We start from the raw sequence: 129,298 nt of genomic DNA, 5'->3' as shown, positions 1-129,298 counted from the left end.
CCATGATAGTTTTGGGGGGCTACAGCCACTGGTTTATTCATATTATTTATTTATTTACATTATAATGATTTATATTATATATTAGTTGCAACATATAGACTCAATATATATTATATAATAATATATTCTATACATAATATATCTATCCTGGGTCGCCATGCATCTCCAAGTTGTATACAGAATTAAAATACCTTTGAACCTACAAGAATAAAAACATAAAATGCCACCAGATGCCATCATAAAATACACAATAGCTGCATTCGCACAACTGTTTAGCTAGAGTCCTGAACTAGCCCATTTTCTGGATTCACCCAACCACTAACTAGCCAAGTTAATGGCAAAGCTGCAAGGAAACAAGCTGAGTTGTTTAGCACGCTGGGTGGATGCTGACCTGGTTAAGCGTGTTGTGTTAAACAAGGGCCACTGTACGTTCAAGAGCATCATTGTAGACTTTCTGATACCAAGAGCATTTATTTATTGTGTATCAGCAAACAAAATACATGAATATATTGAGCAAGGATCATGTAATGTAAAAGTGGGATTTAGAAGAAGGAAGGAAGGAAGGAAGGAAGGAAGGAAGGAAGGAAGGAAGGAAGGAAGGAAGGAAGGAAGGAAGGAAGGAAGGAAGGACAGATTCACTCACTCTAGGGCAGTGTTTCTCAACCTTGGCCACTTTAAGATGGGTGGACTTCAACTCCCAGAATTCCCCAGCCAGCCAGCTAAGCCAGCTAAAACTAAGTTTAGAGCTACCGAATTGATTAGGAGAAGCTCGTACAGGATATACGAGCTGGTCATCCCCAAGGTTTTATGGCTAAGGTTACTTTAGCACATTTCTGAATTTTAGCAAGGTGGAAGATGCCTTTTTTGAGAGCAGAGTTGGGAAGTACGAGCGTTGCAACCCAAAAGACCCTTCTGTGGATTAAGCTTCGGTATTCTTAATGGGGGCTTGGGGGTTTCCTTGTTCAGGCGACTATTAGCCATCCCCACTTCTCTGCGCTCCGTCAGATAAGGGTGTCCGCAGGGAGGGTGGTCAAAGAAGTCAAGATGTCTGCTGCAACATGTGTCTGCCATGTAAGAAAAGGACGGGACTTTGATGGCACAGCTGTGGCTGCCATTCTGACTTTTTTGACCTCCACCCCCTGCCTGGGGAGGCCCTGATGTCATTCCGGGCACTTTTCTTGCCGATTCCATGCTGACTGCTGGCATGATGCAATACATACATACATACTTTCCTATATCTACAATAAACATCCAGATCGGAGAGGATGGAACATGGTGTTGTGTTAATTTAAGTACCCAGAGTTTTTTATTAAATTATCGGAGGGGCCCTCCGACAGAAGCATTGCAATCCATCACATGCAAACCATGGAAGTCAGAGTAGCTTTTTCCTGCAGGATGAGATGACTCCTTAGCTAATAAGCTGAGCGCTCCTGCTTCAACTACCTGCTACTCTGGAAAACTTCCTGACATGCCTAAGGAGATTCCCCTCCTACGAAAAAACTAGCACATCAGGGAGAGCAGCTCTAGCAAAATCCAAGCCTTGTTGAGCTACTTTTCTACTTGCAGGGATTTTTTTTTAAGGTGGGGTTCGGAAAAGTGGGTTGTTGAGCAAAGCCTATTTATCTAGCATGGTTTTCGAGGTGTGGACAATCCGGGATAATTTTTTTACAAAATCCCCACCATCCTATGCTGATATCTGGTATCTATTGGCTGATAGAGAGCGAGTTTCGGATAGTAGTAAAGGTGTTCGGCTAGAAACCGGGAGTCTGTGGGTTCGAGTCCTCCCTTAGGCACAGAGATCAGCTGGGTGATTTCGGGCCACTTCCCCTCTCTCAGCCCCCCCACCTCGCAGGGTTGTGGTTGTGCCGAAAATAGGAAGCAGGAGCGTTATAGGCGCCACCTGGGGTGGTTCAAAACAAACGCAGCCCCCAAATCTAACCAATGCCTTTTAAAGAATGTGTTAAACGGAATTGCACGGGGGACTCTCACCTCCCAACATGAGCTTACTTTTTTACTCAGAAGTAAACCTTTTCACTTTTCTACTCGCTTAAAAAAAAATAGACACATATGCTTGGTTAAAACAGGTTCCGGTTGTTGTGGAACTGAAGGGAGAAGATGCTCCTGCCGTCACGGTTTTCACGGTGGATTATGAAATGCTGGAATTTCCTGCAGCGCAGAAGACCAGCCCTGCTTCTCCTAAGGACTTCCAGCGGGAGCGGACGGAATACGCCACCCTCAGCTTCCTCCCGAAGACCCCAGCCGCGGCGGAGCCGGGCGACTCGAACCAGACCCCCTGCCCTGCTCGCATGCAGCCATCTTGACCGGCCCAGCACCTCCTTCCCGTGATTTCCGTGTTTCACCCTTGTGCAGCAAGTCCGGGGCAGCCCCACGGAGGAGACTGCTTGGGGTTGGACTATTGATTCATTTGTGGAAACCAGACACATCTCAGGTGCCTGTCTGCCTGCAAACCACATCCTCTGAACGGCAAACCTTGCTGCTGAACTGGAGGAGCGCAGGGGCCGTCGGGGGCCCTGGGGAGCTGCTCTGTGCTGGCGCAGAGGCGCTCTCTTGGTTGGGTTGGAAAGGGGTAGAGGGATCGGAAAGCTTGATTGCACCACCAAGTCAAGTCTCAAGTCCCAAGTCTTCTCAACCTTGGCAACGTGAAGATGGGTGGACTTCAACTCCCAGAATTCCCCAGCCAGCCTTGCTGGCTGGGGAATTCTGGGAGTTGAAGTCCACCCATCTTCAAGCTACCAAGATTGAGAAACACTGTGTTAGAGCTTCATTGGCTTGGTCAGCTGAGGTCGTTCACATGCCGGTGGGTTATAGGATTCTCAATCCATGGCTGAATTTAACCCTCCCAGATTAACAACCCATAATGACTGCAGACCTGTTTTAAACTAGGTCAGTTTTCTCCAAACTGGTGCCCTCCAGATGGCTGCCATCAACCCTGGCCACCATCTTCTCCGATGATACTTGACCCCAAGTCACCAGATGACCTACTTCACCCACCCAGTCATGGAGATGGTAAATAGAAGGGGAGAGAGTGTCAAACCCTGTGCCCCCCACAAGTAAGGGGCTGGGGGGGGGGTAGCTTCTCCCCACCCAATGAAACTAGCACAGTAGAGAATCACCTGTGTTCAGGATGTTGTGTGAATGCAGTTCCAGGGCTGCAGAATCCAGGAATGGCTTGCACTGAGTTGTCTCGCTGTCTTGTTCAGTGTCTCTCAACCTTGGCAGCTTGGAGATGTGTGGACTTCAACTCCCAGAATTCCCCAGCCAGCCATGCTGGCTGGGGAATTCTGGGAGTTGAAGTCCACCCATCTTCAAGCTACCAAGATTGAGAAACACTGTGTTAGAGCTTCATTGGCTTGGTCAGCTGAGGTCGTTCACATGCCGGTGGGTTATAGGATTCTCAATCCATGGCTGAATTTAACCCTCCCAGATTAACAACCCATAATGACTGCAGACCTGTTTTAAACTAGGTCAGTTTTCTCCAAACTGGTGCCCTCCAGATGGCTGCCATCAACCCTGGCCACCATCTTCTCCGATGATACTTGACCCCAAGTCACCAGATGACCTACTTCACCCACCCAGTCATGGAGATGGTAAATAGAAGGGGAGAGAGTGTCAAACCCTGTGCCCCCCACAAGTAAGGGGCTGGGGGGGGGTAACTTCTCCCCACCCAATGAAACTAGCACAGTAGAGAATCACCTGTGTTCAGGATGTTGTGTGAATGCAGTTCCAGGGCTGCAGAATCCAGGAATGGCTTGCACTGAGTTGTCTTGCTGTCTTGTTCAGTGTCTCTCAACCTTGGCAGCTTGGAGATGTGTGGACTTCAACTCCCAGAATTCCCCAGCCAGCTGGCTGGGGAATTCTGGGAGTTGAAGTCCACACATCTTCAAGCTGCCAAGGTTGAGAGACACTGGTTGAGCTCTGCTGTTCACTAAAGGCAGCAACCCTGAACAACTCTTTTAATCCCAAGGACATTCTGTCCCTCTTGAAATCCAGGCCTGAGATGATCTTCCTTCCTCCTGCTCCAAAACCCGATTTCTTGATTTCCGCAGGCTTTTTCTAGCAATCAAGAATGGGAAGGGTCCGTGAGGTCATCCAGTCCCCGCTTGCTCTTGCCTGTCAGAGTCCCCAAGAGATGGCTGGGTGGCTTTTGCTGGAGCACATCTTACGTCTCTCTGGATAAGATTCATCTGGCAAGTTCAGCAGGAACAAAAACAGAGAATTTCCCTTTAATTCAAAGACTTTACCACCCTGCTGAGCATCTGTTGGTTCAAAAAGTTCCCTTTTCTGACCACATTTGTTAAAACATCGGTGGTGCAATTTCTTGCCCTTCGGGAACACACGAAACTGCAGTCTTAATGTAATTTTAATAGGAAAAAATTATGGAAAACCCCAGAAATTTTCCTCCTGAGCAACCCCCAGTAAAAAACCACAGCTCTGCCTGCTTTGTTACAACACTTCAGCACATCAGCGTGTCAGCTCCTTCCCTGCGTCATGCTAAGAGAAACCCAACCCCGGAGTAACGAAGGAGAAAGGATATTTATTCTAGTAAATGCAACGAGTTGTATAAATGGGATGTATAAATAAATAAAATGAAAGTTAAGAACTTGGGGAATCAGGTAAGTGCACAGGTTTTAGGAGGTTGCAGAGACAGAAAAGGGGAGCAAACTTAAAATAATGCAACAGAGCGAAGAAGCAGTGAAAAGAAATAAAACGTTGCTGGCGTTTATTCCCAGCCTGAATCCACTTCTGCCTCTCAGAAGAAGACAGAGGACTTCGGAGCTCCAAAATGATGGATCGTAGCTTGTCCCTGAGTCCATAGAAATGGTGATGGTGGACTAGAAGGGGGAGGTCTCTGAAAGAACAGCTTTCTCCCTTTCTTTGCGAAGATGCGTCATCCAACAGCAGCATCATTTCTTTCCTCCCCTGCAGAAATTCCCAAGGACATACTCGATCCCCGTGATCTCCAGATGTGGGAGCGGGGGATCTGCTTTAGTCCAGGACCCAAATTCAGTTCTTTTCCATAGACTTTAGACCCCTCTGTCTTTCCAGAAGCAGAATAAAAATAGAAAGCCAGTAACACGAACGAAAGGAAACTCAGGACGCCGACTGCAATGTTCTTGTGTCGTTTTTCCAGGACTGGGAGGGCATCCTGCTTCTCTGGGTGGAAAATTCAGTTAGCCCCCATGTCTTTCAATCTTTTTCAGCATCTTCAGAGGGATTTTTTTGCAACCTGTCATGTATTGCAGTGTTTCTCAACCTTAGCCACTTGAAGGTGTGTGGACTTCAACTCCCAGAATTCCCCAGCCAGCAGGGCTGGCTGGGGAATTCTGGGAGTTGAAGTCCACACACCTTCAAGTGGCTAAGGTTGAGAAACACTGATGTATTGCTTGGGGATTCTGAGTGCTCTGCGGGCTGATGCTGCGACAGAAAGTGCTGGCTTGGAGGAAGGCTGGTGGCCAACCTCATGCCCAGAGTGCCAGGTGGGCAGATGAAACATCTGGTTTACCCCATCTTCCTGTTGAGGCCACTCTTGACTGTCAGCCCTGCCCAAAATATTGGCAGTCGGGAGCGGTTCTTCTGTTAAACTGGAGGAAATTGGCCTTCCTTTTTTCTTCAGAGGGTTGTTTGCTTGCCGAGGTGTCATTAAGCAACCATGGACTGGCTTATCATGTAGATGCGGGTGTGTTGGTGTGCATGCCTGTGGTCAGCCACTGGTTGAGTTTGTACAACATGCGTAACCAGGCAAAGACTGAGCAACCGCGTTTCTACACCAGGCTAAAATCTTAGTTTTTCCATGGCTTGGTGGATTGTACCAATCAGTCTGTTGTGGGAATGCAAAGCATAGGTTCATTCGTTAACCAGGTTAAAGGAGTTGTGTAAGCCCAGCAACTGTTTCTTCTTCTTTTGAGAGCTGCTGAAATTGTCACTTCACATCAAGCGGAGAAGCTGGGCTTGAATCAACAAGATACCTCTTAGGGCTTCCTCAGACGCCGTCCCAAAATCAACAGCTTGCCTGAAGTTCAGAGAATTCATAATTCTGGTTTCACTTAGTTGATTTATGAGTTTCACTTCCACAAGATGGGGTGGAAGTCCCTGGCTTACACAGCTGTAGAAGAGGAGGAGGTTAGAACCTCCATCTTCAGAAGGTCTGTAGCCCTAGAGGACATGCAAACACATCTCGTTCAACGGACCTTCGTTCCCCAGTTGCGTGCATGTGACAAGCATTTGATCATTTGGACGTTCACCGCTTTGAGCCCGAGATCTGTCTTTTTGGGTCTGTGGTCAGATTTGGAATTTGTGAGCAAATTATAGATTTAGCAAGGAGTGGCTAAGCTCAATCTGTTCCCTTTCACTTCCCCCAAGGTCATAAGGAGGGGAAGTGCAGCCAGCGCACTCAGGTCGCAGCGCGGCACATCACCCAGTGAACTTCATTTAAATGCTTTGTGTTTCTCCACAACTGTCTCAGCCAGTGACTCAAGCAAGAAGATGGATATCCTGTCAGTTCGACTGGTTTATCCGACATATTTTTGCTCTCAAAGCTTTTGGGGGCCAAGAAAGTCCTTTTGAGAGGCCTGCAGACTTTCTGAACCAGTATCCTACAGGTGTATTGGGTCGATATAAAGGCTAGCGGTGTTGACCCAGCACACCTGAACACAAGGACATTTCAGTGAGAAAAGTGTGTGTGTGTATACATATATATACTATATATATACAGTATAGTTTTTCATTACATTCAGATCTGTAATTATTCCCTGGGACCCTTCCTTAGCTGAGCTCCTATGCTCCCCTTAATCAGACGAGCTGGGAAAATAAAGTACTGCCAGTTAAGGACACAACATTTTAAAACATTGGACCATTTGAATAATTTGAGACACTCAGCTTCTTTTCAACCATCTTTTCAGCTTTTTTATATCTTTAGTATTTGTAATAAAATAAATTGAGAGTTTAATACATGCAGCCCACTCAGCTCCTTTTGGAAACAGGATATCCTGTGAATAGCTCACAAAAACAAACGGGTAATTCTATGCAGAGGCCTTGAGCTTATTCTACAATATATCTGTAGAAATGAATCAAAGCATATTTAAGGTCTACAGATGTCACCTACAGTCTGCTTTGGGCATCGTGTTTTTAATTTGTAATGGGCCATCTTCCTCTAAAACCTGCTTCTTCACCCCAGATGTTCGCCTGATTCTTCTTCGCCCCAGATGTTCACCTCATTCTTCTCCTTTGCCCAGATGTTCACCTGATTCTTCTTCACCTCAGAGGTTCTTCTGCTCCACCTGGTCCTGTTTGAAGATTCCTACACAAGGGACTACCAATTAATCTACTCATTATGGTCAGGAACCTTATAGCCCAGTCATAAACCCCTTTATTATGCTTTCCATCTTAACATAAATCATGTAAATGGGCCCAGAATTATGCCTGTCTACCCACCAGCTGGATAACTCCCTGTAGCGCGAGGGGACTGCAGGAAGTGGTAAAAAAAGTCAAAATGGCAGCTGCGACCGTGCAATCAATGCTCTGCCAGTTTTTACGTGCATCACGTGCAATTGCACTGTGGTGGCCGCCATCTTGACTTTTTTGACCCTATTCTTGAGGACATTCTGGGGGAATATCTGTAAGACATTGTATTAGTGATTGTGTAGGCATCATTTAGGATGACAAGGTTTAGGATTACAAGATTACCTAAAGGTCAGATGGAATCCTATCGTCAGGAGGGGGAAATGGCTGATGCTGGAATAATTGGTAGCAAACTATTTGTATCTCTAGCCCCAACAGTGATTATGCACCACCAAATCTGCATGGGTTAGCTGAGTCATTATGCGCTGTAAATAGTGATGGTTAAGAGAGGAACATGGTTTGGGCTCACGTACACTTTGCATGGTCAACCTATAAACTGTTGACCTGGGAGTTTGGAACTCACCTGGGGCTCCACCTGGATGTGCCTTGGCCCGGGAGCATCCTCGTGCAAGAGTATTTGGGTGCCACCTTGCACAGATGAGAATAAACTTTCCCTCTTCCTTATATGGGGAGGGTAGTCTTGCAATTCTTCTGAATTGGGGGGGGCATCTCAGGCAGCACAGGCTGTTTCGCCTCTTTTTAGCACGTGACGCAGATCAGGAGGTCCGTTTTGGGCAATTAAATCCTTTGGATGGTGAGCACGACGCTGTTTGAAGGGCTTCCTGTCTTTGGTCTAACACGCTTTGAACTGAACAGGCCAGATTTGGTGGGTGGTCAGAAGCAACCTCATGAAGGACTGTGGAGGGAAAAAATGTGTTTCTCCTCCATCAGTGTTGTCCAAACTTGGCCACTTTAAGACGAGTGGACTTCAATTCCCAGAATTCCCCAGCCAGCATGGCTGGCTGGGGAATTCTGGGAATTGAAGTCCACTCGTCTTAAAGTGGCCAAGTTTGGACAACACTGTTCATCTGTAGGGGGAAAACTCAGAGGTTGGTGACTACTCCATGTTAAACCACATCCCTCCTCTCACACGACCCAGAGCCAACCGTACATAGCATGGCCTGTGCTTCCTAGCACACACACACTTGCACACACAGACACACACGCAGAGGTGCAAAAGAAGGGGAGAGCAGGCACACACAGAATTGTACCCAGATGCAGCCTAGTCATACGTTACTCAGAAGAAGATACGGATGCATCTTATAGCCACATGAAAAACCAGGTGGCGCTTCAGCTGCACCCCCATGGCCACCATTTTGACTTCTTTGACTACCCTGCGGACAGCCCTGCATTGCTGCTAGCTATGATTCTATAACTCATCCTGTGCCACATCTGTAATCTTATCTGACTAGGGGAAGTTAATACCAGAACATGTTTTAGCAATTGCTTGTATCTCTGAAGAAGAAGGTGTGAATATCTAATGTGTCATACCTGGTTCTGCACGCAGAAACTGGAGAATATGAATTTGGCTATAAAATGTGGACATCCGAGAATCCCTTCGTTCATGTTTTAAAGACAAAATGACAACTTTCTTCTTCTTCCACGCACCGAAATGCACGCGGCGACGTTTGTGAAGTTTCAGAAGGCTGACAGGCGGTTGAATCAGGCTCACGGTCCTTCCCAGCGATGGGTCTCCTTGAACTCAATGGGGCTTATTCTCCATTGATGTTCATAAACAACACCTAGTGTTTTCAGAGGGTGGGGGCTTTAGCAGCCCCTTGGCTGAGTTAGAAGATGAAAATAATTTTGCAAAAGGAAAAAAGTGTGAATCTTCTGGAGAAAAAAATGGCTTAGTGTTTGTTTTTCTACTTTTTGACCTGCCTTTCTTGATCAAGAGTTCTGAAATCCTGAAAATGTACACTTTTCCATTCAATCTGACATATTCTAATATTATTGAAAATTATTCCCCAGTTGGATTTTTTTCCCTTATCAATCCACATGGATTTAGATGAAGTGTTAGCCAGATGGATAATTACCAAAAAATTTGACTTTGTTATTAAAAGTTTTATTTTATGTGACTTTTAGCCTTGAAACATACGTCAATGCAAAATTATAAGACACATTTTTAGTTTTTATTGTTGGTAGTTTCTTAATGGCATTTGCAGAAAGCCCTGAATTTTAGAGTTCTTTGGATGCTGCTTTTTAAAATTTGGTTCAAATGAGATCCTCGGTCCAGCTCTTGAAATGGTTTGTGTTCACACAGATGCCTAACCCAGTTTGTAAACAATCTACGGCTGCATTTGCACAATATACTGAACTTGGTTAGTTTGAAGCTTGGGATGGGGGGGAGAGTTGGGTTAGCGTGTTCTGTGAACTCAGCCCTTTGGGTTAATCTATAGTTCAGTATATTTTGCCAACTCATAAAATGGGTTTATTCAATAAACAGGTCAAATATATTGTGTGAACATAGCCGATTGTCTGGTTCACCCCTTCCCACCATGACATCCTCCAGATGAGTTGGACTTCAAGCTTTCCAAGGGTTGGGATTTCAGGGGTTTGGAATCCAAAGTTAGGTTGAGAAAATTTAGTGTCAAGACCTCATGACATTTGAAGGTGTGAAGTCTTTGCAACCTGAGATGCTGAAGGTCTCTAACAGATCCATTACCAAGCCACAGTCTTTCACTAGCCAAGCTGCATACTCAGTTGCCCGTAGAACTACATTTCTCCTGAGATTTCTTTGTCCTGATTATTCAGTTCCTTCGCAAGAATGACCCATGGCTGCAAAAGTCCTGTGGTTTTAATCAAAAATGCACATTCGTTTCCTTGGATAAGTTTAGCTTCGTGTCTTTGGACCCAAGTTTGCACCAGCTGGATCCTAGGCTTTGGATCAGATCTTCTTTCTTGTCAACATCAAGGGAGGGAGGAAGAAAGGAAGGAAGAAGAAAAAGAAGAGATAGGAAGGGAGGGAGGAAGGGAGGGAGGGAGAAAAAGAAGAGAAGGAAGGAAGGAAGGAAGGAAGGAAGGAAGGAAGGAAGGAAGGAAGGAAGGAAGGAAGGAGGAAAAGATGAGATGAGATGAGATGAGATGAGATGAGATGAGATGAGATGAGATGAGATGAGATGAGATGAGATGAGATGAGATGAGATGAGATGAGATGAGATGAGATGAGATGAGATGAGATGAGATGAGATGAGATGAGATGGCAGGCCGACCATCTGGAGATGAGGCTTCAGTCTTCCATCTGAGCAACTTGCCTTATCCAAGGGAGGGACAAGAGAACGTTAGAATAGACTCCATAGCGGTTTTGCAAGCCACATCCGTCGCCCCAAGATACGGTCCCTATGAGTTGCCATTGGCCGGTCCGGTTGCTCCAAGCCACCATGGGGCCACCAGAGTCCCCACTGCAAGCATCTTTTCCTCCTAAGAGAGAGAGGAGAATTCATAACATCTCATAAATCAGCCAGCATTCTTTGCAAGACTTCCAGATGCTGTTACTACTCCTTGACTCCCTGTCTGCCCCTAAGAGAGCTTTACTATCTAGGACGGCCTTCCCCACCTTGAACCATTCCAGATGTGTTGCTCATCTGGCTGAGGATCATGGGAGTTGCAGTCCAAAATGTCCCAATCACCATTTCCAAAGACAGAACCCTGGAGACTGGTCTATAATTGCACTGGGTGCTTCAGTCAAGTCTTATTTCTCCTGTATCTCCTTTAGATCATCTCATGACCATGAATCAGCCAGGAAGGGCAAAGGATGACCCTCTCCTCTTCTCAAGATCCACAAGCCCCAAAGGGTCCACCATGAGAGGTTGCCTCCCTGAGATCTGCCCCAATTCTGAAAATCAAGTTGAGATGGGTCCACCTAACCCTGTTTAGAGTGAATGATGAAAACAGCACACAACTGACTGTTTCACCCTTTGCCCTCCTCACTCCGGGGGCTCTCCAGGGGCCACCAGATAGATGCTGGTGGGTCTCACACATTTCTTGGGCAGAACTTTTTCCACTCCAGGCCTAACATGTGGTGTGAAACCAGCCCCTGTGGTTTGTAAACCATTTATGGCCTAGCACAGGGTTTCTCAACCTAGGCAGCTTTCAGATGTGTGGACTTCAACTCCCAGAATTCCCCAGCCAGCCATGCTGGCTGGGGAATTCTGGGAGTTGAAGTCCACACATCTGAAAGCTGCCTAGGTTGAGAAACACTGGCCTAGCATATTGGCAGAGTCAAGAAACTTGAATTAAACAAGCCATAGCTTTGTGGAGTATGTGAACTTAGTGTCTCTATTCACACAGCCTGCTAAATTAAATTAAATTAAATTAAATTAAATTAAATTAAATTAAATTAAATTAAATTAAATTAATTAGATTTGTTATGGCCTCCACTCCAGAAGACTCTGGACAGCTTACAAATCCCCCAAAACGGTTAAACAGTTGAAACCCACATAAACACATAATCAAGTCGGTTCAAGTCCAAGGCACTGCATTCACCCCACGCCCTGGACTTAGTGTTAAATTTGATTTGTTTTTCCTGGGACTTTCTAGATTGTCCAAATCCTACTCTTTTGCTTAGTTTATAGATCCATGTATTGCCTGGCCCAGAAAAGAAGGGTGATTTAATAACCAGATCTGTGAATGCAACCTTGTTTTATATAAGTTGGCGGGATTAATGTGACACAACCCCCTAGGTTACTACAAGGTTGGGTGCATTGTGTGAATTCAACAGTCCTAGGTCTATTCTGAAACAGAACTTGCAGGAGAAAAGCTTCATAAACTTGCCTGCCTTGTAAGCACATCCATCTGCCTCCCTTAATTGTTTTCTTCAAGGGGGAAATATTTATACCCTGGGAAATTAGTGCAGAAAAGTTACTCCAAGAAGTTCTCCCCTTCTCCCCACTCCAGCCTCAGGGGTTCGAGAAAGAAATGAAAGAACAGGAAAATTAGTTCAGAATTTGAGATGAGTTCTGCACCTGGTCTGTATTTTACCTTGTTCTTCTCCTGCACAAATCATATCGTTAGTCACGATTTTCTGCAGTCTGGCGTAGGCTTCTTTGCACACCCCATGGTCAGTCAGGGGGATTTCAATCTGTGGTACAAAAACCAGAATCTCTCAGCCGAGTCTACCTCACAGGGGGGTCGTTGTGGGGATAAAAGGAAGGGAATTCCCCACATAAGCCTCCTTCCGCTCCTGGAGATAAGGCAAGCTATACATTTCAGAAGAAGAAATTTGCTTCTAAGAACTTTGAAGAACTTTGCTCCTAGGGAAGCAAAATTTAAGAAGGACGATCTCAGGAAGGAGCGCCATCATCACCAAGAGATCAATTTTTACGGGAAGGACGGGTTCTGAATTCTGCATTTACTTCCAGGGTTTCCAACCTGGACTTCAGAAGTTGCAATTTTCAGAGCATCTCGCATTCAGAGATTCGTCTAGTCCAGACTCCCTCGGCACCCACATTTTTGAGAAAATAACCATGGATTTCTTTGAGACCCCCTTGCTACTTCTGGAGCCCAAGAAATGGATAGCCCTCCCTCCGAGGGTCCCAAACATGGTTTCAGCTCCTCGAATTCACAGCTATGTCAGCTGGGAATCTTGTGGGGTTGAAAAAGCATCGGAGCTAAGCTGAAAGCAAACCAGGGAGACTGAATTAATTCATTATATTTACAGTATATATGAATTGTCCCAGTCAATCAAGACACAGTGCAATGTATCTTACTCTCTAAATCACTGTTTCTCGAACTGGGCAACTTTAAGATGGGTGGACTTCAACTCCCAGAATTCCCCAGCCAGCAAGCTGGCTGGGGAATTCTGGGAATTGAAGTCCACCCATCTTAAAGCTGCCCAGTTCGAGAAACACTGCGCTCAATGATTTCCCAACTTGCATTTTTTCACATACGCTGGGACTTCAACTCCCTGGGCCCCGCATCAGAAGGGCACCAGGTTGGAGAAGGTGGTTCGGAGAGACCCCGTTTCCTTTGCTGATTCCTCAAAGGCCCCCAGGTACAGAGGGCTGGTCCCAGGGCTGTAGTCTTAACCTCCTTGGAGATACCAGATGAGGGAAAAGGGCTGTCAAGGAGGGCTATCCAGGAGGATAGATTGATAGACAGACCACGAGTTCGACATGAGCTCACCTCCATCAAGGCATCTGGGAGACGCTGGAGAAACTGCTTCCCCCATCCGCTGACAATGACCATGGCGTCTGGGGGGAGGCAAAGAGACGGGTGTGATATCGGCATTTGGGAATGGTCTCGGCTGACCTTTGCTTCCCTCCGATACCCAGATCGGATAGTTATGGAGCGACCTTCTCTTCCCCCTCGTCGAAACGTCGGGAACCCTCGGGGGTAGGTTTTCCCAACGGGGTGTCAGCCCCGCGAGGTGGGCCAGGTCGGGAAACAAGTCCTGCAAGGATTGCAGGAATGCCATTTTACTGTTACAGGGTATCGTAACAGAAACCAGGACGCCTTCCGCCGAACCTTCACGAATGTCACCGCTGGCGGGTTGAAAACAAGAGGACGGGGACGCGCAGGAGTGCTCGGCTCTACAGGAACTGGGCAAGTCAGCCCAGAAGTAACCTGCTAAAGGTGGCCTTCCTTAATCAGGCCCAGCTATTCCCAGGTGGGGCGGCGACTGCTGATATCTCAGGAGCAGCGCTGGCTTGGCGAGGTTGATGGCAGATTGCTGATCTGGGGAGGCTTCAACCCTCTCGCTAGACTTTTCCTCGAGATCTGGCATGCATGTCTTCTCTCGCGCGCTCTGCACCTGGGGCTCTCGGTGCCCATTCGTCCGCTGATGTGCGCGTGACGTGCCTTGGACTGCGTTTACAGTTGCAATAACCGGACAGGGCATTTGCAAGGGTTAGGCCAGCGTTTCTCGAACTGGGCAGCTTTAAGAGGTGTGGACCTCAACTCCCAGAACCCCCCAGCCGGCCGGGCTACCCCGTCCCCACCTTTCTGCTGAGACCCATCCGGAAGGCAAATGGGCAGCACGTAGTCGTTCAGGGTCGCTTCTTCTGACAGCTCCACCACTGCAATGTCGTACTCAAACGTGGCGGCCTTGTAGGACGGGTGGACGTGGATCCTCCGGGGCTGCAGCGCCTGCTCCGTGTCGTCTCGCCTCTGAGTTCGGTGCTTCCCTGTCGAGGGACGGGGAGGGAGGGAGGAGGTGGCGGAAGAAGAGAGCGCGCTGCTCGTTTATTCAGAAAACGGAGACGTCGCCCACGCCCTTCTCAGCCTTCGGAGTCATGTAAGGGCTTGATATAATTCGGAACTACCTTTGGATTCTACCTCACAGCCAGGGTCTGCATCTGACTGGCCTCGACTGATCGTGAAGAAGCTAAGCAGGATCAGGCCTGGCTGATATTGGATATTTTTTTAACAAAGGAGTTCACTGGTGGAACAGTGAAGGGATGGGCCTGTCTTTTTATATTTGTTTGTACAAGGACAAGGATGAAAAGGGAACTGGTGGGTCTGTCCTTGGTTTTTACAGTGTACCACAATCTCCCCTTTCTTTTAACTAACTGAAATTGACAAACGCTCTGCCACTTTCCTCTTCCTCGCTGGAAGCAAAGGATATGGTAAAACTGTGTCCCTCCCTCCTTCCCTTCCCTTCCTCTCCTCTCTTCTTTTTCTCCTTCCTTCCTTCCTTCCTTCCTTCCTTCCTTCCTTCCTTCCTTCCTTCCTTCCTTCCTTCCTTCCTTCCTTCCTTCCTTCCTTCCTTCCTTCCTTCCTTCCTTCCTTCCTTCCTTCCTTCCTCCCATCCCATCCCATCCCATCCCATCCCATCCCATCCCATCCCATCCCATCCCTTCCTCTTCTTTTTCTCTCCTCCCTCCTTCCCCCCCTCGGAAGAATCTATCAAACAGGAAACGTGGCAAGCGCTGCGGGGAGCAGCCATCGGGTCATCCCCGTGGCCAAAGGGGCGCCCAGCGACGAAACCCCCCGTTTCCAGCGGGGCAGCCTCTGCACAGGAGATGAGACCGCAGGTGGAAAAACCTGGGCCGCGCTTGAAGCAAAGAGCCCCGAAGCCCGTTGAGCTATCTGAGAGAGAAATGAATTTTCGCAGCGAGACGGGAGGGGCGGTGGTGGCAGCGAAGGAGCCGCGCCGCTCACCGATACGGTGGCGGGGAAACAAAGGCACGAAGAACTCAGCCGCGGGAAAGGAAAGTAACCCCGCATTCCAGAAAAGTGGAATTCTTGCTCTACTGGCAGAGGAACTTAGGAAGATAGACGCATTTCTGTAAACAGCAACTCCCAGGACGGAGCCAGCTGAATTTGCAAATTGCGGCTTTGTTCACAAAAGTGGTGCCCCTCCCTGCAGAGCTACAAACGTGGCTTGTTTTGCAGCGATCCCTTACCCAGGATAATAGTGAAGGAGGACGGGCTGATCACGTGCGTGTTTCTGAAAACCGGGTTCTCCGGGTCCAGGTCATCGTGAAGGCAATGAGCGGCAGTCACAACCCACCGGTTGCCTAGAAATACAAAGCGCAAGGTCAGGAGCCCCCTTCCCCTTCTCTGGAAGAGCGACCGTGCTCCCCGCGATGGGATTCGGGGTTGCAGACTGGGTTTGCAAAAGGCTCCCTGCTGTTTCTCCTACCCAGACCTCCAGGATCCAGCTTACAGTGACCACATCCAGATTCTGCCATTTTCCGCCTGCGATGGAAGAACAGGGGTGCCCATCTCTTCCCCGGGTTGGGGGGCCATTGCATAACCCCGCTCACCTGGGTGCCGAACGGAGCCCATTTGCAGCCCAGGATGCTGAATCGTAAAGGAACCGAGCGGGCGGGTTGCTGCGAGGCTTTTCCCCAACTCACCAGGGTTAGCGCTAGTCCGACTCACACATTACACGGACTCTCAGTCTTCCACCGACCTGAGGAAGCGTGTTGTGTGAACAGAGCCAGAGGGGCCATCGCTCCATTTCAGCACCCTTCCTGGTATTTTTTCCCTGTTCTGCCGGCGTCGCTTAATCTGAAAGGCTCTTACCTATGAGTGACCCCCCGCAAAAGAGACGTCCGTTCCTCTGGAGCATGGCAATCCATGGGGAGATCCCTCTCTGAGCATAGCGTCCCTGGATGATACGGGCCAGCGAGCTTCTGGAAAATTTGGGTTTCCCACAGACTGGGAAAGAATGGAAAAGCAAGATTTAGAGCAGTGTTTCTCAAACTTGGCCACTTTAAGACGGGTGGACTTCAACTCCCAGAATTCCCCAGCCAGCAAGGCTGGCTGGGGAATTCTGGGAGTTGGAGTCCACCCGTCTTAAAGTGGCCAAGTTTGAGAAGCACTGATTTGGAGTAAAAGAAACCTGAAAAGTTGCTGAAACACAGGCTTGTAAGAGGAGGGAGCAAGAGGAAGAACAGCGGACATTCATATTTATCTCTTGGATTGATTTGATCTGTATCTCATTCTTTCATTCAAGATCTCCGGGAGGCGAATATAGTGCTCCCTACCCCATTACAACAACCCTGCCAGGTAGGCTGAACTGAGAGAGAAGGCCTATGAGCTTCCATGAGTGAGGTTGGACTTGAATCTGGGTCTCCCCAAGGCCAATTGAACCCCTTCGCTGCTCCCCCACCCCACTCCACCTTCCTTTCTCAGGGCAAAGCATTAGCCCCTCCGTCAGGGTGGGTGACAGGAATAGGAGAGGTGAGGAAGAACAAGACAAACATGCACAAGTATCATTGCAGAGACTTCATTCTATTGCATGTATTAGGTTCTGAGACACAACAGGATCCATTATTGCAAGAAGCGGGTTTATTTTTTTTATTGGCTAGAAAGAGATCCTGCTTTTCCTTCAGGAGCTCAGAGTGCCCTACAAAGCGTTCCTCCTCCTATTTTCCACATAACAACAATCCTGCGAGGGAGGCTGGGCTGAGCCACAGTGACTGGCAGGGAGCTTGCATGGCGAAAGGGAGGCTAGAAGCTGGGTCTCCTTGTTTATTTAGCCAATTTATAGGGCCACTCATCTTGCCGTCAACTCTGGGTTGCAAAAAATATGACACCATACATAAAAACAGTAGAAAAATGATACAAACCCTAAAAGACGCTAAAATTAAGCTGCACCACTGTGCAGTTGAAACACCAACCCTTTTTTATGTGTGTTGCACAGATGACACAGGCCAAAAAGATGGGGTTTCAAACCCGCATCCCCAGTGGTTGCTCCTGGATCGTAATGAACAAGGGGCATACCGGTGGCAATCAGTAATTTTTATCCAGTTTCAGAATATCACAGATTATGGGATGGCAGGTCAAAAGACTTGCATCAACCAACAGCCCAATACAGATAGTCCTCAACTTACAACCACAATTGGGACCGGAACTTCCATGGCTAAGTGATGTGGTTGTTAAGTGAGTCGCGCCCAATTTTACAACCTTTTTTGCCATGGTCGTTATGCAAATCCAGCTTCCCCCATTGAGTTTGCTTGTCAGAAGCCGGCTGGGAAGGTTGTTGATGGTGATCATGTGATCCTGAGACACTGCAACCGCCCTAGATACATGTCGGTTGCCAAGCGCCTGAATTTTGATCACGTGACCGCACGGATGCTGCGCCAGCCGTAAGTGCAAGGACCAGTCATAAATCACTTTCTTAAGTGCTGTTGTAACTTTGAACAGTCGCTAAACAAATGGTCGTTAAGTGAGAATTACCTGTAGTACAGATGTAACAACCACCTCAGCTGCTACTGTTAGCTGAAAAATTGAATTTATTTAAAGAACTGCAAAAGGCAATCTCCCAATGTAATGAGATTTTTGTGTAAGGCAACAGTTTTATTCATTTCCTTCTAAAGGTTATGAATACAGAATATTAGGAATGCTACAAAACGGAGTATAAAACCCATAATAAATGGCGTAATATCTCTTAAATATGTAACAGTCAAGAATACCGATCCTAAGCACATTTTATAGTGTAACGCTTCTTTCAATTATGCCCGTGCATCACTTCTCATTGCTGTTTGCTCATGAAGGGAAAATACTGTACGTAAAAAATGATGAATGGAAAAGAACGCATCTTCGTGTTATTGGGAAAGTGTCTACGTCTCCATCCTGGGAGTGTCTCCAATTTTATAAGAAGGCGGTACAGTAACAAGACTTGCAAGAAGTCCAGGGTACAAAGTAAGGGAAATTATTACACATAGCAGGGTCATCTGTGTGTGTGTGTGTGTGAAAAGTCAAGGTGGCAGTTGTGACTGTGCAATCCAAGCCCTGACCCCTTTTTATGTGTGACCACCAGCTTGACTTTTTTGATCCCCTTCCATGAATGCCCCTGAATGCGTAGGCAGTGCGAAAGGACAATTTTTAGTTAAATAATCCACCACTCAGAATTAAAACGGTTATCCAAACTGTTCCAATCATAGGGGAGAAATATACAGTATTGGTCTATATTTTTTCTTAATCCGGTGCACGACTCAGAATTTACCAAGACTTGACTAGTCTACAAACACTGTGAATGAATGAATGAATGAATGAATGAATCAATCAATCAATGAATCAATCAATCAATCAACCTGGTCCAATACGGCAGGACCAAGACAATGCCTTCACACAACCTGCTTAACCCGGTTATGGGATGAATCCATTTTCAGCACAATACATTCAATCATAGAAAACACCACACATCTGGATTTGGACTACACACTAACACATACACAGTTTTCACACAACACGCTTAACCAGGTTGGTTAAGGCCTAGCATTAGCGCATACATAATATGCAAAACCTGGTTTGTATTCATCCTGATTTGGTTTAATTTATTTGCTCCCCTGCCTCTCTTCACGTGCTCAGGGCGGCAGACTCAGCATTCCCTCGCCCAGATTAGCAGGTTGTGTGAATATGGATCATTTAATCGCAACAGGCCCAACATATGATTCAACTTCTGAAGATGAGCAAAGGCAACCAGGGCCAACCTGCCAACTCAAGGTGTGTGAGCCGGGGCTTATGGCTTATGGCTTTCACCACTAGCGGCTTGGTCAACAAATTACGGCTTAGCATCATGTGCAAATCCTACCATTGTCCGCTGCCCTTTATTGATTTATTGTTAGCTTCTTTTAAGCATCCTAAAGTGAGATTGTATGTTTATTAAGTTTTCTCAGGGGCGAAGAATGTGCAATATTAATAATTGCTGGTTGAAAAGGATATAAAGTAATAGAATCTTCTTTCAATGGACGAGCAAAGTCACCCCTCTTTGTAATGAAAGTGGAATAGAGCCTCTCTATTACAAGCATGTTTTTCCATCTGCAACCATGTTTTCTACGTTTATTTCTTTGGGGGGGGGGTAGGGAAGGATGATAAATGATAATTAAAGCAACGAAAATGACCAGCATTCAAAGACTGATTTGGCAATGGCAGGCTGAGCACAACTTGAATTTTGTAAACAACAACAACCATAACCACACAAACTTTTGGAGTGTCTCACTGGATTTTTGGGTCCCACATTTCTCCAGGGAGCCTATCCTTAACCTGGAAAAATTGACCCAACCGTTCAGATTTGGGGGTACAATGGACAGATGATCAAATGTTTTTCTACCTGCAAAGGAACAGGCTGGTATTCTAGGAGAGGCCACTAGAGGGAGCTCGTCTGCATGTTTTCCATTCAACTCATCCAGGTAGTTTCAGAGGACAAGCGGTAGCAACTGCAGGCAGGTGAAGGTTTCCTGCGCTTCGCGTTTCATATTTTGGGCTCAACTAAAAGTGCACACAGTAAATAAAACACGCGTTTGGGGATGGGGAAACGGAGACGCCCTTTTTGTAGCCGCACAGACCATCTACTACCATTTCCACCATCAAGGCCAGCTCCAGCTAAAGGAACGTTCTTAAAAATGGGCAGGATATTACGAAGTAGGGATATACATTTTAGGTACCCTAATATATAAAGGCAGCCTGATGCTCTGTGGAAGCCAAAGTTGGACTCTGAAGAAGCAGGATAGGAAGAGTATTGATGCCTTTGAACTTTGTTGTTGGAGAAGACCCTTGAGAAGACCGCGGGCATCCAAGAACACAAACTGATGGATCATCAAAGAAATCAACCCAGAGTTCTCACTCAAGGCACCAATGACAGCCTCAAATTATCATATATTTTGGACACATGATGAGAAGACCCAGCTCTCTGGAGAAGTTGATAATGCTGGGAAAGGTGGAAGGAAAGAGAAGAAGACCAGCAGCAAGGGGGATGGACTTGGTTACAGTGGTGATGAGTGCACCATTGGAAGTTTTGAAGGACCCAGCTCCCTTGAGAAGCCCATAATGCTGGGAAAGGTGGAAGGAGAAGAAGAGGATGACCAGCAGCAAGGCTGATGGACTGAGTTACAGTAGCGATGGGGGCATCCTTTGGAGACCTGAAGGACCAGGCTGGAGACTGATCCTCCTGGAGAAAATCTATGTTATTGCTTAGAGTCAACACCAACTTGATGGCACATAATCAATCAATCAATCAATCAATCAGTCAATCAATCAATCAATCAATATATAAAATGGGCATGTAAGGGAAAAAGTAATTGCATACAAATGAGTTGGGTACCCGGGGAAAACTGCATTTCCCAGGGACCCCGGTTCCTGAGGTGCTGCCCTAACAGACATCAAGGAGTTGCAAAGAGAGGAGAAGAGTTGTAAATCATCATCACAGGTGTCATGTTTGCTCCCAAGCCAGGTAAGCGGAAAGGAAGCAATGGGGAAAATTTGCAAGCCTTATAATGGAATATCACCAGTGTGGGTTCAAAGGGCATTTGGAAGGGATTCAGTCTCTCACGCCCATAAGAAGAGGGGTTTGGAGATGAGTTATCCCTGCTTGCAGAGCCTGCTGAGAATAAATGAAATTTATACCTTACTCCAGCACGGTCTTGGATTAAGCATTCCTAAACCTTTTTCTATGAAATGACAGAATTCAGCGCATATTTAAACTGTCCCACTGCCGGCACCAAAAGGCTGGGAGAGAAGTTGGAAATGATGTCATGGAGGCTATACCGTAGAGGCCCACCAGATTTCATGGAGCTTGCCTGGCTGTAACTGGATGCCCTCATTTAGGGATGTTGTAGTTGGAGTGTCCAGACTATGCAAAACTCCTGCAACAGAAGTACCACGTGCAGGAAAGATCTTCAGATCCTTCTACCTATCGATAAGGCCCTCAGAGAACTTGCGACGTCACTGAACTTGGGTGTCATTCTTCTAACACATTTTCAGTCCTTGGGTTGGGGCTCAGCTGATCCCAGTTCACCTGCCCCCCAGATCGGAGTCCAGGAATGTCCACCCTGTTTTCTCTTGCAGCCAGTTCACGTAATTGGAGACCTTGGTATAGACCCCGTAGACTTCTTTGCTGCCACATTCTTCTGGTCCACCCCAGGAGACCAATCCTTGGGCCACCCACCTCCGGTTGTCCACGTCTCGGGTGACAAACGCTCCCCCACTATCTCCAAGGCAGGTGTCCTTCCCCCCCTCATAATAACCGGCACAGAACATATTCTCAGTCACGCTGTAGTTACCAGATCGGGACTCGTAACTCGTCTTACACTCAGCGTGGAGGACCACAGGCAGCTTCACGTACTGCAGAATATCAGACAAGGTCTGCATCCCTGAACTGATAACTTCATCCACCGTGATGTTGGGGTTGGAGATACCCCAACCAGCCACCAAGCCCAGCGTGTTCGGCTGAGGTCCTTCCAACTCATGTTGATCCTGGGGCAGGCAAACCGGCATAATGTAGGGTCCCATGGTGACCTCCTCTTTCAGCTTGACCAAAGCAATGTCATGGTTATAGTTCTGGATGTCGAAGGACTCGTGGAGGATAATCTTCTCCACTGTCCGGTTGACCGCGTCGATTTTGTTCCTGACGTCGTGAAGGCCCAAATAGACGTTGACGTGTTCTTTGGAGACAGCAATCACCGTGTTGTCCCGCCGCTGGGAGCGGAGGACGTGGGCCGCGGTCAGCACCCAGGATTCAGAGAGGAGAGCTCCGCTGCCGAACCATCGGTCGTTGGGCACCCGAGAGGTGTCCTCCACCACGATAAGCGCTTGCCAGGGGAAGAAGCCAGGTTCTGCGTTTCTCCCACCGATTATACGCTTGACCAGGGTAGGCAGAGCGCGGCTGGGTTGTCCACACACTGAGGAAGAAAACAACAGAGCACACAATTAGCTTTTGTCCTTCCAAAGAGAGCAGGGCCGTGAGTTGAGGTAGATTATGCCAAACTTTCCCATTTAGCCACTGGTGGGCTGATGTCCTACAACTTAGTTCTAGAAGGTGATTGGGTTTAATTTCATAGCTGGAGGCCACTGTACTGACAATGGCTGGATTTGCATGCGTGATTTAAAATTAGGAAAGCTTGCATTTGAATTTTTTTTAAATATTACACTCTGCTGTTAAATTACATGGCAAGTTTGTCTGCACGAAGCCAGGCACATTTTAATAGCGAAGGCAAGGAAATGTATGGTTACAAGAAATCTGGGAATTAATTATTTTTCAAACATGCAATTTTTTTTTCCCCAGGGCAAAGAGAAGCCCTCTGAGCCTCCCTAGTTTGTTCTTATCAACCCTCTCTTAAAACCCATGCCAAGTTTTGTTTTCAGGGACATCAGTTCTGACCTACCTGGGGAGGTCCACAGAGGTGGTCCAAAAAAGTCAAGATGGAGCAGGGCTTCGATCATGCAATCGCAGATACCATCTTGACTTCTTTGACCACCCCTGTGGATGTGACTGCTTCTACCTTTCCAGTCTTCCCTTTCAGACAAGGGAAATCACTTGCCAAAACCTGCAGATGTGGACCAAGGAAACTTGAGATCATGTCCCCAGTTGACCTCACAGCTCACCGTGGGCACCCCTGAGCCTGCCTCCTTTCTGCCTTCTGTGCTGGTACCCAACCCTTCCTTATTTCTGAGAGGTCTTTTGATGTCCCAGAAGATGGCCCTGGCAATCCAGCTTTGTCCTCTTGCCCAGAAGAATCTATGGAGGTGTCTGTGATGGCACCAGGAGCTGAGTTCAGCTTGAGAGAGACTTTATCTTTTATAGAGGGATGAACTGCTTTGGTGTAAGGCATCTTCCCTTCCAGGACATTGCAATGGCAGCTCCGTGGGAAAGGAGAAGGTGTAAGAGATAAAAAAAATAAAACAAGCCCTCCTTGATTCTGCTGGGTACAAGAGGGGGCAGAGGGAATTTCTGGCAGGCTTCCAGGAGTCTGTTATTGTACCTTATAACAGGGTTTCTCAACTTCAACAACTTCAAGATGTGTGGACTTCAACTCCCAGAATCCCCCAGCCAGCGTGCTGGCTGGGGGATTCTGGGAGTTGAAGTCCACGCATCTTTCAGTTGCTGAGGTTGAGAAACACTGCCCAGAACAATAAAGCAGCATTCCTGAAATCCTTGCAGGATCTGTTTTCTGGCATGGATCTTAAGAGTGGTGTCTACACATTTCCATGATATCCAAAGATTCTTGTCTTTTCCTGCCCTCAAATGAAAAGGGACCGGTGGCATGATCTACCAGCAATGATGGAGCCCCTGTACATGGTGTGACCCATCATTGCTTATTTGGAGATCTGGAATACCTTGGTGGGGTGGGAAGGCACATGGCCGCGCATGCGTACCGTGGGGAAGCAACCCGCCTGTTCTTCAGAGCTGGCCTAGGATCGCTGGCAATGCAACAGAGCAAGGAAAGTCGTACGGTTGTCGCACATCGGGGGAAATGCACCGATCCTTCGGTTGTGCTCCCAGAGAATACTGAGACCTCTGCAGTCGCTGGATTAGAGCGCCAAACTTTAGCCGGGATGTCAGTTCTCCCTGGCATGCAAACAGGGTAACACCCTCCATGCTGAATCGTGAGAGCAGGTGGCATGTAAACACAGGGGAAGAAATAACACAAACCCGCAGCAAAGCATTAGCTGTCACAGAGCTGTAGTTTTTGAATGAAGGCCGCAGCCAGTCCCGGGTAAACCCGGACGCATCGCTCCCCTCTGCCCACGGAAATTGCAAAGGTGAAGAACCCCGTTCAGTGCAAGCGCAGGGGTTGATTTTCTCCTGGGAAAGCAGCCATGGATAGAAATGTCAGACGTCTACAACAGTTCGCAGGAATTTCAGTGGTAACGCGTCAGGTTGCGGCTTCGCCTGAGTTACGTGTGTTTGCTTATTCGCCAGAAAAAGGAAGGCGATGTGAGGTGAAACGCGGGGCAGGAAAAGGAAAACGAGGCGAGCCCACCCAATACAAACCCGAGCAGAAAAACTTTGGAGTCTCCAAAGAGACTCGTCTCCCGTAGTGGCGATCTCCCCCGGCACTTATCCCTATAGTAACCCATATGGTGAGGATATCATTTGGCCGAGGTCCTGTTTCTCCCTTCCACTGCTCTGGAGTTAACTGAACGACAATCAAGGGAGCTGAAGGGCATGATGGGGTTATTTGCGTTGCTGAAATGGAGCCGGGTGAAAGATCTGGCAGGGGGCGAGAAAGCTGGAGGAGCGGAGGAGGAAAATATAACCAAGCAGTTGGAGAAAAAGGTTGGACTCCAGCCCGGTGCTCACCCGTGCTCTGCACTTCATGTGGCCATGGAGCATCGCTGGGTCTGGGACGTGGCTTCTGACTGCTGCAAGGATCTCGAGATGCAAAGACTTATAAACTACATTCACCTTTTCTGTACCATTTTCCCATCAAGTGTCCATAGGGCAGTGTTTCTCAACCTTGGCCACTTTAAGATGTGTGGACTTCAACTCCCAGAATTCCCCAGCCAGCTATGTTGGCTGGGGAATTCTGGGAGTTGAAGTCCACACATCTTAAAGTGGCCAAGGTTGAGAAACACTGATTTAAAGAATGTCCCTTGGCATCAAAAAATGACAACCTTGGGCTTTGGAGTCCAGAAAGTGCAGAAGGCTTGTGTGTGTGCATGCATATGTGCGTGTGTGTGCCGCAGCAACAGAGCCGCAGAGGAATTCTTTGCCGCCGGCTGAGGACGGACCTGACCTCTGCGACCGTTTCTCCAGGAACCGCCAGCTCGTCTGCACTCCCTCGGCCCCGAAAGCAGACCCAGGAAGTGGGAAGGGTGGGTTGAAGAGAAAGCCGGGGTTGAAAAAAGAAAACGATGCTTCTCCCGCAGCAGTGGTGTCGTGTTTGGCCGGCGCACAGAACCCTCCGTGCCGCGTGCAACTCTGCTTCGTAGCAACAAGCCCAGATGGGCAACCCACGATCGGTTAGTCACAAGGAATACCAGCAGTGGAGAAACGGGCGCATGGGCTAGGGGAAGGCTGTGGGAAAGGGTGAGCCTCGGATGCAGAAAGTCTTGGGTTCGAGGTTTGATTTAAAAAAATTAAAAGTCAGTGCGCTAGCGTGGATACCTTTCAGCAGCAAAGGAGCCAGCATCTTTTAGGCTTGTGTGTTGTGAGAATCCAACCCGTCTGATGCATTTATGGCTGAATGGTATAGGTATCGGACAAACCTGTAAAATGGGTTAATTCAATGACCGGGTTAAAGGTGTTGTGTGAATCGCAATGACTGGGTTTTGCCTCAGGTAAAACTGAAGTCACCCATGTGCTTAACCCGGTTACTAAATTAACCCATGGGGGAGTTGCACTGTACACTGAATCATAGGCTAACCCAGCAGGCTGGGTTTCTACAACAAGCGACGGTGCCATAAACGGAATCGAGTCTCTTGACAACCCCGTTTAACGTGTCATGTGAATGCAGCAGCTGAAGCATGTTGCGTGAGCCCAGCCCTGTCGTCTTCTGACAATCCCACACTTGGGCTGATTTACTGAGACACCCCAAGCACTGCCCTGTCCTCCCCAAGGAGAAAACCCAGTGAATAGCCAGCTGGCCCATCTGAAAACCGACTCCCCACTCAAGACATCTGTTTTTCCTGGGTGATTGTCGCCAACGGAGGAAGGAGCCTGGGCAAAAGACGTCACCGTTTGACAATGCACCATCGACCCGAAAGAAAAGAGGCCGTGCGTGGAGGGTGCCAGGGTTCACTGAGGTACCTGGTTGGCAGGAGGGCAGACGGGTCCCCAATTCGTTGCTTCTCCAAACGCCTTTGGCGTCGCAGGTGAACGTTCCTGCCAAAAAGCCAAACGTTGAAATCTGGTTATGGGGTGGGCCAACCACCAGATGGCACCAGGGCAATATTTACCAGCTGCTGTTCCCCAGTCCTTTCGGGCACCGGTTGCCATCCCCAGTTTGTAAGCCGAAGTGGGCACAAAGTGTCTCTATCACAAGGCGGTTGCAGTTTAGCAAGAAAGACAACAGCGGGGAGAACAGGCCACCCAACAAAACCAGGTCTGAACCTCAGCAAGTAAAGGGACTCGTGTGTGGCCTGCTTAACCTGGTTACTGAACAGTCCTGTGTTTAGGATGCTACCAGACGCCGAGCCGTAAGGTTCCCAAAGGAACTGGGGGGAGTTTTGTGTGACGGGCTGAATCATGCACCCAAAGAAAAGGGCAAGGTGAAAACACACCAAACGTAGCTTGATGTGCACACGTCTTTAGCTGTCCTGGCTAAGATGCTGGATGAACAGAGCCTTGATCAGCAGAAGAAGCCGGAACCACCGGACCGTTTTGGGTCTGGCTCAGCAACAGTTGCCGTATTCCTATTATTCCTGCTATTTGAAAACTGAGACTCCATGTTTTGAAGCATTATACCTTTGGATACCAGATATTAGGGCATGCAAAGGCCAGCACCTCTCCTAACAGCAGTGTTTCTCAACCTCGACCACTTTAAGATGGGTGGACTTCAACTCCCAGAATTGGCTGGGGAATTCTGGGAGTTGAAGCCAACCCATCTTAAAGTGGCCGAGGTTGAGAAACACTGCCTTACAGGGTTCCAAGATGCTTGTCTGCTAGGACCATCTTGGAACAGACATACCTTCCTGGTCTAGCCCTGCATTTGGCCACCTTGGATCTGTTTGCCTCCTGTTCTGTCACTGCTGCTTCTTCCATTCACTTCACAGTTGCATTCACACAACATACTTAACCTGGGTCCTGACCTAACCCATTCTCCAGGTTTGTATAATAGCTTGAACCACAAGCTAATGAAAAGGGCCGGGCTGGCTCAACACCTAACAGGGCGAACCCTAGCCAAACCTGGCATGTTGTCTGAATGCAAGGACTTGATGAAGGGGGTTGGGTGCAAGAAAGCCCCAAGAGTCCAGAGCCCCGTGAAAAACTCGCTCACCTGTGACGTTGGGGACCATTTGGTAGTATGGCTGTTGGCAGAAATACTGGATCTCCGACTGGTACGTGGTCAGGTTTTGGGGGTTGGAGAAGGCGACAAAGCCGTGCGACAGTTCTTGGGGGGGGTTGCAGTCTGCAACTGGAAAGTCAAAGAGATGGAAGAGGGTTACTTCCAAAAGCAGCTTAGTCATCATTCAGGGTTTTCCCACTCCTGTCCTTTTCTTTGGGACCAAGCTTCGATTGCCCCAGCACAACCGCCATCTTGGCACCGTTGACCGCATCCCGTGGACATCTTCTTGAGAAGATCAGTCCCGCCAGAGTCCAGAGTCACTGGGACTCGCATGGCATATGAAATGTAATACATAAAAATCAATCAATCAATCAATCAATCAATCAATCAATCAATCAATCTAGCGGAAGTGTGGCTGTTCCTTTTTTCCTACCTCTACACAGAAAGAAATTCAATTTTGAAAGGGTTCTTTGAAAGGCCTATTTCCTGTAGTTCCTTGACTAATGCAAAGCAACTGTAGTTTCCTAATGCTGGGTTGGAATTTGCCCTTCTCCACCAAATCAGCCATTCGTCTGCGTGCTGCGCTCTGAAACAAGGAAGGAGTTACTTTTTTCTTCTCGTTGTGCTAACGTTTTGGAAAAAGTATATGAGCCAACCCAGAAAGAGAAGATGGAGAGAAGACCAAAAGAAGAAAGGACAGATGAGTCAACGAGGGCTCTAAAAACATCGAGAACTTTAGCGTTTTCCAATATACCGCTAGTATATTCTGGATTTTTGAACATAATATATTCCTCTAAGCAACGATCAATATCAAAAGCCCTGATCGGCCCAGCCTGAATCACCCCATGAGGTACAATAGATCGAATCAAAACTGAGGATCTGTTTTGCTTTAAAATTGAAGTATGAGCTCTATATATTAAGGAAAAAAACCCCAAATTTTGGACAAGGTACAGATCCATGCACTAAGTTATGCACGGTCCAGATCTGGAGGAGAGAATTTCCACCTATCATCCTTTCAGTATTTGGAAAGGGAATTCATGTCCCACTTAAATTGTCTTTTCTGAAAGCTAGATATATCCGGTTCTTTCCACCCCATCTTTATTTAATTTCTGTTCTCCCTCTTTGCTCTTCTATGAACCTCTTTCAATTTCTCTGAATATTTTTAAAATTGTGGTCTGGGGAGCTTTTCCAAGAGAGGGTCATCTCTTCTTAAAACTCCTGTTAGGGGTGGAAAAGGAACTTGCCCAGATTTTTCTTCTGGGCAATTGAACTGTTCCATGATTCGGATTAAATGAAAGATTTTGGGTTTGCCTGTATTTGGAGAAAATATTACAGCAAGACACTGCATGTTTTGAGCTGTTGCGAATATAAATGAAGATAATTCCTGTGAGTTGTTTTTTAAAATCTGGAACATTAAGGGCAGACTGGAATGCTGCCTTACTAATGTGGAAAATAAAACAAGAATCCTTTTTTTTTAGCGTTTCACCCATTCTTCCCATTGTAGCTCATTGTTCTTTTTAAAAACTCTCTGGCACCTCCTGTTGAAACAGACCACGAGAGTGGAATCCGAACAGACAAATGAAATAAGGAAAATGCAGAACAATAGAGAACATCCATTTTGGACTTTGGGCATTTGAGGGTCAGTTCACACCGGCTTGTTTGCCCAGCAAGGACCAAGCATCCGGGGAGGGTGACCTGCATGTCTGAACGGGCCCATCACAATCAGTGCTAGACATGAAGCTGATTGAACGCAGAGTCTGTTCACACATTCGCTGCAGCTTGCACACAGATTCCCTTTCCCAGATGTGGTACGGAAGGGTGGATATGAAAAGATGGGGCCAGAAGTGTGGGCAGTTGAGGGGTGGGTACTTCGTGGCCATCTTCACACAATCTGCTGAGCCAAATACTGAAGAGATTGTCTGAGGAGCACTGGGCTAGTCTACGTGCGTATCAGGAGAAGTTGCATAAAACCTGAGAATCGGAAAAGGTACTTCCAGGCCCCTTCTGACAATTGCCTGAATGGACCCATGTTGCTGAGCTTGTCCAATGTGCTCATATATCTCTGGATATGCCATGTGGGGTTTGCAGGCCATGCTGTTAGCCACAAAGAAACCCAAACCAATTAAAACAAACCCGGCTTTATCTAGTGCGCTAATGCAACTGCCTGCTCTTTACTCGACCTCGGTTAGCATGTTGTGTGAACACAGCCCATGCCTTCTTAATGCGGTCATGTCTGAAAAGAGCTCTTTACACTGGAACTCACGAAGAGGACAACATAGGCTTACTGAAACAAGAGGATGAAGGAAAAGCCTAGTGATTTAGATCAACGTTTCTCAACCTTGGCTACTTTAAGACTTGTGGACTTCAACTCCCAGAATTCATGGCTGGTGGGGGAATTCTGGGAGTTGAAGTCCACACATCTTCAACTCTCAGAAGTACTCATAAACCATTTGATGCTTTAATGCAGTGTGTCTCAGCCTTGGCAACTTGAAGATGTGTGGATTCCAACTCCCAGAATTCCCCAGCCAGAATTCTGGGAGTTGAAGTCCACACATCTTCAAGTTGCCAAAGTTGAAAAACAATGCACTAAAGGTTGATGAGGTTGTGTGTGCATGGATGTACATATGGTTTAGTGAGTTGCACACATCTAATGGTTCTAGTTCGTTTAGAGGTGCACCGTAGGGCCCAAAGCTAGAAAATGGGTTAATTTAGTAACCAGGATAGTGTGCTGTGGGGAACAGCCATTATGGCGTAATGTGATTTACCGTGTGATCCTTGATTATCCCATAGCTAAATCTGATTGACGGTGAGCAGCGATGACATCATCCTAATGATTTGATCACTTGTGTGATGAAATTAGGAAGAAGACAGGAGAGGAATTAGAAGGACCAGAATTGCTGCAGAAACATGAATGATGGATACTATCACTCCAGCTATATCTGCGCAACCACAACTTAACCAAGAATTACTGGCTGCCTTCCTATAATATGCTATGTGTGCTTAGGATTAAAGCTAGAAAAGGATTTTTGAAGCTTAACGTGTCAGAATATCAATGAATTCAGGTTAAGGATGTTGTATGAATACAACAAAAGTCAAATGAGAGTTGGAGAACGAGAGAAAAATACAGAATCCAGGTTGGGAAGTTGAATGCCTCTTTAGAAGCACAACAGGCTGGAAAACTTCCCTTGGTACCAAATGTGTCTGGAATACAGGTAGTCCTCGGCTTATGACCACAATTGGGACTGGAACTTTCATCACCAAGCAATGTGGTCATTAAGTGAGTTGTGCCCAATTTTATGACCTTTCTGCCACGGTTGTTAAGTGAATCCGGCTTCCCCCATTGACTTTGCTTATGGATGCCCCCTGGGAAGGTTGCCAATGGTGATCACATGACCCTGGGAAGCTGCACCCATTGTAAATGCATGCCATTTGCCAAGGGTCCAAAGTTTGATCATGTGACTACAGGGATGCTGTGACAGTAAGTGCGAGGACCGGGTATAAGTCACTTTTTTCAGTGCCGTCATAACTTTGAACGGTTGTTAACTGAATGGTTGTAAGATGAGGACTGCCTGTATTCTGTTGCAACTAGGATCAGGCTATATAAATAAAATAAAGTAGGTAAAGTAAAGTAAAATAAAATAAAATAAAATAAAATAAAATAAAATAAGATAAAGTAAGGACAGCGTCCTCTCTCCTAGAGTTCCGAAAAGCTTTGAAAACCTGGCTTTGGTCCCAGGCCTGGGGTTAATGTTTATTATTTGTTCAATGGCCCCTGCTTTGTTTTGTTGATTTTGTTGTCTATTAGATTATTTTAGTCCGGGCTGTCTGTTTGATTTAATGTTTTTCCGCTGTTTTTATGTCTTCTCTAGTTTTGTACACCTCCCAAAATCCACTGGAGTTGGGTGGCCAATACATTTAAATTAATAATAATAATAAATAAAATAAATGGCCTGGAGGAATCATCTCTTCCAGGCAAGACTCTTCTCCCAAGCGATGTGCTGGAGCTCCAGTCCAAAGGTGAAAGACTTCATGTTGCAATTTAGGGGCGTCTTTCCTCTTTTCCCATAATCACACACTCTTTCTCACACACACGCACGCATGCACGCACACCCCTCTTCCCACTTGCCTTCGGGCATGAAGCAAACATTGATCAACCCTGCTGCTAGGGGGTCATCTAAATCTTTCCTGAGCAGTGGAAATGCCCTCCTTGAAATCCATGTGATCAACTGACCTGCTTTTGCTGGTGCTTGCTAGTCACTGTTTGTTGTTCTCCTCTGTTCATGTTGAAAAGCAGAACAAGATGGTTTGTTAACAGGAAAGAAAAGATAAGGCATTTCTTTGTCGGTTCAAAGGTCCCAACTCATTTCCTGCCCTGGAAGATCCACACTGGCTGGAGACATTAAGTCCCTGTTTTAGTTTAATGAAGTTGGTCAATTTCTTTTTTGGATACTATCACACACTTCCCCAGGCTGTTCTGGGGAAGAGAAGGGTCAAAATAATGTGAATCCTACTGAGATGTGGGCAGAGTAAATTTCAGAGTAACTGCGCCTGGTTGAGCAGCGTGGAAATGAAATAAAATGAAATTGTATAAATTACACACATACATACGTATATTCCCCACAGCAGAAACTGAAATCCTGTCCACCCATCCTGAATCCAATTTCTGGGTTGGCAGAATATCTTGAGCTCTAAACTCAACAAACAGACGGGGCCTGTACAATAGGCTAAGCTGTGGGAAACAAACCAAGATTAAACTAAGTACGCTAACAATGTTGGGCAAATGCAGCAGCAGGGTCTTTCTGTGAACTGGTTCAGTGTGTTGTGTGAACCAGCCATGCAGAAGCGCACTAACAGTTGAATTCTCCTGAAACTTCCAGATGCTAATTTATTCTCTGGTGTGTCCAGGGCTGGGCTCTAGATCTTAAGAAACATTCAGATAAGTTAGGGCAGATCTTGAAAAGGACAAGGACGATTGGGGGGCGGGGGGGGGGGGGCTGGAAATAAATCCTATGGAAAGATGGGAACCGTTGGGTATGTTTAGCTTTGAGGAAACATAACTTACGGGCAACAAGACTGCCCTTTTCAAATACCTGGAGGGTGGTGGCACAGAAGATGATTAAGAGCTGTCGGCTCTCATTTTGGGGTGCAGGACACAGAATAATGGATTTGGGGGAGAATATTGTAGATTAGCAATGCTCAAGGCTCAAGCGTGTCTTAGTTTTGAGGGTCTCCTATTTGCTGCCTAGCCAATGTATTCTGATTTACTCCAAACTGATGTGGAGAACGTGAATTAATTACATTTTTAACATTACCCCTTCCACGGAGAAATACAGCCCCACCTAGAATTAGAGATGAGAATTAGAGATCATATCCGATTGTAGATCAAAGGGCAAGGCTGCTTTTCAAAGGATGAGCCTGTCAAGTTATACCTGATGTCCTTCCCTATCATGTTTCCTTATCAGCTGACCTGCAATTTCTCACTTCTAGTTGGCGTCTCTTGGGTAGGGAGCCATGCCTAAGCTGTCTTTGATTGATTTCCTATGTAAGAACCATAGAAGCATGATTCTTTGCCCCTTTGTATGAGAGACCAGTGGCTCACTGCAATCTGCTGGCTCTGAAAAGCACCGAACATCATTGCATCCTCTCCACGTGTTGGCGTTTCTTGGGTGAATCTTCCAATACACTTTCAGTTCTGGGAAGAGAGATTCTTCTCAAATGCTTGGAAACTTCCAGAGGGTAGCAGCAGTTCAAGGTGGACTCCCTTCCGTTGGACGGTTTCAAGAGGAAGCTAGATAGACATCTGTGGGAGGTACTTTGAATGCCATGATGCATCGGATGGATGGAGCTTGATCTCTGAGAGAAGAGTTGGGCTCAGGAGAAATGGTAGTGACAGAGGAAGTCTTTTGTACCTGCAAGTCCTCAGTCTACCTAATGTTGGGCCTGGCCTCTCATGTTGTGTCTTGGTGGTACTCCTTCAGTTCTGCAACTTTGCCAGACTCTTCTCCTGAGCTCGTTAGTTGATGAAGAAAGTGGTAGGCCTGGAACACACGAGTTCCTTGGCCAGAGAGCTGGAGAAGTGAGCATCAAAGAGTAGGCAAGGGCCACGATGGAACCCATTAAAGGGAGTGAGTAGCAGGAATTCCTCCCATGAGCCCTGAGGACACTGCGCCTACTCCTGAAGGGGTCAGATTGCTCAGTGATGATCTCCACAATTCAATCATTAGCAATCAGCACCTCCACGTTTTTCTGCATTAATCACACCGCCAAGGGGAACAGATGGGTGATTATGCGCCATAAGCATTTAAGAGGAGCAAACAATGTGTTCCAGTCTGAGAAGTTCCCATCTTATCCTTCCAGGGAACAGCTTTTCATAGTACGCTGAGCAGATGGTCCTAGAAAGCGCTTACTCCTCCACCCCCCACGTGTGTGGTAGAAAATTCCAACAGGGAGACATACCTGTGTATTTTAAAGCTCCTTCGAATCTTCTTCTGTGGTTATCATGTCTTCCTGGTAACTAGCAGCAAAAGCAGATCGACCACATGGTCCCCGGGCGCATCTCCAATTTGACTCTCCTGGACACTTGGCTATATTGCTCCAGTTCATTGATAGAACCCCATAATATTGGAGGGGGGGACACCCTAGAAGCTGTTTCATCCCCTTTCTTGCATTACCTGCCTCCTTTCCCATTCTCAGCTGGCTGCATTCACACAACAAACTAAACCTGGTTATGAATTAACCCACATTCTGGGTTTGCACAATACATTATAAACTAGTGGAATAGGCTGGGTTCATAGAAAATATGCATATGCACACCCCTTCCCATCTCCTCTACCAGGCACACTCACAAATCTAATCAGGATTAGCACTAACCCAGCTCAGCATGTTGTATGAATACATCTGTAGGTGTTGACTGGGTATCTGTAGGTCTGGTTTTAGAGTCTATTTAAGCTGCTAAGAGTCTCTGAATTGCAGCGGGGTAGAAATGTGGACAATATATAAATCTAAATAAATAAAATGTGTTCTGTCAGTGCAGCCATCCAGTTTTCTTGTGAAACTGACCGGATTTGCTTATCAGTATCATCCAAATACTGCTCTTATAACTGTGGTGAAATGGATGAAGTTAGAGGAGAATACTGGTGAATTTCACTAACCCCCCTCACCTTCATGTAAATCTATGCAAGCAATTTAATATTAATGCATCAGGAAGAATGCATGATGAAATCCACAGGGGTTTCCCAACCCGGTCAGTTTCACTGGAGGCTAGAAATCAGCCAGGCCTTATCAACAATGACAAAGACTTTGGCAGAGAAAGAAGAAATTTTCAGCAGAGAAAACCAAGCAAGTTATAAGCCAAGTCAAGCACCAGCATCGTTCCTTCTCTAGGAAATAACTTGGTGTATTTCTGAGAAATCTTATCTCCCTTGTCATGCCCTGCCCAATTTCAGGGGCTGGCACAAAAGTTCTAGGACTGTGGGTTGCAGTAGAAATGGCAGTGATGGAAGAGGATGGAGAAAAGACTTATCCTTTCTTCCCACCACCCACCTGAGATCCGAACATCAGAACTTCAGCCATGCTCTGCTGGATGGGACCCCCGGCCCATCTGGTCCAGCAGCCTGTTCTCCCAGTGGCCCACCCTCTGCCCAAGGAAGCCCACTGGTCTCCCAGCAGATGGCCTTCAGAGGCACTCCCACGCCATCAAGGCTAAGAGCCACTGATCTTCAGGACTTCCATGAAGTCCTCCAACCCTTTTAGGGAACCAGCCAAGCTGGTAGCCAGCATCACGTCTCATGGTAGCGAATTCCAAAGTTTGTGTGTAAAAGAACGACACACTTTTATCCTTCCTGATTCTTCCAAGATTCCATGTCATTGGGTGACCTCTGGTTGTAGTATGTTGGGAAGGGGAGAATAGCTTCTCCTTGTCCACTGGATCCACGCCATGCATACTTTTGTACATCTCAATCGTTCACCTCCTTTCTAAAAAGCCCCCAACGTCACAAGCTTTCCTCCCAAGGGATCTGCTCCAGCCCCTGGATCATCTGAGTCACCCTCCTAAACCTTCTCTAGCTCCACTACATCCTTTTTGAAGTGTGGCAACCAGAACTGCCACACTAGTCCAGGTGTGGGCCACACCATTGATTTCTATTGGCACCCTTATTCTGAATACTGTTTCTTACAATCCCTACTAGGCGGTGGGCCTTTTTCACGATGGATGCACACGGTGCCAGCACCTCCATTGCACTGTTTATCATTACTCCAAGATCTCTTTCCTCATTGGTCACAATCTTAACCCTAACCCTAGCTTTGATCCCATAACCTTGATGCTCACGACAGAAGAAAAAAAATTGATGTCTAATTGCATGGAAGTAGTGCTGGGAAATAGAGTTTTCCCAGGGCTATGGTACTGCCAGTAGAGATAGTCTTGAAAAGATTACACTTCACAGGATTTGTCTCCTGCATAATGTAGAGCAGTGCTTCTCAACCTTGGCCACTTGGAGACGTGTGGACTTCAAATCCCAGTTGGCTGGGGAATTCTGGGAGTTGAAGTCCACACATCTCCAAGTGGCCAAGGTTGAGAAACACTGATTTAGAGCCATCTGTAACAACCTGCAAAGTGCAAATCTCTTACCTCTCTCAATTCATTTTTTAGGCTTGCCACTCTGCTACACGGGAGCCCAAAAGGCAGAAGTAATTTGGCTTTTGAGTTAGTTCATGGCCAGTGATTTGTGGGGGAGCACCTGATGATCACCGCACCGGCTATCAACCTCAGGCAACCGATTTCAAGTGTGGCAAACCGCCTCTCAAACCCTTTATAGTTGGGGCATCGGGGTATCTCAGAGGACCTCTTGCCAAGCATGATTCGGCCACCTTGACTTTTTTGACCCCACTTTGCAGACAGCCTCAATTCTGCCCGTTTGGTTTCTACTTTGTGGGAGGGTCTGCTCTGGGTTCTGCCCCAAGAGGTCACGGGAAGCTGGACCAGGAGACAAAGTTTCTTGGTGAGGGCCCCTGTTTAGAGGACCCTCCCTGCAGAAGAGTGTTAACTTCTACCCTCCTTGCAACCCAGAAGGGCCCCCAACAATTTTATTTCAGTGCCGGTTGAGTCCTAGAGTGCAACTTGGGGGTACCCCTCTGCTTTCTTCTTACTGTTTTGGATGGTTTCCTACTGAGTGTGGCTTGTCTGAATGCTCAAGTCTTGCCCAAAGTCAATTGATCTAGGAGTCCTATCAGAATAATTAATACATTTTAGATGGATAGGAAAAGAAGTCCCCTCCCCCCCTCTTGGGGACCCTAATAGACATCTCTGAGCTGAGCAAGACCATTGATGCATTGAAACACTCTTTTGGGCTACATTCCCACCAAATTGGTATGGATGTACAGAAGGGGTGGGGTGGGCTCATGGCCTCATGCCCACCATCTTGAAGATTTGGATTCTCCCATGGGCGCAGCTGCTTATGGGCATCTGTGTGTGTGTGTGTGTGTGTGTGTGTGTGTGGTACATATGTGAAAAAAAAGAGGGAGGGCTTCAATCAGAAGGTTGCAACCCCCATCTTGACTTTTTTAATCCCTCCCCCACGCTCCTCACGGGGTGCTAGGATTTGCAGGTTTGGGAGCCATGTAAGGAAGTCAGAAATCTTTCTCCACGTGGATCTGGGCCCCTTTTCCATCTCTGTAGGGCTACTGTTCACCCAAAGCCCTAGATTCCTCACTTCTTGGAGTAATGGAGAGCATGTACAGTACATTCAGAAAAAGACCCCCAGAACGTCCACATCAGCACTGAGAGAAGAAGCAGAAAAGAATTAAGACGGAGTTGGGAAGAACGCTCTGCCATTCCCACCACCAAGAAAAAGCCATTAGTCCAATTCTTGCAAAAATCATTTTCATTCCCATGAACATGAGGAGGGAGTGTAGCAAAAGAGGCGTCTCAAAGAAGAAAGAGAACGTGCTCCTAACTATGATCAAGGGATGAATTCCTTCCAGTGAGAAGTGTTTTGTTGCATGCTATGCCCAGAAGGCTATTTTCTGATTTCTTTCTTACCCATCCTGGAGTTATGAGGTTGGCTGGTTGGGCAGGAAGAGTTTAAGGGACCCCCTTCTCAATACCGCACCAGAAAGATCACCAGTGCTGCTACGGAGATCATGAGAAGATGGGGCATATGACCCCCAATGTAACTGTAGTATTTCCCCCCCACAGGGAGGCTAAGGGGCTCAGGCCACATCCTCCTTTACAGGCTCCTGTGCTGGGCTTCTGGGTTACGCTGCTGTGGAATCCAAGTCCTTGTTTATCGATATCCAGTTCTCAGTTGGTTCAGTTTCGGCCACTGTTCCAAAGGCAGAAGGGGAAAAGTGGAAGGAAGGAAGGAAGGAAGGAAGGAAGGAAGGAAGGGAGGGAGGAAGGGAGGAAGGGAGGAAGGGAGGAAGGGAGGAAGGGAGGAAGGGAGGGAGGGAGGGAGGGAGGAAGGAAGGGAGGAAGGAAGGGAGGAAGGGAGGAAGGGAGGAAGGGAGGGAGGGAGGGAGGGAGGAAGGAAGGGAAGGGAGGAAGGAAGGAGGAAGGGAGGGAGGAGGAGGGAGGGAGGAAGGGAGGAAGGAAGGGAGGGAGGAAGGGAGGGAGGGAGGGAGGGAGGAAGGGAGGAAGGGAGGAAGGGAGGAAGGGAGGAAGGAAGGGAGGAAGGGAGGGAGGGAGGGAGGAAGGAAGGAAGGGAGGGAGGAGGGAGGAAGGAAGGGAGGTCATCCATTCATGTCCATTCCATCCATTTGGTTCATACATTCCATTTAATTTATTCATTCCATTTCATTGTTATTCCATTCAGGTATCCAGTTATTCCATTTCCATCAGAGTATCCAGTGTTATCATTAATGATTTATTCATTGTAATTGTTGTTCTTTCTCATTCCATGTGTTCTCCATGGTCTTCTAATGGTCACTATTGGTACAACTCATTTGGGCATTTAGCTCCATTGTTGTATTACCATTATCATGTCAGCTCATGGGTAGTTCCATCCATTCAATGGTTTTCAATTTATAAACAATTGATTTGGTTATTCCTCAATATGTCCATGGTTGTTTATTGATTTGAGTTAGTAGTATCATTGGTTACCATTCGTGTGGCTCATAGTTTGTGGGTAGTTATTTGTATAATCCTCGTGGCTGTATGTTAGTTATCGTTTGTGTTATCAGTTATCCTCACTCAATTAACATTAGTTCTAATGGGTACTCATTTATAGGGAGGAAGGGAGGGAGGGAGGAAGGGAGGAAGGAAGGGGGAGGGAGGGAGGGAGGGAGGAAGGGAGGAAGGGAGGAAGGGAGGAAGGGAGGAAGGGAGGGAGGAAGGAAGGAAGGGAGGGAGGGAGGGAGGAAGGAAGGGAGGGAGGGAGGGAGGAAGGGAGGGAGGGAGGGAGGGAGGGAGGGAGGGAGGGAGGGAGGGAGGAAGGGAGGGAGGGAGGGAGGGAGGAAGGGAGGGAGGGAGGGAGGGAGGAAGGGAGGAAGGGAGGAAGGGAGGAAGGGAGGAAGGGAGGGAGGAAGGAAGGGAGGGAGGGAGGGAGGGAGGGAGGGAGGAAGGGAGGGAGGGAGGGAGGAAGGAAGGAAGGGAGGGAGGAAGGGAGGGAGGGAGGGAGGGAGGGAGGAAGGAAGGGAGGGAGGGAGGGAGGGAGGGAGGGAGGGAGGAAGGAAGGAAGGAAGGAAGGAAGGAGAGAAAGAGAGAACATGCATCATGCAAACTGCAACCAGCAGTATCATTAATAAGGATCCAAGGGTTTAGTTTTCTTTGTAAGGAAAGCAGAACTTGAAGGTTACTGCAGTTGCTTTAGCGCAGAATTACAGAAAAAAGAACTGAAATGACTCTCCGTAGCTATGTTGGCTTGTGCTGGTGGAACCGTGTGCTGCTGTGCGTCTTGTAGGACTTGGGAGGTCCCTGCGTTGGCCTAAGCTTGCTGGATGCATTCGTGGACGCAGAGACCGTGAGGCATCCCCGTCTGGGGCTGCTGAGGGCTGCGTGAAATCCTGAAGGGGCGTACACAATGCTCCCACCTCCTATTTTCCCCCCACAACAACCCTGCAAGGTAGATCAGGCGGGGGGAAGGACAAGCCTGAAGCCTCCGTGGAGCTCCCATGGCTGAGCAGGACTTGAACCTGTGTCTCCCCACTCCAACACTCTAACTCAGTGTTTCTCAACCTCAGCAACTTTAAGATGGGTGGACATCAACTCCCAGAATTCCCCAGCCAGCTTGGCTGGCTGGGGAATTCTGGGAGTTGATGTCCACCCATCTTAAAGTTGTCAAGGTTGAGAAACACTGCTCTAGCCACTCTACCACACTGCCTCTTGGTTGAATTGAGGCCTCTTCAGGACGATTTGGCTTGTAAACTGGTGGCTGTCGACCCTCCTTGTCTTCCCCAAGGGCAAAAGAGGCAGCTGATGTTTTCTGCCACCCTTCGGCCTTCTCCTTACGAGGATTAATTCACCTAACTCACATTATTATATTAGCTTTGTTCTATGTATTTATGCTGTCCTATTTTTCATGACTTTAGCATAGTAACCACAACTTGGACGCAAAAGGAATGGAGGGAATCTCGACACATTCGTTACACAAAAGCTGCATTCCTTGGAGCAGCGCATGTATGCAACGGCATCTTTAACTATCTCAGATCCTTGGGAAGGATTTGATAGCCTGTACCAAATCTGGTACCAAATCTGGTAGATTGTCTGTCAATACAGGTTGTCCTTGACTTACGGCCGCAACTGGGACCAGAAGTTCCGTTGCTAAGCAATGTGGTCATTAAGTGAGTTGCACCTGGTTTTATGACCTTTTTTGCCACAAGCATTAAGTGAATCGCTGCAGTTGTTAAGTGAATCCGGCTTCCCCCATTGATTTTGCTTGTCGGAAGCCAGCTGGGAAGGTCACAAATGGCCATCGCATGACCCTGGGACACTGCAACCATCATAAATACATGCCAGTTGCCAAGTGCCCGGATTTTGATCACATGACCGCAGGGATCCTGCGATGGTCCTAAGTGTGAGGACCAGTCATAAGTCACTTTTTTCAGCACCATTGTAACTTCGAACAGTCGTTAAAAGAATGGTCGTAAGCTGAGGACTACCTGTCATCATCATCATCACACACAGGGACATGGATACGTATCTCTTTTTCTCTTGGAGTGGAGACAGAGGAAGTTTGGGGACACCGGTGTCCATTCCTAACTGTAGTGATGCCAAAAGGATGAAATCACGATCTCATGTTCTGACGCCAGTACAAAGGGATGGCATTTACATTGTGGCACCCTGGTGCACCTTTCTCCCCTGCCCTGAAGATGTGTTACGGAGAGAGGACCACAAATGCCACTTCGGGCTTCTTTGGTTTCGATCTCGGGGACATCTGATTTGCCCAACCCATTTGACACCCTGAACCAGATTTGCCCAATGGCATCCTGTGCCAACTATCCTAGATCGCACGGGAGGACTTGGCAAGTGGCCATCAGGCCCCACAAACGAGCATCTTACTTTTACAAACCGGGACAGGGCTGCTCCACACACCGTCCTTCATGCACTCCATCTGGAACGTTTCGCTCTCCACGTCGTCCTGTAAGGAGGAGAAAGGAATTTTTTAAAAACCCAGAGCCCGGTCAGAGGATGCCGTCACGTCAGGCAATCCCAACAATGCATTGGTTGCATTCGCACAACCCCCTCATCTCAGCCAGACCTGGCATTCGGGCATTTGGGGTTCAGTGTCTTGTGGGAATGCAGCCACGGCCTTAACGCATTGCGCAAACTGGGCCGTTGCATGAAAACATCAAAAGGTTTATGTGCTTGGGAACAGCATGTCATGTGAACATGTTAATTGTGTTTGGTAACTCTGTTTTGCTGTCCTGTATGTATCTAGCCTGAGTGCCCATGGGGAGGGAATCCCAAAAGTCACAATGGCAGCCACCACCCTGTGATTGTGCCACCCACAGAAAAGGGCAGGTCTCAGTGGCATAGTTGTGGCCGCCATCTTGACTTTTTGGACCCCCCTGCAGATCCCCCTGTATCTAGCCCAAACGGTGGGTCGTGCACCTGTCTGCAGACCTCTCCTCCCCATAATTCTGTGCAAAATGCTGGCCTCGGTTAATGAATTATCCGTTATCTTGATTTGCACGTTGCACTGAATTAAACAAACTAATAAACTCACCCAAAGCCTGGATTTCCAAAACACACAAAGCCTAAAAACTAACCAAGGCTAACTAACCACGGATTAATTAACCCACGAATTCATGGAGCTACTAGGTGTTTGATGTTGAAGTCCACACATCTTAAATACTAGGTGTTGGTTCAATGTGTTGTATGAAGACAACCGGCCTCTTCGTAGCCTTTGATGGAAAGCAAAGTCTTGCAAAGTCCATCTGGCCACAAGGGCGGCAAACTTAGTTTAAAGCTTAACTCCAGCTTTAGCTTTGATTTTAGAAGCAAGGCTAAGTTTTACGTTGCCCCGATCATCACGGTAGCTCAGGGCAATGATTAAGCCAGACTCAGAGACACTTTAATCACCACGTCTTGCAAATTGGAGAAGGAGGAAGGTCCTTGGGGGTCAGGCAGTTTGTGAAGCCTGATGGGTTGACAGGATGGCGAGTTTTATTCTCAGCGGCTGTTTCTTTCCCCCCTTTGCTTTGTATGTTAGAAATTTAAGTCTCGATACCCTTATTTTAGTTTTAAATTGGGTTCACCGCCCGGACACACTGTGGTGAGAGGGTGGCAGCTATGAATTGAAACCCACCAGCCAACCAGTAAAATAAGAAGCACAGCGGGCACTTGCTTCTTTTCAGACAGAGCAATGCTGGCCTTGGCACTGAGATAGACTGCTCCTGCCAGTGGAGGCTCCACAACACCGCAGGTGGAGCCCTGCCGTGCCTGCACCTGTGTCAGGGCTGCTTCTCTCTCCTTCTCCCCCAATCCCCATCTACCTTCACGACGTTGTATCCTGTGTTGCAGCTGATCACCACTTGGTCCTTGAAAGTGTACGTGGCCTGCGAGGGCTCCAGTTTTCCATTGATGGGAGGCTCCAGAAGAGGACAGGGATCCCCTGCGTTTAAGAACGTGGATGAGCAGGTAGGAAAATACGTACCGTCCTGGATTAAGCAACCCCAGAGCCATGCGTCTCCTCGCAGGTTCCTTCTGTACCCGAAAATCCAGTCTGGAGCACTAGGCTAATTTTAAACTTACAGGTGCTTTTTTAATTCTTCTGGCCGTTCCTCTGGCTACCGGGTGGGCTTCGTTTTTACAGCATCGTGTATTTTGACGAGTGGGGTTTCTTGGTTCTGAATTTTTATTTGGGGGTTATTGGGGGGGGAACTAGTCTTGAAAGCAGCATGCAAATTTAATAAAGAGATCAATCAATAAACCAGGAAGCCTCTTTGTAGTAATAATCAGGCTTCCCAGCCAAAATAAATTCAAATAATAATAAAAAGAACACCTGCCTATCCCAGGTGCTGGGGAAGGACTCGATAGGTGGATAAAAATGCCAAATCCGGTCTAAACATCTGGATGACTATGCCACCGACCACCACCACCAGGCAACAATGACTATATGTTTGTTTAGTAAATTAATTAATTAATTAATTTTTTAAAAAAGCTCAGTTGAGCCCATAGCTGTAGTGATTTCATATGGCAACATTTGCTGCTTTTCTGGCCGCTGAAAACAGGAAAAAGGGTGTATCTCCAACTGTCTCATCCTTATTTAGGAATGGGGGAGAAACCCCTTTAATCTACATACAGTATGGATGAGAACTTCCAGGATTTTGCGTTCTCAAACTGAAACTTGAAATGTGCAGGGTTCGAAACCTTGCAATACGGTTTCGTCCACAAAGGAAACCAATATACATTGGGGGAAGGCTTGTTACAAAGGCAGAGAGGAATATTATCAAAATAATGTACAAATATGCATTATATGATCAAGAATCGTTTGCCAGAGTTGGGTACGTTCAGGCAGATTTCACACCAGCGTGCATGCTTTGAGAAATGTGCACGAAAATATATCTAAAATTGAGTGCACGTTAACAGCCCCCCACCTTTAAGTATCTAAAACGATTGCATTCTTTATTTCTTTTTTAAAATGATTGTTACTACTGCAGTGATAATCCTTAAAAATAGGTTAGCAAAGCTGGATGGAAAGAAGTCAGGATCGGTTCTTATCAGACTTCCTAGTGGTGACAGTATATTTTCAGCGCCTGGCCTTATTTTTAGGGATGGTGAAGAATGTTTCAGATTCAAAATATTTTAAGTATGAAACATTCTGACCATTCCAGAGGTGTTGTGAAATCAATATTTCATTTTCAAAATTTATTATTTGAATTGAAACAGCTGGGTTCACCGCTGTATTGCCTACCAGGTTTTAATGATATGTGTGTTTTTTTTTTATTTATTGGTTTTGATGTTCTTTTTCTTTCCTTTGTACACCACCTAGAGACACTTTGTCAGAGCTGGTGGGGAGGGGAATATACTGAAAATGCTACCAATACAGATAGTCCTCACTTAACGACCATTTATATTTAGCGACCATTCAAAGTTACAATGGTGCTGAACAAAGGGACTTGCAACCGATCCTCACACTTATAACCATCGCAGCATCCCTGTGGTCACATGATTCCGATCTGGGCGCTTGGCAACCAGCTCACACTTATGACAGTTACAGCGTCCTGGGGTCACGTGATTGCCATTTGCGACCTTCCCAGCTGGCTTTTGGCAAGCAAAATCAATGGGAAATTGCTTGATTCACTTAACAACCCTGTGGTTTGCTTAATGGCTGTGGTGATTTGCTTAATGACTGCTGCAAAAAAGGTTGTAAAATCAGATATGACTTGCTTAAAAACCACTCCACTTAACAACAGATTTTCCGGTCCCTATTGTGGTCGTTAAGCAAAGACTACCTGTAAATAAAAGTCCCACAAACTGAATTCTGATTTGCAGAAATGGATAACTGTGATAAAACTAAGAGGTTGTCCAGTTCCAGTGATGTCTATGGCAAGGGTTTTCAAATATTTTCAGGCCGTGGACCCTGTTAGTTAAAAAGAAAAAGTATAACAACTAATTCTGGAATCCCTGATCAAAAAGCGAATTTTCTAGTGATAGAAAATGGGCTGGGTTCAAGGGTGAACTTATTCATTCATTCATTCATTCATTCATTCATTCATTCATTCATTCATTCATGACTCTCACAGAAACCCAGAAAGTCTTGTGGAACCCAGTCTGAAAAACCCTGGTCTGTAGTGGATTTCCCACCCACTTCAGGGGATCGGATCTGCCTTTTCCCGTTTTCACCAGGACAGAAGAGAAAAACTGTGGGATCCTCAGTGTGAGGTTCAGCCCTCAGCGGTCAGCTGCTGCTTTCAGCAACGGCACAGATAACGGTCCAGAGGCACGTGGGTCCATCTCTTGCCTGGCGGAGCTTTGATTGCATTGTTGTGTCCGCCATCTTGACTTTTAGACCACACCCTGCAGACCCCTGGCCGTGAAGTACAGACACAACGGGGTGTGTGAGAATCAAGGCTGGGCCAAGGTTTCTGAAGAAGGCTTCCTCCGCTGTTTTCCATGGTGGCCCTCTGGGTTCCTTACTCCCTGTACCTCCCAGTTACTAGCACATAAAAAATCAATTCAACCCAAAGAAAACTTGGCCAACCCAATTTCATGTTCATAATAAGCAAAGTCGGGGACCTTAACTCCATTTTCAGAGCTTTGGGTCTCCTTTGGTGCAGGAAATTTGGATTCTTCAAGGGGTGAAACACCAAAACTATCTTGACTCAGCCAATCTTTGGCTGGTGCACACTGTACCGGTCAAACAGGACATTGTGAACAGTCCCACAATGATGCCACTGAGCATGGGTTAGACTAGGTCAGTTTTTTCTCAACCTCAGCAACTTTAAGATGGGTGGACTTCAACTCCCAGTCCACCCATCTCAAAGTTGCTGAGGTTGAGAAACACTGGACTAAATGACCTCAAAGTTACCTTCTTCTTCAAAGGTATCTTCCAACCTTTCTACTCCATGATTCTATTCTAGAAATTGCCATTTGAACTACTGAGTCCAGCGCATTGCAGGCATATTATCCCAGAAACAAATTTACTTGCAAGGTTAGGGAGAGTCACATGGAGGGGGGTTACCTGTGGTTGTGTATGTTAATTTCCACCCTCCGTTCTCTCCCGAATTATCACTGTGGAACAGGATTTGGACGTGGTTGCTCCGGGTTTCAATCCGTGCTGGAGGTCTTTCTCCACAAAAAGGCCCAAGGTCTTTTAATCCAGCTTTGATCTGTCAAGCAATAAAGCCAGGGTTTATGGACGAAGCCCAGCTGAGGTTCCCACAAGGGCGATGTCAGCCAGTTCGCTGGGCAGATGAAAGAGCTAAACTGTGGCTAGTGATTGCAATGGGTCCCCTCTGTCTGAGCAAACAGAGAGGGTTACATTTGGGGTTCCTCCGGAGGAATTTTGTCAATTTCTAAGTTAGGTTCTCAGCAGAGAATCTGGATTTTATCTTCTGGAGGAGGGAGAAGGTAGACGTGGGAGAGAGATCTGTATTATTCCTAAAGCACCAGGTGCTTCCGTTAATTTCTTTGCCATTCCTTGAACTGCAGACAATATCTCCAAACATTTTAATGCCCCTTAAATCATGGCCTTAATTCTTTCTACCATGCTTCACATCATTGTCCCTGCCAGGCAATTGCAATCGCAACGGCTAACCGTTCATGGATTCTTGCCTATATTTTTACTCACACGGTAACCCACCGCCTATTTAGAGATTCAAGGTGCTAAAGAAATGAGCCTTTTGGCTGAAGATCTGTCGTGTTTTCTTCCCCTGGAAAGTTGCTTCAGCACTAATCCAAGGGTTAACGAAAGACTTTTTGGGGAGGTGTTTTTAACTCAGAGCTGCAGTTCACAAAGACGGGTCATTTAATAAAATTTGTGAGTCAGGAAAAGCACCACCAGTATCCGTTTGATTCTGGGCTGTTACCAACTAACGCGGCTCGGTTCTTCTCGGTTCTCCTCCTACAGGGTCTACCTTGGGAGTGACTGAATCACCAGCTCACAGTGTTTCTCAACCTTATGTGTGGACTTCAACTCCCAGAATGCTGGCTGGGGGATTCTGGGAGTTGAAGTCCACCCATCTTAAAGTTGCCAAGTTTGAGAAACACTGCTTAAGATAAAGACCCAATCAATAGTTTGATTTCTTTGCTACCTCAAGTGGCAACCATAAGATACAGAAGTTGTGTTTTCATGACACACTTCATCTGTTGCCTCTTTGCTGAAAAATACACTCAGAAAATTGAGCGGATTTGTGCAACTGGCTAATCCATGAAGAACCAACCCAGGTTAAAATTAACCAAGCTTAGCCAAGTGGGGGCCAGCCATAGCTGGGACTTAACTAGGTTCAGCAAGTTGTGTGAACACAGCCTGTTGATGTTTCTTGGAAGCGTTGCTCTGCTTTGCTATGGAAAATACTGACATGTGACCTGGAATTTGGGAAGTAAGGAGCAGCTCCAACTCTGGAGTGAGTTCTTTTAGTTGATGACTTTCTCCTGATTTCTCAGTTGGGTCCAGCCTGTGTTGAAAGTTGACCAAAGAGAGGTATCTGAAGGAGGGGAGGTGTCAAAAAAGTCAAGATGAAAGCCGTCTTGACTTTCTTGACATCCCCTGCAGACACCTGTAGTGAAACAGCTGTCACAATGTTGAATGGGACACAGCAACTCTTTCTCCCCTCCTGCAGTTATGGGTCAGATGGTTAAAAAGTGCTGACCTTTATGTAATCATAGGGGCAGGTGACCTCCGGATGATCTTCAATGTCGAAATTGTCATCAAACTGGAGCGTGATGAAGAATCCTTCTTCCAACTCAATGCGGTACATACAGTCAGAGCTTTTAGGGTAGGACTTGGGGAAATCTGGGCTGTGGATCACCCCACTCCTCTGGGTGAAGAGGTTGTTGCTGCATTCCACTGCAACAGACCAAGATACAATGGTGGGTCAGGAACAGATTAACCTGCTTAATTTTGGGTTCATGGTATCGACAGATTTGCATCCAAGTGTTGCAACAATCATGCCCATGATCTAAGAAAGGGGACAATGGGTTCCCTCTTTCAGGTGAGGGCACCTTCCAGCATTTCTGTGGATGTTGCTGCAATGGTCTGCGGGAATGACCTTGGGAGACAGGAGGAAGAGCTGCAGACTAGGCAGTGGTCAGATAAGAGGCAGCTGAATGCACAGAAGGAATGGGGGCCTGGCAAACATCTCAGAAGGGGCCCTCCCTAGTTTCTTGCACTGTAAAGGGGAGGGGGGGAAGATGTACCTTTGGACTTACAAGATTGATATCCGCCTTGTGAGGTAGTCCAGACAAGAAGCACACTCAGAAGTACTAACTCTAACTTTATTGTAAAGTTACATTAACAGACTCTTGCAAGTCTGAGAGTACATTTCTCCCCTGCCCCCTTTACAGCTGAAGAAACAAGGGATGGTCCTTTCTGAGATGTTTGCCATGTCCCCATTCCTGCTGCGGGTTCAGCTGCCTCTTATCTGACTATTGCCTACTCTGCAGCTCTTCCTCCTGTCTCCCAAGGTCATTCCCACAGACCATTACAGTTGCACAGTCCCCAAACTGAGCTACATCTGTCTATGGTCCCCCAAAGCCTTTCCTTCTGCCACAGACCACCTCCCAAAGTGGCTTCCGAGCTGTAATTTTGGATACCACCCGATGGGAAAAATTTCCAAGCACAGAGCGGTTGCGTTCATCTAACACATGGAATCTGCTGGCAGAATCAAACCGTTTTCTGTGTTTGCATCCACGCTGGACTATAAGCGAAAGTCACAGGCTGGCTGCCCACCATAGCCTTAACTTCCCAAAACCTATCCAAGTTTAATCCTGACTGAATTTCACAGGGAGTCTCTTGCATCCTGGAACCACCACAGCCCCTGATTGTGCCTGCTGCTTTGGGGTGGTGGGAAAAGGGTGGCTGATTGGCCCTGAGGGCCAATGCTGCAGGAGGCTCGGAGGAACCATCGCTCACCCAGGGTGAAGGTGGCCATGGGCGCTACCTTTGCACGTCCTGTTGTCTGTGTGGAGGATATAGCCAAAGCGGCAGGAACAGTAGTAGCCCCCGATGTAGTTGTGGCAGTGGTGGTCGCAGCCCAGTTCCTCATCGCTCTTCTCCAAGCACTCATCGATATCTGGGAGGGGACACCAAGACCCTTGTCAAAGAACCATCTCCATTGGCAACTCCCAGTTTTGATTTTTGCTAAGCCAAGAGGAGCTCTTGGGGCCTTCTTGAGACTGGTCCAAGCAACTGAGATAAAGCCTGGAGTATAATCTGATGGGGTAGAACAGTGTTTCTCAACCTTAGCAACTTCAAGATGGGTGGACTTCAATTCCCATATGAATTCTGGGAGTTGAAGTCCACCCATCTTGAAGTTGCTAAGGTTGAGAAACACTGGGGTAGGGTGACCAGAAACATAATGTCCTTGGTAACTTCTCCAAGGGCTTCTGATCTGGATCTAGCATAGATCAAGAGTGGGGTTTAATCCATGCAGCTTTGGGGGGCTGGCGAAAGTCCATTTTTTGTGGGCAAAATGGATTTCCCCTTCTGCAAATGCATAATGGAACAGGAATGTCTGCAGGGCACGGTCAAAAAAGTCAAGATGGGGGTTTTAACCCTGCAACCGAAGCTCTGCCTGTTTTTTATGTGGGGGTGGAGCTTTAATGACACCTTCGCGACCGCCAGCTTGACCTTTTCGAACGTACCTTGCAGTCACCCCTGCAGTGCAGATGACGCACCATGCATTAAAAAAAAATCGGTAATGAGCCGAACATTATTTGCTTCCAGTAATTCATTTATTGAGCCCAAAATAGTAATATTGTGCTAAAAGCAGCCTCAAACAATAGCTTTTGGGAGAAAACTCCAAAACTTGGTAAAAAAGAAAAGTTTTGTAGCGCTGAGTGAAGTGTTCTTCCCCTTGTGGCCAGGAGTTCCCCATACAGCATGCGCTGATGCCATGGACCATACATTGCCCTCCCGCAGCCACAGCACATATGTCCCCCCCCCCAGACCCAACCAGCCCCTCAGGCCCTCTTGGTTCAAAAGTCAAAGTCAGCGAACTCCGAGGGCTTAAGAATCAGTCCATCTCATAGCAAAGTAGTTGGCCATTGTCTTCTTCTGAGTTCTGTATTTTTTTCATGACTTCCCAGACTAGCCTACAGACCTGGGACCTCATAGGGTCTCCCATCCAAGGAGTAGCCAGGCCTAACTTTTTGAGATCAGTTGAAGAAAGCTAAGAGCTTCCACAGCTGAAACACAGAAGTTGATCTTTCACAGAATTGCAAGGCAAAATAAATTAGTTAATCTCGGTGCACTGCAGGCAGGGAGCTACGTGTTTCACCGTTCTTTTCCCCAAACACACACATACCAAAAAAACCCTAGCATTTCAAGGAGAAGACTAAAGCAGAACATTGCTTCCTGTGAAGCAACATTTTTATGAGCAGAAACCTTTTTCTTTAAAAAAAGACACGTGGACTTGCAGTTTGTATCAACCCTCCTTGGGGACAGGGTTATCCCAGTGAATTCTGTGAATGTACCCCCTGGCAGCGTTTTGAGCCAACAGGACCAGAACCTTGAAAACGGAACCAATGGGAGGCCAGGGCTGGGGTGGAGAAGAGAGTTGGGCCCAGGGAGGGAATTCTGAATCCACGATTGTGTTATGGGACCCTTCCCCTTATCCCACTTGTCTGTACTGTACTGGATGGGGCACCAAAGAGGAATGTAGCAAGAACGACACTTTGGCTGACAATCAAGTCCGGTTCAAGCTTTGGGAGTTAACTTTTTAAAGTCCTGAGCAGATCAGGACTAGCATAGCTCAAGTAATTACCTCTTCCTCAGGGGTGTCCACAGCATATGGTCAAAAAAGTCCATGCAATTGAATCTTCACCTGTTTTTATGCGCAATGCATAAAAACCAGGCAGAGTTTCAGTGGTACCATCCATTGTGGTCACCATCTTAGCTTTTTTGACCAGGGAGCCCTGCTCCTCCTCGTGAATCTGTTCTCACTGATCTTCAGAGGTCTTCCTCCAAGGGTGCTAATGGTGGGCGCTGGTCTTTTCAATTATGCCCCCCTGTTTAGAATCATAGAATGGTAGAGTTGGAAGACATGGCGGTCCAACTGTCTGCCATGCGCAGAAATACCATTTATTCCATCCATGGAAGTTGGGTCTCCAGCTGCTTCTTCAATGTTTCTCCATGATGGCAAAAGGTGAGGAGTTTGGGAGCAACTCTTCCGATTAACAAATTCTATTCAAAGGCAGAAGTTTCCTTGAATTGCACCTGACTTCATCAGATGCATAAAGTGGCCACAGTAATGCTGGGCTTAAACTGGGATGAGGAGGAGGTAGGGAGAGGGGAGGACAATTTGGTGATGCAGAGGCAGGTGACATGTGGGACAGATTACAAACCTCTTGTCGATTAACAACTGTCATGTATTAAAAACCCGCTGCGTTTGTGGAGACCTTCTAGATAGCCTGAAACCTTTTGATCTAGGTGAGTTTCACCATTTCTCGCTGGCTTTTCCAAAACGGTCACTTTGAGGTCAGCTGCAGAGTGTCCTGGGGGGTTGGAATGCTCTGATATGATCCTTGTTTTGAGTCCTGATGTTGGTCTTCTAAGAGATGCTGTAACCTATCCAGATGGGCAGGTTAACCAATCAAGACATACACACTCACCCACAGCTGCGTAATGGGCATCAAACCCCGTGAAGTGTTCCTCGTTGGAGAAGTCGGATCGGAAAGTGAGGCTCAGATATGATCCTGGAGATGTGATAGGCTCCCGCCCTGGGGTCTGTTCCGGGTCTCTGTCCTCTTTTCCGCAGAAAGTACCCAAGACCTGGTCCTCAGACTCGACCTGTTGGAAGTCCAAAGAAAAGAAATGTCCATCAACTGAAATGACCATCAGCTTCAACGTGGAGATAACAAGGTGTTCTTTGTCTGCTCTTCCTATTTTGACTTCATGAGACTATCGGACCTGCAATGTCCTTGATCAGACAGAATTCACTGCGTATCATACCAATATTTGTTGAATGCCCAGGGTCAATTTGATTGTTTTAGAGCAAGTGAGGGGGGTTGACTCAGTAGAAATGCACATTTTCTCAGTCCACAACAGTTGCAGGCTTTTCAGAGGGGGAGATGGTCAAGAGAGGGCCATGTGGCCAGAAATAATAAGGTAGAATGATATTGTACCTTAGTATGGACAGGTAGCTGTTGATCCTTGGTGAGCACGTCTCAATCATGGAGCAGCCCAAGATGCGGGGTGTCCGTGTGCATGCAGCCACCATCTTGACACGTGCACACCCAGACACACCTGCAGAGATCTGGCCAGGATGGCTGGCACAGGCAGGGCAGCCTGGATCTCTTGCAATCAGGTGTGTTTAGATTCAGCTAAGCTCTAACTGGTACAGTGTGGGTTGATCCCAGCCAGGGCCATACAGGCAACCCTCTTTGCCAAGAAGGATAAATTAAGGCAACGATTCTTAACCTTTGTGTACTGTGGATCCCTCTTGAGCATCTGGTGGAAGTGCCCTTTCCAGAAAATATATATTCAAATTGTCAGAGTATTTTTTTTTTTTAATCTCTGTAAAGCACTGCCTCCAGCATTTGAAAGTTTGCAAAGATGTTGGCTCCCAGTCTCTTTTTCCATTGTGGCAGCTTAACCAAGAAAGCCTGTAACTTTCAGTAGCATTCCTAATGTTGACTTCAGGACCTTGAACTGAAAGATTTCCCTTATTTATATGATTAAAAATCACATACTTAAGAGTGTTCATTGAGGGCAAAGGAATGTCACAAGTAAATGGTTAAACAGAAGCCAAAAGTCCCACCTGTTTTTTTCTTTTAATTATGCCTTTAGTTTTATCACTTTCCTCCTTCAAAAAAAAGCTCACTCACCGTGAATTTATAACTGTTATAACATTAAAATATATTTAGTATTAAAATTGGAGGTTTTATAAAGCAACCCAAATCTGAACACTCTTTAAATGGCTTTTAAGAATTCTCATTTGCGCTGTCCGAGTTGTAATTTTCCCCCATCCAAATTCACAGGCCCTCTGAAATCTATCTAAGGACCCCTGGGGGGGGGGGTCTGTGGACCTCAGATTAAGAGCCCCTGGATTAGATGGCCTGAAGTCAGCGGCAGACTAGCAAGACTTTGGGGGCAGAAACCTTCCAGCCGTGGTCTGTGGGCAAGAAGTTAAAACTCTGTAAAAGAGTTGGGGGCCAGCCCTTTAATGCTCACGACCCGCAAAATGATGGAATACATGAGAAAGGACTCACAACAACACGGCCGCGAAATCTCACAGCTGTAAGCGAGGCCTGAGACCTTTTCCAACGGCAGGCATTTCAGAGGATGGCACTGAGTCGTTTTCAAATAATTATAACCAAAAAGGAGCCCAATTCTCCCCTTCATTCACGGCTGTCTTCACACCATGTGTTTCTCTAACCATGGCAGAAAGGTGCCCCAGGAACCCCTCTTTGCTGCCATGTCCTCAATATCCAACCCACCTTCAAGCCATGCTTAGCGGTTTTAAAGGACAGTTCTTCCTCTTCCCCCAACATGATACATGTTGCCCATGGACTCCATCTGGCACATGTCACCAACAGTTTGGTTGCTGCATGATTGGGGTGGGCATCTAACCTGGCATTACTCATCAGTTTAAGCCGCTGTGGGCATAATCCCTCCGTGCCAGTCCCCAGGCATTGCCTTCCACAGCCAGGAAGACACTTCGACTGGCACTTTTCCTAACAATTGTCAGGTCTTCTGAGTGCTCTTCAAAAAGCAGGCTGGCACTCTTTTGAAACACACAGACTCACTTTTACGCGGGGGTTCAGAGTTTCTCCGAAACAGCACTCCTTCTGCGCTGAACAGGGACTGTGTTTGTTGGGGACTGGATTTGTTGCGTGCCCTAGAGGTTTCCCCACCACTTCTGCCAACAGGTGGTTTCACGTGGCGGCAGTTTGAGTATTTTCACAATTTTGCCCATGGCGTTCTAGCTTTCGTGGCACGAGGTGTCACGGCGGTGACTGTTGCATTAAACATGAGCCAGTCAGAACGGCACGTGCTCCATGGCTCTCCACCAGCTGCTTCTAGGGGCTGTTGGCCATGAGGTCAGAACTGTTTGGACACTTGTTGACAACCCTGTCTTTATCTGACAGCACAAGTCAAGGATGAAGCTTGCTTGTTATTGATTGCTGCTCCTGCTTCATCCCAAGGTCCATCTGCCACAGGGCTACTTTCAGACATGGGTTTAGTGCTATTACCGAAGAGTGCCAGGCCTGTCTTTGAGATAATTCAGCGGACAGGTCACAAGCGCAGAGAAGGTTCTTCTGAGTTGTAACGTTATGGCTCTTCTTCCTGCTTCACCCCACGCATCTACCCACATGTGCCAACTGTTAGTTGACAACTTGATGGCAGGTGCTGGGCAAGTTTAGCCTTGGGACGAGAAGACCAGGGGGAGAATAGAAGAGGGCTCTTCAAAAACCTGAAAGGGTGTTGCATAACAAGGGTGCAGGATATGAAACGAGGCATTTCAGGTTCAGAAAAAAAGTTCCCAAGAGAAATTTGACAGTGGAATTGGTTAGAAGAGTGGCGGGAAGCCCTTTCTGAATGCCTCCAAATAGAGCTGTCCCACCATCTGCCTTTAATAGGGATTCCTGCAGGGAGCAGGAGGTTGGACCTGATCCATCTCCAGGATCCTGGAGTTCCACAAGATCATACTAATAAAATTAATCAGATCCTGAAGCGTTGCTCTGCAACTTCCTTTCTTTAAGCGTGCATGTATAAATCAAATGCCATAAAGAGTATACTTTTTTCAACATTGTCTAGGCCTACTGGGGAAATTATATTTCCCCCAGTCCCAGCTCCAACTGGAGCCAGAGGCTGAACAGGATCTGGAAGCAATGCGAAGATGCTTTGTTCAAACTGATGTGCGCATCAGGGCAGGAGTGGAATGAAAAATATATGGTCTCCATTAATCTGGTCTCCATTCCTTCGCATATAACTTTCATGTCCCACATCTTGTGCCAGCTCCTCCAAACCCTCATAATGAACCAATGAAATTAATAAATCCTGCTCGGGCTCCTGCTGTTTCCTGGAAGGACAGATCCTGCCCTGGTAAGTTGAACAGCATCCTGGATGACAGCATGTGGTCAAGCTGGAGCCCGGCTTTTTAATTTTTCTGGAAGAACAGGACAGCCAACCGTTCCATTTCGAGCTGTGCCAAGACGGTCAGCTTCCAAGGCACCACACCACGCCCTGCCCCAATATAAATTATCCCCCCTATTTTCTTATTTTCACTTTGCCACAAGTGTGTGATGCCATCAGCTGCCAACAAGTGAAGTCATGCGACCGCTTGAAAGTTTCCATAAGGTTGTCTTTGTTTCCAAAGTCAAAGCTCACGCAAGATGCAGGAAAACACGGTTTGCATCAAGTTAGTGCATTAACTTTAAAACAGTTGTAGGGGAGGGAAAGCTTCAGGTTTGTAAGTAGGACATTTGGGAGAGCTGGAAGGATACTGCTGAAGAATAGTCCAAGTGCCAACCGAATGTATCCTTTATCCCTCGGCACTGTTACGAAAATGTGATTGGGTCAAAGGAATGGGAAAGATTTCTGCTTAAAAACAGAAACCCTGCTGCTGGACCAGCCGTCTCTGCCCACGTGCTCTGCAGACTGGGGCACCATAATGCCCGTCATCCTCAGCCAGCATGATCTTTGTGCACCATGAGGGTTGTAGTCCTGGAGGGTACTGGATTGGGAAGGGCTGCAGGGCACCCATTTAAGCTGGTTAGTTTTCCAGTTTGGTTAGTTTACAGTTCTGTCTATTTCACCAACCCAGAAACTGGCTTAATTGGTAACCAGGTTCAGTGGTCACAGCCAATATGTCATGAAGATTATACGCTGCCTCTGTTGCTATATAAAGTAGCTTCATATGTCTGCCTTTTGTGTAACCTGTGTGTAATTAACACACACATTCCACAAAACCCCAGAAAAATAAAAGGTTTCAGCAAGAGAGATTTAAGGACTTAATTCTCCTTCTGAGAAAAAGGGTTCAGCTCAGCCGGATCTGGTCATTTTGAGAGGCGATTCTTGAAAACCTGATGGACTTTTCTGTTTAAGGCTGTGTGTATGTTCATAACAGGCACTGGAAACTGGGAAGAGATTCTGGGAAAACATTGGCAAGAGTGGCTTTTAAACCAGGTTCTCTCCACCTTCCCCAACCAGGCACCCTCCAGGTGGAATTTCAATTTTCTTTCATGCTGAATTTTGGGCCCAGGTCAGCCTGGGAGGAACAGAATACCTTGGCTGGAGGAAGATTTCCAGGCAGGCAGCAAACATGCTGGGGTGTCTGTTCCTCAGTGCCAAACCATTTGCAGAAAGCTCATTTTTGCTGGAGGGGGTGTTTAAGCAGGGGTGGGCACTGGGAACGGGTTGAGAGTTTGAGAGGAGGTTGGAGAGGGGCTGTTTTCTCCTGCAAAAGTTCTGCCTCTGGGTGTTGTGCGTCCTCCTGGCACCGGAACCCGGCTGTTTCTTTAGCCGCTCTTTGTTCTCGCTCTGTGGGGCAATAGCCGCTGGCAGTTCCTCCAAACAGCTTTGGCACCCTTTCTGTCCCCAGGATTGCCCTGGGTCGAGCCTCTGTCGTGATGCGACAGGCTGGCAGGAGAAGAGGAAAAGGAAAAGAAAGGAAAAAGGAAAAAGGAAAAAGGAAAAAGGAAAAAGGAAAAAGGAAAAAGGAAAAAGGAAAAAGGAAAAAGGGAAGGGAAGGGAAGGGAAGGGAAGGGAAGGGAAGGGAAGGGAAGGGAAGGGAAGGGAAGGGAAGGGAAGATGCCACCTCATTTAAATGCAACTTCCCTCCCCTTGAAGCATTTAGCAGCACTGGAGATTCTCTGCTGCACTACAGTCCAGTTTTGATTTATTCTAGGGATTGCTCCTCCTTACGAAAAATGCCTCTTCAGGCTCCTGTGCAGCTTGGATCCCCGAGGTCTTTCCATCTCAGTCCTTTCGGGTACAAAGTCCTTTGTAATGTTTAACCACGAGGTTCTCTGCTGCAGTTTAAAAACATCGCCTCTCCCCCTGCGCTCCTAGAATAAGTGATTGCCGCTGGCAAGGGTTGCCGAGAAGTCCCATCCTGAGCTGTGTTCTGGCAACGGTCTTCCTTAGTTTCAGGACAGGCCTTGCAGTTGTGTTCTCACCACAGGATAAGCGTAGTTTGGGTGAGACTAGTTTGGTGGTTTGGGGGCTTAGCGTGTTGGGTGAATCTGCCCTGTTGGGTTAGTTTAACCTTCCGTGTATTGATTCAGTATCCAGGTCAAGTCTGTTGTGTGTCCACAGCCACAGCATTGTGGCTGGAAGGGATCTCAGAGACCATTTAGTCCAACCCACTGCTCAGGGCAATATTGTATATTGTATGTAGACAATATATTGTATATATTGTATAAAGAACAATATTGTGTAGGAACCTGGAATGGAAAATCTATGAACCAAGGCAAGTTGGATGTGGTCAAACATGAGATGACAAGATTGAACATCGACATCTTGGGAATCAGCGAACTGAAATGGACGGGAATGGGTGAATTTAATTCGGGTGACCATTATATCTACTACTGTGGGCAAGAAACCCTTAGAAGAAATGGAGTTGCACTCATAGTCAATAAGAGAGTGGGAAAGGCAGTAATGGGGTACAACCTCAAAAACGACAGAATGATCTCAGTGCGAATCCAAGGCAAACCATTCAACATCACAGTCATCCAAGTCTATGCCCCAACCACTGATGCCGAAGAAGCTGAAGTTGACCGGTTCTATGAAGACCTACAACACCTTCTAGAACTAGCACCAAAAAAAGATGTCCTTTTCATCATAGGGGATTGGAATGCTAAAGTAGGAAGTCAAGGAGTAATCAGAATAACAGGCAAGTTTGGCCTTGGAGCACAAAACGAAGCAGGGCAAAGGCTAATAGAGTTCTGTCAAGAGAACAAGCTAGTCACAGCAAACACTCTTTTCCAACAACACAAGAGACGACTCTACACATGGACATCACCAGATGGTCAATACCGAAACCAGATTGATTACATACTTTGCAGCCAAAGATGGAGAAGCTCTATACAGACAGCAAAAACAAGACCAGGAGCTGACTGTGGCTCAGATCATGAGCTTCTTACTGCAAAATTTAGGCTTAAATTGAAGAATGTAGGGAAAACCACTAGACCACTCAGGTATGACTTAGATCATATTCCTTGTGAGTACACAGTGAAGGTGATGAATAGATTTAGAGGATTAGATTTGGTAGACAGAGTGCCTGAAGAACTATGGACAGAGGTCCGTAACATTGTACAGGAGGCAGCAACTAAAACCATCCCAAAGAAAAAGAAATGCAAGAAAGCAAAATGGCTGTCTGATGAGGCTTTACAAATAGCTGTGGAAAGAAGGAATGCGAAAAGCAAGGGTGAAAGGGAAAGATATAAGCAACTGAATGCAGATTTCCAGAGAATAGCAAGGAGAGATAAGAAGGCCTTCTTAAATGAACAATGCAAAGAAATTGAGGAAAGCAATAGAATGGGGAAGACTAGAGATCTCTTCAAGAAAATTGGAGATATCAAGGGAACGTTTAGTGCAAAGATGGGCATGATAAAGGACAAAAAAGGCAGGGACCTAACAGAAGCAGAAGAGATTAAGAAGAGGTGGCAAGAATACACAGAAGAACTATACAAGAAAGATCTTAATGTCCCTGATGTCCACGCTGGTGTGATCACTGACCTTGAGCCAGACATCCTAGAGAGTGAAGTCAAGTGGGCCTTAGGAAGCATTGCTAACAACAAAGCTAGTGGAGATGACAGTATTCCAGCTGAGTTATTTAAAATACTAAAAGATGATGGTGTTAAAGTGCTGCACTCAATATGCCAGCAAGTTTGGAAAACGCAACAGTGGCCACGGGATTGGAAAAGGTCAGTTTACGTTCCAATTCCAAAGAAGGGCAACGCCAAAGAATGCTCAAACTATCGCACAAGTGCACTCATTTCACATGCTAGCAAGGTTATGCTCAAAATCCTACAAGCTAGGCTTCAGCAATACATGAACCGAGAACTACCGGATGTACAAGCTGGGTTTCGAAGAGGCAGAGGAACTAGAGATCAAATCGCCAACATTCGCTGGATCATGGAGAAAGCACGAGAGTTCCAGAAAAACATCTACTTCTGCTTCATTGACTATGCAAAAGCCTTTGATTGTGTGGATCACAACAAACTGGCAAATTCTTCAAGAGATGGGAGTACCAGACCACCTTACCTGTCTCCTGAGAAATCTGTATGTGGGCCAAGAAGCAACAGTTAGAACCGGTCATGGAACAACCAATTGGTTCAAAATAGGGAAAGGAGTACGACAAGGCTGTATACTGTCACCCTGCTTATTTAACCTATATGCAGAGTACATCATGAGAAATGCCAGGCTGGAAGAATCACAAGCCGGAATTAAGATTGCAGGGAGAATCATCAACAACCTCAGATATGCGGACGATACCACCCTCATGGCAGAAAGTGAAGAAGAACTAAAGAGCCTCTTGATGAGGGTGAAAGAGGAGAGTGCAAAAGCTGGCTTGAAACTCAACATTAAAAAAACTAAGATCGTGGCATCTGGACCCATCAATTCCTGGCAAATCGAAGGGGTAGAAATGGAAGCAGTAACAGACTTCATTTATTTGGGCTCCAAGATCACCGCAGACGGAGACCGCAGCCATGAAATTAAAAGACGCTTGCTCCTTGGGAGGAAAGCTATGGCAAGCCTAGATAGCATATTAAAAAGCAGAGACGTCACCTTGCCGACAAAGATCCGCATAGTCAAAGCTATGGTTTTTCCAGTAGTAATGTATGGCTGTGAGAGCTGGACCATAAAGAAGGCTGAGCGCCAAAGAATTGATGCCTTTGAACTGTGGTGCTGGAGAAGACTCTTGAGAGTCCGCTGGACTGCTAGGAGGTCAAACCAGTCAATCTTAAAGGAAATCAACCCTGATTGCTCATTGGAAGGACTGATAATGAAGCTCAAGCTCAGATACTTTGGTCACCTAATGCGAAGAGAGGAGTCTTTGGAAAAGACCCTGATGCTGGGAAAGATTGAAGGCAAAAGGAGAAGAGGACGGCAGAGGATGAGATGGTTAGATAGCATCACTGAAGCAATGAGCATGAAACTGAGCAAACTCAGGGAGGCAGTGAAGGACAGGAAGGCCTGGCGCGATGTGGCTCATGGGGTCACGAAGAGTCGGACATGACTTAACAACTGAACAACAACTGCTCAGGGCATAATCTGCTGTGCAGGAAATTTCAAATATGCATTCTTGGCTATGGGGCCCCTTACTCCTAAAGTTCAGTTCTGGTTTTCTTCAGTGAACTTTTTACCCACTGTTTTGCGCCCTGGAGAAAAAGGAACATGTCAGCTCCTGCTGCTAAGAACATGTCAGCTCCTGGTCCTGCCTCCTCTCATCTTCTTTCTCCATGTTAAATATGCTAACCTCTTTCCAATTATTCCTCAAAACACTCTGTTTCTCCCCTCACTTTCCAAGAAGCTCAGCAAATCATACAAATCCTGCTTCTCCCCCTTGCTGTAACAGTACAAGAGCTTAGAGCAGACCACACATTTGGCTGGTTCACACAACCGCCTTAACCTGCGTTCACATTATAAAATCATCCCCAACAAGCCCATTGATAGCTTAATGAATTGGCCTGGTTCACAGAATAAGACAGTGGCTGGCTTCCCCCAGCAAGCGCACGTGCACATTTTAGCATGTTCTGCAAAGGCAACCTTTGACCAGCCCAAAGTCCTCCAATGGGATGGACAGCCAAGCTGGGAATTTGATCCCAGGATCTCTCTCTCTACTCCAGTCCTCCAGCTCTACTTGTTGCTGCCTTTTGCCTTCCAAGGTGCACCACATCAATGCACAGGGTCTCTGGCCTGTCCCTTTCACACGGTCACAGCAGCAAACGCGGAGTCATGGCTCTAATTGTGGGACGTGTGGCTGCACTCGAATTCCCCACCTTCCGAAAAAGGCCACAGAGTGACAGATATTAATCTGCAGTTCTGCTTCCTAATTTTAAAAATGTGTGAGAATTCAGCTCATACAGGCAATATGTTTTTTATCTGGGACTAAAGTGTTTTCGCTCTTCCCTCGGCATCCCCCCCGCACTCTTGGGTCAACTCAAATTTTTCGTTTCGGCTTCTGTTCCTTTCCATACACTAAATCAGTGTTTCTCAACCGTGGCCCCTTTAAGAGGTGTGGACTTCAACTCCCAGAATTCCCCAGCCAGCTCATGCACCACACCTCTTAAAGGGGCCAAGTTTGAAAAACACTGTGGTAGATCTATTTACAGCTGCACTTGATTAAAAAATGTGTTTGGGCTTCCAAAAAAAAAAAAGGGTATATGAGGTGTGAGGTTGGCTTGGAACTCATGAGATGGGTGGTGACCAAATTTGAAATACAAATACATAAACAAGTAAATAAACGATCATGGGATGAAAGGCATCAAAATGTTAGTCCTATTTTTCACCCATTTCTGTTATTTTTTAAAAAAGTAAAATAGGTGCGCTGAGCTGAGCTCTGTAAGTAACTCTTTCAAATGCTGGCCCTTCTAGTAAATTATGTTTTATAACATTGCTTTTTGCTGTTGCTATTGTTTTAAACTCCATTTTGATTTCCGTACATGAGAAGCAGCACAGAAATATTTCAAATCAGACTATAAAGAAAGAAAGGCATGGCTTAAAAAAATTAACTGCTTGTGCAGGAAAAGAAGAGTATTTCCCCTTATTTTGGCTTGTGGCTGACAGTGAATGAGAAAGTAAAAACATTTTCCTCCTGCTTGGTAACCAGTCCTTGGTTTATGGTTGGGTTATATCTGAGGAGGAAAGATTTCTAACTTCTGCCTGACTCATTGTGGAAGATTTACAGAATCAAAGGAGCCTCTGATGGGACTAATTTTCCTTCCTTCCTTCCTCCCTCCCTCCCTCACTTTTTTCCTGCCTGCCTGCATGCCTTCCTTCCTCCGTCCCTCCCCTCCCTCCCTCCTTCTCCCCTTCCTTCTCCCCTCCCTCCCTCTTTCTCCTCTTTTTTCCTTCCTTCCTTCCTCCCTCCCTCCCTCCCTCCTTCTCCCCTCCCTGCCTCCCTCCTTCCTTCCTTCCCTCCCTCCCTCCCTTGGCTCCAGCTGAGACTGGAAGTGTGAGGGATCCACACAACGGCTCTTGTATCACCTCTGCATCTCACATGATGTAACATCATCACGACGGCTGTGATAACATCCGCGATGCCACCCCGCTATGCACCGTTATACATCTTAGTAAAACAACGGCTACTGCAATCCCTTTGGAGAGGGGAGGTGCCATGGCTGGGTTCTCTGCCATAGCAAAGCATGCTGTAAATCCAAGAGAGATGCCCGCTGGAGCAAGAAAACATCTGGGACCAAAGGACTTTGGTCCTGGCTCCTCCCAGCCATCTTTTGCCCCCTTTCTCTTGGGGGCATGGAACTGCCCCCTGGCACTTTGAACAGAGAGTCTTGGAGATTTCTTGGGGCCAATGGGGAGCATGCAATCTTTCCTCCCTTCTGGCACCCTGAAGGCATTGTTGGTCTCCTCCTGGAGGGTGACATTATTTTATTTTATTATTTTAATCAATCAATCAATTTTATATGGCTGCCCACCTCACATAAAGTGACTCTGGGCAGCGTACAACAATCAGTTAATAAATGTATAAAACAGTCGTTATTAAAATATAAAAACCCACAAGGCACAAGAGAGAGTGAATGTCAACCACAATAATGGAGCCATCTTAACCTTTCCCTGGTCTCCTGGGACCCCAGGCCTGATGTCTCCCCGCCCCCCAGCCAGGTCATCAGCCATTATTATCCCTCCCCGAGGCTTTTATTCAACTAATGTCAGAGGGGATTGTTCCCAGGTCTGGCCTGGGGGAATGACATCTCTCAGGACAGAGACCCCAGCCTGAATTCCTAATGAAATCTGAATGTTTCCCTTCCTCTCTGTCTTGGGGGGAGGAAAGAGGGCGAATGGGCACCCAGAAGCTCTCTGAGGGTTTTTTTCTGATTTGTTTCAGCTTAGCCTGTTGCAGGAATCCTGGTCTGCAGGAGTTTGGGAGTGTCTACAGCAGGGTTTCTCAACCTTGGCAACTTTAAGATGTGTGGATTTCAGTTCCCAGAATTCCCCAGCCAGCATGGGAAATTGAAGTCCACGTCTTAAAGTTGCCAACGTTGAGAAATCCTGGTCTACAGGGTGTGTGTGTGTCCAAAAAGCCAAGAGGTCATTGTGGCAGTGCAATCCAAACCCTGCTCCTCCATATGTGTGCATGTAGAAAGGGGCAGGGCTTCAATCCTGCCAACACAACCCCCATCTTGACTTTTTTGACCACCCCATAGATGCCAATGTGTTTCAGTGTGTTTTGCAAAGCCAGAAAATGAGTTCATTCCGTAAATGGGTGAAACTGTCATCTGAACACAGCCTTGGGCGCCTAGAAATGCTCATGAAAAAAGGGGTGGGGCTTTGATTGGGTGGCCCTGGCCACCATCTTGACCTTTTTGCCCCCACCCACCCCAAGATGCCCTGTTTTGAACATGAATTTCTGCTTTTTCAGAAGAGATCTTCTGTTTCGTCTGGTTTGTTCTGTTGCATCCTTGGGTTTTATTATGAGATTTGTGATTGGGGCAAAAACAAGTGTGATGTGTTTTACACTGGTTCTGCTGGGGAACTGTGACTCCTCTCAAGAACTATAGGTGGCAAATTTCCAAACCCATTTGATCCATGAGCCCATAGCTGCTTGGTTAGGATTCTATCCTGGGCTGTGGGAATAACCTTGAGGAACAGGAGGAACAGCTGCAACCAGGACAACAGTCAGATAAAAGAAATTTGAGCCCAAAGCAGAAATGTAATTTGAGAAAGCGTCTCAGACGTGACCCTTCCTAGTTCTCTTGTAGATAAAGGCAGAGAGGAGGGAGGCACATTCAGTCTTGCAAGAAAAGGAGGATGAGTATTCATAACGTTGGTTTCCTAGTCTGGTCTACCTCGAAGGGCTGATGGATTCATCCTAAGCCTTTCCTCCCTATCCAGACACTTCCAGGCAGTGGGACAGCACATGGATAGCATCACTTGGTCAGGCAGAAGTTGAGATACAGAGCTGGGCATCATCAGCATTGTAATGATTCCTGACCCCAGCCATTAGATGACCTCCCCCAGTGGTTACATGTGGATGCTAAACAGGAGAAGGGGGAGTGTTGAGCCTGAGGAACCTCACAAATGATGGTCCTAGAACCTGACCTCTCTCTCCCCATCAATACCAGCTGGAAATGACCCCAGAGAAAGAAGAAGAACCACTGAGGAACAGCATCCCCCGCTCCCAAACCTTGAAGTCAGTCCAGGTGGATACCATGACTGATGGAATCAAAGACCGCTGAGGGATCAAGCAGGATCAAGAGAGCTGCACCACCCCTAGCCTGGTTCTGACAGAGAAGATCCATGCTCTCCTGGTGCTACATCCTAGCCTGAAACCCAACAGGAAAGGTCTAATAATCCATTTTCTCTGCAGCTGCAGGCCAACCATCTTCTCTACCACCTTCCCAAAAGGAAGAGGTTGGAAACTGGACAACAATTGCACAGTACCACTGGCTCCAATAATGGTTTCTTGGGGGTGGGGGTGGAATACACCACCACCTCTTTCAAAGCAGAGGACCAACTCCCTCACTCAGGGTGAATTGTCCATTACCTGGATCCAGCCACACATCCTCTCCTGGGCAGCTTGGATGACCCAGGAGAGATATGGATCTAGCCTGCAGTTCTCTTAGCTAATATTAACCTTGCTTAGTTTTTGGTGGTTTAATATGAGGTGTGAATCTAGCCCATCCAATGAGTTTATGGTTCATTGTATCCTGCAAATGCAGAAAATGGGTTAATTCTATAAACTAGGTTACCTGCATTGTGCATAATGGTTCATGCTACCATGCACACACATCGATGTAGAGGAAGAGGGGATGGCCTTGAAGGACAGGAGGAAGAGCTGTTACCAAGGCAATGGCCAGATCAGTGGGGCTTGAGCCGGGCCAAGAAAGTAACTTGAGAAAACTTCTCAGACTTGACCCTCCCTAGTTCACATGAAGATAAAAGAAGGGAAGGGGAAGCACATTCAGACTTGCAAGACTGTAACTATAGCTTTACAATAAAAGTTGTCCTGATCTGCATGGCATCGGCTTCTTAGCCTGGTCTGCCTTGTAGGGCTGACAATCAGCTTCCCGTATAGCTGGCATAGCATTCCCACAGTACCCATTTAGTATTTATACGCCCAACGCAATGGAAAGGTTTTGATAGGGTTGCACTTCGTGAGCTGAAGAGTTTGTTACCTTCAGCACCCAGGCCAATATCTCCTGGGTGCAGCCCATTTTTTAAACTTCAGAAAAGTTGGAATTTTTATCAGCATTCTGTTTTCTCTCAGCTGCTGAGCCAATAGCTGGGCAGGTCGCTGTCAGACACTGGGATGGCAGCAACGGAGGCTTTAAAGACTATAATCTATCTTTCCATCTTTTTTCTTTTCCTTTTTATCTGTTTGGTTTTGGGAGGGGAAATTTGGAAAGCCTGATATTTTTTTTTTTCTGAGAGTCCACGAAAATGGTGCCAGCCCAGCTGGTTTCAATCAATTCTTTAATCTATATTTATTTTATATGATTTTGTTTTCCTATCATGCTTCTCTGCCCATTCTGCTTTTAAATGTGAAGCAATCCTTCGCAGGCATGTCTGCAGGATATGGTCAAAAATGTCAAGGTGGTGCCCGCAACTGTGCAATTGAAGCTCGTCCGGTTTTTGATGTGCATTGACATAAAAAACGGGTGGAGTTTTAATTGCACGATGGTGGCCACCATCTTGACTCTTTTGACCGTATCTTGCAGACTACCCTTGTCTTTCAGAAACCCCGTATGCAATTAAGGCCTCTGTGGTAGGGACATTTTCATGGAAACGAGCGCCATTTGCACGCCGTGGTTCTCAAGAACTGATCTTGGGTGATCATGAAAAGCTAAGCAGGGTAGATGAGAGACTACCAGGACATTCCAGAGTTTAAAGTTAAACTGGGATGTGGACAAGGATCTGCAGAAGAAGGCAACCTGAAATCAGTTCTTGGGTCACCAGGAAAACCACACAGATAAATTCACAAAGTCGCCAGGAGTCTATCCGAATTGGCTCTTCCCTCTCAAGCTGCAGCAAGTCAAATGATAGGAAGCTGGTAGAAGTTCATGCCACAGCTAAAGGGGTGGGGGCATAAAGTCTCTGCCAAAAACCCAGAAAATGATCTGGAACTGTAACTTGAGTTGAGATGGACCTTAGTTTACAAAGCAGAGAGTTGTAGCTGGGGAAGGTGGTCGTGAAGTTGGGCAGGGCTAGAGGTTGCTCCCTGCTTCCTCCCCGCCACCCTATGAGCCATTAAATCAGTGTTTCTCAACCTTGGCGACTTGAAGATGGGTGGACTTCAACTCCCAGAATTCCCCAGCCAGCCATGCTGGCTGGGGAATTCTGGAAGTTGAAGTCCACCCATCTTCAAGTGGCCAAGGTTGAGAAACCTTCATTAAATTAATATGTGGGGATAGCAAAAGGCTGATCTGATGGGCATCACACCAGGATAGCCTTTCTGGATTTCTTCCAAGGCAGATTTATTTTGCTCCAAATTGCCATCATTTTTCCCTTCTCCAGCACTGCTCAGCTGAAAATAGAAGGGCCGCTGTTTGCTGGCACCCTTTGCTTGCCACCCTTTCTCCTCCTCTACCTCCTCCTCCTCCACCCTTCCACTAACCATTGCCAAGGTCTTGTGGCGCATGGCGGCCCAGCCTGCCAGTCCAGATTCTCCATGCTTTTGATAAATGGCTCAGTGGCCAGGGAATTGGGATGCAAAAAGCAGGAAATTGTGGGAAGGGCTTGGCGTGGCCTGTCGCAGGGAGCCACGAAGACTGCGGGCCTTCCTGGAAAAGACTTGGCAGGGTTAATTATCCTGACTCTTTCATGCATCCCAAAGACCCTTTCTCTGACTTCTGACTTTTCGGGGCAAGCGGGAAAGCCAAGTTACAGAAGAGCAGAGGAAATATCTGCATAGTGTCCATCCAAGGCTGATGGATTCTGCCTTTGGATCCAATTTGTGAGTTGGAAAAGGTGCCCCCAGGCTCCTGAATTTTTGCAACGAGGTCTGGGAAACCTGGGGTGACAGATGGACCACTGGAGTCCCACCCACCCTCCAAGACCCACAAAACACACCTTCTGCTTCCTCATCACAGGAGGACATCGTTGTCCACCTCTACGGTGCCCTGGTGAGACTCTACTTGGAGTTCTGTGTCCATTTCTAGGCACCACTAATGAAAAGGACAATGACAAACTGGAGTAGGTTGTGAGGATGGCTACTAAGATGGTGAGGGGAGGAGGTTCCAGGCCCGAGGCGGAACGGTTAAACCATCAGGGCATGTTTAGCCTACAGAAAAGAGGACCAAGGGAGGCAGGATAGCAGCCTTGAAGAATCTGAAGGGTCATCATGCAGAAAAGAGAGCGGAATGACTCCCTGTTGCCCCACGGGGCAAGACAAGAACCGAAGGGTTGAAACTTCAAGGAAGGAGGTCCAGGCTGGACACCAGGAGGATCTTCCTGGCTGTACAAGCAGTCAGCCAGTGGAACAGGCTGTCACCTGAAGTGGTAAAGTCTCCTTCACTGGAGGTCTTCCAACCATCAGAGATGCTCTAGTGCAGTGATTCTCCAACATTTTGGTCACAGGACCCCTTCACGTTCTTGAAAATGATGGAGGACCCCAAAGAGCTTTGGTTTATATGGGTTATATCTACTGATGTTTACTGTATTAGAAATTAAAGCAGAAATTTTAAAATATTTATTTGAGTTTGCAGACCCCTTGAAGGTACCTCAGGGACTCCCAGGGGTCCCCAGACCACACTTTAAGATCCGCTGCTCTAGTGGATCCCGCTCTGAGCTGGGGGTTTGACTGTGTCACCTCTAGGATCCCTCCCAACTCTATGATTCTACAGCAGTGTTTCTCAACCTCAGCAACTTTAAGCTGTGTGGACTTCCTAGGAGGAGGTTGATGCTAAAAGGAGGTTGAAGATTGGGTGGTTCCATGCCTTGTTTGAACCAGGCTGTCACCTTAAGCCATCACACGGGTCGGGTGTTGCTTGTTTCAAGAACCTGGCCGTTGTGTTTGCATAAGTCTCATTTAAGGTTCAAGGTGTCGTGTGAACCCAGCAACATTCTCCGTCTTGTTCTCTCTTTCCTCCCCCAAGGGCACCTGGTCTTATTCTCTTTCCTTAAATTTGGAAGTTGTTTTGGTGCACTGCAAAGCAACCTTGCGCAGTGTTCATCGCCTGCTTTCCTCCAAAAGTCTTCTGCAAGAGGGAGAAGGCGGGGGTCGGGGGGTCGGAAGCTGTGGGAAAAAGCTGGAGTGGATCCCTCTTGATTTTTTTGCAGGCAAGGTATGTTGCACTGAATTTCGGGGTTCTGGACTTCCACCACCTCTAACAATACCATGTTCAGAGGAAGGAGATTCAGAACTAGCAAAGGGAACCTTTGGATAGAGAAGAGTCTAGAGAAGTGTGTTTCAAACTTGACCACTTTCAGAGGTGTGGACTTCAATTCCCAGAATTCCCCAGCCAGCCTTGCTGGCTGGGGAATTCTGGGAGTTGAAGTCCACACCTCTGAAAGTGGCCAAGTTTGAAGCACGCTGCTCTAGAAGGTTATAATGGAGGGGATGTCAACCACCAAGCTTGCTAGGTTTGGGGTCTGATCTAACTCCTTCCCCAAGCGTCTGAGATGGGGGGCTAAGACCCCAAATCTTCAAGTCCATGCTGAGCCTTAGCTACGCAGGTCATTTGTGTCCCTGCGTGAGCTGAAAAGGGACCCAGCCATTCCTTGCTTTTCCTCCCCCCAAAGAAGGAGAGAAATAGCTCTCGCTTTTCAAGGGCTGCCTGCTTTAAGAGGCACCATTTTTTCCCTCCTTCCCCTCTTTGGCGACCCGTGCTCTTCCTCGGGGACAGATCTTCTCTAGTGAACATGTCGACATCGTGACCCCAAAGGGGAGTCCTGCCAAAGTGAACGCTTTAATGAGCTGTCAGCTCTCGGGATGTCAGCGATTTATGGAAAAAATGTGCCGTTCACAACCGAAGGGAACACCCCTTCCCAAGGCCGTCAGATGTCTCTGGGTTTAGTTTAACGTCGGGAGCCTGTTCCCCTTTGCCCTTTTGGGAAAGAGGCGCAGGGCCGCAGGCCGAAGAAGAGGAGGCGAACCCCCTTTTCCACCAGGATCGCGGTGGAAAAATCAGGAGGAGGCAGGGAAAGAAGGAAATGCTCACCTTTGCCCAAGAGGCTCTCCAGATGTGCTGGAACTACAAGTCCCAGAATTCCATGGTACATCTCCCCCCCCCAAGCTGGTTGTAGAATCCTAGGAATTGTTGGCTGGGTTCATACGGCAAGCCTGTCGGAGCTAAAATGGGGCGCGTAAATCAGACCATTGTGATGCACCACCTCAGGTCCTTTGTTCAGGGTAGCGTGGTTTGTGAAGAAAGCAATGGAGGTGGCTGGTTTTTTTTTAAATCCAGGTAAACCCAGCGCATCTCTCCTTGCTTTTCCATCTTCTGTGTTTTGGAGAACGGTAACAGAGCCTCTCTCTGGTCAGGGCAGTTTTGTGGGGCATCCTGTTGCAAACCGGGCTGTTTTGGAGGGGACGATCCAAGGACTGTACGTGGGGGGGAGGGAGTGGGGCAAAATAATCATTCAATATTGGAAATGATCGGAAGGACGGCTGCTTGCCATTCAAGGCAATCGTGCTAATCAGTGAAAATCGAATTGCATCAGGACTTGGAGCCTCTCTGTCCTCTGACTGGTTGGGCCACTGACTTCAAGGAAAACAAGAACTACAGTGGAGAAGTAAGAATTACCTGATATAAGATGCTGTAGACCAGTGTTTTTCAACCTCAGCAACTTTAAGAGGTGTGGACTTCAACTCCCAGAATTCCCCAGCCAGCATGGCTGGCTGGGGAATTTTGGGAGTTGAAGTCCACACCTCTTAAAGGGGCCGAGTTTGAAAAACACTGGTCTAGTGTGTTGTGTGGACCCAGCCCAAAAGTGCTGAGGAGGGGAAGAACTGCACAGCATGCGCCCCCCTCAAGGGGTCTAAGGCTGAATGGGTGCTTCTGACTCTGCCTGTCACCTGCCTCGTCCTTGGCATGGGCTGAAAACCCCCGACCAGCTGCTGCCTCCCCCCCGCCCCCCGCAGTAGGGAAAGAGGAAGAGAAAGGAAGTCTCCTTCGGCGCATTTGACATGTCATGGGAAACCTCTCCAGGCTGGCCCCACCCGCGGCGACCCTCCGGCCCCGGGTCCCCGAAAGAGGCCGTCGACCTCCGCCAGCCCTGCCCTGGAATGCACTAATTGGGCTGAGCGGGGCCTGGCCCACCTCTCGTAACCTATATATAGAAACTGGGCTGCTCATTAAAAGACGGGAATTCCAGGGCAGATGGAAGGAATTCTTGGAAACCGCACGCCAAGATGAATGGAGCAGAGGCCCCTTGCCAGAAAAGCCGGGGCCGTGCCGGTGGCCGAAAGGCTACAGGCGTCGGAAGGGTGGCCGCTTGGAGCCGAAAGATGCACACCCAAAGACTGGGCGGGGGGGATTCTTGGAGGACCATGGGAGCTGTTGCTGGGGGTCTGCCCGTTCTGGCCATGGGGCAACCTGGCAGGGCAGACAGACTTTGAATCTGCCTGACCAGGGGAGCATCTCAGGAGTCCCCCTCTCTCCCGGAAGTGGGGGCACATGGATGAGAGGATGGGCCTCTGCTGGGGTGCCCCCCGGCCCATAGGGCTCCCTCCCTCGTGGTTTGTAGAACTTATTTCAAGGGAGATGTATCTGTCCCTTCAAGCTGAGCTGGAGGAATGTGGGGCAGTCTCTGCTCCTTTGCACGGTTGTTCCTTAAGAGTTCTGATTCTTTCTGACTGATGCTTTTAAGGATGATGTAAATCAGGGCTTCTCAACCTTGGCAGCTTGAAGAGGCGTGGACTTCAACTCCCAGAATTCCCCAGCCAGCAAGGGGAACGAAATGGAAACAAGGGGGAGGGCATTCAGCATCATGGCAGCTTCTTGAAGGGGGAAGAGGTCAAAAAAGTCAAGAGGGTAATTGTGAACATGCAATCAAACCCCATCCCTTTTTTACATCTCGTCATGGCCGCTATTTTGACTTTTTTGATCACCCGCCCCCCTACAGAGAACCCCTGCCCCCATTGTCCCAATTCAAGTTAGAATATTATAGAATATATATAATAGCATAAGAAGTTTCCATGCCTTATGAAAACCTTGAAGGAACTTTGCCAGTGTACACACAATCAGGACAAGAGACAAGCTTTCCTGGAGAAGCAGCCCATGAATTCCCTCCGTGCCAATTTTTATGATTTTTCATGGGACACTCTGACTAGCTCTAAAGTGAGAAAAATACAAAAGAAGGAAGAAGGAAAGAAGGAAGGAAGGAAGGAAGGAAGGAAGGAAGGAAGGAAGGAAGGAAGGAAGGAAAAGAAAGAAAGAAAGAAAGAAAGAAAGAAAGAAAGAAAGAAAGAAAGAAAGAAAGAAAGAAAGAAGAGAAGGAGGGAAGGGGGAGGGAGGGAGGGAGAAAGGAAGGACGGAAAGAAAAGAAAGAAGAGAAGAGAAGAGAAGAGAAGAGAAGAGAAGAGAAGAGAAGAGAAGAGGGGAAGGGAAGGGAAGAGAAGAGAAGAGAAGAGAAGAGAAGAGAAGAGAAGAGAAGAGAAGAGAAGAGAAGAGAAGAGAAGAGAAGGAGGGAGAAAGGAAGGAAGGAAGGAAGGAAGGAAGGAAGGAAGGAAGGAAGGAAGGAAGGAAAAGAAAGAAAGAAAGAAAGAAAGAAAGAAAGAAAGAAAGAAAGAAAGAAAGAAGAGAAGGAGGGAAGGAGGGAGGGAGAAAGGAAGGAAGGAAGGAAAAGAAAGAGAGAAGAGAAGAGAAGGGAAGAGAAGAGAAGAGAAGAGAAGAGAAGAGAAGAGAAGAGAAGAGAAGAGAAGAGAAGGAGGGAAGGAGAAAGGAAGGAAGGAAGGAAGGAAGGAAGGAAGGAAGGAAAAGAAAGAAAGAAAGAAAGAAAGAAAGAAAGAAAGAAAGAAAGAAAGAAAGAAAGAAAGAAAGAAAGAAGAGAAGGAAGGAAGGAAGGAAGGAAGGAAGGAAGGAAGGAAGGAGATGGGAATGAGAAGGAAAGAGGGAGGGAGGGAGAAAAAACTGATTTCAATCCATGTCAAATTCCATGGAGATTTTACATTCCATGGTATGTGTAGGAAAAGAGCAACAACATGCAGAAGGAACCAGTGACAAATGCTCAGGTTCCCTTTGGAATTGGCTCAGCTGCTGTCAGGCAGCCACATCCAGGCTGATTCTGTGGCATTTGACCAGCTGCCCAAACCACAGAAGTGTGGAAATGTGGAACCAGCTTCTCCCCTGCTGCTTTCAGGGAATGGTGCTGTGGGAGCAGTCAGAAAATTCTCTCTCGTGCTAAGACAAATATCGTGCAAGCGCAGGGTCGCATTTCCGTTGCTTGGGCTCCAATCAGCTCCCTTTAAGGGGCTGGAGGAGAAGAGGGAAGGCAGCGTGGCTTTGATGCTGGGGCATTCTGGGAGCGGAAGTCCACCCCTCTTATAGTGGCCAAGGCTGAGAAACACTGCGCTGTGGATTCCAGATGATGCTCCTAAATCTGCAGATGCTGAAACAGCAGAGCCTAAATCAGTCAGCCAGTTCACCAGGTTCAGGAGTAAACCTTTCAGGATAAAAGTAGGCCTTTATTGGGTATATTCACACAACACACTTTACCCGAAACCTGAATCAACCCATTTTCTGGTCCTTATAATACACTGGCCAGTATTCTACCAAATGAGCTCTGGGTGCCCAATACACTAGCACCAACCAAGATGAAAACCATAACCAGGCTTGGTATGTTCACAGATGCATCTGCTGGGTCCTTCTCTGATCTACAGGAGGGCGCTGGGTGCATTTGGCCAGTAGATTCTCACAAAGCCCTGGCCGTTGATGATCTCCCAGATTCTTTGGGGACAGAATCCAGACTGAGAAGGAAAATTGGGAGAGAGAATCAGAATTTCTGGGGGAGACAGGAAAGAAGCAGGAGCAAACATGGTACACCTCATGCTTGGCCCTGTCAGCCATTATATTGGCCACCCTATACATTTATTTACATAGGACCCACCTCCCCAGAGTCTGGGTGGTTTACAAACTGAAAGCATCACATAGCACCTCGAACAATCATTTCATCTAGAAGCCACGCCAAACTATTGTAACTCGAATATCAACTCCATATTCCAACCTTTGACCTCCAACTCTTTTTCCTTTCCAGAACAACCTCCGCCTTTTGTTGAGCCCTCTTTCCCAATATTTCGTCCTTAATTCTCATCGTTTCTCCCAGAGACCCACGGGATGCCTAGATGTCCCTAACCCTTGCAGCTGAAGCACCACAAGGAGATAACACACAGTCTAGGAATCAAGGCTAGGCAGATAGAGCCGTTTCCCCAAAGCAGGAAGAGCTACAGAGCCACGGTCTAGGATGTCTACCATCTTCTTTCTTGCAAAGACTACCCAAAGAAAGCCAAAAGGCAGTGTGTAGAGAAGGTTGCTCTCTTTCATGATTCTTCCCTAACAGTGACTCTGTAAGACAACCACCTGTGAATCATCAAAGCTGGGCCAGATTAGTACTTGGATGGGAGACCTCTGAAGAATCCCAGGGCTGTTGCCTAAATTGTGTTGGGGAAAATTTTTCCAGAATATCATAGATAGCCAAGAAAACAAACACATGAATCATTGAACAAATCAGCCCAGAGTTCTCCCTTGAGGCACAAATGGCCAGGCTCAAATGATCCTCCTTCGGACACATGATGAGAAGACCCAGCTCTCTGGAGAAGGCTCTGATGCTGGGAAAGGTGGAAGGAAGGAGAAGAAGAGGATGACCAGCAGCAAGAGAGATGGACTCAGTTACACCATTAGAAGACCTAAAGGACCAGGTTAGGGGCAGACTCTCCTGGAGAAGATCTATCTATGTGATCACTAAAAGTCGACACTGACTTGATGGCATATAATCAGTCAGTCAATCAATGCACAGACCAACTGTCTGGAGAAGGCTCTAATGCTGGAAAGGTGGAGGGAAAAAGAAGAAGATGACCAGCAGCAAGGTGGAGGGACTTAATGACAGTGATGATGAGTGCACCAAGGACCAGGTTGGGGACGGATAGATCATCATGGAGAAAACCCATCTGTGTGGTTGCTAAGAGCTGACCACAACTTGATGGCTCAACTCAATCAGGCTCAACTAAGAAGCCAGAAGAACCCTAAACCCATGTTTATAAGGAGCCTTACGAGAGGGCTTTGTCAGATCCTCCCGCCAGAGCCAAGTAACCATCTCTCCTACAGTCCTAGCCAAAATGTCTAGGAAGGGACAACCCAGCAACTGGAGGAACAGAACATGTCCACAGCAGCCAGAAATGGCCCACAGGAGCTGGGCAGATCCCAGCCTGGCCACATCATTGACCAGATGGTTGATGAAGGATGCCAGATTGCATCTGGAGCCAACATTGTGTCAGGAGAAGAGGGAAAACATTACTCTGGAGCTGGAACAGTTAAGGATGAATTTAAGCGGCCTCTGCTGTGGGCTGGAGATGAGATGAAAACAATGTCAGGAGGACAAGGCAGGAGGGAAAAAAAATTTATTGGGGCAAGTTTGTGCTGTAGGTAGAAAAACCAAATGAACAGTCCTTTTAATTCCTAGTTTTCTGAATCCTGCCGTGAGCTTATCCATCTTTTAAAACAACATCTAATGGAAATGTTTGTAGAGAACTGCATATATTTATGAAAATACAATGAACAATAGCATTATGTTTGGAAATGATAAAACTGTTAGGCAAAACGGAAGACCAAAAGCTTAAATTTGGAAAACATGCCCCCAAATTATATACAGATTTTAGCACCAGGTTGAAAACAATTCTCAAGGTCAATGAACTGAAGCGGGCAGATTTGCAAAAACGGGAAATTGAGAGGATCAGAATGGTGATTGTTGCTGGTATGGGGCTGAGAAATACAGAAAGATAGGAACTAGTAATTTTGCCTGGACTGCATCGTAACCACTGTCTGTCCACATAGGCATATTTATGCAAACTTCGTGTTTACAAGAGTTAGTTCAAGCCGCATAGCAATAAAACATCTTTGTTTGAAAGGGCCATTTTGCCTTTCTGATCATTCCAAATTATTTGTGGGTTGCCATCAAAGCAACCACTGAGATCCCCTCCTTCCCCAGAACGCTTCGCGAGAAAAGTGTTAACATTCCACCATCTGAATGGTGGCCACAAGATCCTGTGAAGGACAGAGGAACCGGGTCTGTTCAGCCTGAAGAAGAGAAGGTGGAGGGGAGACGGGAGCAGGCTTCGCATGCTGGAAGGGCTGCCCCAGAGAAGAGGGGATGCGTGGATTCCTTCTCCACAGCGCCGAAGAGGAGGACGAGAACCGACGGGTGGAAGCGTCGCAGAAGAGATCCAGACTCCAAGTAAGGACTTTCTTGACTATGGGAGCCTGCTTCCTGGAGTCACAGGGCTCCGTGAGCTTCAGTAAAGGCTGGACAGCCGTCGGTCTGCAATGACCTGCCCTGGTCCTCTGAGCTGGGGTTGGACTCAGAGGTCTCCAGGTCTAGAAGATCTCTTGGTCACTGGAAGATCTCCAAGACCCCTCCCCAGCCTTGGATTCTATGATTCCACAATTCACTTCAGCTAACAGCAGCTTTCAGCCACACGAGTGGAATCTTTCTATGTGAATTTTTCATCAGATCTTCCCACCTAGAATGGTTCATTTGGCTGCCCAACACCAGGGAGGTGTGAATCACACACAGTCAGAAGGAACCAGCAGGGCTAGAGATAATTAATCTGTCAAACTGGGGTGCGTTCCAACACTTTCTCTCGGACTCTTACACGTTTTTAAATAACAACAAATCATTTGGTCTGTACGCATTTTTTTTTAACTCACAGGCTCTGGCCTTGATGCTTGGAGAAGATCAGAGAAAGACTAAACAAAGTTGTTAGAAAGGAAGAACGGAGGCTGCGTTCGAAAGACCCACATCAAAAGGCATGGGGCTTGGATCGCATGGTCGTGGCTGCCATTTTGACTTTTTTGGCCCCCCTGCCCCATCTGTGTCAGTTGATTTGTTTTTTTATAGTAATGTTATTAAACATTACAGTTGAAAAGATAAAAACTAATACAAACTAAAAAAATATATAAGAATAAAGAGAAAAAATAGAAAAGTGCGGAAAAGGAAAAAATAGAAAGAAATAGAAAGAAAAAAATAGAAAAAAAATAAGAATACAGTAAAGAAAAAGAAAAGAAAAGAAATATATAAATAAATGACTTCCCCCTTCATAACAGCAAGTATAAATAATTTTAGTAACTTATCACTTTTTCTTAAAATACAACCAATGATTTGTTCTTCTCATATCCCATCTCTTTATCTATTAACAAAATTTTAAAGCAGTGTTTCTCAACCTTGGCCATTTTAAGACAGGTGGACTTCAACTCCCAGAATTCCCCATGCTGGCTGGGGAATTCTGGGAGTTGAAGTCCACCCCTCTTAAAGTGGCCAAGGTTGAGAAACACTGCTATATAGGTCCCATAATTGAGAGCAAAATTCCTTGCCGCCATTCTTGTGTTCTCACTTCAGTCTTTCCTTAATAAATCTTATTGACCTGAGCTCAGAAAAACGGGCGTTTTCCCTCAGTCCTTGGGGTTCAAGGGAGATGGGAGTTTAAAACGGACTGAAACAAATGAACATGCGAAGTTAATTTAAAAGATTGCCGATCCTGTTCTCAGCACATAAAATCTCTTAATCTGGATTACAGCAAAGGGATGGCATTTTCTTTTTTTTCCATTACCCTCATGATGTCAGGCAAACAAACGTTTTATTTAAAACACGTGTCCCCCGTCACGGTCCAACCGCATTAAAAAAATTAAGATTACGCCAAAATCGTGTCCGGTAATCTTCACAGCAATTGAAATTGCTCAAAAGCAACAAAATCAGCGCACACCAGCATATATTGTCAGTTGCAATAAAAAAAATAACAACAACATTTATGTACTTTGAAAACCCTAAGCCTACCAATCATCTCAATTTCCTGATCAAAGGAAATTGATCATATTTTTTATAGCAAAAAATAAATTCCCACCATTCTCGGCATCAGCTCACAACCCCTTCCGCCCATCCGTCTGCTGAAACTAAACCAAATCCTTCCGAAGTGCTTCCCAAGAATTTGGAAACGGCTCTCCCCTGCATTCCAGAAAAGCGTTGGCCTGAACTGTCAGGTAGACTGCCTCTGAACCTGGAGGCTCCACATAGCAGCCCGGTCTATGATCAAGTAGAGCTGGGCAAATTCAGTGTTTCTTTGAAGTCTCTCCCTGTTCCCTCCTCTTAATGACATTCGGTCAATATTTAGCCAGGAAAGGAGATTCTAAATTCCCATGCGCATAATAATGAATTATTGCAAATGTAGATTATGGTTATGCATTCTGAAGAAGCATTATTAAACTGTCGGACAGCCCTTAAAATAATAATAATAAAAAAAGGAAGCGTTCCACCTCTGTTTTCCCATATTCTCTATTACAGTGTTTCTCAACCTTGGGAACTTTAAGAGGCGTGGACTTCAACTCCCAGAATTCCCCAGCCAGCCATGCTGGCTGGGGAATTCTGGGAGTTGAAGTCCACGCCTCTTAAAGTTCCCAAGGTTGAGAAACACTGCCCTAGATCATATGATTGCACTGAGAGAACAACAACCAGGCGTAAAAATAATAAAATATCTTAGTGTTATCACACGGGAAATTCAGGTCAGTGAAGGGCAAAGAGACAGGCTTACTAGAGGACTCAGATTCAAGGCTGGCACAATGCCCTGAGTGATAAATGAACCCAAAGAGCTGGACTGGCACCACAGATTAAGCCACAAGAGGCCAACCCAGGTTCAAACCAACTGAGCATGTTCTGTGAACGCAGCCCTGGGTGTTTCCCTGGCCTAAATCACCACCTTACGGGAATGCCACCGCAGACTTGACGCAGCCCATGAAATTCAATGTTTTAGGTTGTGTTCGCACAGCATATTTAACCCGGGGACTGAAAGAACCTGTTATCAGCTTCTTCAAAGGCACTGAACCGTAAACTAGCCAAAGGGTATGTCACGCTAAGCCACGAAATCCTAGTTTGCTACAAAGGCCTCGGTGAGGTCTTTAGCCGTCTTAGCTAGCCAACTTCAGGGGTTTCTCAATGCTCCGGTGTCCATTCGGAGGAAAACGTGCAAAGATAAAGCAACGTGCGAATGCTTAAATTCCAGCAATAAAATGCTCCCGGTTCAGTTAGGATGGAGGGATGGAAGACCACCAAAGGTGAGACCGTTTGGCCTAGTGGTGAAGAGGCTGGACTAGAAACCAGAAGATCCTGAGTTCGAATCCTCCCTTAGGCACAGAAGCCGGCTGGGTGACTTTGGGCAGCCCCTCTCTCCCAGCCCGTCCCGCCTCGCAGGGTCGTTGTGGTAGGGACCTTAGGAAACAGGAGCATTGCATACCCCACCTTGAGTGGCTGTTAAAAGCAGGATATAAATCGAATAAATAAAATTCCGGAACGATAAAGGCACGAAAGAAGAGGAACGGATTTGCTCTCGGGGAACTCACCTTCACGTAGTCGTATTCGCAAAGGTAGGATGGCTCCAGGTCGAAGTGCATGAAGTAGAGCCTCACGCGGAATCCGTCCGGCACTGATATGTTCCACGTCACTTCCGAGTCGCTGGGATAAGAGTCCGGAAAGCTGGGGGAGAGGATCTCCCCAAACATGTCGTTCCTCTCGATGGCCTCTGCGCTGAACAGCTGCGTGGCACAGAGGCACCAAACCAGCAAAAGCCTAGAGAGAACAAGAACCCGGTGAAGCTGGGGGTCTTCCCATGCCAGCCCTTCAAGGTAGGCCAGGCCAGGCCAGGAAATAAACAATGAAGAATGTTACTTCGTTGTTGAGGGTATAATAGCAGAATCTTGAAAGCCTACCAAAGTTTTCATTTACCCCCCCTTATACCCAGGAGAGTCAAGGTGGAGTTATTTTGAGTCTCTTTCCGATGCCTTCCCTTTTCCTAAGACTACGTTGTCGTTTCTTATCCTTAAAGGCTCCTGCATTCCTTCTTAAGGTTATCCCCACATTCTTCTACACCAGCGTCTCTTAGCCTCAGCCACTTGAAGACGGACGGACTTCACCTCCCAGAATCCCCCAGCCAGCATGCTGGGAGTTGAAGTCCACCCATTCCTGGCTGGAGAATTCTGGGAGTTGAAGTCCGTCCGTCTTCAAGTGGCTGCGGTTGAGAAACACTGTTCTCTACCACCTCCCAAAGGATGCAGAACTATCTTCTAGGGAAACCAAGCAGGGATTCCTTTAGCAAACAACATAATATACGAATAACCAACATTATTGACTGAATCTTGGATGTGGAGAGAAAAAACAGATCTCCAGCATCGTGTCCCACCCGAATTTGGGTGTATCCCCAAGAAGACCTGTTGCGCAGACCATTTCAACACAACCTCAACGTTGTCGCAAATGCACCTGGTCTCTTTTGAGCAGGACCAGCCCAGAGGGTGGCAAGAAAGTCAAAATGGCGGCTGCAACCGCACCCTCGACGCTCCGTCCCTTTCTCACGTGCAGCCCCTTCCATGACCCCCGGTGTGCAGCAATGCTAGTCATGGGAGGGGATAGACTTGAGGGGAAAGGCGGCTGCAGGAAGGCCTTTTGCACCAAAGGTTGCCCAGAACTGCCCCCCCTTTCAACCCTCCCGTCTGCATCGCTGACGGCTGGATCTCGGTCAAACGATGGCAGATGCGCCAAAGACAATGAGGCCGTGAACTCATCCTGAGGCATTCCTTTTCTGACCAAAATAGGCCTAAAATGGTCAGTGACTCATCGGCTCTTCCTTGGAATCTCTGTCCTTCATCGAAAGGAATCCGGCCATCCAGGCGCATCAGACGTTTCGCAAACTCTTTTGCTCTTCAAGCCTCATTTTCAGACTCCCCATTCTCTAATTCAGTGTTTCTCAACCTTGGCCGCTCTAAGAGGTGCGGACTGCAACTCCCAGAATTCCCCAGCCAGCCATGGGAGGGTTGCAGTCCGCACCTCTTAGTGCGGCCAAGGTTGAGAAACACTGCTCTCATTTATATACTGGATTTTTTGGAAGAATAATTTTCAGATGTGGCAAGCAACGAAGCGCAATTGCATAAGCTATAATTCATAACGATATTTCTTAAAAGAGTTTTGCGGGGTTCTCCAGGCCTGCTTTGTGTTGGGAAGACGTTCCGGGCTGCCACAGATGGTCGTCAGAGATGCATCGGCTGAAAAGTCCAATGCAATCTTGGGCGGCAGGAATGAGGGACCGGACTGAGTCCAGGATGCCGTGTGCGTTGCTCCTGGGTCCAGTCCTGGGCACCGCCCCGCAAGGGAGGTGTGCAGAAGCTGGAGCAGGCTGCAAGATGGTCTAGGGGGATGACCAGGGTTTGGAAACCAGACCTTGCATGTTGTGGTTCCAAGAGTTGGACACGGTTGTCTTGCAAAGGAGGAGACACAGGGGAGAAATGTTGGCTGTTTCAAAATGCCCATGCGGTGCCCCCTCTGTTCTTGGAGGAAACTGAGAAGACGGGCAAGGTCTTGAAATGCCAGAAGGGTGATTCAGGATCACCACGAAGAGGAAATCCCCAATGATAAGAGCTATTAAACACTGGAGCAGCCTATCTAAACCAGGGTTGGAGAACCCCATCCCCTCCCCTTTGCAGGTTGTCCAACACAGTCAGGATGGCCATGGGCAAAGGCGGGTTAGTGGCTTCCTCCACTGAGCAGAGGGTTGGACTACATGACCTCCAAGCTCCCTCCTTGCTTCTAAGTTCTATGTTGCTATTTGAGCAAACGCAGCCCCTGGTTCTGGTGAACCGAGTTCTAGGGCTGGATTAAGCGTGTGGTGAGAAGACAGCCAGGGTTTCCGATGAAGGCCTGAGGGCCCTGGTGACGCTCCTTTCTGTGGTGGCAATGTCCTCGAGTCCCTGCATTTATTGACTTCAGACTTTTGGAGTGCCATTCCCATTGTCCTCGCCAGGCGTATGGGAACGATGGAAATTATAGTTTGGCAATGTCTTGAAGAGACCAGATTTGGGAAAATTGCACAGGTGCATCTTGGGTTCCACCAACTCAGAGAGTTAATTTTTTTAGGCTGCATTCAGACAACATACTAAACCTGTCCCTGAATTAACCCATTTTCTGGGTTCGCGCCATACACGGAACCATAAAGGAATCAAACGGTCCGGATCCAGACAACCCCCTAAGCCACAAAAACCTGTTCAAGCTGATCACTGTAGCAGGTGGGACAAACACAGCTGCTAACTCATTAACTGACTTGATCAGACGAGTTGTGTGAACCCAGCCATACACACCCCCAGTGGCACCTCACGTTATTCTCCTAAAATCCCTTCCTTCCTTAGACAAGCAAAAAAAAAAACCCCAACAACCCCAAAGCTGGTTTGGTTGGCCAGCAAAACCTTCCCCAACTTTGCGGAACCCTAGCTGAATAAAGAACAGACCAACTTAATTGGAAATTTCCTTTTGCTCATTTTATCCTCCCCCTACGAGTTGGGCCCCAGCTTGGCTCCAGAACAGAGTTTCTCAACCTCGGCAACTTTAAGACGTGTGGACTTCAACTCCCAGAATTCCCCAGGTCTTAAAGTTGCCGAGATTGAGAAACCCTGTTCTGGGACATTCCCACCCCTTCCGTGCAGATTTAAGGGGTCCACGAGAGTGAGGAAATGTTACAGGGACTGTTGTAAGTACACAACGACACCATGAAATCCCATCCAGGATCTCTGTGTAAGAACATTATTCTTATTGTACTCTTATTATACTTATATTATATTCTTATTATACTCTTATTATTATACTTTGTATAAGAGCATTATTCAAGCGAGCACAAACGCACTGCAGCAACCCAGAACAGCAGAAAAGGGAAACAGATCACCTATGCAACATCTTCCACAAAATGGATATCCACGCAACTTTATCAAAAAGTGCCGGGCCACTCAACCTACTACAACACAACCAACACAAGCTACAGAAAGGATGACACTGCCATACATCAGAAACGTCTCAGAAACTACCCACAGACTATTACAAGCGCATGGCATCTCCGTGGCACACAAACCAACGAAAGCCCTCCAAAATATCTTGAGTAAACCAAAAGACCCAGTAGGACAAGAAGAAAAAACAGAAGTCTTCTACAATGTACAGTGTAAGGACTGCAACAACCACTATGTAGGACAGGCAGGCAGAGGACTGGCAGAGCGCATCCATGAGCACCAAGTAGCAGTCAGAAGACACGATGGAAACTCCTTAATCTCACATCATATGGACAGACTCAACCAGAGTTTCAATCGGGAAACTAGACCAAGCTAAATCCAAAAATGCGAGGGAATTCCTGGAAGCTTGGCATTCAGACAAACCAGCCATCAATAGGCACGTAGAGATAAACCACGTTCACACAGCACTCAAAAGAGACAATAGAAAGGAAAGCAAAAGACCAGAACGTCTCCTCGCCAGCAATCGTCACCCAATGGAAGCGAATATGTGTGGCTCAGGGTTGAACGGTGGAGTCCTTGGGGTGCTCTGGGCTTGGCTGTTTTCTCGCAACCGTTTCGTTACCCGGCTGGGTCACATCTTCAGTGCTAGAAGGGAGTGGGGTTTGAAGATGTGACCCAGCCGGGTAACGAAACGGTTGCGAGAAAACAGCCAAGCCCAGAGCACCCCAAGGACTCCACAGGATCTCTCTGTTCCGATTCCCTGTAAACATCTTGCAACAGATTTGTCGTTTTCGCATATGGCTGTTTTCTCACGATGTCGTCAGTCTGGCAACAGAAACAGTCCATTTTCACAGTGCATCGAACTGTGAACTATCTGTAAACTAATTGTAAACTAACTAAAACAGGGCACCGAACTGTAAACTAAGCTATATCCACACAGCCTGTTAATCCATGGGAAAAAAATGAAAACAAGCCACGATTAGTATAACAACCTGGTTTAACAGGTTGGAAAATCAGGGGCAACGGGGGGCGGGGGTCCAAAAAGTCAAGATGGTGGCTGCAACCTTGTGATTGGAGCTTACCCCTTTTTTACGTGCTTCACCTGCAATGCATATAAAAATGGGACAGGGCTTAGAGTGTACTGTGGCTGCCACCATTTTGACTTTTTGGACCCCCTTCCCTGAGGACCCCCTTGCTGGAAATGCAGCTGCTGAGTTTTTAGCTATCCGGTTGCGACATGTTTTTGGATGGAGGTGTGTGCAATTAGAAATGCCACTTTGGGCCTAACATCTGCAAAACGGGCAGATATTCTGCAGGTATAGCAAGGCTGGTCACCCTTGTTCCAAACCGAAATGGATATTAGAGGCTACCGCTGATTCGCAGCTTCAGAACCGCCCACCGAATGAGATTGTTGAATTGCATGTCATGTTTGCTTTCTGCCTTCCCCCTGTGGCTCTTAACAAGGCGCCGCAAGAACAAGAGTTCTGTGAAACCACAAAGCTTGCCCCGCTCCCTTGAAACAGTTCTGTGTAACTCCAAGTCTTGCTGCTTTTCAGCACGACCTTCCCATTTCCAAACACTCTACTGGCTGGGCTAATTTCTAACACGGCCAAGGGACCAGCTGAAAACTTGGGTTGCCACTGAAGCACGACTGAAACAGAGGCAGCAAGTAAACGAACAGAGTCCTTTTCACGGTGCGGATGGCGCTGTTGTTTTAGGAACTTGCAACCCATATGCAAAAGCCAGCTGCACTTTTAAAGGTCTCGTTGCTTCACCAAGACCCCAGAAGGAAATCAAGAGAAGCTCCTGGTTCTTTTTTTCTTTTCTTTCCCAGCTCGGCGTCTCTCCGGCCTGCAGCGTCCCCAGAGAACAGCCCTGGATGCAAGGGTTTATTTACAATTCCAAACAGAAGGATCTTTTCCCAAGGGAGACCCCCCTTCCCCCCCCCCCCCGTTTTCAATTCCTCCTCTTTGAAGAGGCATGAGGCAAGATTTGAAGTATCCCGAACATTCATTGTGATCAAGAAAGGCACCCCTGGCTCCTGATGCCATCCATGACTGGCAAGGGAAAAAAAAACCCTGCAGGGCGCATGCAGGATTAAAAAGAAAAAGAAAAAAGCCTTGGGCATTGTCACTTGTGAACGAAAGCTCCGTCAGGAAACTGCAGAAGTGACAGGTGTCTTTCTCCAACCTTTTTCCAGTTAAAAACGGGGACCCTTTGATTGTTCTTCCGGCAGACGTGCTCCCGGGGAGGGCAACGTGAACGGGGATGAAGAACACCCTTGCCAATCTTTCATGCTCGCCCCCTCTGCCAGCAACTCACCTCATGCTCTTTCCTGGGGGTCCCCCTCCTTTTAGGGTTCTCTGATACCCTCTCGAGACAGGGCGGGTTGCGAACCCCGGAGTGCGCGCTTGCCAACGTTCAGCCGGCTGGCTTATCTTTGTCAGAGGTTTGGAGTGAGAAAGAGAGCGAAAGAAAGGGAATGTGCGTGTGTCGGTGTGCGAGGGAGTGTGTCTCGGGTTGTAGCATTCCCCATGCTGGTCACGCCTTCCTCGCTCTGCGCTCTCCCCTCCACACACACACAGACAGACACAGGCACACACACAAACCTGTCAGCAGCCACACGCTCCCCCCTCGCGCCCCGCCAGGGATGAAGATCGCTCAGTCTCCGCAGCCTTCTTTGCACAGAAGCCTGAGTTAGGAATGCGTTTGTTGTCAGAAATCCACTCCCTCCGGCGGTCTGGCCAGATGGCTCCGAGAGAATACGGCGTGCAAGGCATTCTCGCAAAAGGCGATGCGCTCCCCGCTCCTCCACGGGGAATAGAAGCACAGACGGAAGCCCCAGAAAATGCTTCCTTTAAGGGGGGTCTTTGCCCAACGTGAGAGGGGAACCGGGTGAAGGAAAGCTGTGGCGACTGAGCGCACAGAATGGGTTCAGCTCACAAGGGTTAACCTCGGTTGGATGGCTTTAGGGGTGAACCAGCTTCTTCAGTTAGTGCTTCTAAGATAAATGTAGGTTCCCTTCGCCCTGCAGGAGTTTATGGAGGGGAGCGCAGAGGGCGCATAATACGTTCCTGGCGCCTCCATCTGAGCTGTTCTTTTCAGCCAAACGTATTTCAGGGATGAAGTTTGTCCACCAGATCGTAAGAAGAAAAAGATGTAAGAATGGCCAGATGTTCTGTCCTACAGACTACAGGGTCCCAACCGATGGCCAGGGGTGATGGAAGTTGAAAGATCTGATGGGTGACTGGTTGTGACTCCGATACTTCATCATGGAGCGTGACTATGTTAGAGCTTCTTATATCTGGCACTGTGCACAGTTGTCTTTGTGGTACCACAGTGGCCTCGGCCCCCAGGCCTGCTATGGGTGTTTGGGCCACCTTGGAATCTGGTTTGGGTTAGGCCAGGGTTTCTCAGCCTGAGCAGCTTTAAGACGTGTGGTGGACTTCAACTCCCAGAATTCCCCAGCCAGCATGGCTGGCTGGGGAATTCTGGGAGTTGAAGTCCACACATCTTAAAGCTGCTCAGGCTGAGAAACCCTGGGTTAGGCCATTTCCCATCAAGAACCGCAGGTAAACAGAAATCTGGGGTGATGTATGCAAAACTGGGCAAAAACCCAGTTACACTGATGGCCAAAATCCAACATTTTCCGAGCAACGTAGTTTTAAGGTGTTGCATCAGAAGCTGGGAGACCCAAGTTCAAGGCTGCCTTCAGCCATGCGGACTCACTGCTGACTTCCAGCCGGTCCCATCCCCTCACATCGTAACCAGTCTAACCCACGCTAAGCTCTTGAGAGGCGAGATCAAAGTCTAGTGGATGAATAAATAAGAGGTGTTTTTTCTCCAGGTTGGGGCACACCAAAATTGTTCAGATTGCAAGACGCAGATTTTTCAGCTGACTGGGAGTTGCAAGTGCTAACACGTTTCGTGGGGCACAATTTGGAGAACGGGGCACTAGAAGGAGAGGATTGGTTCTGGCTGTATGTCGGCTTGTAAATACACCGTGGTTATGTGTCCCCGACATACTAACTCGGTGAAGACTCAGTGGCTGCGACTGGAAAAGGGCTAGATGTCTTCAGCCTTTCTTTCCCCTCCCCTTCTCTTCCCTTCTCCAGGGAATGGAATCAATCTTTTCATGGTATTTTCACGGTGTGGCTATGATGTGCTTGGCCCCACGTCCCCTCTATTGATTCATTGCAAAGAGATCAAGTATTACAAGAAGATCGTAAATCTTCAGGGTTCTCTTTTTTCCCATGAAAACCAAACCTGGGTCAGTCTGGCCCTGAAACGTCTAATTACTCAACAATATTTGGTCTCAGTTATACGACTTGAGTAAGCCCCAGGGAGCTGGCTACATTTTGTGATTGGTTTGATGGTTGGTTTGAGGGCAACGTCAGATGTTGGTGTCTGCCGAAGTTTTGTAGAAAAAAGATCCTGGCTTTGTTTGCACGACATATTTAACTGAGCTAGCAGCAGCAGATGGATTTGCATGACATGCTAAGTGTAAATACAGTTAAACGTGCCTTGATGTGGTTTTTCATTCTGGGAGGTGGCTCAGGATATGGTGCGAATCTAACCCGCCTTGCTAGTTTCCCGTTCCATGTATTGGACACATCCAGAAAACCAGGCACTCAGAAAGCAGTGAGGTGATTACTAGATGCCTACGGGAAGTTTGTTAAAAATGGGTTGGGTCAGACAAAACTGAATTGCTTTTTTGACAATGTGACTAGATTAGTAGACCAAGGGAACGCTGTGGACGTAGTTTACCTAGATGTCAGTCAGTTATTTGATAAAGTTGATCATAGCCTCCTTCTTGATAACATGGAACAAAATAGAATGGAAGGTCCCACTACCAGAAGGATTCGCCCTTGGTTGGACAACCGTTGCCAGTGTGTGGTCCTTCGTGGATCTACGTCTACAAGGAGGGAGGTATGCAGTGGAGAACCTCAGGGTTCTGTCCTGGGCCTGGTGGTCTTCAACATGTTCCTGCGTGACTTCAACAAGGGGATAGAAAGGATGCTTAGCACATTTGCAGACAACACCAAGCTGTGGGGCATTGCTAACCCCAGAAGATAGGCTCAAGGTTCAAGGGGGTCTGGATAGACTTGGGTTTGGGGCTGTATCTGACCATTGGGGGCCTCAAGGCTTGTACCAGGCGGTGGCGTTGTCAAGGACGCTCTTGCAAGAAAGCTGCATAACTCGAGTGTTTTGATTCTCTCAGCCAACGTTTGTGCAATCTTTCAAGTATGTGCTGATGGCAGTGCTATCTTTTCTCCTGGGGGGGGAATCAGGCGGTTGGGGATGACAATACAGCTCAGCTGTCTCCAACTTTGTGATTTCCATATGTGGGGAGCCTTCAGCCAGGCTGGCTGGGCACTCTGGGCAATGTGGCTCGAACACATCTGGAAGACATTGTGCTGGGAAAGACACCAGAACTGGCAGATTTCCTCCATTCCCTCCAACTTCTGTAATCTCACGGCAGTTTTGCGAGATGGCTTGGCAATTGCGGCGCTCACGGGCCATATGTACTCCGAAGGCACAACCCCTGACTCTGAGAGAGTGACTGGCCAAAGAAGATTGCTCGCTGCACCCACCATCAGTGCACGTGTGAAGACAGAATAGAAAGCAAGAGCGCAGCGGAACGAGGGAAGGGCGCGCACAAGCCCCTCTCTCTTTTGGGTTGGTTGCCCCGAGGGGCTGAGCAGAGGCTTAAAGCACCTGGAGGCTGAAAGATAAAGGGGAGGGAGAACTGCTGCCCTCAGCTTGAAGGGACTCCGATGGTCATCTAGTCCAGCCCCTGCTCAGCACAGATCCCACCAGAGCATCTTGACCCGCGATGAAGAACTGCGCAGGAGCACCCCCGAATCATCTCTGGCCTGGAGGGGTTACCCTCTTCTGCCTACTTGCAAGATGAGACCTGCGTGCAAACTCGTAACTTCTAGGCAAGGATGGACTTTCCACTCGCTTTCCCATCCCTGGGGCTGTTTTTTTTTAAATGGTTGTGTTCTCACAACCCCTTGTAGGCTCAGCAGATGAGTTTGGGCCACATGCTAACCTTGGTTATTATAAACCTGGTTAGATTTTTTTTAGAGGGGTTGTCTTCATTTGCCTGCTTGGTTAGTTCATGGTCTGCTGTATTCTACAAGGCCACACCATGGTGGACTTTGGCTCGTTCTAAAAGCTAAGCAGGATCAGGCCTGGTTAGGACTTGAATGGGAGACCTGAAGGAAATTCCAGCCCTCTCAGTGTGGCTAGAAAATAAGAGAAACTTCCCAGAAAGAGGCAGAACAGAACCACTTCTTGCTAAGAAAACTAGTAATCCATAGTCTTACCAGGGGGCAGCAGAGTCAGTTAGTACCTCTGTGGATGGGAGACCACTTGGAATCTCCGGTTAGATTAGAAAGTAAGAAAAAGAAAACTCCTCGAAGCTTCAGGAAAAAAAATGGTTATATGAACACAGCTATTAAGAGCCAACGTGATGTGTGCTTTTGCCCCTAAGAGACAAGAGAAAGCAGAAATGGAAGGGGAATTTTCATCAATGTGATGATCTTAGTCCGTGGATTCAGCGCTCAATAGGACAGGTCTTAATCATCTTGCATCAAGAGAGGAGACGGGGCACGTTCAATTCTTTGCAGTACAAAGGTGTTGTGGATTGATTTTTACAAGCTTTCCCCATCTCTGGAACATGAGATCGGTTTTCAACAGAGAGAGCAAGATTGGTGAGGAAGAACCTAGAAAAGGGCGATAAAGAGGCATAATTTGCAAATGTATCAGCTAAGAACTGCATTTCCTTGCTTTTAATTCAATAGCACCATTTTATTTATCCGCAGATTTCGATGTTCAGTTATTCAGATAAGATTGCTTTCATCTGATGACAGATATGGTGTACATGTGTGTGTGCCTGTGTGCTGAGTTTAATCGCTGAAATAGATCTGTGTAAAGCAGTGTTTTTCAAGCTTGGCCGCTTGAAGATGTGTGGACTTCAACTCCCAGAATTCCCCAGCCAGCCTTGCAAGGCTGGCTGGTGAATTCTGGGAGTTGAAGTCCACACATCTTCAAGCAGCCAAGCTTGAAAAACACTGGTTTAAAGGAGCTGCTTGCTTTTGTATGATTAGTTGCCAAAAGCTGCTCTCTAGAGGCCAAAAGGATAAAAATTATTTTTTGACCACAGCTGAAAGAATGAAGGAAAGATTTCCACCCAGTTGTTACGGCTTTGATTGATCAATAAAAGTTTCAGGTTTTAAGTTTGATTTCTTAAATAGGTATATCTATAGGCCATTGCAACAATGAATGTTACAGAAATTTAAGACAATGAAAACAAGGGACTTTAAGACTGGTGCTGTCTAGCCCACACCCTTGTAACTTGTAGAAAAGGGGGAAGTTAAAACAGGCCTTTTCTAGATAATTGGACTAGTTCTTATCCATCTTCAAGCACAGATTATAAAAAACTCTTCTCACTTTAGATTTCAAAGGAGGCATTGGTATTGAGAGTGAACTGATTGATTGAATAACTGATTATGTGTCAGGTTGGTGGTGACTTTTAGCAGCCACATAGATGGATTTTCTCCAGGAGATCTCTCCCCAACCTGGTCCTTCAGGTCTTCCAATGGTGCTCCCATCACTGCTGTCACTGAGTCTATCCACCTTGCTCTGGTCGTCCTCCTCTTTTCTTTCCTTCTACCTTTCCCAGCATCAGAGCCTTCTCCAGAAAGCTGGTCTTCTCATCATGTGTCTGAAGGAGGATCATTTGAGCCTGGTCATTTGGGCCTCGAATGAGGATTCTGGGTTCAGTTGTTCAGTGATCCATCGCTTTGTTTCCTTGGCTGTCCACGGTCTTCTCAGGAATCTTCCCCAACACCAGAGTTCAAAAGCATCAATGTTCTTCCTATCCTGTTTCTTCAAAGTCCAACTTTGGCTTCCATAGAGCGTCACAAGGACTACCAAGGCTTGCATGATTCTGATCTTTGTAGGTACAGACATATCCTGGCACCTGAATACTTTTTCCAAGGCCTTCTGAGTGAATACTTATCCAACAATTCCTATAAGGCAGATTTCCAACCACTCCGTTTGATTAACAAATCCAAGGGTTGCTGAGCCAGAAATGTGGACTCTCTGCGAGCGTTCAGAAGCTAAGCAGAATCATAGAATTGTAGAGTTGGAAAGGACCATCAGGTCCAGCTACCTACAGTGTGCAGGAAAATCAATTAAACCATCCATGAGAGGTGGTCTCTTCTTAAAACCCTGTAAAGATGGAGAAGCCACATCTCTGTTGGTCGATGGTTCCACTGCTGGACAGATCTTACAATCAGAGTTTTCCCTTAACCTGAAGTGAAATCTAGGTAGCTGAAATTTATACCCATTATTTCTGTCCCAGTTTCTCCAGCCATGGAAAAGAGTTCTTGAACATCTTCTCTGTAGCTTCCCTCTAGAACTGTGATGGAATGGAATTTGAAGGCCAGGCTCAGGGAGATAAGCATGTTCTTAGTTCACTGCAGGAGCGTGGGAAGTTCAAGAGGATGAGGCTGGCACCTCCCTGAGGAATTCACGGTGTGGTGGCTGGCTGGCTTGGGAGCTGGGGTTCAGTCTGGGGAGATTGATGTCAGGTTTAGCCCAAAGAACTCCAAGAGACAATGCAAATTCAGTTCTGCTGTGTTTATTAGCTACAACCTCTAGACAGAACATCTCCCCAAACTGAACCCCAGCTCCCAAGCCAGCCAGCCACAACACCGTGAATTCCTCAGGGAGGTGCCAGCCTCATCCTCTTGAACTTCCCACCCTCCTGCGGTGAACTAGGAACACACTTATCTCCCTGAGCCTGGCCTTCATAATTCCATTCCATCACAAGAACAGTGTTTCTCAACCTTGGCAGCTTGAAGATGTGTGGACTTCAACTCCCAGAATTCCCCAGCCAGCTTCAAGCTGCCAAGGTTGAGAAGCCAGATTCAAGCTGCCAAGGTTGAGAAACACTGCTTTAAAGGCCTGGATGGGGCTATCACATCTCCCCTTGGTCTTTTCTTCAGACCAAACATTTCCAGTTCCTCCAGCTTGTGCTCAGGAATTATTATTTTTGTCACCCTCCTCTGAACCTTCTGCAACCTGTCAATGTTTGCATGGAAAAGGTGCCAAGACGATGCATCAGATTCCAGGGTTTGTCTCCCCAGGGCCAAGCAGAGTATCAACGTTGCCGCTCAGCCCAATTCAGCTCATCGAAAGTTTAACTCATCCATTTCACTCATGCAAAACGAGGTCTTAAACTCCCTGAAAGAAACAAATATTAGTTCCGGGGCCACCAACGTTTTGGCTTTACATTGTTTTCTGTCACAAAGGCAGAAGTGTTTGGCCTCTTCTGTGATGTTCTGTTGACCTCCTCGTCTAGCCTACAAGGTTGAGATTTCCTGGTGGCCCCCCTCCAAAGGCTAACCAGCCCCCAACCCTGCTTAGCTTCCGAGCCTCTATCTGCAGATAAACAGTACTCAAAGCATTCTTGAAATGAATGCAAAACGTGCAGAAGTCCAGAAACGTGTGAAGTTACCCACAAAAGAAGCTAAGAAGCTGCTGTAGGAGTCGGGGAGAGATTCATTTCGTTCGCGGCCACGAGATGGAGCCCTCCTGTTCTGTCACTCTCCCAGAACGGCGAATTACTCCCGGGGACAAAGGCATTGCTGTCTTTAGACAGGGGGGTACGTCCTTTCCAGGCAGGACGAGGGCACCAGAGAAGCTGTTGTTGATGTTGTTTGCTGGGAAGCAGCCGTGGGTGTCTTGCTGCAAGTCGGGAGGGCACCTAGATCGGGGCTCCAGAGACGGAGAGCTCTCCCTCTTTCTGGCCTTCTGACAAGGGGTCAAGGGGTAGCGGAAGGCACCCGTGCTCCAATTTCTACTAGCCACCCGCTTTGAACGGGTTTCTCTCCTTTTCCAATCTCTTACAGCCTTTTCCCCTCATGGGATTGACCCCATTAATCTTCATCCCTGCCCGCAACCAAATTTTACCACTGGGCGTGGCGCTCGCCTCCATCGCCTTTGTGCCCCGTTCTGCACCTTTCCACACTGGGAACAGGTTTCTGCCATGTGGCCCCGTTCTCCATGGAAGGCCATTTGTTTTATGCTGGGGATTCTTCTCTGGAGGACGGGCCAGAAGAGCGTCCTGCGGTCCTCGTTGGCGGAAGGCGAGGAGTGAAACCCTTGAGGAGCTCCTGTTGCAGGCATGTGACAGATGCCATCAACCGCTGACCATTCCCTGCCCATCAACGCTGAGATATTGTTTGGGGTTGACTGCCAAGCTGAGTTGAAAGAAGATTTGATCAGGGTTGCTACCTAGGACGGTATTTTCAGATGACTCAACATTTCAATGGAGATTTGGGATCCAAGAGCCGGATTCTGCCGTCGGCACGAACAATGGAGAGCCTAGCAGAGGTTTCAGAGTCAAGGAGGCGTTTTCTTGAGGCACCTGTTCTATTGCCAAATGGCTCTTACCGTTCAGATTTCTTTCTTTTTAGCTGACGTCTAACTGAGTTCTCCTTCCTTTAATTTAAGCCCATTGTTTCTTCTGCCTTCTGGAACCACTCAGAACCATTCAGCCCCGTCTTCTACACAGCTTCTCTTCGTGTACTTGAAGTTGGCTATCTGGTCTTCCTGAAGTCGTCTTTTTTTTAAACAGAACCATAGATTATAAGAGTTCGGAGGGATTTTGAAGATTATCTAGACTAACGTCCCACCAGGTATGGGACTCTACTACTACAACATCTCTTGTCCTGAACTCTGGAGGAACTCTGAAAAATTGTGCTCAATCTTCTCCATGACAGCCCTTCAGTTAGGTCAGTGTTTCTCCACCTTGGCAGCTTGAAGATGAGTGGACTTCAACTCCCAGAATTCCCCAGCCAGCCTTGATGGCTGGGGAATTCTGGGAGTTGAAGTCCACCCATCTTCAAGCTGCTAGGGTTGAGAAACACGGCTAGACTATGAAGTCTGGAAACTCCCTGGAAAATGGCACTTCTGCACCATTGCCAAAGAAAAGAGTTGCTGGGAGTCGGGGGGCATATAAATTGAATAAAATTATTTTTTATTAAAAGTGTCCGGAGGTGCCAATATAATCTCCAGAAGTTGAGCTGGATGTGGGGGCGTGCTTGCCACCCAGCAGGGGGCAGCACTAGCTGACTTTGGCTGCGACCCCCCTCAAACTAAGGAGAGTTAAAAGCGGGATAGAATTTGGATGGGAGACCACTAGGAGATCCCAGGGCTGAAACACCTTGAAACAGGCAATGGTAAGCTACCTGTGTATTATTACCAAGTAAAGTACTGGAACCTAAATCTAATCAAATCAAATCTTTGCTACGGTCGTAGACTGGTGTAATGCTCGAACGTATCCTCCAAGTCATCAGGATTTGAGTTCAACGTGATGCAGACCTTAGTTGTCCTGCAGCCCCAAAGGTTAGAACTGATTCACAACCGACACACAAATTAAAAAAACACTGGTTTTTCAGTCATGCTGCGTTTTGCAGTGGCATTGTGGCGTCTTTCCTCTTCATCAACACTTCTGAGTTCGCATCCCAGCCGAGGTGGGAATCTCCGTGCTGAAAATCGTGGAGCGGGTTTTGCTGAGGACCTGGCGTGTCACTTCTGGCTGTAGGTGCAAGAGTGAGCAAGAAATCCTACTAATGCCAGGGCTGCTGCACAATTGTCCAGGGCTGTGGGCAAAAAAGTCAAGATGGCAGCTGTGCTGCTCATAAAAGACAGGCTGAGCTTCGATCTCACTGTTGTGGCTTTCTTCTTAATACTTTCAACCTTGGGAACTTTAAGATGGGTGGACTTCAACTCCCAGAATTCCCCAGCCAGCCATGCTGGCTGGGGAATTCTGGGAGTTGAAGTCCACCCATCTTAAAGTTCCCAAGGTTGAGCAACACTGGCTTAAGGGTACCAGATCAAGGCTGCGAAAAATCCAGACCACCTCAAGAGGGCTGCAGTCTTCATTCTTCGTGTGACTTTGGAACAGGGAGCTGCAAAGGACAGATCTAGTAACCAGTCAGTTTTCATAGTAAAATATTCTCAAGTGTACCATATCCCCAATGGTTTTTGGGGGGAGGGAGGGAGGCGGCTGCAGTGTAACTCTGGTTCCTTATTTCTTTGTACCTTATCTGTATTAGCTCCCCAGAGCCACGTTTGCAAGACGAGCAGCCGGATCCATCGATTAAAATAAAATATTAAATTGTTTAGGGTTGTCACAGTGAAGCTTGGCTGGATGGTTTCTGTAGTGTGTTGGTTGCTCAGTTCGGAGCCCTCCCTGGCTGTTCGGTCTGGTTCTCAGGGTTGTCTGAAGACGGGAGATTCTGGATCCAAACGTTGACCCAGCACGATTTCGTTTTTTCAGTTCGGGATCCGGCCAGGCATTTGTAAATTGCATTGCGTGTCCTGCGGGGCCCCAAAACTTTCACACAGAAATTAAGGGCTATTGTTTTATTTACACAAAAGGGCCTGAATTGATTCCAGGTCTAAGCTGACTAATTTTTCGACTGGCCAACTTCCCAGTATTTAATTAAAGATGCAAATTGGGATAAATCTTTAGGGACATATTAGCATACGGGCCTAGGCACTGGTGAATGGTTATTGATATCGAAGATGCAAGATTCTTCGATCAATAATGCAACAGACCTGCCGGATGACAATGAAGGACGCAAAACAAAACAAGAAAATCAATGTGGATGGTGGATGTACTCAGGAGCACCGGATAAATGAAGGAAGATGTGTGGTTGGACCAATTGAACCAGCTCGTTGAATTGGAATGAATGGACTTCAGATCAATCAGATGAATGACTTCTAAATTGATGCATTTAGAAGTGGCGTTCATTTCAGTCTCTTCTCTTTGTAGGCACCCAAAGGCCTTTCAAAACCTGTCTATTTGCTCTATTTATATTCCAGCTGGGCTCAAAAGTAACATGGAGAGGTGGGTTCGTTCAGCGACCTCCCCCTTGTTTCCTGGATTCATACAATACACTGAATTATCAGCTAACCAGATGAGCTAGTGAACTTTCCATTAACCAAACAGAAGTGTCTTTCCATCCCTTTCTTATGGGATTCCCCCCAACAACTTCCGGGTCTAGTCCTCAGCTTGGGGTTTCCTGGTGGTCTCCCATCCGAGGGCTAACATACTCAGATCCCATTTAATGCAAAGTCAGCTTTGGTCAGACTCAACTCCCCTTCTAAATCCCTCAAACTCTCCCATCCAACACAGCCAAATATTTTGGTCTTCTCTCCTCTGGTGACTTTCACGTATCCCTGGTACCATCTCTTGCCAAAAAGCAAAAGAAGGAAAATGGAAAAATAAATCAAGGGTTTGCCTTTGCTCAGAAGAGGGACATATTTATTTATTTATTTATTTATTTATCAATCAATCACTCAATCAATCAATGAATCAGATTTATACAGCTGCCCTTCTCACAAACGTGACTCTGGGCGCGGTACAAAAACAACCAATTAAAACAATTAAAAACAGTGAAAACAGTTAAAAACAGTAAAACACAAACAAACGATGTGCTTGAGGGGTTGCTCGGCCACCGGCACATCGCATCCTCTCTGCTTCCCGGAAAGGCCCAAAGCCGCCTTTCCCCTGGATCTGATGCCCTGCAAATATACGCTGGACTTTATAACTGCACGGTGATTTTTCTGAACCGCAGCCAGGAAGAGGACGTGGAACAAGGAGGCTGCTTTCAAAGGGACGTGGAGGAGCTGGCGCAGCTCTGGAGAAGCGCAAGAGGACGGCTGGGGTGTCGGAAGCCAAATTCTCGGAGGAAGAGTTCATGGGGGTAGGAGAGCAAGCCAGGGAGGAGGACGTTCAAAGAAAGGAGATCCAGGTGGGACATTCAAAGGGATTTCCTAGTGCTAAGAGCTGTGCAAGAGTGGAGGAGTGCCAAGAACGGAGATGGAGGAACACCGGCCAGGGACGATTGAGTGAATCCCTGCCCTGAGCGAGGGGCTGGACTACATGACCTCAGGAGCCCCTTCCAACTCCTCCATTCTCCAATTCTTTGATCCGATGGGTATTAACTGCAGTGAATAGGATTCCTCTCCCCATATTTAGTAAGTAATTTACTTTTCTGCTCTCTTGAAGATTAAAGGTTGGTGGGCAGTTGTGGCTGAGCTCTGGGTGGGGGCGGGGAGCCAAAGGTTTGGGGAAGAGGGAGGTGTGGAAACAGCCCTGTGGCCTCAGATGACATTTCTCGGCCTTAAACCCCCTCAAAGACGTGGACTCCCCCCAGCACTTTTTATAATGGGGCAGCTTAGATGGAGTGAAAGGGGCATAGACCAGCTTTTAGCACAGCTGGGGGGCAGGATCTAGGCAAGCAGCATCTGGCTGATCTCAGAAAGCTAAGCTGCGTCGGCTTCTTTATTACTTGGAGGGAATTCCCAGGGATGTTGTCTGTCTATCATTCCATCCATCCATCCATCCATCCATCCATCCATCCATCCATCCATCCATCCATCCAATCTCTCTCTCTCTCTCTCTCTCCATCCATCCATTTATCCATCTCCTATGCATTATCTATCTATCCCTCCCTCCCTCCCCTATTCTCTCTCTCTCTCTCTCTCTCTCCCCCCCAACTCAGAAGAAGGCCAACCACTTTTGTATTGTTAGGAACAGCCCTTCGCTTGCAGCCGGTTTTATGCCTTTTAAAGAAATGCTTCTCACGTGAATGAAAATGTGGGGTATTACCCTTCCTCGCAGAACCCTGTATCAGCAGCATTAATGGGTGGGCATAATTGAAGTCCAAAATGTATCTGCAAGAGATGGTTGGTTCTGCCCGGGGAGGGGGCACCCCTCTGTTTCTGTTATCCTCACGCACACACAACCCTCGTCTGTGTTTGCTTTAACAATTCGTGGCTTGCGGAACTGATCACAGCGGCTTGGATTCCCACGCTACGTTGAACCAGACAGCCTGCCTTGCAAACCACAGCAGCTGGATCCCCCCCCGAGCTCAAACCAGACCAAGCATGCCAGGGTTTAGCAAGGTCACAGGTTAAGCTGAGCCACAGTTGCATAAACATGGCTTACGGCCTCAGCCATGAAGCATCCGGTGGAAGCCACAATGATGTGGCACAGGTGTTGAAGCATCACTTGCTCCCTTGGGTACAACAGGCTGTGCCAAAATCCAACAAGCGCAACACGGCTTAGCAGGATGTGTGAGTGCAACTGGAATCTGGTTTTGAATAATTTAGAAGGAATTCTGCCTTCGAGCCCCTGAAACGTACGCTTGGCCCTCGTCACCAAACCCTTCCGCATTTTCCGGTATGCAGTTTTGAGCTGTGGTTGTTCTCAAACTTTTCTCTCTTAAATCCCCACCCAGTTCTTCTGTCAGAAAGCTTCTCAGTTCCACCACGAGAGCCACAAATGTCCACTTTTCTGCCAAGAAAACGTGTTTTACCCAGGCATTCGGTCACGTATTATAGCAATCATTTACGGTCGCTTGTAAAGGCTTTGTGTTCGTGATTTCTTTCTCAGTCCCCCGTCTGAAACGCAAGTCACTCTCTCTTAGATCTGCCCAGCGAGGAGGCAACTCCTTCCAAGCCAGAAAATGCTTTTTTCTCCCTGGCATTTCACAATCTTGCTTCCCACTTATTTCCCATCAACCACCTCATAGGGTGAATAGCACTATAACATAATATTGTTACAATGGTTTTAATCGCTGTAAGGCAGAGTCCCTGCTATGAGATGGGTAGCTCCACCAATCTGGTTTTTTGGGGTTTTTCTTTTTTAACATCTTTGCTACAAAGATAACACCAGCTGGCCTTGTCTGACCTTGAAAGTCTGGTAAGTCCTTGGATGGGAGACCACCAGGAAATTCCGAAGTCATCTTGGAAGGCGGCTACGGGAAACCACTTCTCTCCTGCTGCTGAGAAAATTCTGCAGAGGCGTCGATGGGAGTTCATGGGGCTGGCCTTGACTTGAAGGAGACCTACATTTTAAAAATAGAAGACATAAGTGTAGGGATCAAGCCAACTCTGTAGCAGCAATGTGATGCATCATCTATATGACAAACTGGGGAAATATTTATTTTCCTTCCTTCCTTCCTTCCTCCCTCCGTCCTCCTGAGGCTGCGATCAGGCGCAGGAGACGTCCAGCCTCGAAAAGACCAGTTCGACCCCGGAGGACCTGGACCAGCCCGCCCAGGTGGCCTCTAAAGAGCGGGTCAGGGCCAGGACGCTGAGCTCCTCGCCCGTCCGCAGGGCTCCGGGCGCCAGCGCGCGCGTTCCCGTCCTGCCGGGGAAGCCGCCGCCTCCGCAGGCGTCGGAGGGCGCCCCGCCCCGGCCTGCCCCCAGCCCCGGCTTCCTCCCGAGCGACGCCCTCCCAACGCAGGCGAGGGGCCCAAGGGGTCCTCCGCGGCCCATTTACGCAGGAAGCGAGCCCCAGCGCGCCGACGTGCTTCAGGATCGCCTGGCCGGGGACGCCGGACCGCAGGGTTGCCCGCGGGGACGCGGGGGGAAAGGGAGGGCGGGGCGGGGCGCGGCTTGCTTTGCCCATCTGGGCAATGGGAGCGGGCGCTCGGCGTCTCCCCGTCCGGCCACTAGAGGGCAACCCCGTCCTGCCCCCTAGCGGCCGGCAGAGCTCCCGCAGCCTCGAATCTTGAATGGCCTTCGCGGTTCAGGGGCTGCAGGAGCTCTGCCGGCCGCTAGGGGGCAGGACGACGCTGCCCTCTAGTGGCCGTCTCGCGGTCTGCAGATCTGATCGCGCGCTCAGAAGGATTCCAAAAGCGCGCGGATCCTTTGGGAATCTGCTTCAAACGGCCGCTCCGGTTTTTCCTACCGAGGACGGCGCTCTCCTTTGCTTTGTCTTTCTCCCACCTAGGATAAGCTAACTCCGCTCGTTGACGGGTTCCTCTTGGTTAAACCGTGGCTTATTGGATAAACCTCAGCCTCGCCCTGGTAAGCCACGAATCCTACTTTACAAGCCCCGAGTTCCCTGTATTTATGGCATCCAAAGTCAGGCCTGCAGAAACGCAACCCTGTGGTTTAGCATCGCGTGTAAAGACGGATTTGTTGCTCCCTCTCGCCCCCCCCAAGCCGGCAGAGAACGGCAGCTCAAACGCAGGCTGAGGATGGTTAAATGTTGGCTGAACCCGCTTGAGGATTTCCAGCGCCCGGCGCTTCTCGACAGGCGCAAGGAAAGGAATTTGATTTCCCTTCCTAGCTACAGCGCTGGGATTTCCTCATGGCCCCCCATCCCGTGAATAATAATTTACTAAAATATACGGCCGTTGACCAAAAAGGCCCATCCCGGCCAGGTCCAACCCAGCTGAGCTTTTTCTAGGCCGACAAAAGTTCATGAGACGCCAGCAATGAGTCAAGCTTGGTTCCTGGTGACTTTGTGGACACATCCCTGTGGTCTGCTTGGCAAAAAAGCCTTGCCACTCCACCTTTCTGTGATATATATTTTTTCTTTTTTACTTCCCGGTTTAGCCTTCGGCCCTGGGCTCTCCTCGTGGTCCCCGTTCCAAGACGAGTCAGCTCTGACCGGCTTGGCTTTCTGAGATCAGCTGAGGTCTCCCAGGGGCTGGCCCTCCGGATCTGCAAAAGGACCAAAGCACGCGGTGACTGTGGACCCAAACCCCCTGTGTTCCCAGCCAAAGGTCCCGAAAGGCGCCGGCGGCCAACGGCGTTTATAATGCCATCCCAGAGTTGCCTTTCGATTCCGGACTTCTGCGCGCCGGCGCAGATGGTTTTTTACCGAATCATCCTTACTGAGGTGCGAAGAAACCAGCCGACTCCAGTTCCAGTCCTAGCTGGTCTCACCGACTGTGTCCCCACGACCCCTCCCCACAAGCTCTGCCGGGCTCTGTAAAGATCTAGCAAGTGCATTCCACGCTATGAACGTGCTTGGGATCCGTGACTCTGTCCTTTGCTTATTGTCCCGGCTCAGCCCATTGCCTTAGCACAGGATCTTGTGCAATTCAGCCGCTAGATTTTTCTCTGACCTCGGTAAGCCTGTCGTCTGAACTTAACCATAGCCCGAAGCTGCTCTGCCTGCCTTCAGAGGTGGAGGAAGTTTCTTCTCCAACTCCCTCCCGCCGCCCCACTCAGTAAACCATATTTGTGAGGGGCCCAACTCCTGCAGGGCAATATCCCCCCCCCCCCATAAAATGAATTTGTGGAGGCAAGAAATAATCTCCCCCATGGCATGTGTGGGGGGAAGCGCATTTGCGGGACCAAAGAGCCCGTTCGGGAGGGGGCGTGGTGGTGCCCCCCGCGTCCCCGTGGGTCTGCCCCCTCCCCGCGCCGTGTCAGCTCTCCGCTTTGGCGTGATGGATCCACGCGCTTAATGGACCATCAAGAGCGCCGGGCGCTTTTTGAGCGGGGGGGGGGGGGTCGCGCCCCACTCTTGACGTCAGCAGAGGGCTTTATAAAGGGGGGGCGCCGACGGATATCCCAGATCGGCATCACTCGGCACCGCCGCCGCCCTCCGGAGCAGTGAAGGCATTCCGCGCTCCAGCCGCGCCTCCTCCCGCCGCTTCCTCGCCGCGCCCCTGCGGAGCCCGCCGGCATGTTGCCCTGTCGCCTCCACTGCGCCCTGGCGCTCCTCGTCTCGGTCGCCTTGGCGTGGAGCACCGTGGCCGCCGCGCCCTCCGACCCGAGGCTCCGGCAGTTCCTGCAGAAATCCTTGGCCGCAGCCGCGGGGAAACAGGTAAGGGAAACCCGAGGCGGGGCGGGCGGGGGATTGCCCCAAGAGAAAGCAGAGGCGGGTCAGGGGGTTGGGCACCCTGCCCGCGAGTTCCGAAGAGCCCGGCGAGAGAGGGCCAGGGGGCCCCTGAGCGAGCGCAGAGCGCCGTCTTCCGCGCACGGTCCGAACCGCAACGGGAGGCTGGATCCGACAGGAAGAGTCAGAGCCCCCTGGGGAAGAAGGCAGGGCGAGAGGTGAAGCTACGTTGCCCTGCTATTGTTGGCCCACTAATGCAGAGGTAGGCTCTTCCTGTACATGGAGGTTTAGTTCCTAACTCTGGTGGGTGGTAAGAACCCTGGAGCTAGTGTGGTCCAATGGCTTGACCAGCCAAGGATCTCCAGGTCAATGAGCAGCGCACGAAGATACGACCCCTCTCCCGTGGCTGATTCCCGTCAGGGCTAAACTGTTCTGAGCCTGGAGGCTTTACTGAGCCACCGGGGCTAACGGAGGAGTAACTCGGTGCTCGGTAGTTCCTTACCGCGGACGCCACCAGCTTGATCCGGCTGAGGGTCCAGCAGTGGGAGGACCCGGCCAGCTCCCCCGCGGGCACGGCAGGATCAATATTGTTCCCGTTAACCTTTCTCCTCTGACTCTTGACCACCGGTGGGGTTCAGAAGGACCTTGCCCTTGAGTCAGCATTGCAACTAATCACCTACGACAGAGAGAGAGAGAGAAAAAAAATAGATTTCTATGTTCGTTGTGCGCTCAGCACAGCCGCTTTCCTAGAAGGGGTTCCTGGAAGACCGCTTCGCTTGCCTGCTTGTTTCGCTGTCAGTTCCTTTTCCCATCTCAAAAGCAGACGGTTCTTCTCTTAGATAAGACCCCCGGATTTACCAAACCATCCCCTGCACAAAAAAATAATTTGATAGGACTTGGGGAAGTCTTATCCCTGAACGCAAGACGGGACCTTTTTAGAGAGATCCCGGCGAAAGAGGCGCATTTGGGGAGGTCTGGAGCTCTCCGAGGTGCTGAAAGGAATCTCGCTCCAACAGACCGAGATTAAACACGACCCGCCAGGCTTGCTGATGTAAGCGTGTTGAACTAGTCCATGGGCTGTTTTCATGATAGATGTACCAGAAAACAAATCAAACAAACGAACGAACGAAAAAACATTCGTGCTTTCAATTTTCTCAACATTAGAGGCAGAGAAGTCAAGAGAGGCGGCCACGATTTGGGGTGACACCAGGTAATTGGCCACGGAGAATGCCAAAAATATGTTCAGAACCTAGGGACGGGTCAGTATATAAAGTTGTTGAAAAGGTATCTTCAAATTGGTTGAGTGGGTATTAAAAGAACGAAAGGAAAATCCTACTGCAGATGCGATAGCGGTATTCTGAGACTCCGAAAAGGAATCTTGATCTGTAGCGGATAGCCGAGAAAAAGTGTTGGTCCAGCGCATGTCCATAGTGAAAAAGGTGAATGGCATGGTGGAGATTAACACAACGAAAAGACTTGAAAATGCATTTGGGAATGTAATAATGCAAATGCATTGAATCTTAAGCTCACAATGAAATCCATGTTGCCGCCACCTTTGGAATATGTAAATACCACAACTGAAAAAGGTTATTGAGAAGCTGGCAAAGAGACAATAATTGCTTTAACTTCTTTATGGATTAAGCTTAGAGAAGAGGCAGGTATGGAAGAATGCAAGTCTAGAATATTATGTGTCCTGTGAAAAAAAATGCAGGGGGAGATCTCCACTCACCGCAATATTAAAACTGGGTTATCATTCACAGAACCATAAAATAACAATACTTTTAACTTCTTTATGGATTTTTTAAGCATAGAGAAGAGGCAGGCACAGAAGAACGTAAGTCTAGAATATTATGCGTCAGTCGTATGGAAAAATGCAGGGGGAGATTTCCACCTGCCGTAGTATTAAAACTGGGTCATCATATATAGAACCATAAAATAGCTGAGCAGCTAGATTCACACCAGACACTATACCAAAAAAAAAAAAAAAAGGAAAAAAGAAAGAAAAGAGAAAAGAAAAGAAAGAAAAGAGAAAGAAAAAATGAACCCAGGCAAGCTTATGATGCTGTGTGAATGCAACGGTGGCTCTTTACCTGATCTGATTAAGCAAGTTGTATGAAGCCAGCCAATCGGGTCATCTAAACGCGGTCACTCAATGAGAGATGGGTGTGAGCAAGAACTCCAAAGAAGAAGTCAAATTGTATTCCCCCTGCAGAAATAAGAACGCAGTTGCTTCTCATTCTTTACCCAAACAATAAAAATCACGAAGGGAGGAAAGTTCTTTACACAAATCTCCAAAATCATGAAGGGAAGAAAGTTCCCTGTTACAGATTTCGTGGGGGAGCCACAACACTAGAAAAAAACACACTACCAGATAGATCCTCTAGCACAGTGTTTTTCAAACTTGGCCACTTTAAGATGTGTGGACTTCAACTCCCAGAATTCCCCAGCCAGCATGGGGAATTCTGGGAGTTGAAGTCCACACATCTTAAAGTGGTCAAGTTTGAAAAACACTGCTCTAGCAAATGGAGAAGTCTCCCTTCTCCTTTGTGGCTGCTTTCCAGCAACTCGTACTGAAGACACATCGCTTCTCTCCTCTAGGAATTCATCCACACTGGTTTTCTCCAATCTGGCCACCTCCAGATGTGGTGGAACTGCAAAATGTTTCACTGCATCAGTGGGGAGTTCTGAGAAATCCCATGCCAACACATCTGGAGGATGGCCAGGTGGTGGAAGACTGGTGGGTACGCTCACCAAATCAGGTAGAAGGGAAGCAAAATGGCAGAGTACTCAAGTAAGTAAGCCAAGCCGTATTTTACAATGCGAATCGGAAAGTCCACAGGCTCACTCCCTTGACCTGAAGGGAGGTTCCTTCTGCTCCCACGTGGATGCAGAGAGTATGGGAAACCAATCTACAGAGTTGCCACTAAAGATGCCGAATTGGGAAGCATTCTTATCCCTGCTTGGATCTGCTTGGATCTGCTCTGGTTTTTCATGGGAAAGCAGAATGGGGTAAGGGCTGTAAGGGCTTCTGTCTGGAGGTACAGAAAAGAACAGCTGTTCTGATGCCCAGCAGCTACAATAAGTGAAAATAAAGGCCACATCTTCCCTCTGCTTGCTGGCCACCCACTCCGAAACACGCCAGCTAGAAGGAAAATGGTGCTTTCTCTTAGCTCCCGTTGATGGACGTTTCCCCCTCTAAAGATGCTTTCACAAATGGTCAACCGCTCTTCTTTGCCCCGCGGTTGGAGACTCAGAGATATTCTGCTTCTGGAAGATTCCAGGTTGGTCCTTCCAATAGAGGAGAATCTCTGTAGCCTCTGCAGGGTTGAATGGTGGAGTTCTTGGTGCTCTCTGAGTTTGGTGGTTCTCTTGCAGACGTTTCGTTACCCAACTAGGTAACTCGGCTACTGTATATAAACGGGGCAAGCGCCACCCGCCCTTGCACTGATGAGGTTACCTAGTTGGGTAATGAAACATCCTCCAGCAAACCACCAAGCTCAGAGAGCACCAAGGACTCCACAGATTGGTCTTCGTTGCGTAGGCTTTTCTGGGAGTCCAATTTCCCCAGGGATGAAAGATGATGTCCTACTGAGCACTGATGGTGACTCTTTGTAGATCTCCCGAGGACAAAGGGTGTTTGGTCAGGCGGAGGGGCCCCCTCTCAAAGACTTTCCAGACTTCTGTGTAAACTCCAGGACTTTTAGCTGCAAGGGTTCCCCCGTCCATTGTTTCACTGGGCTAAAAAGGCTGCCCAGAAGACCGCAGGGACTCGTCCAGGCAGTTGCCAGGAGTCAAGACTGACTTGAAATCATGCATTATTGATGTGTGAAAAGATGGATGCACGTCTCTCCCTACAGTACTTCTACCCACACCTATCAAAAGAAAGCTCTGATAAAGGCAGGAAACCTGAGCGATGGGCTTCCTCTCCCTCCCTTTTAAATAGAATTACAGGAAAGGTTTTATCGCGTTGGGCTGTGTTCTCACAATACGCTTAACGGAGTCGGTGAAAGACCCAGTGGCTACATTTGTAGAATGTGCTAGGCTGGTTTAATGTTCACCTTCTAGTCATGTTATTATTCTTGTAGGGCAGTAAATAATGCAGACTGCATTGGCCTGGTTTGGTTTTTCCTGGTTCACTGTATTGTGTGAACCTGGAAAACAAGTGACTTCAGTAACTAGATAAGGGAGCTGTGTGAACCCAGCCACTGATGACTGAGTTAGCCACATTCATTTACATCTAACCAGGTCAGGTAAGCTGCTGCTGCCCAGTGTACTAAGCTGGATTACTGTTAATCTTAAATAGTTCCCCCCCCCCCCCCCGCTGCCTTTCTCAAGGTGTTGGACGAACACAATATCTCTCTGGTTAGTTTACAGCAGTGTTGTCCAAACTTGGCCACTTTAAGATGAGTGGACTTCAACTCCCAGAATTCCCCAGCCAGCCATGCTGGCTGGGGAATTCTGGGAGTTGAAGTCCACTCATCTTAAAGTGGCCAAGTTTGGACAACACTGGTTTACAGTTCAGGGTAATGGGCAAAACAGGTCAATTTAATCACACGGTTATGTGTGTGGTGTTAAAACTGCCCTCAAAAAGGCTCCCAAGTTGCTTCTGCTTTGGTTTATGGCGTAGCACGTTGTGTTTGGTTGGCTCAGTCCACAAACTAAGATTAAAACAAACTGTGGCTAAGCATACCATACAAATCTATCCCCCTCTGCTTCTACCTCTGCGGATTTCAGTTCGGTCTCTTTAAAGGCAGGCACGATGCCCACGGATTTTTGTGTGCCAAATCATGTCGTGTATAGCAGTCGTGCACAGCCCCAGGCGCTGTAGATGTGGTGGACTACAACTCCCTTCACTTGTGCCACCCCATCCGATGGCTGGGGATAATGGGCATTGCAGCATAGCACGCCTGGAAGGTGTCACATTTCCAGAGCGTCACTGAACGTCTTCCCAAAATACATGAGAGCGATTTTATTTCGCGCAAGGGCAACGACAGGCGTCCAATAGCCTTCCGATAGCAGGTTCTTCCACGATCAGAAGTACCACATCTTAATTTGTAGCCCGATGGCGAGCTGCTTAAAATGGTAGTTACTTGCAAACCCTAATGAAGCTCAGCTGTGAGGCTGCATTATGAGAACGCGGCGACTAGGTCTTTGCGTGGCCTTGTCGAGCGAGCTGTCTGAACGCAGCCTTTCGATGTCCCCACGACTGGGCCACGCTCTCTACGTGATAAGCAGACGCTGTGTGTTTGGAAAGGTGGGGTGGTATCCGACAAATCCCAGAGGGGAGCTTGGAGCATCAGTTCCCACTTTGAAGGGCTGCAGGAACCCCCAAAGCACACATTGCTTTCTCCCCTTTCCAAACTGGGTGACCCCTGGTGGCTTGTGGCCGAATCAGTGGTCTGTATCCAGGGTTGTTTTCCAGGGTTGCAAGGGGCGGAGGGGGGGAGAGGCTCAGCCTCGGAAGCCCAGCTGTTGAGGGCCCCAAAGGATGTTTTCCCTCCTTGTCTGGGACCAGGCCCCTTGGTGGCTCGTCTGTCTGTCTGTCTGTCTGTCTGTCTGTCTGTCTACTGTTGGAGGATGATAGACGTCCAACCCTGTCCCCCCCCCCCCGCAAGGTTTGGCTTCAGTTCTTAAGGGACACCACCATTTATTGTTTTTGAATTTATTGTTTTAATTCATTGTTGTACGCCGCTCAGGGTTACTTTTTGTGAGATGGGCGGCCCTATGCGTTTGACAGACAAATAAATAAAATAAAATAAACTCCTGCAAATGTTATGTAGGACTGTCTGGAGGTGTCTGCATGGTATGGTCAAAAAAGGTCAAAATGGCAGCTGTGATAATGTGTTTGAAGTTCCACCCATTTGAAAAAAAGAATTAAAACAGGTGAAGCATCAAACATACCATTGCAGCCGGCATCTTGACTTTTTTGACCCCATCCTGCAGATAACTCCAGACTCTCCTACGTAACATTTGTGGAAGTTTATCTTATTTTATTTATTTGTGAAACGCATAGGGCCGCCCATCTCACAAAAAGTGACCCTGAGCGGCGTACAACAATGAATTAAAACAATAAATATAAAAAGCAACTATCATTCATTAAAAATATAGAATATAAAAACCATGAGGCACAAGAGAGAGTGAATGTTGACTGCAATAATGGAGCCATGCGAGGGTTTCACTGGTGGAGCCAAGGCTTAACGTGTCTTTTTATTTTTCTGCAATTTATATCCCTACTGAAGAACTTTTTTCCCCATAAAAATCGACACTTATCCTGCTGTTTGTCAAGGGACGGAGGTCCGTGGCTCAGTTCACACGCTTAAGAGGCTGTGTTCACGTAGCGTGTTCAGCTGAGACCGAAAAACACGGGTGGAGGGGTCACGACTGTGCAATTGAAGCCATGCTTGATCTTGAGTTTTTAGACTGCGGTTGCATGTCACACTTAATCTGTAGAAACCTTATTTCCTTTCCTGTAATTTAGTGTTGGTGAATTCAGCTCATTTGATTAGTTGCGTGTTCAATAGGTGATACAAACGCAGATTAAATGTGTTCTGCAAAGGCAGCTGATCAGTCAAAAGGTGACCCTCTTTGTTTGCAGACCAGCATGTTGCACAATCTCAGTCCTTCCGTTTCTCAAGCCGTGACTGAGGGTGAAAGGCGTAGAGTGAACCCAGCCAACTGTGGTTTATTCAGTAAATCATGGCTAAGCAAAACCGGATTTAGCATGTTGGGTAAACGCAGCCACTGAAGTGGTGCTCATGGATTTTTCTTGCTAGCTCAAGCCACTGGTCCAGCTTCTCTGGGGTCAGAAGCTTAGCAGAGTCAGACCTGACTTGGATGGAAGACCACGGGGAAATCAAACAAAGGGGAAGCTCTTCCATCTGGCTGCCTAGAAGACCGCGCGGACAGGCCTTGCGGTTGAACCGATCTGAGGGTGTCCTCCCCTTACCGTCCCTTGACCCACTCTTCTCTCTTTTCTCCTTGCCTTCCAAGGAACTGGCTAAATATTTCCTGGCAGAGCTGCTGTCGGAACCCAGCCAGCCGGAGAACGAGGCCCTGGGCTCGGATGACCTGTCCCGTGGGGCTGAGCAAGACGAGGTCAGACTGGAACTCGAGAGGTCAGCCAACCTGAACCCAGGTCTGACACCTCGGGAGCGCAAAGCCGGATGCAAAAACTTCTTCTGGAAGACCTTCACCTCCTGTTAGCTTTCGAAACCTCTTCCTCCCCTTCGCTCCGCTCCAGTCTCTCTCTGATTTCTCAGTCTCTTCATGCCAGGAGCTGAAGACTGTAATATAAAACATATTGTTAAGGTAAAAGGGAAAAAAAGAAAAAAAAAAGAAAGGAAAAAAAATACAATTTGATTTTGAAGTGGTTTTAATAAAACTTTCTGTTTCAATTGTACACACTTTTCTTGAGTTTGTGATCTCTACTTCTTCATGACACACCAGTCCGTTCCCGACGCTGGAAACCGCTGCTGAGTATGCTGATTTAAATTCTTTCTCGCAATAAAGTTTATGTTTCAAAGTGTCCTGGGTATAGATTTTCATTGCAGCTTCTCTCTATCTCCCCCCGCCCCACTGCAGTGGAGTTAAACTCATCAATCGATCAATCAATCATTCATCGATCATCAGGTGAAGAAATTCAGAGCAAGTCAACTCTAAATGATCTACCATTAAACGTCATTTAAGATAGTAAAAAGTGGAGCAAAATCCTTCATATAAAGGGTCTTAAATGAGGTATGCTTCCTAGAACATGGGCTAAGAAGTTATAGTGTGTTTCTATTCACCCAACACACTTAACCTGAGTTAAGGATTAACCTGGATTAAACCATTTTCTGTGTTTGTTTAAAAAAGCCATAAGAAACCATTAAAAAATTAAAAGCTAATCAAGTTAAACACCAGTCAGGCTTACATCTTCTGTGAATGCAACACAATTCTGGCTGGGTTAAGCATGCTGTGTGAACACAACTCCTCTCTGTGTACTTTAGTGAAACTGCCCAAGAATGTTTGCGGGTGTCCTGTGTGTGTCTGATTGAAAACAAAAGGTCCAACGAGCTTCAAATGGCAGCCAGTGATTAACTTTCTCTGGGCTTATTAGAAGCTAAGTTGGTTCCAATGTGGTTCCCTCTTGGAAAGGAGGCCACGAGAAAATCCCAGGGCTGCAGGCTAGACCGAAACTGGAAAACCAGTCTGGAAAAATAAGGTGAACACAAATGACTTTGTTGATCCTTCAGCTTCTCCTTTTACAAACCTTGGAAAGGTTTATCTTTTGGTTGCGTTGACACAACCCAACAGATCACTTAAATTATATATTTGTATTTGCATACAGTATTTTGAACCTTCCTTTTGGAGGTTTAAGGCTTTGGATAAAGCCAGCCCATTTGGTGAGGTGAAGATGCAAATTCAGAAAATAGGGAACTTTGGTAACTGAGACCTTCTTCCTGCGAGCCGATCCTTGCTGGAAGCTTTTAGCAAAAACACTCAGAACATCTCCGTTGCCAATTTGCTTACTGTTGCATTTTAAGATGATTTCCATAACCTAAAACCGGAATTATAGCAGAGACATTTTTTTTATGTTTAAGAGGAAATGGATAGCCATTTTGTGAGCTACAGGACAGAGGGTTTTTTTTAGCCCATTTGTGTATTTTTCTGCATGGATTATTCTTTTATAGCAGTGTTTTTCAACCTTGGCAGCTTTAAGATGTGTGGACTTCAACTCCCAGAATTCCCCAGCCAGCATGGCTGGCTGGGGAATTCTGGGAGTTGAAGTCCACACATCTTAAAGTTGCCAAGGTTGAAAAACACTGTTTCATAGGAATGTATAGGTTGTCCAGTGTGATATAAACCCTGCATCACTTATGCATAAAACTAGAAAGCATCTTTTAATCCCATGAGCTGTGCAGCTGTGTCCATGCAACAAATTTAACCCAAGTTATCGAATTAACCCATTTCCTGAGTTTTCACAAGACAATGATCCATCAATGAAGAAGCTTCATGTGCACAATGCGCTGAGCCTCCCCCCCCCCACACAACCACCTAACCATAATTAATATTGACCAAGCTTAGCACATTGTGCAAATCATTTTTACCTGACTTGGTTAATTGTCCTGTGTGAACTCAACCAAGGGGTCAATTTAAATATGTGCAAGAAAATAGTTTTGATCTGTTTGTGCGTCTCCCCCGCATCCGATCAACCCGTCTCAAAAGTGCAACGAAACAAAAATGGATCGATGCTTTCTATGGAAAAAAAAGAGATCTGTCATGGAAGCGATGGGAGTAATGCCCTCAAAGGAGACTCTTCTGGTTCCTTTTTTCAACTTGCTTTGTTCGACCTGGGAGATAAATTACTAACGCAGGTACCTGAGGATCACGTAGCAATGTGCCTAGACAGGAAAAGAGAAGATACAGTGTTCAATGAATTAAGTGCCATTTTTTAGTTACAACCTGGATTCTGGAAGTAGATAGATCCTTCAGTTCAAAATCCATTCTGGGTGTTTTTATGACATACTTCAGTTCGCTTTGCCTGGTATTTTCTCGCGTTGGGTTCCAAGGATTTCACAGGGCTTGATCGAACACACGCAAGCAAGTCGAAGCTTTCGTGTAGGGATTTGGGGAACACACACCACGTCCAGGTTGAGCATTCGCAGGGTTTCTTGAAAGCCGTGGAGGTTTTTAGACATCTTTGCGCGAACGCAGTATAATCCTAGATTCTATGTTAGAAGCATTCTGTAGGAAAAAACAGAGAAATGAACGCCCAAAGTACTTATCTTCACTGAAATGTGGTCAGATAGGAAGAAATCCTCTTTCAGAATAGACTTTTCTGCATCTATTTGAAATGAAGTCACTTGATTTTAGGATTTATAGCGTGCCAAGAAGGGAGAGGAACCTGTCTGGAGAAATCCAATTGGATTTGCATTAGAAAACTCCACGCGAACAGCCATGTAATTAAAAAAAAGAATCACTTTCAAGTTGGAAAGACAGATGTGGGTAAATCGCAATTTCGTTCCCGGCTGGAAATTATTTATAAATGGATTGAGTTTGTGGGAGATGTAAATAAGTTAATCAAGCTGAAAAACTGCAGTCTATATATTTACATCTTGGTGGTTTGGAGCTTCGCTTACTGAGTTGTACGTTTGCTTACAGGAACCCTTTCTGGAAGCTCACCACGTTGTGGATTTGAATCGTGTTTTTGTTTAATGGAGTTTTTCAGGTGCAGATACAATCTGCCAGTTCAAGGATGGCTGCGGGGGGTGGGGGAGTCAAAAAAGTCAAGATGGTGGCTGCATCCTTGACTTTTTTGATGCTCCCCCATGCAGACAAACTCGCCTTACTCCACCCTATTTATTAGTGTTCAAATAGGTGTTTTAGTTGATCTGAAAGAGAAAAGTCCGGGGTCATATGTCTTCTTGGGAATCCTCCAAAATTTCCGTAAGAGAACAAATGAGAGGGGGGTTAGCTGTCAAGACGACTGGAGAATAAGCATGCCAACTATATTTAATGTTAAATGAATGCAGATGAAAGGACATTAAATGCCGGGCCCCACCCACTCTCTGGAGCGATGTGGTCCCTGTGTGCAGTTTAGCTCAGGAGAAATTGTGCCCAGGAGACGCAGAATGAAAGAGTTCCTGCAAAGCACGATTCTAATCTAGCGAGATAGGAGACAGCGTGGCACCAAATTGCCAACAGAATGCGTTGTGCGTGTCGCCAGGGCAGAAAATCTCAAGTTCTGGTTTACCGAGAGAAGAGATTTATTTGTGTGCATCTGGACTTATTTTTGCACACTGAAGTAAAGGGGCAAACAAACCCCCAGCTCTACAACAGCCTGCTTTCCTGCCAGATGGGAAGGGGCCGGCTCCGGTAGGGAATCCGTGTCCGAAGCAGAAGCCTGTTGAGTTTGGGCACTAAGGAACAAGCGGATTCACCACCCTCCTTCGAACTCTCTCCTTTCAGCTAGAAAGAAAAACTCTTTTAAAGAAATTAAGCAGAAGTCGCCAGAGGCTTGAACCCCAGCGGGGTTTGTCATCTCCCTTCGGCTGCAGGTTTAAGATGGTGGGAGGGAAGATAATGGCACAGAGGTAGAACATCTGCCCCAAGGAACAGGAAGAAGCTAAGATCAGCAGTGGTTAACCCAGTGTTTCTCAACCTTGGCAGCTTTAAGATGGGTGGACTTCAACACCCAGAATTCCCCAGCCAGCCATGCTGGCTGGGGAATTCTGGGAGTTGAAGTCCACCCATCTTAAAGCTGCCAAGGTTGAGAAACATGATCCTAGGAGATACATTTACTCATGGTAATGGAAAGAGCTCCCTTCTAAGGAAAATAGAACCCTTTTTATCATGGGGGTCTCTACCCACCTGGAATACGGACAGCATGTCACAGGAGCACTTTCCAAATGGTTGCCACGGTGGGCATGGCCAGTGGCAAACCATCTGTTGATCAGAAGTGAAGCTGGCTAGAAGTAGGACTGTTGTCTTCAACTCTCCCGCTTGGCAGGACCTTCTATACCACCCCAACTTACCTTTCTCTGGTTTGGAGGGTAGGTGGGCACACCTCTGAACTAAGAGGCAGGTTCTGTCCCAGCCGCTATTTTTTTAAACAAAGTTCTCAGAAGGTCCGCGAGGTCCGGGTGGAACTGGAGACATCCCTGGACCTTCAGATGATCCAAAAAGCTGCCGCTGTGCTCTGCAGTAGATTAGCTTCCTGTTTAAATGGTTTTAATTAGAAATGTTCATTAAAAGAAGAAGAGAAACGACTAAGGGTGGGGCAGGGGGAAGGAGAGAACGTAGCAGGCCCTTAGGAAAATCTCCACATCTGCATTAATGCCCAGGGCACCATGTGGCTTATTTGAAACAACAGTCTCTTAAAAATAAAAGGCCTGGACAGCTGAGATTCAAAGCAAACCCACAGAAATGGTTGATTCATTCCTGTTCTTAGGGGTGTCTGCTGGGTGTGGTCCAAAAAATTAAGATGGTGGCCACGATGGTGTGATGGAAGCTCCTCCCACCGATGGTGAAGCTTTGATCACACCATTGTGGCCACCATCTTGATTTTTTTTTTACCTTACCCAGCAGACACCCCTGCTTGTTCTGTCCCCCAAGAAGACAACACACTTCCTAGAAGCACCAAGTGGGAGAAATACAGGGGTTGCTTTTGAATCTGTTGGTAGACCTTGATTTGGTTTTCAGAATCCCAGCAGGGAGCAACATTTAGAGGACCTTGGCTCATCACCAAAGCTAGGCAGGGTCAGACCTGGCTAATGCTGGATGGGGGACTACCAGAAAATCCCAAACTGGAGGCCAGATTGGGAAGCCAAACTAACAGTCCAAACACGTTGGTCCTGCTGCCTAGCAAACTACAGAGGTGTGTCCATCATTGGGGATGGAGCTTGATGAAGGCTTGTGCTGCAGTTCCAAGATGGGAGGCTGGAGTGGTTTCTAGCCACCCTGGGAGGAAGGGCCCTTTACATCTGGAGGCTGTGGGGCTGGGGGAGATGTTCGGGCTTAGCAACATTCTTAACTGGGTTAAAGATCTTGTGGCTAGGTTCACACAACACACTAAGCTTGGTTATACTGTTATTCTTAGCTGGTGCTTTTGTGGCTTAGAGCAATCTTCTCAACCTGGGCAAGTTTATGACGGGTGGACTTCAGCTCCCAGAATGGGGAATTTTTAAGATGGGTGGACTTCAACTCCCATGTTGGCTGGGGAATTCTGGGAGTTGAAGTCCACCCATCTTAAGGTTGCCAAGGTTGAGAAACAGGGGCTTAGAGTATTGCGTGAACACAGCTGGCCAGTTTAGTTTATGGTTCAGTGGATTATGCAAAGCCAGAAAAAGGAACAGGTCTATAACTGGGTTTAGTGTGTTGTGTTAATGCAGCCACTGAATCTGACTACTAATTCCTTCCTTCTAGGCCAGGTTTGCAAACGTTGACCCTTCAAGATCTCAAGGAGATTCCTGCTTCCTTTTTGAAGGTCCACCTGAACGCCCCCCCCCCCCAGGGCTACACCTAGACTCCTTTCCCCTCTTCCATGCTGTATTGTGACTGTTGTACTCTTTAAGTTACATCTTCTCTGTTCCTGGGGTCTCTCGCTCCTCTGTTGTTGCACCAGTGACATCACAAAGGGCCATGTGAGTCTCCAAGCAGAGCTCATCACTTACAAGCTGGATAGCAGCCGCTTGAGAAGGCCGCCTTCCCCAAAGAGTAGGGAACCACCACCTCCTCCCTGGGTAGGCAGAGTGGGGGTTGCAAGCAAGATCCCCAAGGAGACCTTGGCCGTTGCTCTTGTTTCTCGGAATGTCCTTTGCTCTGACCGAGCTGATAGCCACCCAAGGGAGGGCTGAGCCGCCATGCCCCACATGGCTAGCCAAGTTCTAGAACACACAGGCAGCCAAGATGCTAGAGCCAAAGGACATGCCAGAGAAGGAACTTTCAGAAGAATCATGTGAGCTGGAAGCTGCTGCAGTCCTCCCTGAGTCCTGTCTCCAACATCTGGACAGCAGCAATTGGAAAGAGCGGATCTCCTGCCTAGAGACGTTTGAGAAGGCGGTGGAAGAGATGGAGATGAACCAGGTGCCCTGCCAAGCTTTGGTGAGACTGCTTGATAAAGAACCCGGGTGGAATGAAACCAAACTGCAGGTGATGCAAAAAAAGTTGCACATTGTCACTCTCATTGCCCGCAAGGGAAACTTCTCCAGAACCTCAGCTCAGTTTGTCTTGGGAAATCTGGTGGACAAGATTGGGGATGTCATCTGTAGCAGCGACACGAAGGAAGCCCTGACTGCAGTGGCTGAGGCCTGTGGCTTGCCCTGGACAGCAGGGAAAGTTGCTCAAGCAGCTTTCTTGCAAGACAGCCCCAGAACTCATGCAGAGACTCTTAATTGGCTCTCAAGTGCCATCAAAGACTTTGGCTTTGATGGCATGGAAGCCAAAATGTTTGTTGGCTACATTAAAGCTTCCTTGTCTGCAGCCCATCCAGATGTGCGGACATCTGCTTTTAACCTTCTGGGTGTGATCTACCTCTACGTTGGGAGCCCTCTGAGGGCCTTCTTTGAGGATGAAAAGCCCCCTCTTCTCTCCCAGATTGATGCCAGATTTGAACAGCTGAATGGCCAAAGTCCCCCTCCTCAAACACGAGGCCGCTGCAAGTTCTGCAGGAACAGCGTGAACGAGCAGCGGGGAGGAGATGCCCAGCCCTACTGGAAGAACAACGCGGTTGATATCAGCAAGAAGTTCTCCGTTGAGCTAATGTCCAAAATGCAGGACCCCAGCTGGAAGGTTCGGAAGGAAGGGCTGGAGGAAGTCTCCAGGATCCTCAGTGACATCACTTCCATCCAGCCCAACATTGGAGATCTTCCACTTGTCTTGAAAGCTTGTCTGCATGACTCCAACAAAGCTCTGGTGAAGCAGACCCTTATCGTCCTGCAGCAGCTTGCGAAGGCCATGGGCCCGGGGGTTAAGCATCACGTCAAGACCCTGGGAATGTCTATCCTCGCAATCCTCAAAGACAGCAAAAGTAGCTTACGACCCATGGCTCTTGCCACAATAGAGGCATGGGCTGAACAAACTGGCATGAAGGAGTGGCTAGAAGGGGATGACTTCTTCACAGATCTGAAGAAGGAGACACAGTCCCCGAGACAGGGGTTCCTGGGGTGGCTGGCAGAAAAACTGCCATCTTCCAGCTCTGCCTCTGCTGACCTGCTTCGTTGTGTCCCTCATCTCTATTCAGCCTTGGAGAGTTCCCCGGAGGAAACACGCACAGCCGCGCAGGAGGCCCTCCCATTCTTTCTCCTTCACCTTGGCTTTGAGAAGATGTCTGAAGCTGCCAGCAAATTGAAGCCAGCTTCCAGAGACCAGGTGCTCTCTCTGCTGGACAGAAGCAAAGGTAGCAGATCATCCAAAGCCACCCTCACCTTTTCCAGGACCCTTTCCAAGCTACCACGAGGCAAGTCTTGGTCCAGGTCAGATGTGGCTCCCCCTCAACAGTCCCCCCCAGCCCTCTCCTTCTCTACTGAAAATGTAGGGTCTAACGAGTTGAGTCTGGATGTAAGAAAAGCCACCTCAGAAGGAACCGTTCCCAAAGCTAAGCGATTCCCAAATGTGAAGGTGCAAGCCAAACTTGGCATAAAAGAAGGTCCCAGCATTCTAGGCCCCATTTTTATGATTGTCCCCAAAGGCAAAGAGCAGAGAGTAAAGGATGAGAAAGCTTTGAAGGTCCTAAGATGGAATTTCAGCACCCCAAGCAGCAAATATATTGAGCAACTCAAAGCTCAAATGTATGGCTGCCTCTCCAACTCACTGCAGGAAGAGCTGTTTCATTCCAATTTCCAGCACCACATCAAAGCGTTGGCAGTGATGACCAAGCACCTGGAGACTGAGAAAGATGGGGTCATCAGCTGTCTGGACCTCATCTTGAAATGGCTTAGCCTTCGGTTGTTTGACACCAACACTTGGGTGCTCATGAAGACACTGGAGTATCTTCAAAGACTCTTCAATATGCTGATTGAGGAGAAATACCAGCTGATGGAGAATGAGGTCTCCTCTTTTCTGCCCTACCTTCTCCTGAAAATGGGAGGAACCAAGGAGTCCATCCTCAAAGAAGTCCGGGCAATTGTGAAGCAGATCCTCTTTATCTACCCAGCCTCCAAGACGTTCTCTTTTCTCCTTGAAGGAGCCCAGGCCAAGAATGCCAACCAACGGGTGGGATGTTTGAAAGAGCTGGACTGGATGCTCAAGGAATATGGCCCAGAGGTGTGCCTGCCAAACCCAAGCAAAATTCTGAAGACTCTCATTGTCTTGACTGGGGACTACAACAACGCCGTTCATACGGCTGCTTTGAAGGTCATCGCAACAGCTCGGAACGTGTATGGAGTGGACACATTTCGGGCAGTTGGGAATATATCTGAGAAACATATGTGTTTATTGGAAGAGAGTATTAAAGAGGCAGGAGCTCTGGAAGTCAGAGAGGAAAAAATGGGAATTCAAGTCTCCAAGTCTGTAGAAGGCTCCAGGCAGAACAATGCCACTGGAAACCAGACCGAGGAGGAATATTCAGCTCCCCTTGTAGAGCATGTTGGGCCAGAGAATGCTGACCATGTGGATACCGGCAAGAACCCAAATCCAGCAGTTAGAAACCCACAAAGTGTGAGTGTTGAACTTCAGGCTGAGGGTAGCATCACTCCTAACGTAAATATGATAATTTGCCATGTTGCTAGTGGTAGCATTGTCACTAGTATTGAGGCCTTAGTCCAGATTCAGGAGATTCTGGAGCAGGAGGACAATGTAGAAATCATGTCTGGCCACATCAACCAGTTTCTGATAGCAACGCTCCGGCAGCTGAAGTTCATCCACCGGCTCCATGTAACGGCAGAGGAGGAAACCAGGAGGGAGCAAATTGTCGAGCTTTATAACTGCATCATTTGCAGCATGGTCTCCCTCTTCCAGATAGATAGCCTGGCCCAGGAATCCTCTGCTGGGGTGCTGAAGGACCTCATTAGTAGTCTGATCACCTTCTTGCTGGATTCTCCAGTTGAAGAGCTTTCAGAAGAGCAGTCGGCCAAACTCTTGGTAACAAAGGTGCTGGAGAAATCAAACCAGACCAGACTTCTTAATTCTTTGATTCTGCTTCTCCGTGAAAACATGACAGCCCCCACTAACCTCTTCGCTTTTTCAGAAATGGTGGCCAAGTGCTTGTGGAAAACTGCCAAGCGCCTTCCGCAAACCATTGATAGCATCTGCTTGGATCAGATCCTGCTGGATATCCACATATTCATGAAGGCACTGCCCAAGGAGAAATTGAAGCAATATCAGAGCAGCTATCCTCTCCGGGCCCTGAAGATTCTTCTGCACACCCTTTGCAAGTTGAGGGGTGAAGAGATCTTGGAACATCTCACGTTGATAGAGGATAGGGGAGACTCAGAGTTGGAAGCCAACCTAAGGAAAGTTGTCAGCCACTCTGAGGGGCAGGCTAGCACGGATGGGGAGCAAGGCTCTTCTTCCCTAGCTGAGGACAAAGTCCACCAGACTCTGGCTGAAATTTTCAAGAAGATCAACTCCAAGGAAACTGCCAGGGTAGGCCTTGAAGATCTCCATGAATTCAAGGAGAAACATCCGGAGGCAGACTTAGAGCCTTTCTTGAAAAACTGTTCCCTTCTCTTCCGGAGTTACATCAAACATGGCTTGGCAGTTATAGTGTCCGAAAGGGAGAACAAACAGAAAAGCAATGTCCTGGCTGAGAAAGCAGCGTAAAGTAATGTCTCCATTCCCAGAATGCCTTAAGTAAGGAGTCCCAGGTGCAGAAGAGTCCATGATGGGCTAGGTATACTTTTCACTCAATTCCCCCTTGCATGCCAGAAAATCCCTGACAAGGTGAAAACTAAAACGATAAAATCAGCCGCGTCTTGCTCAAAAGTCACACCCTTGCAAGTGGGTGATTTGGGGTTAATGGGGTGGTTTTTTCCAAAGCTGCCATTCAGTTGCAATAACACACCTGTTGTCTTGAGGTACACTTTGCCCTGTCTAGCATCTGCCTTGAAATGGAGAGCCCTGAGTGACATCAGTGGACGGGGCAGGGCATCCTCTGATGCCACGCAGAAGAGTCCAAGTTTAGGCTCGGTTCCATCTGCACTAGCCACTCAATCACGTTTGCCCTGAATATATAATTTGAATCCATTATACCAGCGTTGTCCAAACTTGGCCACTTTAAGATGAGTGGACTTCAACTCCCAGAATTTCCCAGCCAGCCATGCTGGCTGGGGAATTCTGGGAGTTGAAGACCACTCATCTTAAAGTGGCCAAGTTTAGACAACGCTGCATTATGCCATTTATTTCGCATAATCTGTTTGGCTTCTGGGCATCTTGCCATGAGGGAAGAATGAGGGAAGGCCCTGCAGGAGAAGGGATTCATGGGAGAGCTTGTGGTCTGCTGATCTCCATTTATAAGGTCTTGAGAAATTCCGAGTTAGATTAGATAAGCCATGGTTTAATTCAGGCTCCGGCAGCTTTTCATACCGGTTGTGTCTGACCAATACCGTAGCTGATAAAGCTGTGAACAGTCATAGGCATGAATAAGGGATGGAAATTGTAGCAATTTACACACGTACCAGAGTCTATTCAACCTCCATGAACTCATAAATGGAAGGACCACGGTCATCCATTGTGTAAAGGAAGGATCATCTCCTTGTGGTGTAGGTCAAGTGGAAGATATTATTAATTATGTCCTCCCCTGCCCGGTTGACAATGAGATCAGGGCCAAATTATTGATGGCAGGAGAATTCAAGGGCTTAGACCTTGATAAATTGAATTATCTTCTTGTAGATGTGTACCCAACTGACAGCAACCGAATTGCTACTTTTGCTTTGCTGTCATTTAAACTTAGCAAGAAATAATTAAGTTCTCAGCTGTAGCTTTGGCTTTATCTCGCTATAACCGTTTTACATCTAATACTATTTTTATTACTTTATTTTACAATCTAATCCTTGGGTAACCCTGTGGCTGGATGGGGAAGATGAACCAGTTCTTATAAGTCTGTGTTTCTCAACCTTGGCCACTTGAAGATGTGTGGACTTCAACTCCCAGAATTCCCCAGCCATTCCCTTGCTGGCTGGGGAATTCTGGGAGTTGAAGTCCACACATCTTCAAGTGGCCAAGGTTGAGAAACACTGTTCTAAGTCAAGTCTTTAGATTCAACCTATTGGATTCCTTGAGAATTTCAGTGGTTATGAGCTCAAGATGGAGCTAATAGAAATGATATAATATGCCTGGCTTGCTTGCCACCTCCCAGTATTAAGAGGCATTGCTTCAGTAAGGTAAGCAGAGGAGAACTGAAAGGGAAGTGCTACCAATTTATGACTTTATTTGGGATAAATAGAAAGATGAAAGTTTCTTCCAAGCTGAATTTGACTCCTCAACATTTTGTGGTCACATCCATCTGTTCTTGACAGCAGTTTGACGTTACCTTCAGGACCTTCTGCAGGGAGTTCAAAAAAGTCAAGATGGTGGCCATGACCACACACTCAGAGTCTTGCCCCTTTTTACTGTGATGCGTGCAAACCAAAGGTGGGGCTTAATCATGAGATCATGGTTACCATCTTAACTTTTTCGACCCACCTGGAGACACCCCCTTCTTCCAAGATGGTCTTCAGCTTCCCAATCTAGCTCATAACTCTGGGGTCCTCTGGTGGTCTCCCATCCAAGGTAAAACCGGATCCTGCTTGGCCTTTTTAAGATCACCCAAGGTTGGCTGAATATTAGAGTAGAAATGCAGTTAAGTCAACAAGGAAAGATCCAGCTCCTGGGATTAATGCACACGAGCTTTGATTGCACTATTGTAGCCCCCATCTTGACGTCTTTGACCATACCTTGTGGACACTCTTGATACCTAATGAGGTGGTGAGATCCTGGCACTGGCAGGGCATGGCCCAGATTTTAGACTGCCAACCCGTTTCTTGCCCTGTGAATTCTGACCAAATTGACTCCAAGGCTTCAGGATTTTGGATCAAGAAAGTAACTTTCCTTGGAGAAGCTAGACCATAAATCAGGCTTTTAATTTCTCCTTTGCTTCCCCTTGCAGCTTGACATGTTTTGCTTTAAAAAAAAAAATCTCTATTGCTCCTGCCTTGTACAACCCAATTCATTATCTGAACCCTCCGGTTCTGTTCGACTAAAGTTCTCTGTTCCTTGAGAACACACCTGAGGCACCAAAAGTATATTTCTACAGAATGATTCCCCAAATCTGCTTCCCCTCCAAGCTGCAGACTCCAAACTGCCTCGCGCAGGAAGGTTGCTATAGACACCTGCAAATAATGATCTATTGCCTGGATCATAACTTCTCTGTCACCCTCACAGGGGGGAATAAATTCCCCAGGGATTTTGCTATACTTGAGCAAACAGAGCTTTAAAAATGCATGAAATTCTCCCAATGTTCTCATGTCAACTAAAACAGCTTCTAAGCCATGGCATTATTTATAGCATGGAAAAAATGGAAAGGCAAGGCCATTAACTATAACCTCTCCCTGGTAGGTTGCCCACGATTCGAGGTAGAGTCGCTACAGTATGGTTCTTCTAATGCTATATGGTGGGACGGTCCCAAAAGTAGGGAATAATATGAATTATATTATTCTAAGAATAATATAATATTGGCTTTTGAACGAGGGAATTCCACCAGGACTCAGTGTGGCCCATCATGTGTTTTCCCAACCCTTCGAATCTTGCTCTCTCCTTTCTTGCGTCCAATATCCATGTAATTTTTTCTTACATCCTAGTTTTTGGTCCACTGAAATCAGTGGTCCGAACAACGGGAAAGTGCAAGTGAGCCCAAAGTGCTTCAAGAATTCTTGAGATTTGAAGATCACTGGTTAATTTCTAACCGACTATTGCAATGCGCTCTACATGGGGCTGCCCCTGAAGAGTATCCGGAAGCTACAGCTGGTGCAACATGCAGCCGCGCGGGCAATTTTGGGTGCCCCAAGGATGGCCCATGCCACGCCTCTGCTCCGCGAGCTGCATTGGGAACCAGTTTGCTTCTGGGTCCAATTCAAGGAGTTGGTTATCACTTTTAAAGCCCTACATGGCATGGGACCGGGTTATGTGAGGGACCGTCTCATCCCTAGTATGTTGACCCGTCCCACCCGGTCAGGCAGAGAGGTATGTTACAGACCCCGTCTACGAAAGAATGTCAGCTGGCGGGGCCCAGGAGGAGAGCCTTCTCTGCTGTTGCCCCCGCCCTATAGAACACTCTTCCCCCCGAGGTGAGGCGGGCCCCCGCTCTCCCGGCCTTCCAGAAAGGGGTGAAGACCTGGCTCTGCCAACTTGCGTGGGGTGAGAAGGGATAGAACCAACCCTGGGGGTGGCTGGCGCCTTGCAGATGCCCCCCGAGTCTAATAACATCTAGTTAACCTCAGTTCCTTGGAAGATGTTTATTATTTATAGAGGGATTTTGTTGCATTTTAATATATTTAAATTCATATTTATTCTATTTTAATTCATATTTATTCTTTTCACTGTAAACCACCCAGAGTCACTTTGCAGTGACATGGGCGGCGACAAATTGGAAATATAAATAGATAAATAAATAATCTGACTGACCCGAATAACACTTCTGGTTGCCACCAATCACTACAGATATAAAAATACATTTTGGATGCCCTTCTCGCCTTACAAGGGGGTGTGTGTGTGCTATAACAGTTACTTCCCCTTGCTGACTCTAAAACGGCCACCTTTTTAGCATTTATATATAAAAACCTTAATAAGAATCCAGGTGGGGGTTTGGAAACCTGACGATCATCGTTCAACGGATTCAACTCATCCCTTGGTTTCCACTGGACCTGAATTATTCAAGGTGATAACCAACTCCTTGAATGAGCAAAGAGTGAGCTAAGGGGCTCGAATTGCAAAAGAATGAACATCAGTAAACTGAAACAGGGGGAAAGAAGTTGCGCTCACTGGTGACCAGATTGTTCAGAGATACGACGTGCGTTCATAGGACTTAGTTTGTTCCGTAGTCAAACACTACATGTTGGGGTGTGTACAGTTGACTGAACCCTAAACTCATCAAATGGCTGAGTTTGCCCAGAACTCTAAACACAAGAAGGTTCATGGTTTGTGCAAATGCAACATTTAGATCAGTGTTTCTCAACCCTGGCAACTTGAAGATGTGTGGACTTCAACTCCCAGAATTCCCCAGCCAGCATGGCTGGCTGGGGAATTCTGGGAGTTGAAGTCCACACATCTTCAAGCTGCCAGGGTTGAGAAACACTGATCTACATCTTTAAACAACCTGATTAAATGAGTTATGTGAACATGTGCTGTAGGAGTACTTTCACATAATGAGATCATTAGCTTTGGCTGGTGTTAAACTTTACTTGTTCCTGGACGGAGATTGGGCATACTTAAAAAAGGGGCAGAGCTTTGATTGTGCAGTTGCTTGATTCTTGATTCTTGATTCTTCTGACCTCCCCTAATTCCCCTACAAGCAGGAATAGATCGCTTCTGTCCTTATTGCATCACAGTCTTCTGCTCTCAGCCTTTCTCCTACTTGTGAATGCTCCGTGGCGTCTCAGAAGCATCATTTCTAGCATTGGACAGCTTATTCTGAGCTGGAAAACTATGTCCCCCAGCCTGCTCAGAAAAGGGGTGCAGAAAATACGTGGGTCTATATGTTGTGAACTAGCTGCATTTCTTGAGCTCAAACTCTGATTTAATTTGCTTGAAGTACAAACCAGACAATGGGCGAGAGAGATTGGATTTGAGGAAGGAGGGGAGAGAACGCAGGCTTGGTGAAAGATGAGTGCAAACCAGACCCAAGCTGGGTAAGCAAGTCCATCAAAGCAGTAAAAAGCCTACCCTTAAGTAGAGGCGTGCTGATTAAAAATATAATAAACTTGATACTCACACTGGAGGCCTATTTAAATCTGTGCGAGCCCAGGCTTTAATTTTCTCGGTTCGACTTTGCAGAGAAGTGGTTCAGCGGGGCAAGTCATGTGGTGCTCCTGACGTGCAGAAGGGTCCCGGCGCACTGCTGTAGACCGAACCTGCATTCCGCAGTCAGAGAACCAAAGGCTGTTTGAGGGGTGGGAGTGCAAAATGCAGAAAGCAAGACGTGGAAAGCAATAGAAAGGCTTGGACCCTGCTGAAAATCACCTGTATTCGGAAGTGAAGTCACAATTGTTATCAGGACTCTCGTTTTTATTTACTTATCTGCCTTTAGCGATGTTCACAGCGCGTCCAATGTCTTGGAAAAGAGATTCCTGCCATGGGGAACATACAGGTTTAAAGCACGATACTAGGAAGAGAAAAAGGGTGGTGGGCCAGGATAACTGCTGAGCTAAGACTGACATCATAATGGATTGCATTCACACAACCCAATTAACCTGGCCCCTGAATTAACCCATTTTTCTGGTTTTGCACAAGACATGGAACTGTAGACTAAGCCAATGGTCTGATTTTGCCCTCCCGGATAAGCCACATATGCAAAAGCAAAGATTAAATATGGCCCAGTTGAGCATGTTATGTGCATCCAGCCATTTTAACTAACCTGGTTAACTATGCTGTGTGAGTGCACTCCTTCAGTTCCAGCCATGCCACTGCTGTTCACATACCTGGGTGCATGGTCCTGATGTGAAGGACTTGGGCTGCTAGATATAGGCCACTGACGCTGGATCGCGCACTTTGGTCAGAATTATGGTCCTATTCACATGATAGGCTCAGTTTGATCCTGGGGACGGGGGATTCGTATGCCATGTGAACAGTATGGCCCAGGCACTCAATCCAGAGAGGATTAGATTTAGCAGAAAACAGAGCCTGCATAATGCAAACTACGTACCACAAGATGAACTGTCCCCTTTGACATCCATACTTGAGTCAAAGTCCTAGAGAGGCCCTGGACAAATAGGGCTTTTCTAGGGATTCTACTTCCATGGCCACTTCATTTTTCATATCTCTGGGCCGTGGGGAGATGGAAAAGGGGCAGAAATGCATGAAAGAGGGGAAGTCTCCCCACAACTCTGTGTTGGCATTGACCTTGACAGTACTCTGTGCATTTTTTTCCCCCATTTTGGTGGAAAAACAAATCAAGAAAGGAAAGTGGCAGCTTTCTTGGTGATGGATGGGAAGACCTTGAGAACAGCCAATAGGATTATAGACGGAGACATCCTGGATTGTGTGCTGACAAGTGAGTTAATTGACCAGGACACACAGATGTTGGCTGAGGCATCTGGAGGAGATGGCCTCGCCTTGCCTTGCCATTGTAGAGAGCCAATCTGACCTCCGAGATGATCTTATCTTGCTTCTAGCATCATCTCTGTCTTCCATGTCTGAAGGAATCAGCTGGTGGACCATCCTGGCTGGGCACTGTGGGAGCTGAAGTCCAGCACTTCAGAAAGCAACAGGTGAGGGATGGCTTTCGTTCTCCGGGCCTTTAACAACCTTCAGAAGGTGACGGAGAAGGGCTTAAAGAGTTTTTAGAGCTGGGTGCATCTCGGAAAAGCAGCCACTTGACCCTGTGGTTTTCCCATCTCTGCTTCTCTCTCCTGCGATCTGCTAATTGGGAATAGCTCTTTTAATTTCATCTAGCTGTAATTTGCAGCATGCAATTAATGCCCGGGACCCATCGGGCTGGGAATTGCACCATTCCAATTAGTCGAGAATTGCGGTTTGCTCGCCTGCTTACCCAGAAGGTGTGCCAAACCCTTTGCAAGGAGAACCTGTGCTGCCTGGCGAAGCGAGAGGGCTCATTATCTGGGCTATGCATTAAGTTTAATAAATATTAACTTTGCAAGAGTTTTTCTGCCCCCCCACCCCTCCCTGCCATCTTAAAATGGAAACAATGAGTCCGCCTAATTAATCAGATTAGGCCTTCAAAAGCAATTTCCCTTTTACGAGCTTCCTTTCTGTTTTGCCAGCAATTAACACTGATGACTTGAGTGAGCACCCATCCTTGGAAATTTTTTTAAAGGGGGGGCAGGAGAGGAGGAAGAGATGGCAGCAGTGCTGTTGCGTGTTTAATGGAGCCGTAATATGGATTAACTAATCAAGTGTGAAGAGTCTGTTTGCCCTCGATTTGGTAATTATTTGAAAGCTTTTCGAAAAGCATGCTAAAATCTTTTCTTTTTCTTTCTTTCTTTCTTTCTTTCTTTCTTTCTTTCTTTCTTTCTTTCTTTCTTTCTTTCTTTCTTTCTTTCTTTCTTTCTTTCTCTTCCTCCCTTCCTTCTCTCTCCCTTCCTTCTCTCTCTTTCTTTTTCTTACTTCTACCTACCTACCTACTTCCTTCCTTCCTTCCTTCCTTCCTTCCTTCCTTCCTTCCTTCCTTCCTTCCTTCCTTCCTTCCTTCCTTCCTTTTCAATAATTTCTATACAATAGGAAAACCAAACTGAATTTCTGCTGCTCTACCGTCCCATGTATCCTGGTCAGTCTCCATCCTGCCTTGCAAATATTAAAACTGTGAAACTTCCTCAGCTCTGGGTGACTCCATGAGCGCAGCCATCCTGTTTTCTTGCCAACAGTTATGGGAATGGTTTGCCATTGTCTTCTTCTTTGGGGATGTTGGTTTGACTTCTCAATCTAACCGGCATCTGTAGGGTCTCCTATTGGTCTCCCATCCAAGTACTAACTAGGCCCAACCCTGCTTTGCTACAAAGCCAGGACGTGGCGCTGCACCAGCTGAAAGGAGAGATCATATTCCCAAATGTTATTCTTAGAAGCACTTTTAAACGTGGTTTCTGCTGTCTGTCCCTTTTGAATCATTCTTTGACTTGGCAATATTCAGGTCAGTGAGGCCAACCAGTCAGGGATCCCGTGGCAAGCAGGGTTGAAGTTAGGGTGTGTACTGTAGAGGGATTTGCTTTTATGCACGCAGGGGTGGCAGCCATGAAAACCGGCTCTTTTCGGTGGTAGAGATTCAGCTTTCTTCCTCGACGGCAATAAAATGGCAAAATTGGTTGGCCCTGCTGAAGGCTGCCTTCCTGTTCCCCAGGGACCATCTGGGCAACGGAGGGGCGTCCCTCCTCTTTTGGAGCTGTGCGTCTCACAAAGCCCAGAGGACTCTCGCTCTGAGACCCTAACCGGAGTCCCTGATAGAGGCAGTGTGGTGTAGTGGTGAGGGTGCTGGACGAGGCGTGGGGGGACTCGAGTTCTAGTTCTCTCTCCGCCGTGGAAGCCAGCTGGGCGGCCCTGGGCCAGCCCCTCCCTCTCGCCCCGAATCAGGTCAGGCTCTGCGCAAGCGAGCTGAGAAACAACCCTCCCGTTGCATCACGCGCTGATGTGCAGGATCCGTTGCCGAGGCAAGAGGGGCTGCAGCATTTTTTAAGCCCAGAGCAACGAGAAACATTCAGAAACAGCATTACGGTGCATAGAAACCTAACATGTACGTTCGGCATTGCTTGGTATATGAATACAACGATATTATGATTACCTGGTTTGAGGTATTGTATGAACCCAGCCAAAGGGCTAAAATCCAGCGCATTAGTTGTTTAGGAAAAATTGCACCTTTTATTCCAAGATATAATAGGAACATAGAAATCTAGGTAAAGTTACTATATGTCCGTGTTCATAGACACACTTAATCAAGTCAGTTAACCTTGCATAACATTTATGCAACATGCTAAGCGTGGTTTGTATTCTTTGTAGCCTGACAAGTTGAGGAAACCCAGCCAGAAGGGTTAAGTTATGCTTCAAAGTACAGTATTGTACAAACCCAGAAAATGGATTAATTCACTCACTGGGGTTAACCATGCTGTGTGAATGTAGCCATTCAGTCACTAGCAGGAAAACCCCAGGAGAATTAGCCATTTTCCTAAGGCTGCTAATGGAAAGGGCGCCAGGTTAGAAGCGTGACTCAAGAATTGGCATTTGGGGGCTGAAAGGAGCCTTTAACCGTCCCATCCGTTCACCTGTCAGAGCAGCTTTGCAGGTTGTCCATGGTGGAAAGCGCCTCAGCGCATTTTTAACCGTCCAATGTGGGATGATATTTTCCAAGGCATCTGGGGCTGAGGACCCCCATTCTTCTTCTTCTGCGCCCGGCTCCCCTTTTGTTCTAAACTGCTGATTTCCCACCCTTCTGGCTGAACCATACCCATTTGCCCAACATGCTCTGCTCCGTTGGGGTTAATCTTGGTTTATTGCTCCGGGACTTTAGGAGGTGGCGTGAATCCAGCCTGTTTGGCTGATTTCTGGCTCCACGCCTTGCAGAAGTCCAGGAAATTAAGCATGTTTCATTACTGTAGCATGTATTTGTCTTCCCTGACACAGTACATTTCCAAGTTGCACGCAAGTGTCTCCCTTCACTTGCTTTGCATACGACACCCGGTCCAAGCTTTTTCCCTCTGCTGCGGTACATTTTTTGTAAATGACTCTGTAATGAAATAACCCTCTTAAGGCACCATTTGGCCTGAAGGATGTTTATGGCAACCCTCTAAACTGTAATTAAGGGTTGATTCATAGAAAAGAAATCCGAAGGAGGGGAAGTTGATGGATGAATAGAGTCCCCACTGGAGATATTATTTTGCCCTTTTCCAACCCCAGCTCCAGGAGAGGAGAGCCTCATGAATCCACTCAGTGCAATGGGACATTTTCATCACAAATGCCAGGGAATGCTCGGCTGCAATCAGCACAGTGTGGGAGTGGAGAGAGCACTGGGGAGAGGAACGGCGCATAGAACCGCCATAATGGCCATAGTGTTGTGCAGGCCATAGTGTTGCACAGGCACACTCAGAAGGCTGCGTACGAAAGGAGAGTTGCAGGTCTAGGAAGGGTCAGGAAACCGCATCGGTGATCAAAGGATTGGACCAATATTATAGCAGAAAAAGATCACACGCCTTGGAGTTATTTTAGTTTTGGAAAGGAAATACGAGAAGGAGATTGGGTAGAGTGCCATGTCCTAGTATAAAGTTCAAATTAGTATTTAAAACCCAGAAAAGATGGCTTGAAACAGCAACAACCAACAGCCCAAAACGGAAGGGTGTTCATCCTTGCCTGCTTGGTGAAAGTTGCTGCAACAATGGAAGTAAAGGTGCAACTCGAATGCCGGCACCATCCATTCAGGCACTTGCAAGGGACCCCCAAATTAGAGGTTGCCTAGCCTGGTCGTAGGCTGCGTGAAAAGATTGTAGCTGACGGCAAACTGATTGGGAGCCAGCCGTGCGATGCGGCTGCGAAAAAGGCAAGTGCAGTTTTAGGTGGCATCAACAGAAGTATCAAGGCCGTAACACGGGAGGAATCATTCCCCTTTATTCGGCACTGGTCAGACCCTGGCTTGAGCATTGTGCCTGATGTGGGGCCCCACACTTTAGAATGGATTCAGACCTGGAACGGGCACAGAGAAGAAAAAAAGGGAGGAACGAGAATTATGGATGCTGCCGCGAGTTCCTGAACGAAAGGAGGCACCTACAGCGCATTTAACCAATCCAGAAAGAAACTCTTTGCTCTAGTAAAGGAACCCATGATATCCCATAGGATTCACAGAACGTAATACCTGCAAAAGCATTAAGTCTCTGCAGTGATACTCGTGCATGTTCGTCCCATTCTTTCTCTCCTCTCCTATCATTGTTACGAAGAGAGACTCAAGGAGCTGTCAATGCTTAGCTTTGTGAAGAGAAGACTTGGGGTGGAGAAGCAGGAGAACCAGGGGAGCGGGGTGGACAAGTGAAGGGGTTGGATTGGCCCTGGGAGACCTGGGTTCGAATCCACCCTTTGCCACGGAAACTCGCTGGGTGACCTTGGGCCCAACTGTCCACACTGGGTCATTAGGCAGATAGGGTACGTTCTTGCCTTGACTCCTGAGCGAAAGGCGCAATATTAATATAGCAAATAAATACATGCTAGGAAAAGTAGAAGCTGTTTGACAGGGGAGCAAGGAGCCACAGAAGGGGTGGCCTCCCTTCACTGGATGTTCAAGAAGAGGCTGGAAAGCCATCGGTCAGGGATACTTGGCTTTGGATTCCTGCCCTGAGTGGGGATGGGACTCTGTAGACATTTCCAATGCTCGGATTGTAGCATCTGCCTAAGGATCATGATCTGCTGCCTCTCCAGTTTCCCACCGATTAAGAGACACATCTGGATGAAACAGTGGAGGAGAGGTGAGTGAATTCCCACCCTGACAAGTTTTAGGATTCCAGCAAAGTGAATTTACAGACCCTTTTGGTATGTCTCCATCCTTCGGTGGTCTTCAATTTGTGCCACAGTCCCTCCGTAGCAAGAGCAGATGTTGGAAAAGAGGCTTGCCAGATGTTGGGAAGGAGAAACGTCCTTAGCCAGGAGGGAGGTTGTACAAAGTTTCAGACAATGGTTCAAACAGATGGAGGCTCTATTGCAGTGTTCCTCAATCTCAGCAACTTTAAACTGTGTGGACTTCAACTCCCAGAATTCCCCAGCCAGCATGGCTGGCTGGGGAATTCTGGGAGTTGAAGTCCACACAGC

At 47.4% G+C, this 129,298-nt stretch overlaps 4 protein-coding genes across 5 annotated transcripts in view; 3 read left to right on the top strand and 1 right to left on the bottom strand.

Moving 5' to 3' along the window:
• PDCD1 (programmed cell death 1) overlaps positions 1–2,620 on the top strand; it is a 12,079-nt gene extending 9,459 nt beyond the window's left edge. The window contains exon 5 of the mRNA XM_088132205.1: positions 2,085–2,620. Within this exon, the coding sequence (XP_087988331.1) occupies positions 2,085–2,321 (237 nt within the window). The 3' untranslated portion in view covers positions 2,322–2,620. The remainder of the gene's footprint in view (positions 1–2,084) is intronic.
• Positions 2,621–9,468: 6,848 nt separating this feature from the next.
• MASP1 (MBL associated serine protease 1) lies at positions 9,469–84,289 on the bottom strand. 2 transcript variants are annotated; one of them, XM_088131609.1, is made up of 16 exons: positions 84,046–84,289; positions 78,307–78,532; positions 51,250–51,427; positions 48,579–48,710; positions 47,289–47,485; positions 45,659–45,806; positions 42,468–42,586; positions 41,032–41,110; positions 27,531–27,668; positions 26,342–26,416; positions 16,390–16,524; positions 15,765–15,878; positions 14,358–14,543; positions 13,543–13,610; positions 12,400–12,499; positions 9,469–10,839 (listed from the first exon to the last, which is right to left on the bottom strand). In XM_088131609.1, exons 1-16 carry the CDS (start codon positions 84,048–84,050, stop codon positions 10,649–10,651), a joined length of 2,091 nt encoding a protein of 696 aa, XP_087987735.1. In that variant the 5' UTR covers positions 84,051–84,289; the 3' UTR covers positions 9,469–10,648. The 2 variants fall into 2 exon arrangements, with proteins under 2 accessions (XP_087987735.1, XP_087987736.1); XM_088131610.1 differs by lacking the exons at positions 9,469–10,839; positions 12,400–12,499; positions 13,543–13,610; ... (1 more) ...; positions 15,765–15,878; positions 16,390–16,524 and adding an exon at positions 16,699–22,490.
• Positions 84,290–100,143: 15,854 nt separating this feature from the next.
• Positions 100,144–107,798, top strand: SST (somatostatin). Its single transcript, XM_088131928.1, has 2 exons — positions 100,144–100,387; positions 107,390–107,798. Exons 1-2 carry the CDS (start codon positions 100,247–100,249, stop codon positions 107,600–107,602), a joined length of 354 nt encoding a protein of 117 aa, XP_087988054.1. The 5' UTR covers positions 100,144–100,246; the 3' UTR covers positions 107,603–107,798.
• A 5,978-nt stretch (positions 107,799–113,776) lies between these two features.
• LOC103065672 (cytoskeleton-associated protein 5-like) lies at positions 113,777–120,701 on the top strand. Its single transcript, XM_088132204.1, has 3 exons — positions 113,777–117,601; positions 120,405–120,426; positions 120,652–120,701. Exons 1-3 carry the CDS (start codon positions 113,786–113,788, stop codon positions 120,699–120,701), a joined length of 3,888 nt encoding a protein of 1,295 aa, XP_087988330.1. The 5' UTR covers positions 113,777–113,785.
• The last annotated feature ends 8,597 nt before the right edge of the window (positions 120,702–129,298 follow it).

This window comes from Python bivittatus, unplaced genomic scaffold (genome assembly GCF_059951505.1).
Source record: "Python bivittatus isolate LINGU-HERP-01145 unplaced genomic scaffold, Pbiv_v1 ctg000980_np1212, whole genome shotgun sequence".
Lineage (NCBI taxonomy): Eukaryota > Metazoa > Chordata > Lepidosauria > Squamata > Pythonidae > Python > Python bivittatus.
Note: the sequence above shows the minus strand (reverse complement) of the source record. Positions and strands in the feature narration are given on the sequence as shown.

Coding starts and splice junctions, on each gene's coding strand:
- MASP1 (XM_088131610.1), bottom strand. Junction 45,807..47,288: donor GCCCCTATGATTACATAAAG/GTCAGCACTTTT, acceptor ATTGCTTGACAG/ATCAAAGCTGGATTAAAAGA. Junction 42,587..45,658: donor ATTAACATACACAACCACAG/GTAACCCCCCTC, acceptor TCTTAAACGCAG/GGGATCCCTGTCCTCTTCTG.
- SST (XM_088131928.1), top strand. CDS start 100,247: ATGTTGCCCTGTCGCCTCCACTGCGCCCTGGCGCTCCTCGTCTCGGTC. Junction 100,388..107,389: donor CCGCAGCCGCGGGGAAACAG/GTAAGGGAAACC, acceptor TTGCCTTCCAAG/GAACTGGCTAAATATTTCCT.
- LOC103065672 (XM_088132204.1), top strand. CDS start 113,786: ATGCTAGAGCCAAAGGACATGCCAGAGAAGGAACTTTCAGAAGAATCA. Junction 117,602..120,404: donor TGTCCGAAAGGGAGAACAAA/CAGAAAAGCAAT, acceptor TAACCTCTCCCT/GGTAGGTTGCCCACGATTCG. Junction 120,427..120,651: donor TAGGTTGCCCACGATTCGAG/GTAGAGTCGCTA, acceptor CTTACATCCTAG/TTTTTGGTCCACTGAAATCA.